The sequence below is a fragment of the Rhineura floridana genome, chromosome 5 (assembly GCF_030035675.1).
Source record: "Rhineura floridana isolate rRhiFlo1 chromosome 5, rRhiFlo1.hap2, whole genome shotgun sequence".
In the NCBI taxonomy this organism is placed as follows: Eukaryota; Metazoa; Chordata; class Lepidosauria; order Squamata; family Rhineuridae; genus Rhineura; species Rhineura floridana.
Genome location: NC_084484.1, coordinates 80,541,121 through 80,681,706, shown reverse-complemented (window position 1 = coordinate 80,681,706; position 140,586 = coordinate 80,541,121). Strand labels below are relative to the sequence as shown.

The window sequence follows — 140,586 nt, the reverse complement described above, 5'->3', positions numbered from 1 at the left end:
GGGATGGAACAGCCGGCTGGGCCAGGGAAGTGATTAATGCCTCTCTGTGAGAGGGGGTGGTCCCTGGCTTGCTTGAAAGAGGCACCACTCCTGAAGAGACTCTCCCTGGACCCAGAAAATCTTATTAACTATAGGCCCGTAGCAAATGTTCCATTCCTGGGCAAGGCCCTGGAACGAGTGGTGGCAGGCCAGCTCCAGACACTCTTGGATAAGACCGATTATCTGGGGCAGTATACAAATGCAATAGATAATTAGAAATTCACTCAGGCTTCAAGGTTTTTTGTATACTAGACAGTGTTAATGATTTAGTCAGTTGCATGCAGGGCTCTGCCTCTTTCAGCTGTTGGTGCTTCAGGGAGGCTTGGTTTGTGGCTGAGACTTTGCACCCAATAATATACTACGTAACAGAAGTGTTCTTTTGATGAACTGAGCTTGTCATTTTCACTGAATGTGCCTTTGTATTTGAAACTAGGAAACTAGTTTCTCACACCCTCTTGTTTTAAATGTTTACAATATTTATTTTTATTATTTGATTTATATCCCGCCCATCCTCCCAACAAGAGCCCAGGGTGGCATATATGCCGACTCCCATCATCCCTGTCAGTTGACTGAATTGTTTGGAGCTAATGGAAGTTGTGATCCTGCAGTTGTTGTTAGACTAGAAGTTCTCATCCCTTTGTTGGACTGTGGCAGAATTTTACCTATTTTTTAAAGTTTATGAGGTCATGCCCCATCACTGTGATTGTGCAGCCTTGGTACACTTAGTATCTTCAGCCTTGCTTCCCAATATGCAAAACAGAGCTATTTGAGGCTATCTGTTGCATATGTAAATACACTCAAGACTGAGAATATGCTCAGAACTGGCTTCTGTGGGGGAGGCAGTGTGTCTTTAAGTAGCATGGGACCTAGATGAGGTGATGTCAAAGTAACAGAAGGAATAGTCAGAACACTCACAGGTATGCCAGGAAAGTGAATACAAGAGGAAGGCTGGGGTAGACTGTATGGTCATATCTGGTCTACCCACTACCTCCTGCTGCAATCTAACCTGACATACCCAAGGGGCCAACGAGAAGACCTCATTTCCCACCTCATCTTCACACTGCTGCCAGGCAACTGTAATCCCTCTAGGCATCATCCTCTTGGTCTATGTGAAATCCAGATGGTCCAGCTGTCCAGTAGCACCTTGACAGTTCTTCAAGTTGGTGTTGGTACAAATGGGTTAACAAGGGGCACAGCTGGCTGCACCACAGATATGAGAAGCTACAGCAAGGGAGGAAGGGCTGGAGCCTTTACCCCAATGCTTGAAATGTCATGGGACTACTAGTACAGTATCACCAAGTGCAGCAAAAAGTCACTGAATGAAAGACTACAGATTTGTGGTCACCAACATGAAAACCAGTTTATTTTCTTATGAATGCAAATAATTAAGAAAAAACCCTACCAGTGTGTACACTGTACACATTTGAATGACACTTACCAGAATGAAGTTATATACAATATACATTTTAGGATCACAAGTGTACTAAATGGGAGGATGGAGACAGGCAAATCACTTGACTCTCTATCACTGCCTGTGGGATTGGAGTCCCAAAACTCTGGCAAACAATCATATTTATGCCACTGGTAATAAAGCTTTTGAATTAGGGTCCATATTAACTATTTCATTACAACATAGATGGAAAACAATATAGGAAGACACAAAGAGAAATTATTGGATGGAAATGGCTATTATCCTGACAACTCCTCACTCTTCAGTTGCCATCTTCATCAAGTACTCTTTGTCTATCTTGAAGAGTCTCCACCCTTCCTCAGATGACAGGTCAGAAGCTCCTCGTCTCTTGTAGAACCTGATGGAAGGCTCATTCCACTCAGCCACTAAGAAGTGCATACTGCTGCAACGACATTTAACAGCCATCTAGAGAAAGCAAACAGGACAGGAAAAATTAAGGTAGTATTCCTGTGTATTAAGACGTGGAATTGGTTATGCATGATGCAGTAGCAGTCATGTTGCTTCACTGAATCCCTATTTGAACTATTCTCCATGCTCCCTATAGCAGCAGTTCACTAGAAAACTCAAAAATCTGTAATTCCAGGGTAGTGTCAAAAAACATTCCCAATGTGCATCTTTGCAACCTTGAATATGAAGGTAGCTTGCAGGATAACATCAACAGGCAACTGAGGAAAAGACCACCATAACCCAAAATATCTGAATGACCTGGTGGACATTGCAACTTATGGATAGTCAGAAATTCCAACAAAATTGTGTGCTAATGCTATAGAACGATTCAATGAAATAAGCTGCATGGGACTGAGTCACATCATTTTGGGGCATGCAGCTTATTGCTTATATTTCATTTGATAGGATGTTCCCCAAGTGAATTGGTCATCTGAACCCATCATTAGTAAACGACTCTTGTGGGCAAGGCTGTCACAAAGAAGGCAGCATCATGTATCCAACCCAGAAAGAGAGGGATATGTAAATACAGCATATTGAGAGATACCACAATTTTCTTTTGAAAATATTTGTCAAAAATATTCTGTGTTGGGACATCTGGTGCTTTTAATTGAATCTATTTTTTGTATATATTGGGATACTAGTATTTATGTGAGATCAATCAGTTTAATACTTATCTATGGGCATTGCACAACCTGGCTAGAATAATTTTCCAGCTGTATTAAGTGTGAGTTTGGTTAAATGGCTATTTTAAAAAATAGAATTCTGCTGTATCATCTACTTACCCGACTTAAATTCTTCAGAATTTCTGAACCAATGCCCAAACCTAAAAATAAAATTGCCATTTTATTAGTCATGTTTTTAGAAGACTTGCATCTGATTTAGTTGTAAGATACTCCTTAAAATTTAAATGGTACCTCTGAACTTATTCATCACAAAGAAGTCTTCAAGATACAGCAGTTTTCCAATCCATGGATCGTAAGTAAAGTAATACATAGCAAAGCCCACAATACTGTAGCCTGTAACAAAATATATTTACTTTTCATACACACACATACATATAGAGTACCTTTTTAATAAAGCAACGTTAGTATATTTAAAGTATTACATGCTTATGTCAAAATTGTTATTCTGAACATGCAAAATTAATCTTATGCTGCAATAGGCCAAGTTTAGCAGTCAACGTACTAATAAACTGAAGTCCAAGTAAGACAGGGATTCCTAGCAAGTAAAGTTCATCTTGGAAAGGCCTCAAAGCCAGCATAATATTTTTGGCCATAATTCAAGTTGCTCTTGCACATAACTCAGGTGTTGCATAATTGCAACACCTGACAAATTGTGTCAACTATTACACTACAATTACAGCTTTCTGCTAGAGTCTCTGTATATACCCTATTGATAACCACTTTGGAAAACAGTTCAGACTTCTACAATTTTACACGGCAGATCAGAATATTGTGGCAATTATCTCAACTCTGCTTCCTTTTACATTTTGGAACACAAAACTCCCAAAGCAAAAGCCCCTGAAGTTTGTCTTCCAAGTTAATTTGTGTCAATTTGTTTACAATGCAATCACTTTTTTAAAGAAGCCACAGCATTGTCTCATGTTTGATAGCTGAGAGCAAAGCAGAAACTATATTTTTCCAATCTGAACATTACAAGGTATTAGGGGTTGCATTCAAGTGCTTTCTTTCTTCCACACTTGTACTTGCAAAGGGAACAGATGGTCACTGCAACTTGTAATCCTTTCCTTACCACATCCTAGTCAATATCCGTATTTAGAACTCCAATCGGATTTTATTTTCATACAATGTGTTATATGTGTTCCTAGGAACAGAGTTATATACAGGATTTCTGATCTACCGAGTGTTTTGTATATGCTTTTTTCTCTTTCTTTCTGAGGTAAATGTTTGGGAATAGGATTTGTCCCTGGAGACCTTACCTCATATATCATGATCATCTACTTTATTGTGTAACGGATCTTTTAGTTACCTCCCCGCCCATCCATGTACACGGAAGGGCCATGTACATGGCGAAGCTAGAGACTGTAACCTGAAGATTGGGGACAAATTAAAGAAAACATGTGATTCAACAGGATTACATAGTGGTAAATTAGGGTCAAACAAGAACAACCATGTAACTAAGTGGAATTACAGTATATATATATTTACACAATTATACCTGTTTCCGTGATCTTCAGCAACGCAGAACAATGAGAGATACCATTTTCATATTTCAGTAAGTTTTAGCATCCACCCTTGCAATGATGTATAGCTAGAGCCATTTGCATTATAATCCCAAGCATTGTCGTTATTTATATCTGCTCTTTTATAATTAAAAAACAAACTAAATATAGTATAAGTTTCACCTTCAGGTGTCCAGTGTTCTTTTGGCACTTCTGCAACGAGACAGTGGTAGAAAGGATGTTCTCCAAAGCCGTCCTCAAGCAGATCTAAAGGATTACAGAAAATGGATTATCTAGCTAAAATTTTCCTATCTCCTGGTTGAACGGTCACAAAACTGTCCTGGTAGTCTACTTTTATATTATTACCTTTCTCAGTCAGTACTACTTGATCCTCCATTTCTTCGTATTTAGCAAGCTCCTGCCCAAAACAAAGCACAAATGTTTATCTTTTACTGGACCAACTTTTGTTTGTGTATCTTTTTGTACTTTTTCTTATTCCATGGACAATGGACTATACAGAAAAACCAATTTATTTTTATTTTAAGTATGTATAATGCTACTCTTCTCAGAAGTGAAAATTCGATAGAGAACTATACAGATAATGGATTATCTACAGTATAGATTCTACACTGTGAAGGGGCTGAGGAAATTACCCAAAGAAGATTAAGGCAGCAACCCTTACATTTCTGTGAAAGTGAGCCCTACTGAAGACTGTGAGACTTACTTCTAAATAAGGATGCAGGGAACTGAGCTATTCTGACCTATGTTTTAGATATTTAAAATATCAGGAAGAGTGAACAATAATTAATCCAATGAATTTAAATTAAACCAAAGTAGGTTTAGGCTAAACCTCTGGGAAAGTTTCTTGTGTGAAAGATTTGTTCCTCAATGTTTTTATCTAATATGGCATCATATCAAAGGAATTGGGCTAGGTGAACAGCTGCTAGGGTTTGCTGTTTTCCCCCCCCTTTACAGCAGTAGCTTGTGCAGAGGGTAGAAGCTGTGTGCAGCCTATTGCACAAGAACAGGAGGATGTTTTGCCAACTCAGGAGGGCAAAGGTGTCTGTGCTCTGAAGGAAGTTATTTCAGCTGCAGAACAAACAGTTCCCACCCTAAGTGGTTCTACCTTTGCCCTTATGCAGTATGTGATAACAAAGGCACAAGGGGTGTGTGTGTGTGTGCAGACTCTCTTAAAGATCAAAAATACAGAATAACATATTGTCCGTAGTGACAAACTGTGAAAACTTAGGCCTGTTTACTCTCAAGTCCCACTCTATTCAATGGGGCGCATTCCCAAGTAAACTATACATATGGGTAGGGTTGCCATCTAAGTTCGTGTATCAACGGTACAGTAGGGCCCAGCTTTACAGCGTTCCGCTGATGCGGTGGCTTTCATTTTCAATTTTAAAGATTTTTTTGCTCTTTTGTGACATTTTGCGCGATGCAGCCCATTATAGTGAATGGGGTTCTGCTTTATGGTGATTTCTGCTTTATGGCGGGGGTCTGGAACTGAACCCGCCATATAAGCAGGGCCCGCCTGTATACAAGCGGCAGATAATATTATTTCTCTCTACTATACAAACAGCCTAAAGCAGGTGCAGGCTTATATAGAACACCTAATAGAACAGTGTTGTAGTCCAGTCCCTTGTCTTTAGTCCATCTTTAAAGGTAAAGGTGTCCCCGCACTTGTAGTGTGAGTCATTTCCGACTCTTAGGGTTAACGTCTTGCAACGTTTACTAGGCCGTATATATGGGGTGGGATTGCCAGTTCCTTCCCCGGCCTTTCTTTACCCCACAGCGTATGCCAGGTACTCATTTTACTGACCACGGATGGATGGAAGGCTGAGTGGACCTCGACCCCTTTTACTGGAGATTCGACTTCCTCCTTCCGTTGGAATCGAACTCCGGCCGTGAGCAGAGCTTTCCGCTGCGTTACCCCCGCTTACCACTCTGCGCCATGGAGGATCTTAGTCCATCTTTACCCAATGCTTTTTTTTTAAAGTCCGACGACGCTTGGGGGCGGTTGATAAAAATACACCAGTTTGGCATGGCTGGCTAATCAGCCCTTCTGGCTGTAAAGATAAAGCGTTAAATCCTTCCTATCTCTCACACACACCTCACCTCCCGCCACGACCTTTTCTCTCTTTTTTTTGCAGGACGGCGCCCTCTGCTCAAATAAAAGCTTTATTATATGCATAATTTTTAAAAAAAACCTTTCCAGCGGCTCAAAGCAAAAGGAGGCAAATGGGAGTGACTTGATTTTCACTTTCTTTATTCAAACAGTTTCCTTGCTTGCTTGCTTTTTCCCCAGCGCTCGGGCTGTTTGCGGTGACCCGGCTGACACAGAATAATTGATACCTTTATAAGGCGCAGCAGGTCGGCACAGTCCTCGGGCCGCGCGGCACGGATATGGAACGAGGCCATTTTCGACGGCGTTTCCCTTTGCGTCCCCCGCCTCGCGTGAGTCCCCGATAGTTGAAGAGCAGGAGAAGCAGTTTCTTCATTCGCGTCCCGGGCGCGGCGATGGCAGCTGCGGCACAGTCAGGCAGCCAGCATCCCCCAACAGCACTCAGAGCGAAACAGCACACAACCAAACAAAGCCCAGTTGTTTCTAACGCCGAGTGCCCTGCGAACAGCTCATATTTATAACCCTTTGCGGTCCCGCCAGTTCAGCCTCTCAGCCAATCACAAGTTATTCATTGACCCCCCCCCCCCCCGCTTGCTCCCTCCGCTTGCTCTCTCTCCTCCCCCATTTCTTCTCCTTCACCTCTTACCTCATCTTTCCAGGAACTGATGCTGTACGGAAACTTGTGACTCATCGAGGCCTGAGCCGCAAGGCAGGGCTGAGATCGCCACCTGAAGGAGCAAACAACCCTTACGTTACTGTTCTCTCTGGTACTGAGACGGCCTTTGTCTCATGCCCGCCCTCTTCGCCATCCGCCAACGCTACCCTCCATAATCATCCCGTTTAGCAATGTGCCCTCACAACTAAGGCTGTGTATACACACGGCAGTTTAAAGTGGATCCGATGCATCTCATGGGCGCATGTTTTCCACACGATGTCCTCATCCAAGGGGCAGTCCACGCTCCCCCATCCCGCCCCATTTACCTAGAATTTTCATGATACGTAGATAACGCGGTAAGGGGGGAAATCCAACAAAAAATCACCTAACTGGAGCTAGTAAAGTGCATTGTATGGATTTTTTTTTTAATGTGTGGTAATGTTTTGTAGGTTGCCACTCTGGGCCATTCTTAAGGTTGAGCCAGGTGGACGGTTGCCCCAGGTGCCAAGCTGAGCTCAGTGGCTGCTTTTTTAAACAGTCTGCAGTGAGCTGGGGTGGCAAAAAAACAGTATAACCTTTTTCTTTCAAGGTTCTACATGCTGATTCCAAGACAAGGAGTTGTTACAGGCGAGAATTCTTCTCAGATGTAGTCCATGCATGCAATAATTCTGGCATGTGCTCCCCAGCTTTGTACACACACATGGGTCCTTGTAGAGGGCAGCAGCAGGGCCCCCAACATCAACATCCACTCAGCCTCATAAACACTCTGGATGCAAAACTGACCATGGGGGTGGGAGCACCAAAGGCACTCCTTGCCCAGAGTACAATTTATCATAGGGCTGTCCCTGATGCCACCTATCACCACACACCCTACTTCCATTGGCAAGGCATTTTTTTGGTGGGCCCCAGTGGGCTGCTGGTGGGGCTAGGGGCAACACACACTTAACCTGCCATTTTGTGCGAGTCTGGTTTGTCAGAAAATGTGTATCTCGTGCACACAGGTAAACAAATACTTGCTGTGAATACCCTCAATGGGCATCAAGTTTCCAAAACTCAGGCGGGGTGGCCAAGTACTCACTGAGGGGAGAGAACAACAACCCACAGTGCAAATACATCTCATCAACTATTCTTCCTAGTGTAGATGGGAAGCAGTGAGATAGAGTTCAGTTGAAAGCACTCATGGACAAATGAAAGTGCACAAAAATGCACATGGAAAAATTGGATCTGTGTGACCCATGTGCACATTAATACTCTGGTGTGTGGACCACCTCAGATACACCTGACATCTTCCAGCATGTTTTGTCTTTACTTCAAAGCAGCCACTGGAGGAGGGCTGCAACTTGGTCAGGGAAGTGGTGTTGAGGAAAGGGTGTGTGTGAAGAAACCCATGCCAGGGCCCCAGGCTAAATTGCCTCACAGAGGCTACTATTAGCTCTGCTCAAAAAAGGAAGCTCAGTATAGTAGCTTTAGAGTAGCAGTTTCATAGGAACACCAGAAGCTGCCTTATACCAAAGACCATTGTTCCATGATCCATCCACCCCAGTACTGTCGATACTGACTGGCAGTAGCTTTATGAGAATTCAGTCTGAAGTCTTTCCCAGCCCTACCTGGCCATGCCAGGGATGAATCCTGGACCTTCTACATGCAAAGGTTATGCTGGGTTATGTCCCGGCAAAAATTTAGCTTCTTTGTAACAGGTTGAACTCCAGCAGATACAGAGACATGCTCATCTGTTTTGTTTGGAGGAGTGGACAGAGAGGAATCAGTTTCGGAATGTTTTTAATAAACGTAGGAACAGCTTGCTTGCTCAGTTTTGGTTTTAGACAGATCCTGAGATATGAGGCCTGTAGAACTTTTTATAAGTTTATAAATAAATACCTCAGATGGAAATTATGACCTGTGAGTCATTCACCATCTGGATCATGTTTACTGTGGTTAGCCTCTCCCATAAAAAATCTGCTCGGAATGATCCCTGCCCCCACTTAAGTCAGGGTGGCAACCTGTGGCCCTTTAGATGTTGTTGGACTCCCAGCTCCCATTAGTCCCAGCCAGCATGACCAGTAGTCAGGAATGGGAGCTGTAGTTCAACAAAATCAGGAGGGGCACAGGTTAGCCATGCTGATTTAGGTAAAGGTAAAGACAGAGTGATATTGTATACTTTTAATTACATGTGGGGGGGAGAGAGAAAAAGAGAGAAAGAGATACAGTTGTCACATCCTATGCATGTTTAGTCCCGAAGGAGAGGAAAAAACAACACAGAAAATCCTAAACCAGCATAAAAATGTCAGATATTCCCCAGTATCCTTGGGGAAAAAATCCATAGCCCATCAATCAGGGATTGTGCTGGTGATAACACCCGTATACTGTCCATGTATAGAGGCAGCCAATGAACTCATAATAACAAGTGCATATTCTGCACATACCCCTGCATCACTGGCTGCACACACAACATACACAATGCCACAGTGTTCCCATTTCATCAGCCCAGTGGCACAGCTAGCAACAACCCCCAGTATAGCCAATCTCCAGACATCCTTACAAGCAGGGATTCAGTTCCATAAAAGCTTATTCTGAGCACTGTTTTATGAGTGCAGTGCATTCTAAAAGGGAGGAAGGAGAGTCCACACAATGTGAGGTTAGGAAGCAGGAGATATGAGCTCAAGTCCCCCCAAGAGTGAGGAGGCAAATATGTCCCCATTCACCCTTTGCACACCTGGCAAAAAAAAGAAAATTAAAAAAAATGTTAGTGTAACACATTGGATGACATAGCTTGGCTCTGAGGAATGGAGTTAGTTTTGGCAGGCCAGGACATTGGTCTGATTTGTGAGTCAAAGCTCAGAATTCTTACTCAGAATCAAACTGGACTTCAATTTAAATTGGACCTCAAGTGATCCAAAATGAAAAGAGTGGGTCAGAGTCTGAATGGGGAAATAATGGGGATAGAATACATACAGTAGATATGATTCAAAAGTGTAGCCATGTATACTGTACATGGATCTCGTGATTCATGCATGATCTCGTGATTCACACAGAGGATTGCTTCTTTTAACATTACCATAGTTCAGACTGAGAGTTCTTCTACTGAAAGTTATCAGACAGAATAGCTGGGCTAGAAGCTTGTTATCTGATGTGTACATTTTGTTTGTCCACGAAGTAGATTTGATATGGGAATGCTTTCCAAGTTGAGAACAAATCTCTCTTGTGCACTGTGGAGAAATGCTATGTATGTGTTTGTGTTTTAAGAAATGTTGTATGACCTCTGTGACTGCCTTGAGGCCTTGTTTTGGTACATTGTTGCAAGCCTGCTTGGCAGTGGTTGCCTGGCAACAGGTTCTGAGAGGAGACAGACACCGCTTTAATATTCTAGTTAGGTGGGGCCTAGAAAAGGTAAATTCTTTCTGATTGGCTGAAGGTGCTGTTAGGGAGTTAACTGTCAGTCAGGGTTAGCAGTTGGAGAGAGTGGTGGACTGTGGGAGTTGGAGTGAGGAGTTGGTTGATGAGAATAGCTGAGGGACTAACTGAGGCCTATATATTAACACAGTACCCAGCGTGTTAATAGTTGTCACGTGAAGATCAGAAGGGAGCCAGTAACTGAGATGATCTGAGAGGCTGTCCTGAAAAATGGTGTTGTCAGAGGGAAGTGACACAAGGGTGTGTGTGTTTATAACACTGGCTAAACTGTCCCAGCAGTCAGGAGCACAACCAGAGGAGCTTTGGGGTAGAGGTAGATTGGCCCCAGTAGCTGGACTGGGTTGTGGGAGTGATTGGTTGGGGAAGAGGCTTAGGGTAGAAACTTCCTCACTGTTCTGCCGGTTCCATTGCTCTACCTCTGTCTTCTGAAAATGGGGGCACACAATGCTAGTCAAATCCTACCCCTTTTTTCTGTAACACTTGGTGAGAGCAGCTTGAGTGTGATGTTTTGTTAAAAAAATTAGCTTCAAAGAGATTTTGCAGCTGATCAGCTGATTAACTCATTTCCTCTCTAGATATGGCCAATGGAAATGCTTTGCTCTGGCAACTAATGTGTTCACAGCCATAGAGAAATTGGCCTGAAGGGAGAGCCACATAAAGGCTAGTGACATCAGCGGTATCTCTAGAGCAGGGTTTCCCAACCTTTGGGCCACAGATGTTGCTGGACTACAGTTCCCATAATTCCTGACCATTGGCCATGCTGGATGGGGCTGATGGGAGTTGCAGTCCAGCAACATGTGTGGGTCAAAGGTTGGGAAACCCTGCAAGTCTTTAGAACCTGTCAACAAGCACCTTTAAAGGCCCCAAATAAGTAACAGTATTCCCTTTTATAAATAATATCCCTTTAATAAACCTACAAACATAATTTAAGATTTATACTGTGTCCCAGTAGAGGTGTCATCTCACACTTAAAGCCTTCCACACATGCTACTTCAGGGTTTAAAAAGGTATTCTGTGTGAATTGGTGACAGTGAAGAGTTAAGGAAGGCAGTTTTACATGAAGTGAGGCTGAGGGACCAGTGGAATCCTTGACATGCACAGTCTGTACACACTTGGGAAAGACAGACCACTAAGAGCACATTATGGAAGATAGATAGGTGGGATACACTTCTCTTGCAATAACAACAATTCCTTCTGAAGAAAAGCATTGCTGAAAACACAGTGACAATAAAACATATCCATAGTTCTTCAAGATTTTATTCTCCTCCTTTGATTTATTGTCTGATGTGGCCCTTAATTTTTTTCCATCTCACTTTTAAAGAAAAAAAATTCTTAGAGGTTTTGTGGAAATAGTCAAATCATGTGAAGAAGCTCTGATGGTCTCTCAGTACAGACTGAGCTACATTTGAGCCAAACAACATTTAGAGAAAAATATAATTATAGGCCACAGCAAGGGCAAGATACTACTTTACAAAGCAATCCTAACCATGCCTACTCAGTGAATTCAAGACAAGTGGGATTAAGATTGCAGTCTTAATCTGATATGAACAGTGGGTTGAAATTAATTATTTAACTGTACTAACTTTATTTTTTAAAAACATTTCTAAACATTCAGAGCCATAACAGGCCCTTCACAAAGTAAAGGCATTCATATTCAATTAACTGGTTCTAAAGAAGCATGAAAACACTCATGTGGTACATTTCATGCCATTTAACAGTGCATTTAGACAATGTAATTGTTGGCTTGGACTCAGTTTCTCTTCTGTTCAGACAGGGTAGGGGGCATTTCTGCTAACTTTCCCTTCCATCTGCAGACCTACAAACCATTATCACACATAATCCCTATGGATTTCTCAACTCCTAGAAGCAGATTTTCATGGGATGTTGGAGCCTTCAGAGGAAAGGAGAAAGCGGGACTTCCGGGAAGGGTGACTTAGCCTGTGCCTGCTTTTGAGACGGGCTCCTGCCTCAAAAGAAGCTTATTCAGATATATCAGTCAGTTTTTTCTTTTTTTTTTGACTGATTAAACTTCTCCCGGGTAGGGAGAAACGAAGAGATTAACCTCAAAGCCTATTTTTGTTGGGACGACCAGATCTCATTAATTTATGGGACGAGGTCCAGCCGACGAAGGTGGGACGGATTTTTAACAGCAAGCTCTATCTGATAAAGCGAACGTTCACCTTATCTTCTAAGAGAGAACGCACTAACAGGCAAGCACCCTTCTTTCTATATTTTTCTTTTACTTGACTTAAATTGTTGCTGTTTAAAAGAGATTTGCCAGATTGATCAGTTTTTGACATCTCACTGGGGAGCCATAACTTCTCTCTGCTACGCACTAATTAATAGCTTATCTCTGTTTTTGTTGCAAAAAGCTGTCCTGGATTTGCATTCTAAAGATATACACAGAAGAGGGATTTCTATTCCAGATTTTTATTTTGAAAAATATTATACTGTTTTGAGACTACTCTCTTTTTGGTCTATTTTATTTTGACGAATCTGTTTCTTGACGATTGCCATTAATTGTTTCGATCCTGGGAACTGCATTTTGTTTACTTAACTATTGGAGAGATAAGGCTGTCTGCTCTGTTTATACTGTGATGTCACCAAGTTTGGAGTATTAACCCAATTGTTGCTGAAATAAGAAGTGGTTTTCCTATATTTTTCTTTTAAAATGGCAATTAAGAAAGTGGCTGAAAATCTGGAAATAACTATGTTTCAGAAAATAATGGATGAGATTGAGATAATGAAAATTGAATTGAGTAAAATGAAGCAGGAGATTAAAGATATAAGGGTCCCTGTGAGAGAGGTGACCCTGGAAGGGGTCCCTGTGAGAGAGGAGACCCCGGAGATTGGAACAGGGGTCCCTGTGAGAGAGGCGACCCTGGAGACTGGAATAGGGGTCCCTGTGAGAGAGGAGATCCCGGAGATTGGAACCAACGTGGAACAGGAACAAGATTTGGAGTCTATGGACTTTAGAAATAAAATCTATTGTTTGGAACTCAATGTTATCTCTGAAGAAATGAATGAAGATTCTAGAGATAAAGTTATCAATGGCATGGATAATCTTCTGGACTGGAATGATGTGATGGAGCCCAATATAGAGAAAATCTATGGAATTATCTGCAGCCATGTGACAATGGAAAAACTTTTAAGAGATGACCCAGTGTATTTTGAAAAAAAGAACAGAGATATGATTTTACAGCAGTATTTCAGCAACCTATTCAGAATGGATGGCAAGAAAATATTTGGGATAGAGGTAATCCCCATCAGACTCTTACTATATGACTATGGCTTTGACAGCAAGATTATTATGGAATACTGATAATGGAAGATTGGATATTGAAATTACTGGACTTAACAAGATTACTGAAGATGGAAGATGGAAAATGGAACTAATAGAGATAATAGAACAATGGCTACTGAAATTATTGAACCTAACAGATTCTGATGTGATGGATTAATTGAAATGTTTATTTTGACTATGGTTATGACAATAAGATTATCATAATTAGTAATGAGATGGATTAATCGATATGCTTATCTGGAAAAAAAAATTGATAGATATATTTCTTAAAGAATTGAAACCTCTCTTTGACTTTTTGTGGAAAGAATAAAGTAATGTTTATGAGATTTGATGATTAAGTAAGATAACTACTGGAGGAAAGTGATTTTATAATATGACTTAAGAGACAGGATTGTTATATATTATAGACTTATAACTGATTTGATCTTTGACAAATGGGAAGTCAATATTTTACTCTTTATTTTTTATTTTTGTTTTTTTTTTCTTTTTTTCTTTTTGTTTAACTATTTTTGATTTTGTTTTTTGTCTTTGAATGTTTTATGATTTTGTCTTGTATGTTTTATGAAAATCTGAATAAAAATTATTGAAAAAAAAAAAAAAAGAGGAAAGGAGAAAGCAAGCAAAACCCGTTCTGTGAACTTTGTACTGTTCACAGAAGGGAAATTTGGATCCACACAGTTGTTACAGTAGAAGACCATTCTTAGAGAGGAAATGAACAATCCCACAGAAGTAGCAAACTGAAAAAAATGGTTGAGAGGAACAAGTTATATTAGCTGCAGTCCTATACTCATTTTCCTGGGAGTAAGCCTCATTGAATTTACTGAAATTAATAGACATATATAGGACTGCACTGTAAATGCCTTCAGAACTGGTACAGAACACTACATTAGTCCTTTTCACCACTTACTGCAGTTGTGCTATTAAGCAGATATAATACAAATCTTGGAGACTTGATACATCTCTATTGTAGAGGCCCCCTCTACAGTGAGTTTCCACTGGACTGTGAAGACCTGGCTCTTCAGGCAGGCCTTTGGGGTGGGCTAGATTTTAACATCATTGCTTTTAGATTTTAATGTTATTGTATTGATGTGTCATTTTGTGCTATTTTGCTTATTTTGTACGTTGCCCAGAGTGACTGGTTAGCCAGCCAGATGGGCAACTAAGAAATCCAATAAAAAAATAAATATATAGCCTTACTACAAAACCAAAAATACTTCATAAAACCACAAAACAAGCTGGAAGAAAAAAATAGGACTAATGTGTTAGGTGCACACCCCATACCTATAGCTATAATAAAAATGTATGATCCTTTGCTAACACACTGCATATCAGTGTCTCTACTGTAACTCTTTGGTTTGCATGGGGTATAGAAAGAGACCGAGAGTTGACCTCCTGGATTCCTAGGCTGTCTCTTCTGTCCTTTTATCTTTATTGCAGACCTTCCTTCACGTGATTAGATTGGTATTCTCAGGGCTGCTGACCTCACTCCTTTTCTTCTTTCTATCTTTCTATCTCTCCACAGCATGACTTTGGAGACCATGCTGGGTCTCACACCTCCAATGCAGCTAGTTAGGACTAGAACTTCTTTACTAACAGGTATGTATTTCCTTCAGTAAACAAACTGTTCTTATTTTTGCTAAAGTCTCAGTGTGATTATAGACAGAGAAAAGGTCCACTCCTTCAGGTAAAGTCACAAACACACAACATTAAAACCACACTGCAAAACACAAAGTAATATGTAAAGTATTGTTGTGAGTTTGGGGGTTGGAATGGATGGTTCCTGGGGGTCCCCTTCCAGCTTCTGATTTGGAACCCTGTGCCTTGGGGTGAGGGGCTGGCTCTGCTGGCCAGATGAGTCTCTTTAGTTAAGCTAATAGAGTGGCCAGGTTGTTAATGGGTCTATCAGGTGCCCAGCAACTGTTGAATGAGCCAGGAAGATCCTTGTCATTGAAACTCTTCAGGAGAACCTCCCCCCCCCCTCCTGGTGGCTAGGAGAGCTTTGTGTTTTTAGTGTGTGTGAGTTGGGTCTGAGAAAGGCTGGGAACTGGAGGCAGGCAGAGACACTCCTGTAACACTGGATGGACAGTGTCTCCTGTAACACTGATGGAAAAGCTGGATATTGGACTGCTGATACGTTGAACCCCTCCATCCTAAGCTCAGGTTGGAATGTGTGTAAACAAACAAACCATATTTCATAAAGACACCACAGTCTCTGCTGACCTTCTTCCCAAAGGAAACCAAACCCTGGATGAGAGCAGGGACAGTATTAATTGTTAACAATAGTAGCCATGGTTAATGGCCTACATCCTTGGATTTCACTTTGTGTTTTTTTTTTCCTATTCAGACTTAGTACTGTATTATTGTACAACAGCCTTTCCCAACCTTTGGGTCCTCAGATGTTGTTGGACTACAACTCCCATCAGCCCAAGCCAGTATGGCCAACGGTCAGAAATGATAGGAACTGTAGTCCAGCAACATCTGGGGATGCAAATGCTGGGAAAGGCTGTTGTACAATATTGATTTGAAAATGAGAAATAAAAACTTTTTTTTAAAAAGTGATAGTCATGGTATATCCTCATTTTTTGCACACATACTCTTAACGTTGCAACCCTGTGCAAATTCACTTGGGAGCAAGCCCCAATGAACTCAGTGACACTTCTGAGTAAGCATGCATTAAATCACTGTCAAAGGCACGTTTAGCAAAAGGATGTACAATCACTATATTTTCAACCTAGTGCATTTTAAATTTTCTTATCCATCTACTTCTGTGCAAAGCCTTTGCTCTTCTCCTTATTCCCATTCACAAAGAAAGCTCATTTCCCCCCAATAGGTTTGCCCTCTGTGGTTGTGGCAAAGACAATGTTTATGGTTGAACACATCCTCATCCCCAGTGCATAGTGGACAGCTCCTCCTTTCCAACTGCAGCAAAAAGTAACAATTTAGTTTTTTGGATTAAATATTTGCCAATATTAATTGCTATACAATTTGGACTGAAATGCTGCTAAGTACCTAACTAAAAGAAAGCAAGCACAAAATTATTGTATTACAAAGCCACTAATCCTTCTTCAATAGTTAACATGGGAAAGGAACTTTGGACAGAAGCAAAGGAAGTTGATCCAGAGAAATGGGTGTTGGGGTATATAAGAAATACTGCTACTAATAACAATAATCCTGTTTATATAAAAATCATGTCATGTATTTTGTGCTAATCCAGAATAGCCATCATCTCAACTTTCTTGAAGCTGTTGAGGATGAAGTAGCAGATGGGAGGTTGGGAAGACGACACCAGTGGTGGCTGGTGTTCTTTGGGACTGGTAAGGCAGAAGGCAGGGAAGCCAACCAGTAGGCAGATCCAGAGCCAATGCCAGGCAGAGCCAACTAATTCTAGTTCACCACCCCTCCTCGCTGAGTTCTATGCAGGCAACACTGAGACTAAGGAGAAGGAAGCTGACAGGCAGTGACACCCCTTGAATTGGTTGTTCAGTATGAAGGGAGGCCCGTGAGGACTGGCTGAGGGCAGGCTGATGTTGGTGAGGCAGTGCCCCATTCACCCTAATGAACCAGCCCCCACTAGAAGGCATCTTTCATTGGCACAGGCTGGAAATTGCAGTGTGTTGTGGACTCCTTTCCCACTGCAGACCCTGGGACCACCAGAAACAGCAGTGTCCTAATAGAGAACAGCTGCTGGTGGGGTGGGGTGAATAAAGTGCTGCTCTTGGGAATTACTGCAGTGGGGCAAACCTACTGGGATGAACCTCTCCCATATTTTGAGATAAACTTACTTCCGTGATGAACCTGCCCCTGACCATATTTGCTGTTCTGATATTGATTTTGTTCCCCTCCCCTGCTGTTCTGATTTGGATTTCTGATTTAATAATTGGAATTTATTTACTATATTATGTTTTATATTAAGCTGTTTTGATAATTCACACTGAAGTGAAAAGTGGTATATACATTTTCTAAATAAATAAATAATAGACGCCGTATCTGGTAGTTAACTGGTGCCCTCCAGATGTTGTTGGACTTCAACTCCCATAATCTCTATCGGCTATGCTGTCTGGGACTGATGGGAGTTGGAGTCCAACAACAGCCAGGAGGGCATCACGTTTGCTTCCCTGACTAGAATTCCAATTTCTGCTTTTACGTATGCGATGAACGAGAGGGAAAATCCACTCTTGTTAATAACCCTGATTTTGAATATAACAGAGAGCTTAAGCACATCGATGTTCAGTAATCCTGACTGCAACCCTAAACACGCTTCCTTGGGAATAAGTCCCATGGAACGCTATTACACTATAAACAACCCGAGGTGTGCTAATTCGAGGGAAGTACTCCCTCTCACACGTAGAAATCGAATGCAATTATGCATATTGGAGCAAAAAATCTTAATTTCACATATACGCTCATGGGGTCTGAACTGGCGGTGACCGACCAGGAGAGAGACCTCGGGGTTGTAGCGGACAGCACGATGAAAATGTCGACCCAGTGTGCGGCAGCTGTGAAAAAGGCAAATTCCATGCTAGCGATAATTAGGAAAGGTATTGAAAATAAAACAGCCGATATCATCATGCCGTTGTATAAATCTATGGTGCGGCCGCATTTGGAATACTGTGTACAGTTCTGGTCGCCTCATCTCAAAAAGGATATTCTAGAGTTGGAAAAGGTTCAGAAGAGGGCAACCAGAATGATCAAGGGGATGGAGCGACTCCCTTACGAGGAAAGGTTGCAGCATTTGGGGCTTTTTAGTTTAGAGAAAAGGCGGGTCAGAGGAGACATGATAGAAGTGTATAAAATTATGCATGGCATGGAGAAAGTGGATAGAGAAAAGTTCTTCTCCCTCTCTCATAATACTAGAACTCGTGGACATTCAAAGAAGCTGAATGTTGGAAGATTCAGGACAGACAAAAGGAAGTACTTCTTTACTCGGCGCATAGTTAAACTATGGAATTTGCTCCCACAAGATGCAGTAATGGCCACCAGCTTGGATGGCTTTAAAAGAAGATTAGACAAATTCATGGAGGACAGGGCTATCAATGGCTACTAGCCGTGATGGCTGTGCTCTGCCACCCTAGTCAGAGGCAGCATGCTTCTGAAAACCAGTTGCCGGAAGCCTCAGGAGGGGAGAGTGTTCTTGCACTCGGGTCCTGCTTGCGGGCTTCCCCCAGGCACCTGGTTGGCCACCGTGAGAACAGGATGCTGGACTAGATGGGCCACTGGCCTGATCCAGCAGGCTCTTCTTATGTTCTTAAAGCACACCAGAGTCAAAACTAGTCCACCAAGGGGGGTGGGGTAGGCGACGAGACCTGAGATAACTGGAGACGGAGGCGCCCGAGTCCTAAACGCGGAGACAAGCATTGGAAGCAACTACTCTGTGGAGGAAGAGGGGTGCGTCAGTTAAGGCTTAATAGTACGTCTTATGTGGGCGAAACCAGTTAGCCCTTCTGAAAAGCTAGACAGCCTGGGCCAGTCTAGCTGGCAGGGCCAAGTTCCTGTTCCAGGCGTGGCTGCTGGCAGCAGGCAAGACTGCAGTAGTAGTCAGGCAGCTGAAAAAGCGGTTTCCCTAGTGCCGGAAGAAGGCGTGGTGCAGCCTCTGCAAAGAAGAGCAAAATGTTATCCCGCAGGTAAGGCGATTCCCCGTCGGCTAGCGGCGCTTCGCTCCAGGCTGTCTCTGCAACAAGCCAGCTGCGCACCAGTATGGGGCGGGGAAGAGGGTTACAGGCAGGCAGGCAGGCGCACACGCTTCTTGGGCCAAGTGCCTGAACACAGCAGGGTTGCTTGAGTGGAGACGAACGTGGATCTCTGCAATCGAAAGCCAGGCAGAGCAGACTGTTTTCTGACTGCAAGGCCCGCCCCTCCTTTCTTCCCGCTTTGGTCGGGAGCCCTTCGGCCTGCATGCTATCGGGGAAATGCTGGCAAGACGAGAAGATCTAGTTGGAGCCAAGCTTTGCTCTCGGATCTACGCCTTGTTTTGGCCTTCCTTTCTCTGGGAGAAAGCGTTTCGTATGACGTAGTCTTTGGATTCCGGAGGACTAGCCTTGTGACATCAAAAACAACAAAAAGTGCTATGGCACCGTGTAGTGCAATCTTCATTGTATTTACTAGGAACGATTTCAGGGGAAATCACTTCTATGTAAATGTGAATAGGATTGCGGCTGTTAAGGACTAACCAATATTCATCGCTGGAGAAGAATTTAGTGGGGTTGGGCACCAGGCAGTGAGTCATGCTGGACAGTGAGTCATTTAATGGAAGGTCTGCCCATATTTCTGCTAAGTAATTCCTGTATATTTTAATGCAGTAATTGTGAGTAGTAAAATTTATGTTCAAAAAGTGTGTTCATAAAGTAGAATTTCCTTTCTTTGTTACATTTGTATAAACTTGCGATTTACAAATGCCACCACTGGTTCACCAGTAGTAAGTGATTTTTGGCATTAGCTGCAGCCCTAGTTAATCTAGACTTTGCCAGTAATGTTAAGGTTATGAATATGTGTATTTAAAAAGTCTTTTAGGCAGGGGATTATCTTGAAGAAACTTAATATCAGGAGATGAGCAGAACAATCCTACATTTAATTATGCCAGGGGTGGGGGGATATTTAGCTGCTGTTGTGTGGATGGAACAGCTGCAGAATCTCATGTGTGTTCAGCCTGGAAGGAGATGGGGAAATTGCCAATATTTCTCCTCAGCCAGAAAAATGTTAAATACTGCATAAAAATAGCAGACACTCCCCCAGCACCTCTGGAACCATTGCCAGTGCCTGCTTATCAGAGATTGTGCAAGTGAAGATGCAACTCACACACACCGGGACTCCAGACGATGTGGACATGCCTGCAGGCAGCATCACCACACATACATACAACATGCACAGTGATGCCCCAGTGACACAGCTGGCAGTGGCCTTGACACAGCTAGTTTCCAAGCATCCTTACAGGCTAGGGTTCAAGTTGCCGTTACACTCCTTGTAAGAACAACACAGAAATGGGAGGAAGAAGAGGCCACACAGCACCCACATAATAATTACCTGGCTGAGAGGCCTGCAGAGGGAGCACAGAGACCTCCTGGGATAAGGAGGGAAAGGCCATTTTGCCAAGCAGCCAATGGGCGGGAGCAGGATACACAACACAGATAGATGCCCACAATGACAGAAGTAGCAGCCTCCTCCAGTGGCTTATAGCAGGAATGGGCATTTGAGCTCCACTGGGGAAGGGGCACCTAAGACCTCACTCATCTTTGCGTGCCCAAGGGTGAGGGAAAGTCATGGGGAGGGAGAGGGTTGTCAGGACTTGAATCCACACTGCAATCTCTGCAGAGTAGTTCCCTAGCCCTTCAGCCATGTCAGTAGACAGGAATGGGATACTTTATGGGGTGTTTGCCTTCCCTTGGCCCCCAGCCTCAACACACCCAATCACAGGCACCAGGAGCACAGGGGCTGTGAGAGGACCCATAGGAGGGTGGAACAGCTCACATTTTACATGGTGGGGATCTCAGGTTCAAATCTAAGATGTTACCTCACACAGGAGGAATGCTGCTTGGACAAATAGCCTGGTGCTTTCATAGGCCAGTTTGACCTTTTACTTCCCCCTCTCACAGCCTTGAACTACATCTAGACAAATATACAACCTTAATTAGGGTTCTGGAGAGACGTGGGCAACAGAAACTACCTGCCCTATATGGAAGCTTAGAAAGTGATGAAAAACTATGTAAAAATGCATTTTAGAGCAGACTGATAAAAACTTGCCTGAAGTGATCGCAGCCCTGAAGGAATTTGAATGCTGCTGACAGGCCTGCCCTGATGGATAGCAGCTCAGTATGCTTCAGTGCCACTCCTTCCCCAACCCTAACTGTTCCACACATCTGGCAGTAGCACCTTGTTGAGAGAGGAGGGACTGCTGCTGCTGAACCAGTCAACCACCTCTCCCATCAGAGTCCCTGCCTGAGGTTAAGGCTGTGGACGCACTAGTCATTTCCAAAGCAGCAGGAATGGTTTTTCTGGCTGCATTTGGAAGTGACTCTTCTTTCTGCTGGACACACCTCCCTTCCCCCCTGCTGACTTCAGACCTTTCAGGACCACTCACAGCAAAGCATTAGGCCAATCACTGTCTCTGCCTCAGCCTGCAGCAAAGTGCTTCCATTGGCCACACCTGGAGGGGTAACAGGTTGATCTCCCTATCAGTTACAAAATCTGCTTGAGGCTGAATTAGAAACAAACACACGCTTGAGCTAATCTGACCAGGTTTTAAAGTAAAAAGGGTCAGAGTTTGACTTTTGTTGTGTGCCCTTGTTTTCAGAAAAGAGAGGGGGAGACTCATTGGAACTGGCACAACAGTGAGTGTGTTTCTGTCCTAACTGAAGCTTGATAATACTAGGATATGGGAAAGGAATCCCTAGCCGCAAAGCAACAACTGATGTGTCAGAGCCTTTATTATCCAGGATGGAGTGGGTTGTGAAAGGGAAAGACAACCAGTCACCCCAGCAGGGCTCCCATGCCTTGGTCAGCGGCATGACATGCAGCAGGATAGCAGGTGTAGTGTCCCTTATGGCTCCAGCTCCATGTTAGCAATACCTTTACCTGTTGTATAACTGTCTGTCATGGAGCATTCAAGTGTACAGGAGCCGCTTTGGTGCAAGTAGATTACGAACTTCACAGAGAAACAGCCAGGAGCATCCTGGTCACTGCTGCCTCCCTTCTGATCTTCACCGAACTGGGTATAGGATGGATCTTGGAGAGTGGAGGGGGACCCAGAGCAACGAGCAATAGTCATCGGCTGAAGCACAGTCTCTCTGAACTTCCATGCACATTAGGCATTTTAAAGAAGATGAAGGGAGAAGAGGGAGTGGTACAACCTGAGTGCTCAGCCAGGTCCTCAGCCTCTTCCTTCATGGGGGTGAGGTATAGACTGCAAGCATATTTCCCCCTTTCATAACTCTGGGGTTGGTGACAGCTTGTTCTCCATGTATCCAGGCTTTGATTCTGCGAGGCAAAAGTGCTCATGTGTGTTTGGCCAGCAGTGGCAATGCTCTCACCCACAGCTCTCCTGCGTTGTAGATGTTCTGCCAGTATATCTGTTATGGCAGTGATGCTTGTATTCTGCCAGCATAGCAGAACCTGTGCCATATTCTGTGGCTCCCAACTGGTGGATCTCAAGTATGGGATTGCGCCTTTAATGTATCCTGTGATATCTCATATTGTTGACAGTGTTCAATTCTCCTTTTGGTGCAGATGGTTTTCATTTAGCAAGACCTGTCCTGTCCTGACTAGGACACTGACTTCCTCTGTCAGTGGCTCCCAGGCTTCTCAACATATGGAGGAAGGTAATGTAACTGGGCTGGAGATGATATGAGTATATGATCAGAAAGACTGATCTGTTCTTTTAGTGACATCCATAGAAGCAATAAGTGGGCTTCTGTTTCTGCTTTCTTAACAAACATGTTTTTAGTGTAAATTTTTACAACAATACAGTACAAACAACAAACACAGGGTGTTTGTTATTAGAAGCACAAGACCTACACATTCCTCAAGGGCACCCAATCACTTCCTTGAAGACAGGGCTGTGGAGTCGGAATCATGGAGTTGGAGTTGGAGGCAATTTTGGGTGGAGTCGGAGTCGGTAGAAATGTACCGACTCCGGCTTCAAAATAAATTTTGATTGACAATTTTTTAAAAATATAAATTCACAATGTCAAAGAAGCTTCCCATGAAGTCAGCTGTATTTAAGCATTTCACCATAACTCAGGATGGAAAACATTTTGTGTGTCAGTGTATGACACAGGACCCAGATGAAGACAAATGCTATGATGCCAAGATCAGCGCATATTCAGGCAGCGATAAAAATGCTCCTATGAGAGCTTCCAACTTAAAAAGACATTTACAGCGCTTTCCAGGGCTGTAGAGTCAAAGTTGGAGTCGTAGAGTCGGAAGCAATTTTGGGTGGAGTTGGAATCGGACAGTAGAAAAATAGGAGTCGGAGTCGAAGGTTTGGTGTACCGACTCCACAGCCCTGCTTGAGGATAATAGATCCCTCTAGACTGATACTCTAGATTGATACATATATGCCAAGGGGTTTTTAAGTAGTTTACAAGTATAAAATCAATTACACAAAAATATAAACACATTCCAATAAACAATAAAACAATTTCATCAAAATATTAAAATAAACATGAAAAATTAAAATATACAGTGAAATAAGCTCATTAAAATAGCACAGTAAAAAAGAGTTAAAACAGCAATTAAAATAGGAAGCACAGGTCAGGAGATTAGGGAATGCTTGTCTTTATGCCCTTGTTTACATATGACTAGAAAAGAACCGTATTTCTATGGAATGGTCTTTTTCAATAAATCCCTAGGTAATTGGCTGTGAGGGGCGAGATGTTCCCATAGTGCTAATTCCATAGCCTAGTAAACCTGCCCTGAGTTGCTTAACCAGCTTGTGATTTCCAATGACTGACTTCACACGCAGCTGCTGTCATCAACACTATTATCATTTATATATATAGCACCATCAGATGCACAGGGCACTGTACATAACATAAAACAGTGAAAACAACTCCATGCCCCAGAAGGCGCATACAGTCTAAATAAAATGAAGGCCTTTGGCTGAAAGGTGGGGTATAAATAAAATTTAATAATAATGATGATGATGATGATAATAATAATGAGAACAACAAAGGAAGGAAGAGGAACAAATAAAGCACAAAGTGAACACCAGTGTACAAAGAACACCAGTTCTCTATAAAAGATTTCCCCTGCCCCCGAGGATTCAAAATAGGTGAAAGTGCAAAGGTTCTGGGTTAAGCAACTGTTTAGCCACATCTGATATTATTCCTTGTACCTTGCACCAGGCAGACCCACCACAGATAAAAATAAAGCTGCTCTCCCCTGTTAGCACTCGGGAGACAGCGTGCTCAGTTTTATCTGTGATACACAGTTTTGTTCTCTTTTCTTTAGGTTTTAGGGATTGTATTGAGTGTCATTGTTTGCACGTTTGTTATTCTCCGTCAACAGTTCCCAAACTTTTTCTCCCACGGACCACTTCAAAATTGCTGAGAGTCTTGGTGGACCACTTAATCATTTTTCTGCCTCTTGCAGCAATTGTAATACACTGTGCCAGATGCTGTTGGATTTTTAGTGGTATTTTTGCGGCTTTTATTATATTTTATTGTATTGCAATTTGCGTTCCATAGAATTCAAATTGTACAATAAAATACAGTAGGGCCCTACTCATACAACGGGTTACGTTCCAGACCCCCGCCTAAAAGCGAAACCTGCCGAAAAGTGGAACTCCCTCAATAAAATGGTGCCCGACGCCCGAAAAACACCATAAAAGCAGAACAAGTGCTGTATGAGTGGGGCCTTACTCTAATTTTAGCCGCTGTATTAGCGGGCCGCCGAAAAGCGGGGCCCTACTGTATGATATTTAAAAAAACAATAAAAATATGATTCAAATCAGTATAGATATTTACTGTGGACATGCTATGGACCACCTAAATGAAGCTTGCGGACCACTGGTGGTCCATGGACCCCAGTTTGGGAATCCCTGCTCTACTACTGCAAGCAATATAATTTTTATTAGAAAGAGTGCATTTTCTGCTGGGAAGGCACGCCATCAATGTGTTGGCTTCAGTGTTGGCTCTTGCATTCTGGCTGATGTGGTTTGAATGGGTTGGTTTCTTTGCTTAGAATTTCTGTGCCCTAAGCCAGTGGCAGAAACCTTTTTCAGCTTGAGGGCTAAATTCCCTCATGGACAAGCTTCAGAGGTCACATGCCAGTAGTGGGCAGGGCCAGGAGCAACAATGGTAGTGCAACAGATGTGACATTTATTTTTCTAAGCAGGCTGCATTCCTGCCAAAAGTCACAGGTTCCTATACATAGACACTTGCACTTACATACACAAAGGAGAGCATTGCGCAGGGGCAATGAGGGGGGTGACGTGTGTGTGTGTGACTAGGAGAAAGTCCTGAAGGCCAGATAGAGGTGCCTGAAGGGCCACACTTGATCCCAGGGTTCACCATTCCTGCCCTAATAATAGCTAACAGAAAAGTGTAGAACTGCCAGTTTTGTCCCTTGGTAATCTTATATTGATGGCAAAGCATAGAAGGCCTCTCCTTTCAGCAGGAATTTAGGTCACATCCACGCCATACATTTAAAGCATATTTCTGCCCCGCCACCAAAGAATCCTGGAAACTGTAGTTTGTTAAGGGTGCTGGGAATTGTAGGTCTGTGAGGAGTAAACTACAGTTCCCAGGATTCTTTGGAAAATATCACATAGCTATGATGATAATTATGAATAAAGACCACATAACTACGGGGATATGCGAGTTGAGGATGAAAGTAAAGGAAATAAAACGCAGCTATTCAGTACCCTGCAGTGCTATGCGTGAGGAGAAGACATGAACATGCTAACTTTGCCACAGAAATAAATGATCAGTGCGATAGAATTAAACCATATGTTAATATGCACTTACGCATGCACTTTTGTGTTTTATGATTGAGGGCAGAATGACCGGGAAAACAATGCAAGTAGGTTTTTTGTTTTGTTTTACAATGATGCTAATTATCTAAATGGCTTTTTCTACTTCACAGGGCATGTTCCCATTCATGTGAATAATGGTGTGTTGTGGTAACCTGTATGCATTTTAATATGACTATATATCTGCTGCTGCCTTGCTTCTATCTGTCTTTGCTGGAAGGTTAATGAAAAATTCCTGTTAATATTTTCTGGCAGTGATTTCAAGTTATCATTGTTGATGGTGCTAAATGGGTTCACACTTCTAAGCAAATAAAGCATGTCTTATTAATCAAAATATCATCTCTGTGCGCCTGCAGCTTGTGTCTATTATTTATGTTTATGGGAAATCAGAAGACTAGTACCCAGAGACTTATGCATAGATTAATGCTGGATCTCAAAGCCTGTGTTCAAAGAATTGGTTAGTGAGCTGCCATTCTGTGCCTCTTGGCTCCCTGGCCCACAATTTGCCAGCCCTTCAAAGCTTTCTCATGCCAACTTGCTTCCTACCAGTAGTGCACAGTTTCTCATTTACAGACCAAGATAAGAAAAAAACAGGTACCTCCTGGTAGGCGTGACATTTTGCAGTTACTTTGAAATAAATCTTGATCCACCCATCCAGACACAACCTCACCAGTTCCTTCTGTTCCAAGGCCCTGTGTGTCGTTTTTGCCCCGAAAAGAGAGGGCATTTTCGATTGTGGCCCCCACCCTCTGGAACTCCCTTCCTTTTGACCTTCGCCATGCCCCTTCCCTGACAGGTTTCCGCCGGGCCTTGAAGACCTGGCTGTTCAGGCAGGCCTATGGGTTCTCGGGGGGGGTTGTTTTTAATACCGGTATATTAAATTTTGTTTGTGGTTTTATTGGTTTTTATTGTATTGTATTTTATCTTGTAAATGTACGTCGCCTAGAGTGGCCGTTAATTCGGCCAGATAGGCGACTCAAAAATAAAATTTTATTTATTATTATTTATTATTCTCTCAGTCCTCCTTTTTTGTTCACTTATTCAATTACCATCTCTCTGCTACCTACTCTTTTCTAATGTTTCTGCTTCAGACCAGTGACTACTTTGCCCCACTTCCTTTAACAGCTGACCAGCTTATCCTTTGCTCCTCCTCCTAGTTTAAGAACATACGAGCAGCCCTGCGGAATCACATTAGAGGCTTATCTAGTTCAGAATACAGTTTCCCACAGTGGTCAAGCAGATGCATACAGAAAGCCCAAAAGCAGCCTGGGAGGGCAAAAGCCCTCTCCTGCTGTTGCATATAGCTATCATGCCTAGTAGCCATTGATAGACATATTCACGGAGAATAGAAGTTACACATCTTTTACAGCCATCTGTGTTGGTGGCCATCACCATATCACGTGGGAGCTAATATTGCAGTTTAATTATGTGCAGTGTAGTACTTTGTTTTTAATCTCTTCCTCTTCAGTTTCCTTGGATGACCCTGGATTGTACTATTATGAGAGACAACAGACAGTAAGGGTAGAAACACCCTCACTGTTCTGCCGCTTCCAGTGCGTCTGTACCTCTCTCTTCTGAAAACGGAGGCACACAATGCTAGTCAAACCCTGCCCCTTTTTACTGTAAAACCTGGTGGGAGCAGCTGGAGTGTGCTTTTTAAAAAAATTCAGCTTCAAAGAGATTTTGCAATGGATTGGCAAATCAACCCATTCCCCCTCCAAGTGTGGCCAGTAAAAGTGTTTTGCTGTAGACGACTAGGATGTTTACTGCCAAAGTTAGCTGCCCTATGGTTTCCTGGATTCCCCCTTCCTGATCTCTTTTGAAAACTGGTGTTACATTGGCTGCTTTCAGTCCTCTGGTATAAAAACGTTCCATATTTTAGGGACCAGTTGCATATTTTTGTTAGAAGCTCAATAATTTCACATCTTTAAGAACTCTTGGGTGGATGTCGTGCAGACATAGTAATTTGTTAATTTTAATTTTTTCAGTATGGTCTAGAATGTTCTCTCTTGTCACTACTATTTCCTTCTGCTCTTCAGATTTCCTTTCCATGAAAGTCAGTTCTCTGGCATGGATATCTGCCTTACATTTTCTGCAGTGAAGACAGAAGATGCAAAGAATTAATCTAGCGTTTCTGTAGTGTGCTTTTCGTCATTTTGCACACATTCTTGTTATTCGCTGGTCCTGCCACCTCCTATGGTCTCATACTTATGATGTATTTAATTGTGTTTTTTTATAAAATTGTTGTTCTTAATCTTGTTGTCAGTATGCTCCTCAAATTCTTTTTTGCCTCTTTTTGCCCACATTCTTTGTGATACAAGTTTGTTTTACTTTTTGTTCTTCTCATTTGGCTGTTTCTGAAAGAAGCTTTCTACTCCTTAATGCTGGCATCCTCATGGACTTCATATTATCTTGATCTGCAGTATACATGCCGGCTGAACTTCTGTTGTTGAGGTCTGAACAACTGGCAAGCGTTTTGCAGAGATTTGATCCTCTTGACTTTTTCTTTTGACTCTTGACATTTCCTATGGCCTCTTTGGCCACCTGTCACATTTAGATGATCAAGAACATTTTCACCCTCGTCCCCTAGGGATGAGTTATGCCAAACCTATTACAAAATTGGGTTTAGTCTAGATTTCTGGTTGAGGTTTATTGCAGTCTATTTACTTCTCCATTCTAGCACATAGCCATCCCTATCCTTCAGTGCAATATATTTGCTTGAGGCCAGCTCTCATTAAGGTCTTTTTGACTCCTTTGTTCTCTTCTTTTTCTCAAGATTCCTTCTATGAGTTTAGCCAACCAAGTACCAGGATTTTTTTCCAGACCTGGTTATGGGGAATCATTTGCTAACAAATTGTATATGCTTCATTTGATAAGAGTTTGAAGAACAAAAGGTCGTAGCTCAGTGGTAGAGCACCTGCTTTGCATGCAAAAGGTTCCCGATTCAATCCCTGGCAATTCCAGGTAGGAATGGGAAGGCCAGTGGGGGACTGGAATCTGCTCTGGGTTTTAGTCCAACCTTTAAAGGAGCTGCCCAAGGTTCTTCATTACTTGATTGTAAATTATCTCTGTTCTCTCTCATGCAAAGGAAACCAAATCCCATGGTGTTGCTTCTGGAATCTCCCACCACTTGGGAAAGGCAAAGTGCTTAACCATATATGGATCAAAAGAAGGGATATGAGCATGCCTATAATGGTGATTATTTTGAATCCTAGATGTACTTGGGAAAGGGGGGACATCTGATTCCTACAGTCTTCACAAAGAAGGAACATTTGATTGGAATGTCTCCTCCACCTGTCCTACTGAGCAGTGAGGTTGATTGCAGTATAGACTACATGGCTAGATTCAGACATAGGGGTGCTGCTGATCCAGAGGAGAAATATCTGCAGTTTCCAAGAACATTCTCCTGAAGACTTGAACCAGGAATATAGGTCACTGCTGTATAGATGTGCCTTAAACACAATGTATAGATGAAATCAATGTTGAGATAAAGTACTGTCTCAGATTATGATACTGGAAAACTGAGGGAGCAGACATTGACCATTCCTTAAATTATAAAGCACATACATGAAATACATCAATCTGGCTCTCCACTGATAGGATGGGAATAGTGGTGCTGTTAAGGTGCTATACATGCTTGCACAGGTAATCTAAAACAGGGGTGGTTAATCTGTGGCCCTCTAAATATTGCTGAATTCCAAATCTCATCAGACCCACCCAGCTCAGCCAGTTGTCAGGAATGATGGGATTTGTAGTCCAAAAACATGGACAGCCATAAATTAGCGATCCCTGTCTTAGAATATATATGGTATTAGGGGGCGGAATCAAGGTTCTGTCTTGGGTGGCCAGAAAGATACGGTTTGTCCTGATATGTTAAGTGGATTGTGTGTGTGTGTATTTTAACTGTCCCTGAAGAAGAGTCCTCCAACTCATTGACCTCACTAAATACATTGGACCTCAGTAAAATCAAATACATCTTTGATGTTTCCTCTTGCGCTATTGTGTATCATTAAATACAAAATCAAGCTAATTAGTACTCTAGTGATATGTAGTGCTATAAAATCTGCCCAGCTGACAAACATGCCAAGGATGTTGCTGGCTCTGTGAGTTCAACATGACTGACTTAATTGGATCAAAGCCACTTTTGGAAATGATTGGGGTTGTCTAATTCTTCCTAAATCATCCAAATTACATGCAACCATTTTAATTTATTTGAGGGGTGTGGGTTTTTTTGATGGTTAGATATATTAGCCCTGAGCCAGCAGAAGTAACATCTTACTACTGTTGGTCCTGCATGGTGATGCATAGAATCATAGAATCATAGAACAGTCGAGTTGGAAGGGGCCTATAAAGCCATCAAGTCCAACCCCCTGCTCAATGCAGGAATCCAAATCAAAGCATTCCTGACAGATGCTTGTCTAGCTGCCTCTTGGCATATGGTGGGGGCATATCCAGTGATCTATTCTTTTTGGTCTGAACTTGTTGTCTGTACTAATTTAGTACTGGCAAAATCCTTGACATTTGCCGATGTTCATACTATAAACTCTGTTCCTACAGGAGGGGGATTAACAGCAGGACAAAAAAAGTCGACGCTACGAGCCCTTATAGTTGCTAAGAGACTTATACTATGAGGATGGAAGGATAAACACCTACTGCCTACTTCACAATGGTCTGGTGGCCTCACCACCCTGGCTACATTTAAACATTTTTTCTTCCATAAATGTCAGCTTCATGTGCATACCTGTTTGGACATCTGGAGGGCTGATATGGTCATTCTTGTTATTTGCCTTCAAGTCGATTATGACTTACGGCAACCCTATGAATCAGCAACCTCCAATAGCATCTGTTATAAATCACCCTGTTCAGATCTTGTAAGGTCAGGTCTGTGGCTTAATTTTAGATGGAAGTACCGAGGGCTGTTGAATTCTCAATGTGAACTGACAGTAATTATTTTTATAATGGGTGGGGGCTCTTTGCCTTTTTTCATTGGTAAAACGGACACATCCCAGCCTGCATCAAATGACTCATCCAGCTTGTTCATTGGAGCTTGGGTGAGCCTCGCAATGGCAAAGCAATTCGGATGTGTAGTGGCATCCTTTTTGACTATGCACGTAGAAGCCTGGTTCCGTGCATAGATTTCCGTTACAATATCAGGACAAATGAATACAGACATACAGTATATGAATGTAGACTGAATAACTTGAATATTCATTTTGGAATGTGCAGGTTGTCTTGCTGGGCCAAATTTGTTTGTGTGTTGTTGTTTTTTAAAAGCCCAAAGGATCAGCTGCTATTTGAACTGCTGTATTTATTGTTTTTAAATAGTAAACCTCAGTAGAAAAACAATAACATTTATGTTGCAAAGAGCGAATACATGTCTTTCATTACTACATCTGTCATACTCTCCCCCAGTTATTAATGGCATGTCCATTAGGGCAGGCATGAACTTGACCAGCTGTTGCTTTTTGCCTTCTCTTTGCATGACTTTGCTTACTCTTCTGCTTCTTGGGAGGGCAGTAATAGCCTTTGGCCATTTAACCCATCAAGTATTTCTGACTTTGTTTTGTTTCAGTGCGAAGTAGATTGAGGGAGATAGTGGGAGCATCTACCAATTGGAGGTATGGTGCATGCAAACTTTTCTTTAATTTTTTTGGTAGTTGCATTTCAAAATGAAACCGTTCCGAGTGGTGGAAGAGTATGTTGCAGCATGTTCTCTTTCAGAAATTTTACAAGCTCTGCCTTGAATCGCTAAGGTCTTTGCCTTTGCAAGGATGGTGATTATTACAATACTTTCACTAAATGTATGTATGCCTTATCTTAGTAATCCTTAACAATAACCCCCAACCCTTTAAGGAAAGTAAATATTATCCCCAAATTGCAAAAATGATTTGAAGCTGGAAGTGATTTGCATTCAAGGTTGAACTAAGATTTGAACTTGTGGTTTCGAGCTCAGACTTCTTGATCTTAGTTATTATGCTGCACTAGCTCTACTTTGGTCAACTTGTATTACATTTTGTGTGTTGCAAAATAATGTAACATAATATATTTTCCCCATCTTTAATAATTTGATTGGGTTTTTTTCCCCCAGAGACCATGTGCAAGCAATGAATGAAAGAAAAGCCTTACATACACTCCTCGCTAAAAGCCAAGCAGACCTGCCCTCTAGAAAAATGAGAGACAGCTATATAGAAGTTATCCTGCCTTTGGGAAGTCAGCCTGAAATAAGAGAAAAATATCTGAATGTGCACAACTCTGTCAGGTAAAAACAGTTGCCTTTTTAATTGAGTGAATATCTTCTTGTTTGGTTCCCTGCCATTCATGCATTTTTAAGAACGTAAGAAGATCTCTGCTGGGTCAGGCTAAAAGCCCATTAGTCCAGCAATCTGTTTTTACAGTGGCCAACCAGACATCTATGGGAAGCCTGAAAACAGGACCTGAGCACAACAGCACTCTCCTCATTTGTGAATCCCAGCAACTGTCATTCAGAGGCATACTGTCTCTCATAGCAGACGAAGAACATAACAATAATTTCTAGTAGCCATTATCCTTATCCTCTATGAATTTGTCTCTTCCTGTTTCAGCCATCCAAGGTGGTGGCAATCTGTAGCTCTTATAGGAGCTAATTCCATTGTTTGCGTGCTGTGTGAAGAAGTACGTTCTTTTGTCTGTCCTGAATTTTCCAACAGTCAGTTTCATTGGATGCACATGACTTCCAGTATTTTGAGAGAAAAACTTTTTTCTGACTATTTTATCCATGCCATGCATAGTTTTATACACTTTCTATTGTGTCGCTTTACTCGCCTTTTCTCTCAACTAAAAAGCCCCAAATACTGTAGCCTTTGCTCATAGGGGAGTCACTCCATCCCCTTGATCATTTGGTGGCCCTTTTCTAAACCTCTCCAGCTCTACAATATCCTTTTTGAGCTGAGGTGACCAGGACTGTACACAGTGTTTTACTTATCATGTACCATTTAACCTTAATAGGTTTGGCCGAATTCTTGAAGATCTTGATAGCTTAGGAGGTATGTAACAGCCATATAGTTTCATTTATCTGGTGATCAGATTAATTTGGGTAATTAGAGTTCTGGTTTTCAGATATTGCACAGAACTGGGGTGCGGGAGGAGAAAGTGTGAGTGGATCAGGCTTCCTCTTTTTGCATTTCTTGTGTAAAAGCCCAGATAGGGAGTTTACCCTCTTCCCCCCAGTGGTGAGATGTGTGACCTCCTATATGGGTTCTGCTTATGAATGCCATACCCATGCAGGAGATGGCACAAATCCCTGCTTCAGAACTTCCACAAGGGTGCACAGAAAGTGGAAGTTTAAAGCAGCCAAGCCAAAATTTGTGACTGCTGGGATCCTGCCGCTCCCTTTCAGGGAAACCTTAGGCATTTGTAATCGGAAGTCAGTCCCATTGTGTTCAATTGTGCTTGTTCCCAGCTGTGTTTGCATAGGATTTCAGTCTTAGTCCCTGACCTGTGGGGAAGCAGAGTCGTCTTTTGGCATGAGCGCTCTGAGTACTTCAGCCATCTAGCACCCTCCAGGCAAACAAACCAGCCCCAATTTTCGCACTGGAGCTAAAGGGAAGGGTGGGGATTCAGATGGGCTGCAGGAGGTCAAGATGTTTGGCCTACCACCAAAATGGCCAGCATACCTTTCTTCTCTATACTTGGAACTGGAGAGAGGGCAGAGATTCCCCCCCCCGCACTACTAAGCAGAAGCTCAGCATCACTCCAAGCTAGATGGGAAGGCTGGAGCTGTTCTTGCCATGGTGAGGTGGTGAGTAGAAATCTGGTTTCCTAGTTTTTGAGACATGTCTTTAATCTATCCCAGTTCCTTAGAGAAGGCAGGCAAATTATGATGCTAAGGACACCTATTTAAAAGTGTCACCAGTATAGATGAAATTTACTTCCAAGCTAGTATTTGTATTGCTGTGGTGTGTCTACTTGAGCTCTTCATATGACCAACTGAATGAACCAATTTTAATGATATTTGCAAATGAGATGCTTTTATAAATGTTGCTTGTTTACTTGTACTCTTAAATATTCTTCTTTGAATAACACAAAGACCACATTGTGAAGTTTAACTTCACTCTTTTTAAAAAAAACCAGTTATAAATATTGGGAATAAATAATGCATTGTCTCATTATTTCTCTACAGTTCTCATTTGTTATACACACACAAAACATGAAGCTGCTCAGAAGTCTCCTTTATCAATCGTCACAGCGCTGGTCGACAAAATTGGTACAGTGTTTTACTTTTTAATAAATTTATGCATGAAATAGGAGCGTTCACTGTGTTGGGTAGCAACAGAAAAATTGGGCTTCATTTTGACCAAAATGTTGGGGGGAAAGAGCAGAAAATAACTCTTCCACCTCCTTTGGGTGAACTTTCTTCAGGCTGATGGATGTTACAACAAATGCGCCTTTGCTGCCAAAATGACCTCTCTGTGTCTGCATTCCTGCCCTCATGTTAATATCTAGTTAGGAAAGCATCTTACATGACATTATGCCATGCACACCTCCCCCTTCTACCCCCCCCCCAAAAAAACAGTCAGTGATGTGGAGCAGGACAGTGCTGAAATGTCATGTCACACATTTCTTCAACTAGAGATTACACCAAGAGGAAAGACGACAAGATGCGTTGCTGCCATTTTCTGGGGCAAATGCCCATTTCCCATTACATCTTGCTTGACCCATAGGTGACCATTTATGACAGCCAAATTTGGAGCAAGCTTCCCAATATTTTGTGTTCTTTTAGGATGCAGTGGGAAAAGGTTAGGGTCATGCTTCTTCAGATACCCTTTCAGTTCCTTTTGTAGAGGGGAAGTGGTTTAATTTTCTGTAAATGTTCTCCTGCCTTGGCTTCAGCCACCTGCCTGAATGTGGCTAGATGTGTAAACATAAATATTTCTGATTGGTACATATCATTAGGCACATGCCTGAAATGAATGTACAGACATTCCAAGTGGTGATCTGGAACACTTTTTTAGGAGCTGCAAACTCATAAGGATGGACTCTGCCCCATTGTAGAGAGGAAGGCAGGCTAAGACCAACTTAGAGGGAAAAAAGGAGGGGTGTGAACCCTGAATGCCAAAGAAGGGAGTTTCAATGTATTTATTGTATAAATTCTTTGAAGAATTAGCTTTATAGTATAAAATGCCCAACGCGTTTCAGCCCATCAAGGGCTTTCATCAGGGGATTATAGTTGCTAAAAACTCTATATGCACTGGAGGTGCGAAGTCACAATACTCTAGAGAATTTATATGATTGCTGCAGTATTGTGACTTCGCACCTCCAGTGCATATAGAGTTTTTAGCAACTATAATCCCCTGATGAAAGCCCTTGATGGGCTGAAACGCGTTGGGCATTTTATACTATAAAGCTAATTCTTCAAAGAATTTATACAATAAATACATTGAAACTCCCTTCTTTGGCATTCAGGGTTCACACCCCTCCTTTTTTTCCTGTACGTCATTGAATGCCTTCCACTTTTCCTTCTAAGACCAACTTAGAGCCTGCTCTAGCTGGACTTTCTCCTCCCACTCCCAACAGGGCCATCTGTCACCAGCTGCCCTGTGGGAAGGATCTAGATGGCTTTTTATAAGATAATATTGATTGTTGTGGCTTTAAAAAAATATAGTTTAGTGTTCCTTGTGAGCTGCCTTGGAAAGACTTGTATCCTGAATTTGCTTACCTTATGTTTCAGCAAGCCTTTCAAGACACGTGATATAGTTACTTATTTTTGTTTTAAAGTTTTTTTGCTGTGAACTTTGTTGTTAATGATTATGATTTTATGTGTATTTGTTTTGAAATTTTTTATGGGTTTTATCTATAATGTCTAGATAATTTTGGAGAATATGTTTGAACAAGCGGTTCATACATTTTCTAAATAAATGAATGCACGTGGCCATCATTCTGCAGGAGATAGTGAAGGGGACTGATGGAAGTTGTAGTCCAAAATATCTGGAGGGCAACAGTTTGGGAAAGGCTGGCCTTGGGTAATTCCACCTCCTACAGTAATACTCATGAATCAGTCTTCATTTATGAAACACAGATTCATTTCTTGTCCCCAAAATTCTCTAATGCAGAATTTTACTGCAGGGCCATTAGATAATGTATTCCAGTTTCCAATATAAATGTATTGTTAGTGAACTTACCTATTTTTGACATAGATGCATGGAGTATCAAAACATACTCCCCCCCCATTTTTCGCCTTTTCCTTATTTTGCAAGGAAAAGGGGGCTGTGGTGACCAGAACAACCACTGTCTTTTATGTTGTTTATTTGTTTATTATATTTATATAAGACTGCCAAATAAATTGTTCTCTGGGTGGCACATATAGAATATTAAAATTCAACTTTAAAATACAGTATTGTAAAATCATAATTTGCTTCATAAAAAACTTTATCTAGTAGAAAGAGGAAGAAAAATAGATAGTTCAAAGCACACTGTTCTTAAACACTCAAAGCACTAAAACACTTCTGGTTGAGATTTGGTAGGCATCCTCGCTTTTGACTTTCAGGCATCTCTTGAAGACTTTTTTGTGCCAACGCGCTTATGTGGCTGCTTAAAATGTTTATTGAGTTGCCAGTCATTTTAATGATTGCTTTTTATTGTTTTAAAATGTCTTTATGTTGTTGTGCACTGCCCTGATGTGTTTGAGAGATTGGTATATAAATACTTCTATAAATAAAATAAAATAAAATCACAAGTGTTCAAAAGACCAGGACACTGAAAAAGTCTTCACTTGATGCTGAAAAACCACAGGAAGGGTGTCTGGCAAGCCTCTTCGGGGAGCATATCCTGTAGCCAGAGTGCCACAGGAGAGGGTCTTTTCCCTAGTAGCCACCCACCACACTTCACTAGATGGGGCACTCAGAGTAGGGCCTCTAAAGGGGATCCCAAGGTTTGGATGTGCATGTGTGTGTGGGTAGAGACACGCTTACTGTTCTGCCAGTTCCAGTGTGCCTCCATCTCTCTTTTCTGAAATGGGGGCACACAATGCTATTCAAACCCCACCTCTTTTTACTGTAAAACCTGATGGGATCAGCTTGAGTGCATTTTTTAAAAATTCACTTCAAAGAGATTTTGCAACTGATTGGCAGATCAACCCATTCCCTCTCCAGGTGTGACCAATGGAAACGCTTTGGGGTAGGTGACTAGTGTGCTCACAGCCTCTCTCTCTCTGTGGGGGGGGGAGAGGAGAAGAGAGAGAGTGAGTGAGTGAGTGAATGAGAGAGAGAGAGAGAGAGAGAGAGAGAGAGAGAGAGAGAGAGAGAGAGAATGTGCAAATTGGCTTGTAATAGCTAACGGGTAAGTAATCCTCCTTGGGCTAGACCAGAGATATTAGACATTTGTTTTTAGTTACTTATCTTTAATGTCTGTGCTGTGATTCTTCTTTGTATGCTTTTAGGATTATGGAAACAGGATATTCGTCCAGATTCTGATATTAAGTTTGTTGGGAATGTTTCATGGGTAGGAAAGACATCAATGGAAGTGAAAATGCACATGCTTCAGGTTAGTGGCAGCAAATAATCTTCATTTGTCTGTAAGGATTCCTGGATTTGACCAACTATTATGCATCCTGTAATGCAGGAATAGCCAGTGTGGTGCCCTCTGGACGTTGTTGGATTACAACTTCCATCATACCTGACTATTGGCCATGCTGGCTGAGGCTAATGGGAGTTGTAGTTAAACATCATCTGGAGGGCACAACTTTGACTATCCGTGCTGTAACTGAACAATTTTATTCATATTATGAACAATGCTTATCATGATTTTGTCAGCAGAGGAAGAACCTAAGAAGAGCTCTTGCTGTATAACAAGCCCCAAAACAGGAGATAAGAGCAACAGCCTTCTGCTGTTCTTCCCCATCTACTAGCATTTGGAGGCATTCTGTCTGTAATCCTAATGGGAGGGCATAGCCATCGTGACTAGTAGCCAATGACAGCCCCCATGAATGTATATAATCCTCATTTAAAGTTGGAGGCCATGATCACATCTTGTTAACTATGCACTGTGTGAAGAATTACTTCCTTTTGTCTGTTCTGAATCTCTCACTGTTCACCTTTATTGGATGACCCTGGGTTCTGTTATTAGGGTCTCTTTCTCCACACCATGCATAATCTGATGACATATAGAATATTAGTAACTACTTTGACCTACAAAGAAGGTTCACTTTCACTGCTTCTCAGTATAACTGGCCACTGCTTCTCAGTATAACTGGCCACTATATACATTTCATGGGCTCCACTTCAACAATTGATATTGTCAGAGGTTTGTTCTTGGCTTACCGCTTGTGGTTAATTTTGGGTTTGGATGTTATGACAAACCAGGGACTAACTTGTTTCCTGGTTGTGCATCAGGAGAGGAGAGGAGCTCAATGAGAACTTTGACAGTGTACATCAGCATGCTGTTCATTCATATCAAGCCACAGTTTGTTTTTAACTTTAGTTTAATGTGATGGGCAAACCAGGCCACTATGAAGACAAAACCTCAAGGTCTTTATTGTGTTATCAGGGAAAACTGACTAGGTTGCTAAACCTGATTTCCCTTCTATTGTTTCCTCTTAGTTTCATGAAGGTGTCTATTGCCCTGTATTGGATGCAACCTTTGTCATGGTGGCCCGTGATCCAGAAAACAAAAGGTAATGTTTCCAATTCCAGCACACCATTGGAAATAATTGTAGACCAACAAGCGATAAAATCTTTTGGTATTGGTGGAGGAAGGGGGAGCAAACTCAGGGGGGAGAAGAGGGTTTATTAAATTACATGAATGCAAAAACAGGTAGGATTTTAAAATTACTTTTTTGAGGGGTGGATATAGCATCCAGAGACCTCAACTTGATCAGTATGAATACAAGGTTCTTGGCAGCTTTGAGGGTGAAAAATTCGTCACATTTTCCATGAATGTGACTTTGTCCAGACTTTGAATAGTAAGCATGTTTAATGCATTCACGCAGAATGTCTTGAAATCTGATTGGAAATGTACTGTAGTAATTCGATTTAAACAATCTCTATGATGGATGAAGACAAAACTGAATCTCAAGAGAAGTACTATTGCTGAATGGCAAAACCATTTGTAGGGGGCACGGAAAGATGTTTGTTTCTTCTTACACTTTGGATTTAGAATACAAGAAAATAATGGCAAAATATTTGTCTCGTCTACCACAGTGCTTGACTTCCTTCCTTCCTAGATCATAAAGGAATAAGGATAGAAAATGTAGTTTTTGCGGCACACTTGATAAATTGCCAAAAATGGCTTTCATAAGACCAAATTTGAGAGTGGGTCAAGCCCGGAAGGGTTCTCAGTGAGTGGTTCTTTAAGGAGAATGGGAAAGAATGTTCACAGAAATGTATTAGTGTGGGTAGAGGGGAGAATAAAGTGGGTGGTATGGCCTTTTTGAACCTTGCTTACATGGCACAAATTTTAAAATCAAGTGCTTCTTTCATAATCACTTAGGGCTGTTTCCATCATGCTTTCTCTCTCACTTGAAGGCTGAGGTCACTTGTTGGGAAGTGATAAAAAAATTTTTTGCAGGTGGATGTCTTTGTAGAGAGGTGGTGACTGGACATGAATCACATCTGGCAAAGCTTCCAGGATCATCTCCATAGCCCAGGATGGGAAAAGCTATGGCCCTCCAAATGTTTCTGGTCAGCCATTGGCCGAACTGGCTGGGCCTCATGAGAGTTGGAATCTAACAACATCTGGAGGGCACAAGATTTCCCAGGGTGCCATAGCCCGTGCATCTCAGAGTCACTTTTGGCCATTCCCTTGTTATGCTGGTGTTTTTAGCTAAATCTGTACAAGAGTTTTCAGAAGATGGTGGGGAAAAGCAGCAATGGAAGCAGCCTTTAGAATGTATAATAAATTCAAGTTTATAATTCAAATTTTGATTGTATAATAGAATGCCTTGAATTCTTAAGGCCACAAAATAAATTCTATGCATTGGAAGGAGATTGAGCATCTATTACTTAAGCTGATACATGAATGTGTGGTACTCCATATTAGCCAACCTCTGCGGGTCACTTATATCTTTTTATTTATAGTTTTGTTTGTTGGGTGGTAATCATCAGAAGTAGCTTGCCCAGCAGGGTGGAGCTGCAACGGCAGCTTCACAGCAGAAGCTTCACTGCCACTTACTAATAGGGGGAGGGGGGGAGACAGGGACTCCATGGGTATACCAGCAGGAGTGCTGGATTGGTTGTGCTGGTGCCCTGCATAGCCCTGACCCCTCTTCCTCACAATAAGTGGCAGTGACGCTGCTGCTGGGAAACTAGTGTTGCAGCTTTGCCCCTGTGGGCAAATTGCTTCTGGTGATAACCAAATGCTACTGCCTTAAAACAGTCTAGTGGGCATGTGTAGAACTCATTTATTTCAGAAAGACATACAAAACTGTGCTGGATTGCAACCAAACACTTTTTTTTCTTAAAGCATACTGTTCTGAATATTTTTTTCCTATGTATTCACAGGCCAGCATTTGTGAATCCATTGCTTCTTGAAAGTCCAGAGGAGGAAAAAATATTTAAGGAAGGAGAAAGTATGTAATGTATTCATTGTGACAATGACAAATTTCTGATTGTTGCCCATTCTTGACAATATGAAATAACAGAGCAATCCTAATCTCAACTGGGGAGCACTGGAGCAGAGTGGAACAGTGGATCGACTGCCGCATCCTAAGCTCTGTGTGTTCAGGTGGGGAGAGGTATTTTTCTGCTCCCGCCCCCTGTGTTTTTTTGCTACATTAGCTCCAGCCTGACTGGGAGAAGCTGTGGCCTCTTCCAGACAGAGCTTTGCTTCTCTCCACTGATAGAGGTTGGCAGAGAGGCAGCTACTTGCAACCGCTCCTGGACCAGGACAGCTGGACCATGGTAGTCCAGGCATTAGTGACTTCAAGACTGGATTCCTGCAAAGCACTCTATTTGGGGCTTTTCTTGCACCTCATCTGTAAACTGCAGTTAGTGCAGAATGCTACAGAATGGTTGCTGACAGGAGTGAGATCCTGTCAGCATGTAACAGCCCTGCTCAGAGATCTGCACTGGTTGCATATTTGTTACCAGGTCAAGTTCAGTGTGTCACTATTGGTATATAAAGCCCTTAACAGCTTGGGACCAGTTTACTTGTGGGATCGCCTAACCCATATTTATTTATTTATTTATTGCACTTGAATATCGCCCCATAGCCGAAGCTCTCTGGGCGGTTTACAGCAATCAAAAACATTAAAACAAATACACAATTTAAAACACATATTTTAAAAACAATTTAAAACACAATTTTAAAATTCAAAACAATATAAAAACAATTTAAAAACACATGCTAAAATGCCTGGGAGAAGAGGAAAGTCTTGACCTGGCGCCGAAAAGATAAGTGTTGGCACCAGGCGCACCTCGTCAGATAGATCATTCCATAATTTGGGGGCCACCACTGAGAAGGCCCTCTCCCTTGTTGCCACCCTCCCAGCTTCCCTTGGAGTAGGCACCCGGAGGAGGGCCTTTGATCTTGAACGTAGTGTACGGGTGGGTTCATATTGGGAGAGGCGTTCCATCAGGTATTGTGGTCCCAAGCCGTGTAAGGCTTTATAGGTCAAAACCAGCACCTTGAATCGAACTCGGAAACGTACAGGCAGCCAATGCAAGCAGGCCAGAATCGGTTTTATATGTTCGGACCGTCTGGTCCCTGTTACCAATCTGGGACAATCATATGTCCCCAATTGACAGTTTCGATCTGTGAAACTGGCATTGTTACAGATGTAGAACCATAGAATCATAGAGTTGGAAGGGGCCTTGTAGGCCATCGAGTCCAACCCCCTGCTCACAGCAGGAAATCCACAGCTAGAGCATCTCCTGCAGATAGCTGTCCAGCCTCTGCTTGAAGACATCCAGCGAAGGGGATCCCACCACCTCCCTAGGCAGTTGGTTCCATTGCCGAACTGCCCTTACTGTCAAGAAGTTCCTTCTAATTTCCAATCTGAATCTACGCTCCTGCAACTTAAAACCATTAGACCTAGTCCTACCCTCTGGGGCAGCAGTGAACAAATCTGTACCCTCCTCTATGTGACAGCCCTTCAGGTACTTAAAGAGTGTAATCATGTCGCCCCTCAGCCTTCTCTTCACCAGACTGAACATGCCAAGTTCCTTCAACCTTTCCTCATAAGACTTGTTCTCCATACCGGCTATCATCCTCATCGCCCTCTTCTGAACCCGCTCTAACTTGTCTATATCTTTCTTAAAATGAGGCGCCCAGAACTGAACGCAGTATTCCAGATGAGGCCTGACTAATGCAGAATATAGTGGGACTATTACTTCCCTCGACCTGGAAACTATAGCTCTGTTTATGCAGCCCAAAACCGCGTTTGCCTTTTTTGCCGCAGCATCACACTGCTGGGTCATGTTCAACTTGCGATCCACTACAATTCCAAGGTTCTTCTCACACGCACTACTGCTAAGCCGGGTATTTCCCATCCTGTACCCGTGCATTTTGTTTTTGTGGCCTAAATGCAGAATCCTGCATTTGTCTTTATTGAATGTCATTTTATTAATTTCTGCCCAATTTTCTAGTCTATCCAGGTCCCTTTGGATTTTATTCCTGTCTTCCATTGTGTTAGCTATCCCTCCCAGTTTCGTATCATCCGCAAACTTCATAAGGCTTCCCTCCACCCCATCATCTGAGTCATTGATAAAAATGTTGAAGAGTATCGGCCCCAGGACAGAACCCTCTGGCACTCCACTCGAAACCTCCTTCCAGTCCGAAGCAGAGCCACCGATGACCATATCATTTAGTACTTATTCTGCACTTGTAAGGAATTGTTCTTTTAGTGTGGCAGCACCTACACTTTGGAACTCCCTGCCTATTGACATAAGGCAGGTGCTTTTGCTGTATTCTTTTTGGTGCGTGCTTAAAACATTTCTGTTTAAGCAAGCCTATCCAGACACATAGATGTCGATGTGCTTTAATATCTTTTTGGTCTACTGCTGTTTTAATTGTTTTTTAAATGTTTTAGTTTTAACTGTCTTTATTGATGATTTTATTGTTCCTTGTATGCTTTGAGGGTTTTTTTAACAATCAAATGGTATATAAATTATGTTAAATAAAAATAAGAGAGCCAGTGTGGTGTAGTGGTTAAGATGTTGGACTATGACCTGGGAGACCAGGGTATGAATCCCCACATAGCTATGAAGCTCACTGGGTGACCTTGGGCCAGTCACTGCCTCTTAGCCTCATGAAAACCCTATTCGTAGGGTCACCATAAGTTGGAATCGACTTGAAGGCAGTGCATTTACATTAAATAAAAATTAATTGTCTCAAACCTTCCACTGATCAATTTCCTTGGATCAATGTGTTGTTATCAGTTCTGAAATAGAAGGGAACTGGGCACTGGTGTTGGAGACTATTTCCACCTTGTGATTTTCCACACATTTGTTCCGTTTTTCATTGCATTGATTAGTGAACAAGACCAGAAGAATTGATTCCAGTAAGGCTTCCTTGTTAAAAATGGCTCCTACTGCAGAGGAAAGAAACATTGTACATGACATATTTCTTGATACTTTGGACACAAGGTAGGCGGGAGAGGAATGAATGCTTACAACTGCTACTTGGAGATGGAGTTGGTAATCTAATTTTCTTAAAGGTGACTGCTTTTTACTCTCTCATTTCTCATCACTCAAGATGGGAGATGCCAAATATCTATTTCAGGCATTGGAAAAAAGCAAATGCTTGTGCCAGAATGATAGTGAGAAAATAACAGTAGAGGAATCAGCATGGTATAGAACAGGGGTAGTCAATGCAGCAGTGGCAGCAGGTGGCTTTATGGCAGTGGGGCTGTATAATCTGCACTGGATTTTAGTCTGAACTTTCAAGGAGCCGTCCAAGGTGCTTTCAGCACCGTGGACAGCTCCTGAAAGGTTCAGTCTAGAATAAGGCATGGATTCCACTGCCCCACTGACATGGAGCCACCAGCCACCACCAAGTTTCTGCCAACATGGTATTTGTAGTCCAGCAACTTATGGAGGAGGGCACTGTGTTGGCTACCCCAGTGCAAAAGTTCTCAAACTCTGCATCCTATATACTAATAGTAATCTCATTCTCCAAGTGTCAATCCTTCTGTAGCCTAAATGGCACCATCCATGAGGGAGGTATCAGCAGGGTGGATGGGATCCAAAGGTCTGAAGAAATAGTAATAAGGGGGGAATCCTCCCAAAATAGCAGTGAGAACTGTGCATGATCAGTGGCCATGGGATGCTAATGACGGTTGAAAGGAAAAAGGGGGACACAGAGGGGGAACAGAATGGAGTATCTAGGAAGAGGGCCTGTCTACCTGTGCAACCCTGAACTGATCTAGTTCAGCATCATGTTTCCCACAGTGGCCAAGCAGATGACTCTGGGAGGTCCTCAAGCTGAACATGAGGATAGTTATCCCCTATTGTTCTCTAGCAACTGGCAATTTAGAAGCATATGCTGCTGTCTCTGAATCTGTAAGTTGCACGTATTGTAGCCATCATGACCTATAGCCGTTGAGAAGCTTTTCCTTCATAAATTTGTTAATCCCCTTTAAAGCTAAGCCCCCTTTTAAGCTAGTGGCCACCGCATGTTATGGAGCTGAGTTCCATTAGTTAACTCTGTTGTAATGATGCAGGAAAAGCATTCAGGCCTCCAAAAATGGAATCAAGACAAAACAAGTTTTGGATGGTGGAAGCATTCCTTGTGAGAGGAGTATTTTAAGTCTAAGGTCCCCTCCCAGTCTCCAAGTGTAGGAGTTATGGAGGGAGTGACATCCCAACAACCCCAGGTAGAGGTTAGGCTGGAGCTTGCCTCACAATATTGGAATGAGACAGCATCATCTACTACTATCTAAACTGTCCCTCTCCTTTTTCACAGGACAATGAGTTTTCGGAGTCGTGTGTTACCACCCAACTCAGTGTGGATGCAAGATGCAGCATTAAAGGGTTTGGAAATCTGCCATCCTCAGGTATTTGCAACTTGGTGTCATTGTGGATTATTGCCATGAAAGAGCTTTACCATCTGTGCACACAGCAACCTGCTGACTAGGTTCAGCTCTTGTCTGATGTCCTTTAAAAAGAGTTGGCAATTGCTCAGTATATGTAGCAGCCTTGTGGCCCTTCCTGTCTTTTCCTCCCCCCCATCAGTAACAATCAAAAAGTAAAGGTTGATTATTGTTGGGGAATCTGTAAAAAACCTTTTGCATATTGGCATGTGGGCTGAGCATATTGATAACTAGTTCAGTGATATAATTCCACTGCTCTCTTCTCTTTGCCTCCTTGCTTAATCACTGATATGCATTTCCTGCTTAATCCCAGACACTTTTATCACTAAGTCTGCCTGTTGTCACTGGAATAACTTTCCTCTATTATCATCATAATTTGACCAGCACAAATAGTCAGGTGGTCTTATCGTTTTTCCTAGCATAACGTATTTTAGGATTGAGTCTTCTAACCATCATTATTTGGGAATAAGCACTCTCCCTTGAAAGAGCTTACTTTCAAGGAAATGTGCTTAGGACTGCAGCCTTCAAGTGCCAGCAAATATACCGTAGCTGAAAATGTATTTTTTATTTTTAAGAGGAGTCTATATTTAGTGGTTTTACAGCTTTTTCCTTTCCTACATTTCTTTATTATTTCCACAGTGTTAAAGGTATTAATCACTCTCTCTCTCACTCACACACACAAACACACTTGCTCTTTTTATCTGGCTTCTCAACTAAAAAGTTACCCGAGTGGCTGCCCATGAAACATTTGTGAAAACTGAAACAAAATTCCACAACTAAACCTATCCATTTCAAATATAAAACCAGAACTAAAAATGTAGAAACTACTAAAAACAAATACATTGAAAAGGCACTTATGTGGAGAAAGGGTGAACTCTGGAGCACTCAAGAAACAAAGACAGGACTGTGAATTGGAGAAATTGTATGTATGGTAAGAAATCCACATGAATGTTCTTCCTTCTGGTTCTAGAAAATGCATAGCCTGAGTTTCAGCCTAAAGATTACGAGTTTTGTGTTTTTTTGTTATATTTTCTAATTGTATGAACTGCTACTTATTAATTGATATCTTGATGGAGAACTATAAATAAAGACACATGTTATGGCGACGTTTTATGTAAGTATACATCATTCATTGTTCAATATTTCTGAACATAGGAACGCAACATTTTCAACAGAATCTTTGGGGGATTTCTCATGAGGAAGGCATATGAACTTGGATGGGTTTGTGCCTACAGCTATGGGTAAGTTGTTAGCTGGCTTTATTTGCAGACCTCAGTGTCCAGCAAGGTTCTGTTGTTGTTGCTGCTGTGTTGCTAAGATGGCGGGGGTTCACTTGATTCTCTCTCCAAGCGTCCTCCTTCCCTGGCTAAGGGTAGGACGAACATCTCTCTTCTTGCATGCTCATTCTGTACAATGTGAGTGGGGAACAGGCTGCATAAGGACCCTGTAAAGTGATTTATTTTACAGATCCTGTACAGCAGCCTTCCCCAACATGGCGCGCTCCAGATGTTGCTAGACTAGAACTATCATCATATCTCACCATTAGCAAAAGCTGATTGGGAGTCCAACAACATCTGCAGGGCACCAAGCTGGGGAAGGCTTCGATATTTGGCTAATTTTGTAGTATATAGAGTAGTTAGTGCAAGCTTAGACAACAAATTAACGTCACTAAGTCAGACAATAAATATTTTTGTTCTGTAAGAATAACCTTTCTTTCATGAAACACATAATTTTAAGTACTAAATACAAGTGAAGTGTGATGCCTTGTATGATACTTCTGCATGCTAAAATCAGCTCCAGAGTGGTCCGATGTAGAATCAAGACTTATTTAATGTTATATATCAAATGGTAATGGATGTGAATCATGCCTTCACACACATCACTGCAGATGCCATGATTGTGCAGTTGATATTTTACCCTAATTCTCAAATTAGATTACTGCAATGCACTCTACGTGGGGCTGCCTTTGAAGACGGTTCAGAAACTGCAGCTTGTGCAAAATGCAGCGGCCAGATTGGTAACAGGGACCAGACGGTCCAAACATATAAAACCGATTCTGGCCCGCTTGCATTGGCTGCCTGTAGGTTTCCGAGCTCGATTCAAGGTGCTGGTTTTAACCTATAAAGCCTTACACGGCTTGGGACCACAATACCTGATGGAACGCCTCTCCCGATACGAACCCACTCGTACACTACGTTCAAGATCAAAGGCCCTCCTCTGGGTGCCTACTCCAAGGGAAGCTGGGAGGGTGGCAACAAGGGAGAGGGCCTTCTCAGTGGTGGCCCCAAATTATGGAATGATCTATCTGACGAGGTGCGCCTGGTGCCAACACTGTTATGTTTTCGGTGCCAGGTCAAGAGTTTCCTGTTCTCCCAGGCATTTTAGCATGTGTTTTAAATTGTTTCTACATTGTTTTGAATTTTAAAATTGTGTTTTAAATTGTTTTTAAAATATGTGTTTTAAATTGTGTATTTGTTTTAATGTTTTTGATTGCTGTAAACCGCCCAGAGAGCTTTGGCTACATGGCAGTATACAAGTGCAATAAATAAATAAATAAATAAATAAATAAACTGTTAACCTTTTGAGAGATAAACCAGTACTGTTGCCATCTTAACAAATTTCTTTCCAACTCATGTTGCGTTAGGGCACTACCCTCCCTTAGATACTTCCCTTCACAGTTGTTGAAGATTGTGGTAATATCAGTATTGCTGCTACTTACCTCAAAAGGGCTGGGCTGTGCAACAAGTACTGGGCCATACAGGTGCACCAGTGGGAGCGTCAGATTGATCCTGCTCATATACCCTTTTTGCCCCGACTTCCTCCACTCTTTCAAGGTAAGCAGCAGTGATGCTGGTGTCACCGCTCTGCCCCATCACATACGCTGCTAGTGGTTCTGTACACACGTGGAAATTTCAGTGTGAGTCTCCATTCTCTCATGAAAGCTTCTAAGACCTAGTGCTCTTTTGTCCATAGAGGGATTCTGTTAATTATAATGGCCCTGATCCAACTCCAGCAGCTAATCTTGGAAAACATGTAGTGGCTCTGGATGGGGATGCTTTATTGCCATTGGTACTAGAAGACGGATCCAGCCAGTTCAGTGGGGCCTAAATGAGCATGGCTTTATGGATAAAAAGGAACATCCGTATTTACAGTATGTGAGTGAGCCTGCTTCCGCTTGTGGATTTTCCTAATTAGATCAGGCTTAGAATAAAGGAATTATACAAACTCACACATTTGAGGCACTACTCCCTTACCGTTTTCACCATACCCATTCTGTTCTGGAGTGTCCCCAGAGGAGTGATGGGAGGCATAAATAGGCAGGGGGAATTGGTGAATATCAGATGCCATGACATGTTCCAACAGAAGTCTTTTCCTCTAAGACAAAGCCACCACTGGATACAACACTATGAAAGCAGCCTTTTCTAATATAAGGAGTGCTCCCAGGCTAATTTTGGCTATGTGAAATAATTGAACACTTTATATAGCATTGTGCACATACCATACTACCAGGGGTTGACAACCTATTTGGACTTGTGGGCACCAGCTGGAAACCTGAGAAACTGTTAGAGATCCTCCCCGACCACACACACAGACCATGGGACCATGTAGGCACATACACCACACATCTCCTGCCCCTCGCCAGCACTTAGGCTTGGAAAAAGCATTTCAGCTTTTTTCTTCATGCCCCATTAAGGGATATGTGGTTCCTGGAAAGTGCTGCTGAGAAGGGAATGGCTAATCCTCCCTCCCCAGCTGCAATCCCCCTCTGAAATTGCCCCTCCCCTGTGGCAATTGGGCTTGAAAGAAGCTTTCAATAGAAGGCTTCTTTCAAGTCTAACTGCAGTATGGGGGGCATTTTCAGTCACAGGTGGGAAGGGAAGAGTTAACTCTCCAGCTATGACCCCCCCCCTTGAAACCATCCCTCTCCCATTACAGTTAGGCTTGAAAGAAGCCTTCTGTGGGTTGCAATGAAATGTGGCTTTCAAGCTTGACTACAGGGAGGGAAGGGGAGGATGGGATGCTGCAGGTGCCAGGAAAGCTTTGGTGGGCACATGTGCACCTGCAGCCCCACCATACTGCAATAAAAACTTACACATCTCAAGCTGAGTTGGATCTTAAGTAGGGTTCATTCTTGGAGGATCAGTTGAGCCTTTCTCTTTATGAGATTGTGGGATATTGATGCTTTGGGCATGGTTCCTCCTATCATGTGGGACTGAGAATCAGTAATGTAGCAGGCATTTGTGAAATATCCATCAGCTTCTGTTTTATATTATTAATGTCTAACTTAAGGAGATAGCTATTCACAAATTTCAGTTTTGATGTAGTTTGGAGTGTTATGTGTAATTTACAATATAATATTCCCCACATTTGCCTTTTTAAAATGTATATTCTTCTCCAGAAACTCTCGGCCTTATGTGGTAGCTGTAGATGACATCATGTTTCAAAAACCAGTTGAAATTGGATCCTTGTTGCTACTTTCTTCCCAGGTAATTGGTTTATTTTAACAACAATTTTTATAGATCATACTAATACAGATCATTTAGATTACTCTGACAGGGAGCAATGCCAAGTCAAGGAAACGCAAGAAATTCAGACTAAAAACTTGTGCTAACAAAAGGATTAGTGTAGCGCAACAGAATTTCCCCCTCTCCTCCCGTGCAGGCCCTGTGCTGTCCGCAAAACTGCTCTGGAGGGTTTGAAGAAACTCCAGAACAGATTTAGGGCATATGTGAGAAGAGGGGAGATCATTCTGTTGCACAAGGAGAAATATTTGCGCCGACAACAATTTGCTTAGTGCTATGCGAAATACAACTGTCTTCCCTTTTCAAATAGTAAAATGTTATGCCTGCTTTATTCAGCTTTGAATTTGCAAGCCCAATAGTAGATTTTTTTTTGTTCTGATATTTTTAAGGTATGTTATACTGAAAAAAATAACATCCAGGTTCGAGTGCACAGTGAGGTTTATGATCCAGATACCAGAGTGCACCATACAACCAATGTCTTCCACTTCACATTTATGTTAGAAAAGGAGATACCAAATATTGTCCCCAAGACATATGGAGGTGAGTCACTATTTGGATGCTTTACTCTGTGACTGCCTTGGATGATGCGGTAGAAAAGTGATGGCATTGTAGGCTCATGGACCCAGAATGGAATCCTTCCTTTTCTGTTTGTTTTGCCCCATACTTTTCTTTCTCTCCATCCCTTCTCGTCTTGGGTTCATTTATGTAGCCTACAGAAGAATTGTATAGTAATGGTCAAAAATTCTGTTTGAATCAAGGTCCTCGGTTCATATCCATTTATGGTCTTTTAAAATATTAATCTGTCAGCTTCTTCAGTCTCTTCTGTATGAACTGCCCTAAATGAAAGAAGGAGCGACTAAAGCATTCTCAAGGATAATGAAGGCAGAGAGCACTTTCATCCCAACTCTGGGAACAGGCAGGCTCAAAAAAGAGAGGCCCACAGTGTGCAAAGGAAAAAATTGAGTGACTTGAGCATTTGCCTGCTAATTGACCATGCTATCTTATGGAATTTGAGAAGTGTCAGTATAGATACTCGGATTGCACTTTCTTGTCTTTCAGAATCCATGTTGTATTTGGACGGGAAGCGGCATTTTGATTCAGCTATGAAAGATAACACAGCGCCATAGCAAAGTGCCAAATTTGGAAGGAGACTGTCTTGGAAGCTTCAGGCACATTGCTTCTCTGAGGGAGGTGGGGCAGCATTTCTGCCCTTGAAAACAGTATGATTGTGAATGCAGAAATACTCTAAAGCACTTAAGTTTTCTATCCAAATATTGTTTATTGCTATTTATACGTAGTTTTTATCTGAACAGGGTGGTTTACGACAGATGCTATTGGAGGTCGCTGATTCATAGGGTCGCCATAAGTCATGATGGAGTTGAAGGCACATGACAACAACAAAAAATGAAAAATAATTAATGCAGTATAATAACCATCAATGGCCATTGGCATAGTGAACAAAGCTAGTTCTCAAAGGCTGGGCGTGAGGGAAAAGCAATATGGAATCCTGCTTCTGAGTATCTTTTGTATTCTTTGTTACTCAGAGATGGTGATCAATATTTTAAACTCCTGTGCTTGCCCTTAAATGTTTACTACCACTGCCTTCCAGATGATAAAACCAGCTAAAGCTCATGCACACCAATTGAAAAGGATTAATCAGTTGCATGGTGTGGAGACCACCTAAAGGCCCATGAAGACCTTTACCCTGCCTATGCAGGCAAATATAGCATCCCAGTCACGGACTAGCCAGAATGATGGAAAGCAAGATAAAAGTTCTTCCAGGGGAAAGGCTCTGGTGAACCTAATGCTTGTACTTAGCTTATGGTAGAACCTTGCATACGTAGCTGGATGCTCTCCAGGAGAAATCATAAACTGTGCAGGTCTGATGATGAGGGCAGATTTCCCAATAAACGGCAGTCAGTGTTATCACAGGGTACTTCTTGAATTTCCCTGAATAAAGCAAGAATGTCTTTTCAATTCACCCTTTGATACGCTCCTACCAGATATGGAAAGGTTTTACTGAATAATATACTATATATATACATCCCTTGAATGAAATGAAATAATCCTGGTCTTGTAAATTCTGGCAGCTACAATAATATCTTCTAAGTTGGTTCATATCCTGTTTGATAGAACTATGCTCACATAGATAATGATATGGCTAAGACGATGTTCCAAATGGTGTCTTCAAACTGTGTTTCTATAAAGCCTGAGATTTCTTTTTAAGTTTTATCTGGGTTTTCAGTAAGAAAATGAGTAATAGCAGATAAGTTTATCCAAAGAAGAGCTTGTCCCACCACTCCTGATCTTCCTTGCAATGTGAAGTTGCAGGCAAGTATTGATTTGTATTCTAGGGTCAGTTCATGCAAGGCAACAGTGAGACCCAACAAGGAGGAGTTACCCCTTAAGAGACCACACGCTTTGCCTGTATAAGGGTCCAGTTCAATCTTCTCAGGTGTTGGCAAAAACCTCTGCTGAGACTCCAAAAAGTGTGTTAGGCCCATTTGGTCCATGACAGGTAAATCAATACATCAGTGATTCCCTGAAGGCGGATACTGATTTAGAATAACAGATGCCAGTGTGATAGCTCAGTCACCTTTCCTTATATATAGTGGGAAAGTGCTTCAGATGTTTGTGAAGAGGAAATGACAACTTGTCCCACCAACCAACTTGGATTACTAATATTTAAGTTGATTTTTTTAACAACCATTTAAGTTAACTTGTCGTTCTCACACTTTTCTAATAGCTAATACATTTAAACTGAGTCCTAGGTTCCTGTTGTCAACTAAAATGAGATGGAAAGCAGTTTAGCTGTTAACAGGTTAACCTGGCTTGTATTGTAGCAGCTGAAACATAGGCCAGGGAGGGAGGATCAAGCATGGGGCAGTGTCCTTCAGCTTTTCATCTGAACAGCACTGGATCAGCAGTTGAGGGACGCTCTGCTCTTATTGTCCACAGGATGCACCACCATGTACCATCAGTGCTCCTGCATCTTTCCACCTCCTGAACCCCCAACCCCAACCCCGTCATCTTACACTGTGCTTTCATATGTTCATGGGAAGGAAAAGGCTGCTATACACTTATAAAGTGAAGTCCATGTGCAGAAAGGGATTGATGGTGCTTTATGTGGCTGCATCTGTAAGGTGCTATCCAGTACATCGATTTTTATCATAAAAGTTTGAAGCTTATTCATTCTCTTTACAGTGGTAGGGCAGTAGATGTGTGTGTGAGCTGATTAAGGCTGATCAAATAAGACAGGTAATGTTTTATTCTGTTTCTGTTATGAGTTCCCTTGAGTAACTGCAGAATCATACATTCATATCTAAATAATAAACAAGTCCTGTGACCTGACAAGAAGGCTACAGTAATCTCTCTCTGAATCAATGCTACTGATCACCCAGGGGCTTCATAACCTCAAGATTTGGAGTGGGTTACAGATGGCAGATTTAAATAAATTTTCTCTTATTTGCTGTGATCTTCTGGGTACAATTCAAGACGGTGGTTTTGATCTATAAAGGTCTAATTTGGGACCTACTTAACTCAGATACCATATTCTCCCTTGTTCAACGTTTTGCTTTTTAAAATAAGTGGAAAATTCTCTCTTGATTGCACTACTTGTTCATTATAAATCTGTGCCACAAGGGAACAAAGTGAGGGCACCTACCACAACTGTGGAACTAATATCTTTGAGATTCAGTGGGGTAAATATGACTGTTTTCTGGAATCTGTCCAAGATTTTTATTTTGTATAATTTAATATTCGTGTGAGATGACCCATACCTATCTCCAGTTGGCTTGAGCTCAAAGCCAGGAAATTGGAAGCTAAGGTGGATTTCTTAATAGACACACATCATCGTTACTGATCATGAGGTATAATGTTACAGATTGTGCTTACCTCCATGAATCCACACTTTTCTTTGATCTTTCAGGCCCAAATCCAGATGAGGACAAAGTGCCCAAACTAGCAAGATACCTCACATTTTACTGATCTTGGTCTGGATCCCAGATCTCTTGCAGCATGTCTGCTGATGGAAATCTCAATATGGCAGTGAATGATTTTTCTTTCATTCTTCATATTGCAGTTCCAAATCCAAAGTAATGAACATCGATGACGTTCAGTCTTTCTTTAATTGTACACAAAAAATGCTCTTTGACAAGTCCGTGTAAGGATGGCGAATGGTACCAAAGAGGGCCGGTCCTATTGTTTAACCCATCCTTCCAGCTGCTGATGTAAGCAACCAATAGGCATGGGTCAACTTGACAATAACTCCTCTAGCAATACAGTAAGGCTCAAATGCTTCATAAGATAATATAGGGCTGTGAGGGGCATCTTTGCTGCAAGCAGAATTTGGTATGTTGCACCACATTGCTATTGATCATGGTGCACATTTGTTAAAGCATCAGCCTTAGTTTTCAATTACCAGGCTTTGTGGAGCTTGATCCAACAGGAGATGGCCTTAAGTCTGTCTTAGACTGATAGGGTTTTTGATCATTGAATATATCTATGGCTTTTTAATAGGAAGTAGTATTAAAATAAAGAGATTGTTAAAAATGTTGTTTCTGTGTCTGTGGGGTTGCAGGGTTTGTTTTGGTAGGGTATGCCTGACCATGAGTGGGTTTGAAAAAAATGTGTGTGTTTGTGGCAATGTCACAGTATGTGGGGTAACTGTGGAAATTGTAGGGTATGTCTGTCTGAATGGGACTGGAAAGTTTGTATCTGTGGGAAGGGTTGCACAGGAAGTGCATGGGTTGAGATGTTTGTGGGAGGGTTGCAGTGGGTCAGTTTCACATACCCATGGGGCCAAACAGGTTGGCAAGCCCCTTGTCTAGCCTCCACACCACTGTATTCCATAACTAAAGAATAAGCATTGTACATAGCATCCACTAGGAGGCTCCCTCCGCAAACATTGAAAAACTGGGAAAAATTGCTTCATTTTTATTGCTTCATACATATTATTTTGACAGTAGCTACCATAGACTTTTACAAGGCAGGAAAACGTTAATGACTTTTGTACAGCTACTCAGAACTTCACCAAATCAATGGAAGTGTGTCTTTCTCGACAGTTACAAGAAGCCAGATTTCGGTTGAACATCAGGAAAAACTTCCTAAATGTCAAGAGCAACATGACAATGGAACCAATTACCTAGGGAGGTGGTGGGTTCCATAACACTGGAGGCATTTGATGCAGCAGCTGCACAGCCTCCTGTGTATGCTTCAACTTGGATCCCTGCATTGGGTTGGACTCAATGGCCTTATAGGCTCCTTCCAACTCTACTATTCTGTGATTCTATGACAGGCCTGAATAAAGTATATAAGAGGTTTTCACCATCATTGGAAATATGGTATGCTGAATGGCTGTAAAAGGCAGTGTGTCAAGTTTCAGCAATGTACAACTTGTACTTGGGGCAACTATCAATTGGTTTGAAATTTGGTGCATTTGTAGATCTTGTCAATAGATCATGTAAACCAAGTCCCAAGATATTAGCTCAAGTATTTTTTTAAAATGAGGCTTATAATAGAATCTTTTTTAGGGGCTGCTCACTGTAAAGAGGTACTTTTGTGTCCTTTAAGGTTTGTTTGCATTTGCAAGAGGCTTAGGTTTCTTCCAGTATTCTGGTCCAGTTTGTGATGGGAACAGCTACCATAGTAACAAACTGTACCAGTGCCCCACTGCTAGACATCTGTTAGGCTGATAATTTGAACTGCACCTTGTTTTTATTTAGACATTGCCAAATCTTGGCTAAAGCTTTTTTTGTGTGTGTGTGTGTGTGTGTGAGGGGAATGTAATTATACAAAGCAGGTCATTCTTACTCAGAATCATTAGGTCTCTACTACTGAATATTCTATCACTGTTGTGTCAAAAACAAAAGTGAACATTATGCTATGAAAGTTCCTCCCTTCCAGACAAAACAAAATGTCCAGATCCACCCTAATTCTGCCCAGGATTTCTGATGGGTTTCTTATTTGTTGCATTTGTATACCACCCCATAGCCGAAGCTCTCTCGGGTCCCTTCCCCCCGTAGCTTAATTACAATCATGTAATTTTGTTTCCACAGAAGTTTCTGTCTGTACGTCAGTTGCATTTTGAATATATATTAGCTGGGGTATTTTTCTTCTGCTGTGTAGCACTTTCAAAACTGAGAATGCAACTCCTAGTTGTCTTTTGAAGTCAGTGAAGTCATGCCTTCACTGTAGATGGATGGGGATGCCCATCACATCACTGAATGTCCTCCTCTGAGAATATGAAGGCATTTGACAGCATATTGCAATTTTTGAATGGGTATTTCATATACTGAGTTTATAAAAATTTGGCTCTGAAATTCATCTAAACAAATCCATCAATTTGAAATTTAGTGTCAGTGTCATAGTTTGACTTTTGCTCTGTACGGTTCCTTTCAAAAATGTATTGTCCAACAGACTGCAATTCATCCATTGTAGTCCTGACTTGATTGTCTAGCAACAGAATTTGGAATCAGGATCTACATAGTCCTGCATTCCTTGCAAGAATCAAAGCAACTGGCAGGCACTTCCACCAGAAACTGGCTGGGGATTTACCAGTGAACAATGATCTACCTTTTGCCCATGTTACAATCTATTGCCTGTCTGGGTTTTCAAAATAGTGATCACATAATACTGAAAGGCTGAATCATAATCTGATCACAATGAATACAGGCTGAATAACTTCCTGAAGGTGGGGAACCTCCAGATCCCCAAATTTGGCCCATCAGGCTTTTCCCCCTACTGCCGTCATATCTGACATAATGTACAGGGCAGGTAGAGACACGGCTTTCTCTGGAGAAAGCAAGATTAAACTCCCTGTGTATCAGATGATCTATGGAGTTTTCAGTCTGACTTAGTTCGGGTGTTCAAGTCACACACTCAAATTATATGGAGCTCACCGACACTTCAGAGTAAACAAGTATATGGTCAGGATATGAGTCTTGCTGCATTAAACTTTATGGGTGGATAGGCATCAGAGGTCTCACATAAGGCTTCTCACAGTGAAAGTAATTTTACATGCTAGTATTTTACCAGTGCTATTCTACCTCAGTGCCATCATACTACTTAAGTAGAACAAGGAGGCTTCAAAACACGCACACACAAATTATCAAAATTAGTAGAACTTTTATTGGCAGCTTCTTGGATGTGAATTGTATTTTTAGAAGGAAGAAGTCAGTTCACTTTACCAAAATACTTCAATTTTCCTGCAGGATCTGGAATTATCTAGGTAAGGAAAAAAAGAAAACCATCAACACCCAAATAGTCTGTGCTTCTTACGGAAGACACTGTATTAAGTGAAATAAGGTCTGTGCTGATTACTGAGTGTATATTAGCCACATCCACCCTCAAATGATCCCCCCCAAGGTAGCATACGTACTCGTGCCCAAGGGTACTTACAGCTCTTCTCTTGGCCACCACATTCTCATAGCATCTTCAGGTTTGATCTAAACACATGCAGAAGGCATGGCTCCAGCTATTAATGTACTTTTGTGTACATGTCACCATAATTTGGTAATCTGGACTATCCTATGGACTCATGCGCCCTACCTTTCCCTCCTCTGACTAACACATTTCCTGATTAGTAATAACTATGGTTACACCAGTTTAGATATAATGATAAACCAGGTGTGAACTGCCTCTCTCTATCTTGCCTTGTGAACTCTCAGGCCACACCCTTGCTGGCCCTACTTCGCACCCCAACTGTTCTTGCCTGGCTGGAGTATGTCCTTGAACTCTGATGTGTCTGGATAGGGAGGTGTGTGTTTGTGTGTAGCAATTACTATACAAAGATAAAATTTAATGTCCCACCTACTTTTGCCTCAGGCCCCGCCCACTATTGACATGTAGTCCTTGGAGGGTTGCCCAGAAGGGTATGCAGCCCTCTGGTAAACCATAGCATCATTAACGAAGGAAGGGGAAAGGAGCACATGAACTCAAAGGGAGAGAAGGAGAGGCACTTGAGTCAATTAGGTGCTCCTAGACACCAAATAACAGTTAGACAACTGAGCACCTTGATGTCTGAACCAGGTCAATGACATAAATGGCTTAATGTACAATACCAGAAAGCAGCACATGCCTATTGAATAAAAAATGTAATTCATAATATGCGGGGTGTGAGGATAGAGCACACCACACAGGTAAGCAAGGAAAGGGGGAACATGCAGTAATATAACCGCTGCCACCCAGCCAGGGCTCCTCTTGCAGCCCCTGTGCTGTTTACATCTATGACTGGGTTATGCGGCTGGCGAGACAAATGCCTTATGATGTGTCTGACTGCTTTCTGCTACTGTGACTGAGTTGTTAAGGAACTGATGTTTGTAATGTTAGGAAGTTTCCTGTCTCTGTCTCAACTTAGCTGTTTTCTCCCAGACATGAAAAAAGATGAAGAGAGCCACATTAGCACCTTCTTGCTGGTTGGGCTTGAACTACTTCCCATCCCCATGCATGCCCTATGCAGTGAGCTGCTGGAGGCTGCGGCTATTAGTGTGAGCCTGCTGCCACTGTGGCATCCATCGCCCAACCTCTCCCCTTGGATAGCTTGCCAAGAGTCTTTTCCTCCTTGGGTGAATCGAGGAGGGCTGTGTGTGCAGGGCCCCTGCTCTGTAAGCTATGTGGGTACTGTGTTGTCTGAGCTTGCTTCCCTTTTGTGTGTTGTGCTACAAAACAATAGTTCTGAGGAGTATAAGGGAATTTCAGTCCCTGCCTGTAGGGGTGCCTTGGGAGTAGCAGGGTCATTGGTGGCTATGCACGGGGTATTGTGGTATGTGTTGACACAGGCATTTCTATGCCACTTTTGTATTTTCTAGCGGTGTTCTTCCCCTCTCCTCAAGGGCTCTTTACACACATGATATGGTGACATATCTCCCCCTCCCCCCCAAACATAATTTGAGCACAGATTGACTGATCATCACCATTTATTTCTCTGGTACCTAGGTTCACCCAATGTTCTTTGGATTGTGTCCAAAACTGGAAGGGGGAAAAGTCTGGAATCATTTGTGTCCTTCAGTAACATGTCTAGATAGAACATGTTGCTATAGGTTTGTAGAATTGTCTTTATGGTTGCATGCATTGTTCTTTTGTGTCTGCAATTTCACATGTAATACACCACATTTTGCCAGGCAAAATGTTGTTCCATTGCTAGTTGCACTGGTCAAGGCACGGCCAAAAAAAGGGGTTAATAACCTTGACTTTGATGCTTCTTTACTCTGGAAGTCTAAAACAGAGAGCTAAATATCAAATACCTATATAAAATTTTTATAAACAGAACAGTCCTGTGCATGTCTACTCAAAAGTAAGTCCAACCGAGTTTAATGGGACTTACTCCGAGGCAAGTGTTTATAGGATTGCAGCCTAAGTGAATGCATTCAAAGACTGGGAATACCAATGACCCATGAGGATACGGTACTCATCAACTTAATGATGCAAGTTACTAGGAAAGCATCCTACTGAAACACTATAGAGTTCTGGGGCAGAATTTTAATACTGGATTTAGCACAACTTACTATAACGCTCTTCATGGAGCAGTTACCTATCATGCAAGCACCTTTAGGAAATCATTAGTCTTGATTTTTCCTCCAGTGAGTGAAATCTTAGAAATTAAAGCATGCTGGAAAAGCTGGTAGAGATAAAGATGAAGAAGTAAAAGGAAAGATTTCAAATGGTGCTCAGATTGCTTGTACATTGCTTTTGGCCTTCTGATAATATTCCCCACATAAGATATTTTTTTTCAAATGGAGAGTTCAATAATATTTCCCCCCAATTATAATGGATTTATAAACACCAACTTACTGTTTCACTGCCTGGTTTCCAACCAGCAGGGCAAACTAAGAAGGCAATAAGAAGATGTGTTAATCTGGTGGTAAAAAAACAGCCTTCCTACTCCTGTTCTGTGGAACATCAGAAAAATCAATTCCTGCCAGTGCAAATCTATATGTGATGAGGTAGCTAAAAAAATTCCCATCCTAAATTGATTAGAACTGGATTTAATCATACGCTGAGATCTTCTCAGTTAGCCCTTATCATTTACAACTAATACCAGGATCCAGGTATTTTTACAGCATTGAAGACTATGAGAAATGTAGTATTTTGTTTAAGACCAATACTAGCTTATGAAAATATCTAACAGCCTAACCTTTTTTACTTGCTATCTACAGAAATCTTGTTTTCCTTTGCAGGCAATTGAATGTTTAATCATGCAGGTTCACATTCAAGATCCACTTACGAACATTTGAGCCAATCTTGCTTCTAGACCTATGCTGTTGTGGTGAAAGTAAAATTAATGCAAGCAAAAAGTGCACTTCAAAATTCTGCCAGTTATAGCAAACTTAAAAGGAGCCTTTTAAATTATTCAAATACTTTTTTTTGCTGTAAAGAATCAGTTCATGTCCTGAATTCAAAACAGCAAGCAGTATCAAAATACATAGATTTTACAGGTAGTCAGTGGAAAAATGGTTTTTATAGCACTTTGCACACTCTTATTTGCTTTTATCTGGTTACAATCTTCTCAATAGCAAAAGAACTCCAGTAACTGGGGTAGAGAGGGGAATCAAGATAGTTAGTGTAAATCAGTGGGACCACAGTAAGATCAAAGTACAAATCTGGATGGTAAAATAAGCTTTAGAGACTTAGCCAACTGCTGATTATATATGGTAATATAAATAAGTTCAAGAGAAATGTGGATGGCTATCCTGTTACACATTTGGTGTGTGTGCTAGCCAATGGAAATGCCTTGTCACTTATAATGCGAGTTTGTTGTTCAGTTCTGGCTGTTGCAAATCTAGTTAATTATTGTGCCTAGTTCTTTACTATCCTACGCTGTGGGGTAGGAATTCACATTTGAACAAAGGAAGTGAAGAAGGGGGAATATTCACTGCTGCCATTCTCATTTTTATAGTTTCCAGATACCATACACAGGGAAAAATAAACACACAAGGTTCATCTCATTGCAACATCAAGGTTACAAGATCTTGCATCTGTGGAACTCTGAAATAAAAACTACAACGCACTAGATTCTAGGACTATCACAACTACACGTCAAGTAATTCTGATTTTCAAAGCACTGAAGAGGGGAAATACCTTCTCCATGTTTATCAGTGTACTGGAATGCTTGTACTAGGCGAAGAGTCTCATCCACGGATCTGCCAACAGGAAGATCATTCATTGTTATTTGTCGAAGATATTTCTTGTCATCAATAATGAACAGGCCTCTGTGAAAACATTAATATAAGAGACATGAGCAAGTGTCAAAAAGCTCACTCTGTGCATATATTAAACTTGTCTGCCAATCTCCTGTATGGACTGCACACCTAAAACAATGTTGCTTAAGTGTATCCAAAAACATAATGCATTTTATTTCACTATGTGATTTGACTATGATCTTGCACCTTTCTATAAAAACAACAGCTTTTTGCTGAATATAATATTACTTTGATGCACTATCAAGCAGGAAAGTATAACAATAATCCTGAACTATTTGCAGTAGCATGAAGTGGAAGAAATGGAACAGTTAACATTATACCTAAGAGCGTGTCCTTGATCCTCTAGATAAACTCCATAATCTTTTGAAATCTGGTGTGTCAAATCTGAAAGAAGTGGTATCTTTATTGGTCCAAGTCCTCCTTGTTTTCGTGGTGTATTAATCCTATTGCAATGGAAATCATCAAATACTTCAATGAGAACTATTCCATACTTACTCAGTATCACTAATATAAGTATCAACAGACTTTTTTCAAAGCACATTTTACTACTACTGTGGATCCAGTTCCATCAGATTAAAATAACGGGGTGGGTGGGTAGAAATAAACAAAAGATCAGGATTGCCATGTGGGTTTCTCAACATTGACTTAAAGCATTTTGTATTGACCAATACATCATAAGACCCTCAGGTGCATTTGAATTTATTGCACAAGGGTCACAAACGCAAACTTTATAAGTGACTATCCTAATAGCTGAACATAGATATCTACTCTACATAGGTAGTACATTTAATGGTCATGATCTAGTCTTTGCATCTTCCCCACCCACTCCTGTGCACACTGCTCCTTTAGTGGGAGTTTCCTGCCAACAAGTTCCTCACACCACTGACAGGCCTCCTGTGACTGGACTGGCATGAGACAACTGCATTAACGGTTCACATACGGGTCCAACTGGACTGGATCCCAAGTTTCCAAACAAGATTTCTATTTTGTACAGAAAATATAACCATCAGCTACATACAATTTGTGTAAATGAAAGGAAGAAAGGCATACCATGCTAAATGAGTGAACTGCGAGTCTACTGAGCAAGCTATTACTTCGGCATCTATTGCTCTGAATTCTTCAATTCTGTCACTAAAGGCAATGATCTCCGTTGGACACACAAATGTGCTAAATTTAAAAAAAAGATGGAAATTTTAAATTTCTGAGCTAAAAAGAATAGCTTCTCACTTAACTATAATACTAATGAGGAATGAACTGCATTCTGCAAAGCGCTGAAGTTTCCAGCTATTTATTTACAGCCTTCACTGGTCACTGATTCAAGGAAGAGTTAATAAAAATAAAGTATAAAAGTAAGTTTTATTTCACCTACAACTTGTAGAAATATTAACATCCTACTCTAAACATTTCTGGCAGTGTATCTTGTTGAAATATTCTTGCATGATATCCTTGCAATGCCAAAATAACTACATATTTTATGACTTCTTAGCATAGCTGTTGATAAGAGACATCCTAAATACCTATATGGTGCCACAGTAAGTATTTGGAGTGCACCACTAGATACAAAGTTGTATTTCTAATCTGTAAGCGGTCTGGCTGGTCAATTGACCATAATAAATCTAATGAATGAATGAATGAATCTGTAAGCGGTAGTAAAGAGAAACATTATTTTGTTTAACAGAAAACCATCTTATTTGTCTTTCATTTTTGGAATAGATCAAATACATTCTCTTCCTGGGCTCCTTCTAGGAAGAAGAGGGGGATAGAAATTTAATAAATAAATATAAATAAAGATTATGATTGGGGGATCAACAACAGAATGTTGTGTTATATCCCCCAGCCCCTAATACAAGTCCTCCTCTTCAGGATTTCAGCAAGCTGGGATTCTTGTAGTACTGTTTTGGGTTTGAACATAAAGGGGGAGGTTTCAGGAGGCTGCTTGCAGATGAGGCAGTGGGGTTTGCAAACTTGGGGCAAGGTAGTGTTTTCTGTATGCTCAGAGAAACTCCTTAGGCTAATGAAATGGACTGCCTTCAAGTCGATCCCGACTTGTGGCTACCGTATGAATAGGGTTTTCATGGTAAGCAGTATTCAGAGGGGGTTTACCATTGCCTCTCTCTGAGGCTAGTCCTCCCCAGCTGGCTAGGGCCTGCTCAGCTTGCCACATCTGCACAAGCCAGCCCCTTCCTTGTCCGCAACTGCCAGCTGGGGGGCAACTGGGCTCCTTGGGACTATGCAGCTTGCCCACGGCTGCACAGGTGGCAGAGCACATAACCCCTGAGTCACTCAGTGTGGGGGTGATCTTTAGCTGGCCCTTTACACCCAGGAGACACGAGTGGGGATTTGAACTCTCAGACACTGGACTCTCAGCCAGGCTCTCCTCCCCACTGTGCTAAACCAGCTATCTTTAGGCTTATAGAAGTATGTATATTCTTTTAAGAAAAAAATTAAAAAGACTGCAACAGCCTGATGAGAACTGAGCATGCCGAGTGGTCTCCAGGAGTCACAGAGTATTGAGAACGTTAATGGGGAGATGGGAAAAGGAGGGAACTTACTTGCTGAAGCCTGTAACAACTGAAAGGGACACTTTTTTTCTTTCCCATCCTCTTAAAAACTTTGCATGCTACCAGAAGAAGCTTGCCCAGTGGCACAGCACCACAATATTAGCTTCCCAGCTAATGGGGGCACTGCTGCTTATAGGAAGGGAGTGGGGCAAGGTAGCAGGAAGGTTGGTGTGATGCAGGCACATAGGTGGAGCCAAACTAGTGCTACTGGTGTGCTGGCATAGTGCCACTCCAGGTGAGCAGCAGTGATGTAGGGGTGTGTGTGTGTGTGTGTGTGTGTGTGAGAGAGAGAGAGAGAGGGGGGGGGAGAGAATTTCTGGAGAATGAGGTCATTCAGCATGGGCCATTGTTGGACTGTTCTCCCTTTTACAAACTAGTACTTTGGATCTCTCCAGTCCCTTGTGCATGCAGAAACTACTACCTGATTTCCAGATGACCCTGTCCTGCTGTCATACGCCAAAACACCAGACCACTTAAGTTCGGAATTAGAAGGAATGGTGATTACTGTGAATTTCACATATATTATCTAAGTAGATAGATAAAACAGTCCTTTTTCCAATTTTATATTCTCAAATTCTAAAAATGACAATTAACACTTGCTGTAATCAACAAGAACGATAGTGAAAATATGCATTTCATTTGTAACAGTTCTGCTTACAAGTCAAGAGGATAAAAGAAGAAAACAATGTATTTTCCTCCGAAATCAGTTAATTTCAACTCCTTAAACTCTCCATTGATGACTGCTGTTCCTTCCCAATCAGGTGCTGACTTAGAAACTAAAAATAAAAAAGATACATTGAACTTCAATTCATTTGCTTAATTTTGTGCTGGTATTTAAGTGGAAAATTTCTATTCAAATAGATAAAAATATATACTTTTCATTTGAAAAAAAGCAATCCTAGAAGAATTCAAGTGATGGAAAATTGATTTCAATAGTGGTTCTTAGGATTTGCTGCAACAGCATGTACATTCTTGAGAACTGCTGTACCCAACAAAGATAAACCATCATTTATTGCTGTCTGGCCATAGGCCTCAGACCAAAATACACTTTAAATACAAACAAACAAATCTTTTAAAAACAGGTAAAATCATTAATATTAGTACATTCATAATGACGTCATGGAGAATCTATCTGACATGCCCTAATTTAACTAAATATTTCCTTCGCAACTTCTGTGCTGCTAAGGCAAATAGGGCGACCCTATAAGTTATACCTGGGTCCCTGTCTGAAAGAAGGAAAGAGATACGTGAAGATCTTCGGGCGCGTGGGTCAGTATCTCATCTAAGAATTTGGCCCGGGGGTGGTTATAGAGGGAACATTTTAGCAGATAGCGTGGAAGGTCTTCCACCTCGGGGGCTTCACAAATACACAGTCTTTGGGCCCAGGGAATTCCGTTGTAACGTCCTGCCAAGTAAGCCGTAGGCATTGACTGGAATCTCAGGGCTGTGAAAGCATGGCGCAGATTTACTGAAGTAAGGAAATCTATATAATTTGCTTTTGTTTGGTCAGTTTTAAAAAGATTATACCATCTTGAAAAGTTAGAATTTGCTAAATCTAGCCTGTCTGTCCAAGCAGTGTGCTGAAGGATAGCCTCCTTAAAACTGACTTTATTAGAAGGATCTTATAACGTTTTACTGTCAATATGATAAAGTTGGCAGATTTTCATAAGTTGGGCGGACCAGAATTTATCCAACCATGCATTTGTTGCACTGATTTTTAATGTTTGACGTAAGGGGGATTGCTTGTCTGCCTTCCAGAAATTTATCAAGGCTGAGTGAATCAATGCTCTAACTGGTGGGATCCCAGTTTCTGCCTGGATTAACGCTGCTGGAGTAGATGAAGGGAGTAGCAGAATTTTTTTTAGAAATTTGTTTTGAACTGTCTCTAAATGATCGAGTGATGGATTTTCCCATCCCCATATTGGGGCTCCATATTGCATCATCGATACAACTTTGCTTTGGAATATTTTTAAAGCCGGGGAAACTAAATTACCCCCTTCTGAACGGTAAAAATTCAAGATAGTTCCACTAACTCTAAGTGCGGCCAGTTTAGTTTGCTCAATATGCTTTCTCCAAGAAAGGGAGTCGGTAAAGAATATGCCACGGTATTTAAAAGTCCGACACTGCTCAATTGGATGTCCGTTTATTAACCATTTATATAATGGTGGCCTTTTGCCAAAAACCATGGTTTTAGTTTTGGCACAATTTATTTGTAGGTTTTCGGTGGTACAATAGGATGAGAGCTTTGCCAGAGCCCTTCTAAGTCCATTACGGGTTATTGATAGTAGAGCCATATCGTCCGCGTATAATAGTAGGGATACTTTCTTTGAGCCCAAGGAAGGAGGAAAAAGGTCCATTCCCAATACTGCTGGTATTATATCATTTAAATAAAAATTAAATAAAAAAGGGGCCAAAGGGCATCCCTGTTTGACTCCTTTAGTTGTTAGAAAAGAATCTGTCTGGGAGCCGGTGGGACCTACTCTAACTCTGGCACTGGTATTGGAGTATAGTGACTTTATCAGGAATAATAAACGTCCATCTATATTAGAATTTTTAAGTTTTTCCCATAATCTGGTTCTATCAATTGAGTCGAAGGCTGCTGCTAGGTCTACAAAAGCTACGTACAAGCATTTTGTCGGACCTTGCATTGATCTTTTTGCTAGAAAGGAAAGAGTAGTGCAGTGATCTATGGTACTGCAGCCTTTCCTAAATCCTGCTTGTTCAGGATAGATTATTCGATTGGCCTCCTCCCATCGTCTAGTTTCATCATTAGAAATTTTGCATAAAGTTTGGCTCCAATGTCAATCAGGCTTATAGGGCGATAATTATTTGGATCTAATCGATCACCCTTTTTGTAGATTGGTATAATTATACTAAGGTTCCATCCAGCAGGAAGCTCTCCTGTATTATTTATTTGGGTGAGACAAAGATATACTAATGCATTACTACAAACATTTTTTTTGCTGGTGATGTGCACAAATATGCTAGCACAAATGTTTGGCATCTGCACGTAAAGCTTTTTATAGTTAAGAATTTCAAAAGATGAATTAATGGAACATGTTGGGATGTGCACTAAAAAATGGTGGCCAAATGGTTCAGCAACTATGTTGCAGTACTGGAAGCTGGGATTTGAGATTCTGGAAAACCTTTGTTTATTCATGTTTCACAAGTTTATATAGTGTATAAGAACATAAGAAAAACCCTGCTGGATCAGGCTGAAGGACCATCTAGTCTAGCATCCTGCTCACTGTAGCCAAACAGATGCATGCAGGAAGTCTGCAAGCAGGACCCGAGTGCAAAGCACTCTCCCCACTTGTGATTCCCAGCGACTGGTCTTCAGAGGCATACTGCCTCTGACCATAACTTCAATGACACTACAAAATGTAGCAATTTAAATCATAGTAATCAGTGCTTGATGCCATTGAAGGTAAACATAACTGAAAACATATAATTGAGTCTAACTGCAGTCAAAGTGTGAAAACAATAAATAATTGAATACACTGTCCAGTGATTAACAATATAATTCTATATATACTCAGAAACAAATCCCATTGAATTCAGTGAAATTTCCTTCCAGTAAGTGTGTATATAATTAGGATTGCAGCCTAAAAAACATGTAACTGAAGCACGTTCTTACAGAATCAATCTATGGTGACTGTTTACAACAGCTGACAAGCCACTCTTGGAAATTAATAGTAGCTTGTCTTCTTTTATCATGGCCTTTGCAAACTGTCTGAAAAACAACAAAAAATCTGCCAGTATGATTCAATCTTGCAGGTTTTTTTTTTACCAAGAGACACTTAGGAGCAAGTTCTACAAATACAGCATATTTGTTTATTGTACTGAAGTACAGAATACCTTTCTATCTTTTCAGAATGCTTTAAAGCACTCTTATTTAAGTTGTGCTGTGTTCAACGGGGTTACTCCCAGATTAGGTATAGGATTGCAGCTTCAAAAACGAGTATCTGAATAGTCAGAGTAACTCTGATTCTTTTACTTCTCTGTCCTTTTAAACCAATAGGCTTTGTATGACGTGTCCTTTACAAAAGAGGTTCTTTATCAAATGGGTACGGGCAAGGGAAAACAAAGACAAAAGGGAGGCGCTTCTAACTGTTCATTTAACCGATTTCCACCGTGCCGTTGGGGGGGAGGGATCTTTTTACACATTTGGTTAGGCAGTAGCATTTTTTTGGCTTTATGCTGCTATTTCTTTTTGGAAGGGGAGCTTAAGAAGATACAGAAAAGAGACCTGTGGCAACTAAAATGCTTTGTCTACCGTGGAATAACTTTTCGTGGTTTGCGGCAGGAAAGCTCATGCCGCCACAAGCCTCTCTCTTGCTGCAGGCGACCAACACGGCTTTCCCTCGCTGGAATCAAGAAGGCACATTATAGGGACAATAGTTTTCTCTCCCCGCCCCCCCCCATTTTTCTCTTTCCAACCTTCCCACCCTCATACATATTCTTCCCCTTAAGGGAACAAAACTGTAACGGTGTGTGCGTGCATGTGTTGTTTTTGCACAATGTCAGCTTCGAGAGGAAGCGTAAAAACAGACAAGAGGGATGGGAGAAGGCTGGGCTGAGGCACTTCTTGCTGCAGCTCCGGCTTCTCCCTTCACACCAAGGGCTGGGAGACGAGATAGGAGGGCCTCTCATCTCTCCCGCCCGCCTTCCCATCTCTCCCTCCTTCCCTCCCTCCAGGCCGCTTCCTTAGGCTCGGCGGGCCTTTCAGGCACCTACTCTTGGCCTTGCTGAGGTGCAGCGAGTGGTCACTGACGGGCACCCGCGATGCCTCGCCTGGGTACACCTCGCCCCCCGCGTAGTAATGGCATTTCTCGTCGCCCGAGCCCTGGGCTGCCTCGGCGCTTCCCGCCTCCTCGGTCATCATCATCGCCACCAGCACTACCAGCACCAGCGAGGAAACGGTCAAGGGTCCAGTTGCTGGCGCCAACCGCCACCGGTGTCGCCCGCTCCCCCTCCCTGCCACCTGGCATTCGCTCGGTGGCCCGCGCGGCAGCGCTTCTGCCTCCATGGCCAACCGGCTCCAGGTCGGAAAGAACGGGAATTGCAGCGCGAAGGCCAGGAAGAAGAGGAGGAGGCAAACTCCCCAGCTGGGGCTGCTTCTGGGGGCGGGACCCGACGACCGTCCCGCTGTGTGAGACACGCACGCACAGCCTCCGCCCGCCCTTTTCCTGCTGGCCCTTTCCCGAGGCGCTGTTGCGCGCGACCCAATGGTCGTAACCTCCAGTATTTGTCGTAATATATCGTTACCTGGCGGAATGCAAGGAACATTGCAAAGCAATCCCCCTCAAATTAAACGTTATATACAGGATTAGAAAAGTCATCCATTAGGGGAAGGGTGAGGAGTCCCTGACCATTGGCCGTGCTGGCTGGGGCTGATTGGACTTGAAAGTCCACGGGTTCTCTGTCCCTGCTTTAGGGACCCAAGCGTTGGTGCAAAACTGGATGTCGCAAAGGCCAGGCCTTTAATATATGTATTAAAATAAATATATTTCTAGAGGCATTTTAAAAGCTTCAAGCCCTAAACTCACTCTGGGGAAAGACACAGATGTCCCTTCTAAAGACCTTTTGATTAACAGCTACTTGCTCCTTTTTGGAATGGAATAGCTGGTCACGGTGGAAGCATAGGGATATAGCAACATAACAAAAATGATCTTATTTGTGAAAGCAATGAAATACCCACCTTCTTGTTAAGTGACTGTCAAATTTCTTTGACCACAAACAGGTATTAAATCTAATGTGTTTTATTTATTATTTCAAGAATAAATGAAATCAAGGTCATGGGATCTCTATGTTAAATTATTAAGGACCTGTTTTCTTGTTTTTGGTAGGGTTTACTGGAAAATATGGGCAAATGAATACCAGCTCCTTTGTGTTCCCAACCCTCCTGTTCTGCCATGTCACCTGCAGCACACATTCTTAATTTGCAATTTGTATCAGATTTTTATTTATTTATTACATTTCTACGCTGCCTTTCTTTTCATGATAGAAACCCAAGGCGACTTACATATGGTTCCCAGGCTGTCTCCCATCCAGGCACTGACCAGACTTGACCCTGCTTAGTTTCAGCAGGGTGCTGGGCTCATGTGCCTTCAGACCATATAGCCTGGGACCATACAAATAGCAAAGGTGCTGATCTATAAGAAAAAATCCATGGTAAACAAATATCTCTTTAGGCTAACCAAAATATCACAAAATAGTGAGAGGAAACTTTCAGGTTCTCCAGATATTAAACAAAGAGCGAGTGTTACAGACATAAAATCTGCATTAATCTTCATGAAGCTATGAACAGGCCCAGTGCCAGTGGGTAGCCAGGTTGAGCACTGGCCTAAGGGCCCAGGAAGTCACGGGCCCCTCACCACCACTGGTCACCTCCTCCTGCCGCCTGCCGCTGCTACCACCATCTCCTCAGCACTCACCCATCTCTTCAGCAGCTGGAGACTCTGGGTGCTCCGCTGCGAGCCCTTCTGTAGCTACCGCATGAAGCATGTTGGGCTCTACCAACTTGGCAGCAGGCTTCATGACATGGGAAACTTTGCCTTGTGGACACTGCCACGGCTATGGTGTCCGCAAGGTGACGTTTCATGCACCATGGATGCCTGATGTGCTTCTGGTGGCAGTGGCTGTGGAAGAGCTAGCGAAGGAGCACCAGAGCCTCCAGCTGCTGAAGGGATGGGTGAGGTGCTGGAGAGAAGGAGATGGTAGCAGTGCCAGTGGGCCCCCACAGCAACGAAGATGGGCAGCGGGAAGAGGTGACCAGGCACAGCATTGTGATGGTGAGGGGCCCACTGTGTCCAAGGGCCCCCAGAAACCTGGCACTGACTGTCTATTAACACAGCACCTAGTGTTCCCCTGCGTCTTAACGAAGGAACTACAGAATCACCAAGTTCTTGAGCAGTAGGAAATTTTAAAAAACTAGCACCTAGATAAAGATGCAGAATTTTTACCTAACAAGTGAGACCTGCCACACAATGTTGTAGGAAGTCAGCAGAGTTACATGGCAGTTGCAACAGATCAGTCTGTTAAGACCCCTGGTAAATGTGAGCAACAAAAGACCCCTGGTTAATGTAAGAAAGAAAAGTTGAGGTTTATTTACTTCCAGCACACATAGCCATCTCTCTGAGTGTGAGCTCAGGATGGCTCATCCTCACAACATGGAGGGAGCAAAGGAGCCTGAGAAGAAGGAGGAAGAGAGGCTCAAAACAAACAAGTTACAAGAGAAAGAGAAAAACGCAAACATTTTTTGTCTAGCACTAGTTAGTCAGGTAACTAACTAGAAGCGTTGCTGTCTCCCATTCCAGCAGCAGTGTCAAGCTCTCCTTTTCAGGAGACTCCATTCCGTTTCCCTGTCCCCCAATAGTCAGCATTCCATGGTCATGGAGCATGCTGAGTCCTCATTGGGCTGTTCTCGCATCCCTCCAGCTTAGGTTTTCCCTCAAAATATTTTTATTTTATTTTGGCAAATCTTGGGATTCCTTTAAGTCTGATCTTATGCATGAGTGATGGTGTTTAGGGTACCGAAGGACTGGCACTCAGAGAACTGAGATCTGTATTCGTATGTACAAGTGAGGACCCATAAAAAAAATTGCATTGTATCTCTGATATGCTTCTATTACTTATGTCTGAGAGAGTGGATAAAACAATAGCATCAAGAAAGATAGGAGTCCCTTAAGAGTCTTCATGTGCATATTTTAAAAACATTTTTGGACATTTAAAAGTGCAGTCAGTCTGTATGTAAGTCAATGAAGCTTCTGCATGCAATTGTGTACTTGATTTGACCTGGGACGAGACATGAGAGGTAAGTTGATTTACCTTTGCTGTACCCTGAAAGGTCTGGGAGATTCTTGATGGGGAATCCAAACCAGCCTCTTGCTCACCTATCTGCAGTATTAACAGTGGATAACATTGTAGAGCTGCTGTAAGCTACTCTTGCTTAGCACAGCGCTCCAACATGCAACATGCAATAGAGGTAAAACAGTGAATTACACCGCATAGTTGTTGCACGCTACTCTGTCAGTCCAACCTGAAATGCGGAGATAAAATAAGTGGATAACAATGCAGGTTTGTTGGATTATCTCACCTTCAGCCAAACTCCCAACCAGTAATAGAGGCCTAATGCTGCTCTCCAGCATTGCAAGTTTGCTGTAAACCACTCAGAGCCCTACCTACAGTATTCAGTGTGTGAACTATACTGCAGGGTTGTCATAAGCCACTGTCTCTTGGCCGCAGCCCCACCCAGCCGTCAGCTTTCCCCTTCTTGGTAGCTCTATCGAGGTGTTCTAATCCCTCATGCAATGAGGGAGAGTGCTACCTCCACTCCCCCTCACTGTCCTTGTCATCCTCCATGAGTTAGAAGGTTAACTTCTGAAGTAAGGAGCCTTTTCCACTCAAGTAGGCTCCCCATGTGATTTAGAAACCTTATCTTCCAAGGTTTTCAGTTACATGGGGCGTCTACACCAGTAAAGCAGGCTCCCTGATGCAGACATTTTCCTCCAACTCATGGAGGTTGACATGGAGAATCAGAGCAGGGGGGAACTAGAATGCCTGTTCCTACTCTCCCATCTCATGATTATACAGCCAGCGTGGATTTTTCACATTCCGCAATGTTAAATTGAAAATACCCCCTATACCATTCTGATGCTTCCCATAAGCTCATTTCAAAACAAAACCTTACAAATAGTCCTGAACTCAGAAACTCTTGCTTAACAACCCTCTCAATTTTCATGGTGATACACAATACAGTCAGAGAGAATAGAGAGTTCAAAGTCTAAAAAGAGAGAAACCCCCCCCCCCAGAGCCATTGGACATTTTTCTTTCAGAGTTCTCATAATCTGTTGAAATTCATTAAAAATCAGCCATGTTCACAGAGTACCTGTAATCCTATTACTGACCTTGCCCCATACTCTGACCTTCATCTTCTGCTGCAGTTTAAAAGTTAAAAAAATGTCTGGCTGATTTTTAATTAATTTAAGAAATTTTGGCTGTAACTCAATGATAATGTTGGGCATGTTCAGTAATGTTGGGCATGCTTGCCTAATCAGGGGGCCACACCCACAACAGACTTTGATTTCACTTGAGACAGTCATGGCTTCCCCCAAAGAATCCTTGGAAGTGTAGTTTCTGAAGGGTGCTGAGAGGAGACTCCTATTCCACTGAGAGACCTCCTGTGGCCAGACTGGTTTAACAGTCAGCCACTCTAATTGAAGGTCTGTGAGGGGGAAAGGGTGTCTCCTAGCAACTCTCAGCACCCTTCACTAACTACACTACCCAGGATTCTTTGAGAGAAGCCATGACTGTCTAAAGAGAAATAAAGGCCTGGTGTGGATGTGGCCAGGAATAGCTTTGGTTTAAATTTGGGTGGGAGGCTACATGTGGCTGCTGTAGAATAAAAAGGTGGGGGAAACGCTGAAATGTAATGATACTGTTCACAAAGTTTTCCTTTTGGAAAGGAAAGGGGCTTCTCCTCTGCCCCTCCCCCCACCCAATCTCCTCCCCTTCCTGCTCCTCCCCCGGGTCAGTGTTGGACTATGACCTGGGAGACCTGGGTTCAAATCCCCATTCAGCCATAAAGCTCACTGGGTGACCTTGGGCCAGTTACTGCCTCTCAGCCTCAGAGGAAGGCAATGGTAAACCCCCTCTGAATACCGTTTACCATGAAATCCCTATTCATAGGGTTGCCATAAGTTGGGATCGACTTGAAGGCAGTCCATTTCCATTTTCAAACATGATTGCACAGAAATAAATCCCATTGAACTCAAAAAGTATGCAAATGATCAAACCCACCCGCCTATCTCCTATGCCCTCCCTCTTGCCCCTTCCCTCCCCTTTCCTTTGCCCCTCCCCCTCCCCCTCCCCTTCTTCCCCTTTCCTGTCCTCCCCCTCCCCTTCCTCGTCCCCATGGTCAGTGTTACCTATCCTAACCATGATTGCATAGGAGTAAATCCCATTGAACTCAATAAGCATGCAAATGATCAGACCTGCCTTTCCTCTCCCTTCCTCCTCCCCTCCCCTCCCCCCTTCCTTCTTCCTCCTCCCCTGCCCACTCTAGCCCTCCCTCCTTCCCCCCTGGTCAGTTTTACCTATCCTAAGCATGATTGCACAGGAGTAAATCCCACTGAACTCAATAAACATGCAAATGATCAAACCTGTCCTCCTCCCATCCCCCTCCTGCCTGCTCCCCCCCTTCTCCCCTCTGCCGTTCCTCCCCTCCCTCCTCCTCCTCCTCCTTCTCCTCCTCTGCTCCCCATCCCCTGTGGTCAGTTTCACCTATCCTGAGCATGATTCTAGGGGGGTAAATCCCACTGACCTCCATAAGCATGCAAATGATCAATCCATTCTCAGCAAACTTGCACAGGATCCCATTTCTTACCTCCTGGATTAAAAAGCAGGGAAATATACTCACCACGTACTCAGAGGCACATGTTACCAAATTCCAAGCTACACAGCAAGTAGATTGGACTGTGAAAGACCATGTGATGATCCTGTATTAGTGTAAATAGGGTAAGTGCTGTTTGTTTAGAAGATACATGGTAAGTGGAGTGAAAGAGGAGGGGGAGTGAATGGGCAGTAGAATGCTGGATGATTGGCTGAATGTTTAAAATGGCTGACAGTATAAAAGGAAGAATGTCAGGTAAATCTGGGTGGATGTGGTGTGGATGTGGTGTGGACTTGAGAGGGTTGTTTTGGTGGGGTTTGAGAGAGTTGTTTGTCAGGAGAGCGTGAAGGAGGGGGGTGGAGTTCGGATTAGTATTAGATAAAACTATATGCTTATGTGCCTTATGAAGAAATCTTGTTATCTGTGTTATTTAATAAATACTTAATTTGGTTTACCAAAGGCCTGATCCTTGGCTGGGGTTTCACAGACCAGAAGGGAGGGTGAGGTAAATACCAAGGCTGAAGAGTGACAAATGGTGGCAGCGGGGAAGGGAAGAATAACACCACAAGTATTCAGAGCAAACCAGAATTATAAGCAGTCTGAGTAAATCAAAGGGATTGGGACAGCTTTAGCACTCAGTCACAGAGGTAACCAGATAGAGAGACTCAGGCAGAGTCTCTGGGACTACTGGTTATAGGACGTGACTGGTGGTGCTGCCTAGCAGGGGGATCTGTTGAGATCTGTGCTAGAGCGGGGAGAGAAACCATAAAAAAGGACAGTCCGGACTGGTGTAGTCCCTGGTGGTGCCTAGAGACAGGCAGTAACCACGAGCAGGTAGGAACCTGACAGGGAGAGCCAGGGAAGGGCGTCACATGTGGTGGCAGTAGCGGTGGGATCCGAACAAAGGAGACTACGTCACGGGTGTTGGCTGTAGCAGTGAGATACGAATACTACAGAATCCCTACCAGTGGTGTGGCAAACAGAAATAACAAAACAAGATTACTTGTGAGAGTGACTGGCAAAGAGTGTGTGGCAAAGAGTGAGTGAACTCAAACACCATGGCTGAATATATAAAAATGAAAAGAGAGGAGCTGGTGGAGAAGTGCATAACATTCAATTTACCTCACGAGGGTAAAGGGGTAGATGAATTGAGGGTAGCACTTATAGGATTTGCAACTGCCCAGCAAAAACAACCTGTCAGGGAAGAGACCCCAGAAGGATATTTAAGCAACCCCGCTTATATAGAGTACTTGAGAGAGAAGTTAAGATGGGAGGCTGAGGAAAAAGACAAGCAGAGGGAGTTGGAAGCTGAGAGATTGAGGATGGAAGGTGCAGAGAAGGAAAAACAGAGGGAGTTGGAATTTGAAAGAATGAGAGTGGATGTGGAATTACAGGCAGAAAAGTTAAAATTTGAAAGAGAGAAGTTTCATTCTGATGCGACAAGGAAAGACAGAGATGGAGCAAAAATAAAAATTACTCCAAAGGACTTTGCTGTCTATGAGCCTGGTCAAGATCCTCAAATTTATCTCACAACCTTTGAAAAGGCAGCTCAGTTGTGGGGGCTACCTGAAGATAAATACATGCAGTATTTATCAAACCTGATCAAAGGGGAATTGGCAGAGGTATACCAATATTTCTCCTCAGACAAGCCCGTCACCTATGCTGAGTTTAAAGAGGCAGTCTACAAAAGATTCAGACTGGGACCTGACTATTTTAGAAAGCTTTTCAGAAACTGTCAGATCCAAGCAGGGAGGTCTTTTGTGGAACTGGGAGCAAAATTGATGGATATATTTGGAAAGTGGATGAGTAGTGCCAAGGCTCAGTCTGTGGAGGAGGTGAAAAACCTCATGATATTGGATCAGTTGTACCATCAATTGCCGCCCGAAATTAGGTTGCTGGTGAAAGATCGTTCCCCTAAAACTGTAACAGAGGCCGCCGAGATGGCGGATCACTTTGCCTCCAACAGAACTGGCTGGGTGGGGAAAACATCAAGAGAGTTTAAAGCTAGACCAAATAACAATGGCAGAAGGGATGTGGTACCACAGCGAGTGAGTCCTCCAATAAAATCTGAAGGGCACAGGACACCCCAGAGTGGATCTGTGTACCCTAAAACAGAGGAGAAATTATGCTACAAATGTGGTAGACCGGGGCACCTACGTTTTCAATGTGAGGTTGCCAACCCCATTAGTAATCCTGCTCAGGCAAGGGCAGTAAAAATAGAACCAAAAGATTTAACCACAAAAAAGGTTCAGTTCTGCCAGATAAACTGGACAGAAGTAACAGACCTTGATTCAAGTCTGAGAGAGGAAGTGAGTGTACAAGGGGCAAATTATTGGGCATTGCTTGACACTGGTGCCGCTCAGACGTTACTGAGGCCAGATTTAATAAAATCTGAAGAAATATTACCTCAGGAAACGGTGAATATCCAAGGAGTGAGGGGTCAACCAGAAAGCTTGCCTGTGGCCCTGGTGAAAATGGCGTGGAGAGGCCGAGAGGGCAGATATAAAGTAGGCATTAATGCCCAGCAACAAGAACCAGTAATACTGGGAAGAGATGTTATGGGAGCCCAAGGGAAAATATATGTGGTGACCAGACAGCAACGTGGCAGAGAAAAAGAAGCCATGTTTAAGGGGGCTGAAGCAAACAGGGTGGAAACTGTTAGCGAGCCTCAGGTCGCCATAACAACCACTAGCAGGCCTGCTGAAGTAGACAAACTGTATCAGCTGGTCTCTGGGGAAGAGACAGAGCATTTCAGAGAAGAACTGAATAAGGATACCAGTTTGAATCAAATAAAGGAGCAAGCCCTGACCCAACAGATTCCTTTCACTGACAAACTGAGGAATCAAGTTGTGTGTGAGAATGGGATTTTATATAGACTGTGGATGCCTGCTGAGAGAAAGGATGAATGTGAACCAGTGAAGCAATTGATAGTACCTAGCAAATACAGAACCAGATTGCTAGAGGTAGCCCACGATGTCCCATGTGCAGGACATCTGGGAATAAAAAAGACCAAGAGGAGATTGGCTGCACACTATTATTGGCCAAATATCTCCAAAGATGTAAAACAACATTGTCTATCTTGTGGAATATGCCAAAAGGTGGAAAAAAGTGGAGTAAAGACTAAGGCACCCTTAAAGCCCCTTCCTATAATTGGACAACCCTTTTATAGAGTGGGAATAGATTTGGTGGGCCCTTTTTCCAAACCCACAAGGCATGGCAAGAAATATCTATTGGTGGTGGTGGATTTTGCACCAGGTACCCAGACGCAGAAGCACTAAGATCTGTAGAAGCCCCTGTAGTGGCAGAGGCTTTATTAAAAATCTTTATGAGGCTCGGTTTCCCTCATGAAGTGCTGACGGATCAAGGCAGTGTATTCATGGGAGAAGTGATGCAATGTATGTGGAAATGTTGTGGTCTAAAACATCTAAAGACCACTACTTACCATCCCGCCACTAATGGGTTAACAGAGAGATTCAATGGCGTTTTGAAGGGCATGATAAGAAGCTATGTACAAGATCACCCACAAGACTGGGATGAACGTTTGGAATGCTTCTTATTTGCATACAGAGAAGTCCCTCAGGAGTCAACAGGCTTCTCACCCTTTGAACTCATGTTCACTAGAAAAGTGAGGGGACCTTTGGAACTATTAAAAAATTCATGGGAAGGAACCCTGGGAGAGTACAAAACATCTGTAGTAGATTTTGTATTGGAATTCCGCAATAAATTAACATCAATGATGGAGGTGGTGAAAAAGAATTTGAGTCAAGCACAGGAGAAGCAAAGTTACTGGTATGACAGAACAGCCAGGGAACGTGTGTATGATGTGGGACATATGGTTATGGCGTTCATACCCAGGAAATATGACAAATTACAGGCTAACTGGGAAGGACCATATACCATCAGAGAAAGGCTTGACACAGTGACGTATGTAATCACCACAGGCCAATTAAACAAAAGCAAAGTGGTTCATGTAAATATGTTAAAGCCTTACCATACCAGGGATGCACAGGTGTTGCAAGTTACCTTATTCCCTGAGGGAAGTGGGCCTGAACTTCCGGATTTGGTACAGGAAAGCAAAGACAAAGGAGGGGTAGATTAAGTGGAATGGTCAGAAGAGGTGCAGGAGGAAGTAAAAGAAGAGATTCTGAGAGTTTTGAAAACTTATAGGAATCTCTTTAGTAATAAACCTGGCCGAACCAGTATAGTTATACATTCCATTAATACTGGAGAGCATGCCCCAGTCAGATCTGTACCGTGCTGTGTGAATGGGAAAGTTGTGAGTGAAGTAATCTGTGTAGGACATGGGGTGGGGAGTGGGAAAGTCACCCCCTTATTTAGCAAGGTAGAGGCAGTGCAATTGTGGCCTGTCCCCTTGCATGAATTGACAAAGAAAAAGTGTTCTGAGCGTGTGGTATGGACGGATGAATGTCAGAAGGCTTTTGATCTGCTGAAGCAAGCCTTGTGCCAAGGACCCATATTAATAGCACCAGACTATGAGCAACCATTCATCGTGGCTACAGACGCGTCAGACCTCGCGCTGGGAGTCATCTTGCTGCAGGAGAGAGAAGGCACCAGACATCCAGTGGCGTATCTGAGTCGCAAGCTGACGCCGAGGGAGAAAAACTATTCGTCGGTCCAAAAGGAGTGCCTAGCGGTCGTGTGGGGACTGAACAAGTTGCGCCCATACGTGTGGGGACGAAGATTCACGGTAACAACGGATCATCGGGCCTTGTTATGGTTGCAGACTATGAAAAACCATAACACTATGCTGCAGAGGTGGTCCTGGGCCCTACAGGACTATCAAGTGGACTTCCAGTTCATAAAAGGCAAGGACAATGTACTGGCCGATGGACTTTCCAGGCAAGTGGCTGGGACTGCAGTGACGTGACCAGGCGGAGGAACAAAGAAAGACATTTTCCCCATAGAGACTTGTTTATATTGTTAACGCGATGTATAAATCCTGGAACAGGAATAATACTCTGCCGTTGTTTTAAGGGGGGGGAAATGTGATGATCCTGTATTAGTGTAAATAGGGTAAGTGCTGTTTGTTTAGAAGATACATGGTAAGTGGAGTGAAAGAGGAAGGGGGAGTGAATGGGCAGTAGAATGCTGGATGATTGGCTGAATGTTTAAAATGGCTGACAGTATAAAAGGAAGAATGTCAGGTAAATCTGGGTGGATGTGGTGTGGATGTGGTGTGGACTTGAGAGGGTTGTTTTGGTGGGTTTTGAGAGGAGAGGGTGGAGTTCGGATTAATACTAAGACCAGTACCTCAGGAATAGATGTAACCATATGCTTAAGTGCCTTTTAAAGAAATCTTGTTATCTCTGTTATATAATAAAATACTTATTTGGTTTACCAAAGGCCTGATCCTTGGCTGGGGTTTCACAGACCAGAAGGGAGGGTGAGGTAAATAACCAAGGCTGAAGAGTGACAAATGGTGGCAGCGGGTGAAGGGAAGAATATAACACCACAAGTATTCAGAGCAAACCAGAATTATAAGCAGTCTGAGTAAATCAAAGGGATTGGGACAGTTTAAGCACGCAGTCACAGAGGTAACATAATTGAGGGAGACTCAGGCAGAGTCTCTGGGACTACTGGTTATAGGACGTGACTGGTGGTGCTGCCTAGCAGGGGGATCTGTTGAGATCTGTGCTAGAGCGGGGAGAGAAACCATATAAAGGACAGTCCGGACTGGTGGAGTCCCTGGTGGTGCCTAGAGACAGGCAGTAACCACGAGCAGGTAGGAACCTGACAGGGAGAGCCAGGGAAGGGCGTCACAGACCAACCCAAATTGTCTTTGCATTTTGACAAATTTGTAGAGCAGTACAATATCTCAGAGAGGAGGTCAGGTCTCCTACTTCCCTGGTGCATTCACTATAGCTGCCCTATGTCCCTGCTTTTTAAAGTTTGATAGAAATATCTGTGGGCTATAGGTACGTTCTTAAACCACAAGGTTTTTTGCCTATTAGTGAATTCTAATCTGATTGATGAGAGATTTAACACTATTTTGGGGTGTTCTAATCCCATGCCACTGAGTTCCTAATGGGGCTGTGCAGGAGAATTCCTCCCCTAGGTTTCCCCCTCTAAATATTTTTAAATATTTCTGCATGCTTTGATGTTCCCATGAGTTTGCTGGTACCACCCCTCTTGTATGTTGTAACCCAATGGCAGGCACTGTTATCTGAGATTTAGAAATATAGAATAATATAAGATACTGATAGCCCTATTCAGAAGCCCATAATGGGGCTTTTACAAGCACCTGAAGAGGGCAGAGCCAGGCACAAGCATCCTCCATGCCTCCAAGGATGACTGTCAGCAACTGGGAGCCATCTGTTCTTGTGGAGTCTCTCACATGTTTTGGAACCTTGATTTTCCAAGAGGCTGCCCTGCTTCAGGCCATTGCCCTTGAAACACACAGAGGGCAATGGGTGTGTGTGGGGTGTGGGGGGCTTGCATTCTCCTCTTTGCATGTTTGTTTAAGCCCCATTATGAATGCCTGAATAGGGCTAATATATCAGTGAAGTCCTCCCAATCTGGCAGAGCAAGCATGGGGACCTGTAGCCCATGAGTTTAGGCCTGCCAAGGACCCTAATTAGGCCAGTGAGGCCATTTTCTTTTTTTTTTTACAATAATTTTTATTCAAATTTTCATAAAACATAGAAAACAAAATCATAAAACATTCAAAGACAAAAAACAAAATAAAACAAAAATGATTAAACAAAAAAAATAAAATGTTGACTTCCCATTTGTCACATATCAAATCAGTTATAGGTCTACAATATATAACAATCCTGTCTCTTAAATCATATTATAAAATCACTTTCCTCCAGTAGTTATCTTAATTAATCATCAAATCTCATAAACATTACTTTATTCTTTCCACAAAAAGTCAAAGAGAGGTTTCAATTCTTTAAGAAATATATCTATCAATTTTTCTCCAAATAAACATGTCAATTAATCCATCTCGTTAATAATTATAATAATCTTATTGTCATAACCATAGTCCAAATAAACATTTCGATTAATCCATCTCATCAGAATCTGTTAGGTCCAATAATTTCAATAGCCATTATTCCATTATCCCTATTAGTTCCATCTTCCATCTTCAATAGTCCTGTTAAGTCCAGTAATTTCAGTGTCCAATCTTCCATTATCAGTATTCCATAATAATCTTGCTGTTGTAGCCATAGTCATATAATAAGAGTCTGATGGGAATTTCCTCTATCCCAAATATTTTCTTGCCATCCATTCTGAATAAGTTGCTGAAATACTGTTGTAAAGTCATATCTGTGTTCTTCTTTTTTACAAAATGCACTGGCTCATCTCTTAAGAGTTTTTCCATTGTCACATGGCTGCAGTTAATTCCATAGATTTTCTCTATATCAAGCTCCATCACATCATTCCAGTCCAGAAGATTATCCAAGCCATTGATAACTTTATCTCTAATATCTTCATTAATCTCTTCAGAGACAACGCCAAACTCCAAACAGTAGATTTTATCTCTAAAATCCATAAACTCCAGATCTTTTTCCAATTCCACATTTGTTCCAATCTCCAGGGCTTGTATCTTCCCTTTATTTTTTCCTTTCTCATCTCTGATCTCATTCTCCTCTCTCACAGGATCCCCTACTTCTTCAAGCTCCTGCGTCATTTTGCTCAGTTCAATTTTCAGCTCCTTACTACCCTGTCGCAGGGTTTGTTTCGTTATCTCAATCTCATCCATTATTTTCTGAAACATAGTTACTTCCAGATTCTCAGCCACTTTCTTGATTGCCATTTTTAAAACCATGAAAACAAAGCAAAACAAAAATAAAGAAGAACCACTTCTTATTTCAGCAACAATTGGGTTAATATTCCAGGCTTGATGACATCACAGTATAAACAAAGCAACCTGCCTTATCTCTCCATGTTCAAGAATGCAAAACAAATTTAGTTCCCGGCATCAAAACAGTTAGTGGCGTCGTGAAGAAGCAGATTCGTCAAAATAAAATAGACCAAAAAGAGAATAGTCCCAGACAATATAATATTCCTCGGAATAGAAATCAGGAATAGAAATCCCTCTTCTGTTTATTATCTTTAGAATGCACTTCCAGGACAGCTCTTTGCGACAGAAACAGAGATAAGCTGTTAATTTCGTGAATAACAGAGAAGAGCCATAGCTCACCCAGAAGTTGTCCAAAGCCGATCAATCTGACAAATCTCCTTTTGCTGCAACAATCCAAACCAAGTAAAAAAAATAATAGAAAGAAGGGTGCTTGCCTGTTAGTCCGTTCTCTCTTTAAAGAAAAGATAAACGTATCGCTTAAACAGATAGAGCTTGTTCGGAAGTCCGTCCGGCATATCTCATAAATTAATGAAATCCAGTCCTCCCAACAAAAACAGGCTTTTGAGGTTGATCTCTACGTTTCTCCCTGCCCGGGAGAAATTTCATCAGTCAAAAAAAAAAAATGTTCTGACTGATTTATATCTGAATAAGCTTCTTTTGAGGCGGGAGCCCGTCCCAAAAGCAGGCACAAGCGAAGTCACCCTTCCCGGAAGTCCGCCAGTGAGGCCATTTTCATATGTGACATCAGACTAAGGCAGGCAAAGATGTAGCTGCAAAGAAATAATTGGGAGCTTAAAATGTGCTAACAGCTATTCCTTAGTAAGCAGGGCTTTCTGACAGCTTGATAGTAAGCCCCACTGGGATCGACTGTGCCACGGAGTTCCTCATTGGGAATTCCTTACTGCAGCCAAGGGGGCTTATTGTTAGTGCTGATCAGCTGAACAGTGCTGAAAGTGAGCCACTTTGAACATGCTCTTTCAGTGCCAGTCTGTGCCTTGAAAGGGGCTTGCTTTGTCCATTTGTAGGTGTTGTTTGGATTCAAACTGCATCTGCAAACAGGCATTTTCCCTCCACTGTCAGCTTTGCTGAGAGTGTGCCTCTGAAGTTGTCATCTGACATCATAATGAGATTGGGTGATTGACAGGTGGATGCTCCTGCCCGCCTGCCAAAGCGGCCTGCGGAGGGGGGAGAGGTTGGACTGTGGCCAGCTAAAAAGGGTTCCCTGCCCCTTTGGTAGAGTCATTGCTTTTTCCCTATGTCGGTGTTTATGAGTGGGAGACAGAAAGCAGTTTTAAATGTGTATCAGTTTTTTAAATAGGGAGGTGGATTTATAACTGCATTTCATACTTCTTGCATTTGTGTGCCACTTAATAAACGTTTTCTATCTCAACAACTCTGAACTAATGACCTGACATGTATTCCTCCTGTGCATGTGCATCTCTCCAACATGTATAGATGAGGAGATGTGATAACATTTTCAAGAACTTGTGTTCGCAGTGTGGAAAAGATTATGGAGAACTTAATATTTGGACTGCAATAAGGCACCTGTTGCCATTTCTCGATGGCACTCATTGATATTTAACAATATTTTGCTGAAATTGCTAGCTAGTTCCTTTTATCCTCAAACTGAAAAGGGCATTTCAACAAATATGTGGCACTGTTGTCATGTATGAAAGAAAATCAATAATGTGTGTGTGTGGGTCTTTTGCTTTGCCTGGGAATAATAATAATAAAAAAATCTGGTTCCAAAGTGTTGCTATGCTTGATGGAATAAACAAGATGAAAATTACTAATTAGAAAAGTGAAATGCTTTGGCTGTCAGTAAGCAGGGACTGCAAAGTGCCTCTAGAAATGATTTCCACACTTAAAGATTCAGCTTGGTGACCAGCTTTTGCTTTTACAGTTCTGCCTATAAGCAATTTCTGGCAATATCAATTAGTTAAACCAACACAAAGATGAGCTGATTGAACAAAGGTGAAAACATTCTATAAATGGTCATGTTGTGATAGATTTTGAAACAGGTTATTATCATCTGCTTAGAATGTTCCTGTTCTGGTGATATATTATTGTATATTTCACAAATCTGGTCATGATTCAACTATACACAAAGGTGTTTAGTTGGTCAGAATTGTGATGTATCTATTCAATGCACCCTGCAGGGAAATGGGCACTGGATTTTTTGGTAATTCTTTTCCAACGATGGTTCCATCCACAACAGATCACTTTAGCACTGCTGAGCCATTGCTTACTGTAGTCAGTTGAAGGTGGAATTAAAACAGCAGTCCCATACATATTGAGCTCTTCCCTATAGCTAAAATCCTTCTATAATGTTTACTCAGAAGTCAACCCAGTTTAACAAAGGTCCCTTCCAATGTTAATTAAAAGTTCCCTATCCCTTTTATTGCTTCCTGTTGACTGTGGCAATGAGATTACTGATGAATAGTGTGTTAATTATCCCAGAACAGTCTCCTTAATTGCCTATTAATATTACTGTTCCCATGGGGAGCACTTTAGCTACTGATTTTTCTTTCTTTATATACCAAGACAGCACCATTTTGCTATATAAAAAGGAAAAGGAAAAGAAAGAGAAAGTAACGAGAGGCAATTGGTAATTAAATGCCACCCTGCATACCAGGAATATGAACTACCAGAAAAGGGGCAATTAAGCGCAGCTCTCCAAGGGGCAATTTATAGGCTACTCCACAGTAAGTATACTGCTGAGCTTGACAGGAAACAATAACGGAGACCAAACCTGCAAGCAAAACACTTTTACTTAAAAGCACAGTAGTCCTGAAGCCTTAATAGCTGTTGGCTAGTCCATCCTGGAAAAAAGAAGGGCAGAAACCAAGATGCTAGAAAAGTAGGAATTTATTGTTTGTAAAAACCCAACACGTTTCAGCCTGTTAATTTTCAGGCCTTCGTCAGGGGATTATAGGCTGGCAAGAAATTCAAATGAGCAGACCGCTTACAACAATATAATAGTATAAATGCCTCCTAGACAGACTGGCACTGCAATTGCATGTTATGTATGTATGATAAATACTTGTTACCCGCCCTTTGCAAAAAAGTTCCAGGATGAGGTACAATAAGAACAAAAATACAATCATAGCTAAAATAAAAAAGCATGAAACATGAATCCAAAATAAAACAATACAGCATCAGATACAAAAGAGAAATCACCAGAAATCATATCTTGCAGGGGGGAAATGGAAACATTGGAGTGCAACCATCTGGCAATAATATCATCTGGATTCTCTATAAAAAGTGAGTGAAGAAAAGATGGCAATTCCATACTAAACTACCAGTATATTGGAGAGTGTTTATTGAGTAGTTTTTAACCCACAGGTGTACTCAATACAAAATGAAACAGGCTGCGACACCCTGCACGGACATGGACCAGACTGAACACTGAACCAGGCAGCCAAGAACCCTTTTATAGGATACATGTTTACAGCACAGTAATAAGCAACTAATTACTACAAAGGATTAAGTCACCACTTTCCCAAAATAGCCCTCCGGTAATGGCGCTGTTTCCCAGGATCATACAGCATAACAAAAGCTGATAAGCAAAGCCTGTCGGGGGAGTTAACTACGCCAAGGTCTACACTATCTGGTTAACAAGACACCTTCCCAGCATCATCAACATCTTGGCAGAGCATCAGACTGAATGCCTGTTAGGAACCCCAGATTAGGCCCCATGTGGCTCTGAGCTATACATTGACTGTCCCTTGACCCATCTCCCTGCTGGCTTAGACACTGAATGCTAAACTCTAAAGAGAACTAAGGCGGGGGGGAATACAAGCCCCTTTTGCCTACAGGCAGCTATTCTGCTGATATAGCTGCTGAGCTTGCCCACGGGCCGGTACAAGTTGTTCTTGCAACACAGTAATGGGAAAAACCACAAGATGGAATACTTCCTTCCCCCTGCATAACTTTTAAAGATACAGAAGACCTCTTGTTTGCCAGGCCTGGCCTCCAAGAAGTCTTCTGTATCTTTAAAAGTTGTGCAGGGGGAAGGGAGAATTCCACCTTGTGGTTTTCCCCATTACAGAGTTGCAAGAACACCTGCACTTGGTTGACTCTCTCTTCTCCTAAAGATACAGGATCAGTCTCAGGCTCTGAACCTGGCAACCCTAGTTTCCAAGTGGGCACTCCACATAGATAATGCTGTTTGTGGTCTTTACAACAACCCAATAAGGTAGGTTGATATTATTTTTCCCATATTGCAGATGAAGGGGACAAAGCATAAGATAAGAGAGCCACCTAGTGAGTTTGTGGCAGAGGTGGGATTCAAACCAGGGACTTCCTGACTCTTAGACATCTGCTTTATCCCAAGGAACATGTTAGGAATGATTGCTCAGAAGCCAAAATAAGAACCGTTGCATAAGCAAGGATGAATTTACCCATGTGAAAGTCCCTGGGACTTGGGAGCGGGTTGGAATTGTTTTCAGAAAGTGTAGTCACCTCATGACTCAGACCACTATTAAAACTTTCAATAGGTGGCAGTGTTCTCCTACTTTCATATTTTGATGGCAGATTCCACCAAGAAATAACCATGAAGATAATGGCCTGGATCCAAACAACCACTTAACCATGCTGTAGTATTGCAATGTGCTCTAGGTGCCTTTGAAGATCTGAAAACAATAGCTGGCTCAGAATGCTGTCAGAATGTTAATGCGGGGGTGGGATGAGGGGGCTTTTATTCAAAACATTTGACTTCATTGCTATTTAATCTACATTATCTCCTGATGTGTTTCTCAGCCCAATTCAAAGGGCTGCTTCTTCTCTTTGAAGTTTAAAGATGACATGTGGCATTTTGAATTCTGCTCAGAAGCACACAAGGAGCCAATGCAAAGCCAAGTAAATTGGGTCTGGGATATCTGAAGGATCAGTTGCTCCTGCAGGCTCTTCCCATCTCTTAAGATTTTCTGTGGAGACTCTCTCTATCGCTCAACAGGGTCTGAGATGTGCTTGGTGAATATGCGGGATAAGACTGCTCAGCATTTGCTCTGCATGCAGAAGGTCTCAGGTTCAATCCCTGGCATCTTCAGGTAGAGCTGGAAAGGAGACCCTGTCTGAAACCCTGGAGGGCTGCTGGCAGTCAGGGTAGACAGAAATGAGCTAGATGGACCAATGGTCTGGTTAGGCATGAAAGAAACTATCCATTTTGATTTCTCTCTGTCAGCAGTGAAGCTCACTTCTCACACACTTAGGAGCCAATCAGCATGAAAGGGGAGGCATGTGTTAGCTACTTTAGGCATTTTAATGTTCATGTTTTTATGTTTAATGTTTTAGTTTAATTCTGTTGCTCTTTGTTACTGATTTTATTCTAATATTGTATTTTAATCTTGTTTTGTACACTGCCCAGAGAGCTATTAGCTATGGGCGGTTTAGAAATGAAAATAAATAAATAAATAAATAAATAATACTGGGAAGAGTCTTCTCAGTGACTGACTCACTTCATTTCACTCTGATTGACTCCCATCAGCACATGAGGACAAGGAAGCATTTTCTTAGCCAAGTGAGAAGACTCTTCTCAGTGGCTAACATGTTCCCCTTTCATCCTGATTGGTTTGTACATAGGGACCCTGCTGGGAACCTGCTCCAAAAAGAAAGTGAGCGGTCTATGACCCCTGCGACCCTGGATGACTACACTCCTGGTTGGAGGAGAACCAAGAACTGTGAGAGACTGTGAAGACTGTAAAGTGTCTGTTTTATTCTTGTAAATGTTCACACATTATTCTGGTTGTTAGGGATCATGAGAGTAAAGGTTAAATGAACACAGATGACTCCTTTTGCTGTGAGTGGCTAATGGTAACTTTTTGCTTCACCATGTATCGCCAGTGTGTATAACGTGAGAATGCTGGGAAGTGGCAAATGAACGTGATTATTCATGCATATTGCAGTCATATGTATTCTTTAGCCTTCCAGCCAGTCTGTTAGCAGACTTCAAAATGTGAATAATGTATTCTGAACCATGACAAATGAACAAAGCCTTGGCATCAAACTGAAATGTTTATGATTGTAGTATGTTGTGCATAAAAAGTGTGGTGGCCAACCTTCTTTTATTACTTTTGCAAGAATTTTTAGTCAATTGCATTTAATAGGTAAGCCCTCAGTGTTTGAAACTAAATTAATTTGCCTGAAAATGCAGAAACCTCTGTTTGTATTTCCAGAGGGGAAATGAAATGTAGGTTTTACCCAGAGCTTTGCAAGATAGAGACAGCTACCCATTACTTACCCTTATCTTGTCTCGGCAGACAGACAGTAGCACTCAGACTTTGCCTTGCTACAAAAATTATATTGGACTTTTAGAATGGATTTTTTAAAAAGCCTTTAGGAAGCCAAATCGATACATACAGTGAGGAACACTGATCTCCGGCAATATATTCACTTTCTGACAACATCAGTAAAAATATCAAAATCTGTCCAAAAATACATGAGATTGAAAAGCACATAAGAACAATATACATAAGAAGTTATGGATGAATCTACTCTCAAGCCTCACTACTCATAAATATAGGGCATACTCTGTAAGTGTGATCCTGCACATGCTTACTCAGATGTAAATCCCATTGATTTCAGCAGGACTTACCCCAAGTAAATGTGCATAGAAATGCAGCCTAAGGCTCTTTTTTACTGTATGTAACATATAGACACTATACAGTTTAATTTTATTTCATTTTGTGATGTACGCTGTATCACTATTACAGTCCACTTAGAAACCATTATAGTAAGTAGTATTATAAATTATTAAGATATAATAAATTGATTGGCATTCAAAAGAAAGTATGTTCTAACGCTGATTCTCTCCCCTTCTCTCATGCACTGCCTCCATTGGGGGAAGACTGAGTAGTAGCTACCAGAGGAAGAACTTTGTTACATGGAAATGACAGTGTATTCCGCTCATGTCATCTGCCCTGCTTCCTTAGATGGTCAAGTCAGGGTGCAATAGCTGCCCATGCTGCAGTCATAACAATTCACCACCAGGATTTGTTTTGCAAGGTTGTGGTACCTGTTTGTCCCCTGAGCAGAACAGACCTAGCTTAGAGGTATTGTGACTCCTCTGAATGGTCGCAAAACCCACATTGGTATCTAGCAGTATTTGACACCCGGAGCGGATCATTTTTTAACACCCCCCTCCTCTATACAACAAAATTATTTTCAGTAATAATTATGAAATGAAACGAATATTAATAATAAGGATAAGTTTGGCAGAGATTCATAAAAATCCCATTCTCCCACTGAGGAGCACGGCCAGAGGAGGGCGGGGTAGGGGGCGTTTCAGCCCCGGGGTGGGCAAGAGCCACGCCGCCGCCACTGCCTCCTTCCGTCCCTCCCTCCAGCTGGCTGCAGGGATGGGTCCTCCTGGCCCCAAGGCAAGGAGGTGACCTCTTCCGCCTGCCCGCCCACCTGCCTGCCTGCTTCTAGCGGCTGCTCCTGAAAATCCTGGCTCACCCAATCCCCGCCAGCCTGTGTGTGTCAATCAAGCAGCTTCTTCCCTCTGAGTGGGAACTCTCAAGAGTCGGCTCATCGCCTTCAGGGGTTAGGCAACAAGTGTTGGCCTATGGTGTAATGGGTGACTAAATAGCTGCATTCCTGCCCTAAAAGTCCAGGCAATTCTGTAGACCATTCCCCAAGGCACCAGACGCATCCATCAGCGACACAGAATTCTAAAGCAGAATGAACAAACTTCAACAAGCGGTACGGTTTTAAATTTTGCTTTCAGGGCCAGGAATTCTTGCAGGAATCCATGAGATGGGGAAACTGGGGGGGGGAGTGCGGGAGAGGGGCTGCAGGGCACAGTCAGTTCTCCAGGCGGCCCAAGTGAGTTGCTCAAGTGTTGCTGGAGCTGGTAAGGCAGATACCCACACAGGGTGTCACTCTTGGGGGTCCAGAGGAGGAGGAAGGGGAGAAGGGGCAGGGCAGCCAAGAGCCAAATGAGGCTGGAGGAGACTGGCTGAGGGGTGCGCAGTGGGCAGTAGTGGCACCATAAAAGCCTTTGGGGGGAGGGATAACAGAGGGAGCAAGTATATTTGTAGCTGTTGGGAGGGGCGAGCAGTGAGGCCCATCCAGGCTGTGCGCAGGCAAGAGGGCCGCACGGGGGGGGGATAGAGAGGTGCAGCTAGAGCTGCCTGCTCCCCCTTCCTGCCTGCCTATGAGAGTTACTTGCTCCTTCCTCCCAGGGAAAAGGACCCAGGCAGCAAGTGAGGAAGCACTGCCAGGCTGAGCCAAAGACCCAGGGCTCAGCCACATGGGAGTTTCATGTGGACTGGAAACTGCGTATGTCTCTATTTTTATTTTTTGTGGTGTCCGCACCCTTCCTCCTCATCCAAGTGACTGCCAGCAATTTCCTCCCTACAAATTTGAATTTGCCCATTTGCCCGTAATCTGGTAAATCTGGTAAAGCAAGAAATTTTAAAATGACATGTTACCTGACTGTGGATGCCGCGTAGTGTATGTTTTGCTGCATGCCATCTATTGCCACCCTCTTCATTTCCATTATGCAGACCTGCCCTTGCACAAAATGGCTGTATTAAAAAAAAATTAATTCCCCTAGCTGGGGGGAGTGAGAAAAGGAAAGGGGCAGTGTGACGCCCTTCCCTGGCTCTCCCTGTCAGGTTCCTACCTGCTCGTGGCTATTGCCTTTCACTAGGCACCACCAGGGACTCCACCAGTCCGGACTGTCCTTTATATGGTTTTTCTCTCCGCTCTAGCACAGATCTCACTAGATCCCCCTGCTAGGCAGCACCACCAGTCACATCCTGTAACCAATATTCCCAGAGACTTTGCCTGAGTCTCTCTCTATCTGGTTACCTTTGTGACTGCGTGCGTATGCTGTCCCCAACCCCTTTTGTATCTATATAGATTACACATATAACTCTGGGTTGCTCTGGATACTTGAAATGTTATTATTCCTCCCTTCGCCGCTGCCACCATTCGTTACTGTTTCCCTTCAGCCTTGGTAATTACCTTGCCCTCCCTTCTGGTCTGTATATTCCCCAGCCAAGGATCAGGCCTTCAGTAAACCAAAATAGTATTTATTAAATATCAGAAATAACAAGATTACTTTTATAATGTTACGTAAGCGTATGTTTTCATCTATTCCTGTGGTACTTGACTTATTATTAATCCGAACTCTCACTCCCTCTTTCCAGAGCTTGGAAAAGTTACTTTTTTAAACTACAACTCCCATCAGCCCTAGGCAACATGGCCACTGGATTAGGCTGATGGGAGCTGTAGTTCAAAAAAGTAACTTTTCCAAGCTCTGCTTTCTCCACACTCTCCTGACATCCACCACCAAACACCTTCTTCCTCTCACATCCACCAACTAACACCCCCCAACTACCAACATCCACCCAGATTCAACTGTCATTCTTCCATTTATACTCCCAGCCATTCAAACGCTCAGCCAATCATTCAGCATTCTACTGCTCATGTACTCCCCCCTCCTCTTTCACTCCACTTACCATATGTCTTCTATATAAACAGCACTTACCATATTTACATTAATACAGGAACATCACAGGCAGCGTTGCAAGTCAGTGTGAATCGAGCAGCGCCCACTACCACGGACGGTCCAGGGAGATTTCGGAGGAATATGTGCGAAGGGACACAGCGCCCAAATGTCCTTGTCTGGCCACAACCCCCGTGGCGGTGGTGGCAACAGCCCAGGCCTGGCCAGGCAGGGAAAAGGCAGTACTGACTTGGCCTTGGTTGGGCAGGACTGTCTGCAGCTATCCTGGGCCGGGCCGGGCCTCCTGCTCCTCCTCCTCCTGGGCTGGACAGCTCTTCCCAGGTAGGGTCCCCAGAGGGCAGATTCTGGCACTGATTAGCCCTGTTGTCTTCCCTCCCTGAGGCACTCTGCACAAGCTCAGACGTTGCTATTGTGCAAGGAGACTCCCAGCTCAGCTCCGCTGCCCAAATGAAGACTTGGCATGTGGGCTGAGGGGGAGGCACGGGGGAGGTAGGACACCACGCCCTCCCTCTGTCTGAGCAGCCGGCCACCCCAGGCCAGGAAAGCAGCAGCGAGCCAAGCCTTGCCAAGTGCGATGCCGGCAGCCTTTACCTGGCCCAATGCAGGAGCCCCGCCACTGCAGCGTCACCGACAGGTGAGGTACAGCCTAACCCCCACAACTGGCCTTGGCCCCACCCCCACCCGCTGGTTGGTCAGGGATGGGGGGAGGAAGCCAAGCCATGTTCTGGGGGCTGGGCCTGGAGGTCTCTCCTGATGCCGCCACCACCTTTGGAGAACCCTCGTTGGAGCTTTCTGTCCCCACTCACCTGCGCCCCTTCTGCCTTCGCTCGCGCCTCCCTCCCAGTTGTCGGGGTCCTGCAGACTTTCTGCACATGCTCCAGAGTAGTCCTTGGCTCCTCCTTGGCTGTGGCCCCAGGGAGGGGAGGTCCAAGGCTCGGACAATGCACCTCCTTATTGCCTGCACCCAGGGTGGACCGCACCCACCGTTCCGCCCTTGGTACGCCACTGGTTTCTAGCCCTTCTATTAGATGGATTGCTCTAAAGTTCTCGTTCAGTTTTGCTTTGTAAGGCCTGAGACGTTCTCAGTTGTAGAATATAGTGGCTACCTCTTTGGGAAGAGGCTGCACCTCAATGTTAGAGCATCTGCGTTGCATGCAGAAAATTCAGGTTCAATCCCCAGCGTCTCCAGCAGTCCTGGGAAAGAACCTTGCCTGAAACCCTGGAGAGCCACTGCCAGTCAGCGTAAATACTGAGGTAGAAGGACCAATACTTTGACTCAGTGTAAGGCAGCTTCCTGTGTTCTTTTTCTGTTCCATTTTACAGAAAGCTGAAACTGACCTTGAAAAGGCATTTTCAAACTGTGGTAGTCTTTGAATAGGCGCAATGCCCCACCCCAGACATGGACAACTTCTGTTCAGGATTTATTAAAACAAGCAGGAGTGGGCAACAGTGCAGCACCTTCAGTGCAGATTTTCCAGATGATGTTGGAGAACCTGCCCTTGTTATATTAAATATTGTATTCATTGGTTACATTTTTTTATGCACCTACCTGGGAGTAAGCCACATTGAACACCAGGACTTACTTCGAAATTAACAAGCATTTTGTTGTGTCATAAGTTCCATATTTATCATTTGTTTTCTAAGAACTGGCTCCTACTGCTATACATGCCTTTAAAAATCAGTGATGGAGAGCCTTTTTCCACCCTGAAGGCTGCATTCCCTTGTGGGCTACTTCTCAGGGGCCACATGCCAAGAGAGTGAGGGCCAGAGCCAAAAGTGGGCAGAGCAACAGGTATGACTCTTTGTACAGTAGGCTACATTCCAGCCATGCAAAAGTCTGGGATTTCTATCGTTCAAGGACATATTTTAGACCGGCAAAACATATGGGGAGCAGGCCAGACAGAGAGGCCTGGAGGGCTGCATTTGGGGCTTTATATACATTTATGGTGCAGCAACTGTATACCATTCTGTTCAAATGTTGTAGAGCTGGGAAAGCAGAAAAAGGCAATCAAAATGACATAGGGGACAGACCTTCCTTATGAGGACAAGCTAAAGCATTTAGGGTGTGTGTGTGTTCATTTAGAAGAAGAGTGACAAAGGGGGAACATGATAGAGATTTATGAAATGATGAATGCTGTGGAGAAAATGGATATGTTTCCCTCTCATCCATTTTCATAACAGTAGAACTCTGGATTGCTCAGTGAAACTGACTGGCGGAAGGTCCAGAACTGAGAGAAGAGTGTGCTTCCTCACTCTGATAATTAACAGGTGGAATTTGTTGCTCCAGGATCTGATAGCCACTGGCTTAGTTGTTTAAAAGAGTGGGGGTAGATGAGTTACAGTGCACCTTTATGCCTGTCTACTCAGAAGGAAGTCACATTGAGATCAATGACACCTACTGCCAGTGGGGCTGTTAGGGTAGGAGTTTGGGGCTGAAGTCCCTGGCAAGAGTATATGCAGATGTAATGGATCTCATAGCCAAGTTGGCTAAAACACTGTTCTTCAACCTTGAGTTCCCCGATGTTGTTGACTACAACTCCATCAACTCAACCAGCTTGGCCAATGGCCAAGGATGATGGGAGCTGTAGTCCAACAATATCTGGGGACCCAAGGCTGAAGAACAATGAGGTAAATGAAAGCTCCAAGTTCAAAGCAGGTGTTCCTCTGACTTGGGGGGAGTGCAGGGAAAGGATTGTTGCCTTCATGCCCTGCTTGTGGGTTATAGAAACATCTAGCTGTCTACTGTTGGAAACAGGATATTGGGCTAGATGGTCCATTGATCTGATCTAACAGGGCTCTTTTTATGTTCCTTGTAAGGTAGGATCAGGTATAAGGTGTGGTGTCGAACCAATGTAGAAAAACGGCTAGCATATAGCTGTCCTGTGTAAAGACTTCTACAAGCAGATGTTGTAGAAGACCATACATTAAAAGTGGAGAACCTCAGGCCTGTGGGCTAAATGTAGCCCTCCAGAACTCTCTATCTGGTCCTCAGGGCACTCCCAGGCCATACCCCTTCAACAACCCTGTTATGCATCTTCCTTGAGTGCTTTTGTCTGGGTGGAAGATGTCCTTGAACTTTCTCTTGCTCACCTGGGTGGAGCATGGAGAGATGTGTGTGTGTGTGTATAGGAATCTCTGACTTTTGCATGGCGGGAATGTAGCCAATTCTACAAAGGTATGAGTCCCATATGTAGATCTACCCACTTTGCCTTCAGACCCACCCACTTTTTGCCTCTGGCTCCACCACTGGAATGCAGCCCTGGGAACAGGGCATGTGGTCTTCAAACTGAACAATTTCCCTCACCCCTGGCGTACGTGGTAGAGAAGGACAGGAAAATAGCATCATTAGCAAAATCCAGTCTCTTTCAACAGAATGAAGGATCCTTCTTAGACTGGTGCAACACTGTAACCCAAAACACAAGTATTAATTCAAAAACATGATTGGAAGTGCAATGTTCATAGTCTGAGCGAGCCAAAGGACTCTTGATTATTTTCTATTTATGTTATTCTAGCAGTATGTTACTCCAACTTGACAGAAAAATGAATTCACAGCTTCTTTTTCTGGACAAAGTCTGTGCTCTTCCATTCATTCTAAACAATACTTTTGGGCCAAATAATCTGCCCTCTTGCTATCACCAAATTACTAGTATATGTTCTGACTTTGAAAAGTCATAAAATATTTGCAGTACTAACGTCTGCACTTGTATCCCACATTATAAAAGCATACAGTTTGATGTAGTTATAAGTACCCTTAATAGTCATGTTTGAGGAGCATTCTAATATGCAGAATGGTATTCATTGATTTGGAATAATGTGTTTTGGGAAGTTAAATCCTGGGTAGTAATATCTCTTGATTCAATCAGCTTAAAGAAGTCACAGACAGAAATATTCAAATTTCTAATGGGAAAGCTGTTCATCTGAATGAGCATATTAAACTTTGCTTATGCAAGCTTTACTAAGCAATAGTTGTATAACTGAATAGTGATAACACATTTGGAATTTTGTTTTAATTAGTATCACATATTGCAGTTAAAAAAGTGGTAGAAAATGGATGCACCACCCCAAAAGAAAATGAAGGTCATATAGTCATATCATAGAATTGTGCAGAGATCAGTTCCATAGTAAATTTTAGGCCGCAATACTTTTATCTTAGAACCATATGTTTTATTGTCTTTGCATCCCACTTTTCCTACAAGTAGCTCAGTACAATGTGCGTGGGGTTGGTCAAAATAGACAATACAGTGCTAGATGGTTTCAGTTAAAAGCAGCTTCACATGTTCATGTCAGGCTGAGAGAAAGTCACTGGGCCAAAGTCATCCAAGGTAGGGCAGCCATTTGTCTTACTTGAGAGGCACAGCCAGAGCCAGCCCCAGGCATGCCAGGACCCTTGGGCACCTGCCTGCCCTGGACCCTGGCACCCGCATGCAAGCCTCACCCACCTACCTACCTACCTATCAGGCGGGGGGCAGGATGGCTGGCGGGCGGGTGGGCGGTGGGGCAGAAGAGGGTGAGGGAGCAGATGGGGGGACAGCGAGCAGGGGGTGGTGTGGAGGACGGGTGAGTGAGCGAGCGAGCGGGAGGAGGGCGAGGGCGATGGAGGAGGCGGGGAGAGGGTGAGTGGGTGGGGGGAGAGGGCGAGCAAGCGGGCGGGGGCAGAAGGAGAACAAGCGAGCGAGCGAGCAGGGCGGAGGAGAGCACGCGAGTGGGCGAGCAGGGGTGAGCGGGCGGGCGGGCAGCTGCCTCGCCATCTGCGGCAGGGAGCCTGCCACAGACGGGGACCACTACTCTCCCACCATAACAAAGGGCCCTTTAGGGGCCCCTGTGGGCTGTGGGGCCCTCGGCCAGGGCTCTGCCTGGCCGCTCTTTGGAGCCGGCCCAGGGCACAGCCCCCTATTTGAAGGGCTTTCTAGTCCGGTTTAGACCTACAGAATCCTAAGAAGGGAGAGTGTCAGGGTAGCCTTGACTTTGCTGAGATCAACATTTAGCACATGGACAGCAGACTGAAGTGGCATGTAGGTCACCTGGCCACAGCCTTCCATGCTATCATGAGATGTATTGTGTTTCCATTTCCATTTATAGTAATCATTTCTAAATTTGCACTATACATGTAAAACTAGTATATGAAAATTTTATCCAGATCTGAGTCCTCATTTGATCTCTTTTTGGGGATGTATTAAGTGGCTACTCTATCCAACTGAGCAGAGATCGGAACCCTTTATTCAGTACACCAGTGGTTCCCCAATGTTTTGCCCCAAGGACTACTGGAAAATTGCTGAGGCCCTAGGCAGCCCACTTAATATTCTTTCTGCCTGTTGTAGCAACTGTAATGTCCTGTGCTAGGTGCTGTATGATTTTTAAATATATTTTATTGCTTCTTTTATTTATTATATTGTACTGTATTACTAGGAGTTTTGAACCTGCGCGCTTTGTGCACCAACTGCCCTGGCATTCCTAAACCACCCTCCCTGCCCTAGCCACTTTTAATCCATCCTCACCCCACCCCTGGTCCTTTCAAACCACCCCACCACCCCAGGCACTTTCAAACCATCTCCCTCAAGCAGCTCACTCCCCTCACCAACCCTCCCTTGCAATACCCTACAGGGCCTTCAGGCGTTGGCACACCTCAGCCACCATGGGCCCGCTTGCACTCCTTGTCCACTTGCCTCACTTGTTCCTATGCTGCTGCAGTCCTCTGTCACTGCCCTGTGCTACCTCCCCAACAAACACAGCTACCACTCCATCTAGGCCGCATATGAGGTTCCCCGCATACTAGGCTCCTCCTTGCCTGGCCTCTCATGCTGATGCCACCACTGATATACCACTTAGGTTGCTGCCCGGCCTTCCTCCTGCCCCTATGGCCTGGAGTTAAGGGAGGCCTCATTGCGACACCAAGATCTCCCATGAAGTGGGTGCTCTGGTTGCCCAGGCCACTGCTGCCCACAAGCTCTCCTGCTGTCTGTTCGGTCTCAGCCATCTTCCTTCCTTCTCCCCCTCTCCTTGAGCTGAGTGTGGCTTGATCATTCCATGTAGTTTGCAGCACCACCTGCCTGTGACACTGCAAACTGCACAGCATGACAGCATGACACTTACATTTTTATTATATGTATAGACCAGTGTTTCCCAAAGTGTGGTACGCGTACCCCTGGTGGTACGTGAAAGGGTTTCAAGGGGTACGCGGCCGAATGGTTTTTTTTGTAGTTTATCATTGGGTTTTAGCGGCAAAAAATGTGTGCATGTGTTCTTTTAAGAGAAAATACAGTTCTTGTGATTTCTCCACACAATCATGTGAGGGAAGATCAATATAATAACAGTGGTTTATCCCGATGTTATTCAGCGCATAGTCTCTTTCGCTCTCAATGCATTCCTTGTCTTTTCGTGCACCCCTCCAGTTTCTCATAAGACTCGGACTCCCTTGCAATGACTTTGGCCACCAAAAATCGCTTCTACAAACAGACAGATGGCGCCACAAAGATATTTATGCATATGCTCAACTACAAAAATGTTCACACTGGGAAGCGGGGAAGTGGGGTATTACTCTTTATTTCCAGAATGGTTTTTTTTGTTTGAATAATAGTTATTTTAATTATTAGTATATGAATTATTTCTATATTTTTGAATATATTTTTTGTTATATAAATATTATTTCTATTATTAAAATGTTTATTACTTACTTTGTATTTATTTTTTTACAAACATTTCATATAAAATTATAGGAATTACGAATGTGTTATAATACCTTACCCCTCTCCCAATTATTTTTGTGAAAGTTGGGTACGCCGGTAAAATCAATGTCTCAAAAGCATGTTGAAAGTTTGGGAAACACTGGTATAGACAATTGGACTTGCATAGAATTCAAATGGTTCTTTGCAGACACTCTGTGGACCACCTGAATGAAGCTGTGGAGGAATTCACTCGGAAACTTTTATAACTGAAACAAATTTCAAGTTTATTCAAAGCATGCAGCGCTGGAGAGCAAAGCAGAAAACTGCAACTGACTCTCCTCTCTACGAAATGGCACAGGCTTTTATAGTTTCTCAAACAGAGACTTCAGCAGATGAAACTCTCACATTTCGAGCATGCATAATACACATAAAATTATTTTAGTTCAAAGCATTCTGATGATCTATAATTGCTAGGACAGGTTGTTAGGGAGTACTGGGCCATGTTGCTAAGGGAGTACTTGCCAACTAGAGTTGTAACACTTCGAAGCCGGTTATACTGTCGTCAAGAATGCGCTTCAAGGGCATACAAAGAAACACAAAGGCATGTTTGCTCAGCCATCTGGTCTATCAGTTGTTTTCTCATGCTCAGCAGTTTTTTTACACTTTCCAGACACAGGCAGAACCAATATTTTCAGATATCCAGAATCCTCTACATCCTGGTTATTTTACTTCCACAAAGCTTAGGGACCACAGTTTGAGAACCCCTGCACTACACCAGAGTGGCTCTCTAGATTTGAAATATTTCAGTCCATCCTAAATATATGGTGGGCACTGTTAGGCTTGAGAGTACCAGTTATCTGTTGAAGGGAAGACCCAAGAAATGGAGGCCTGGCTTCCTTTCTCCAAACAGGTGATCAGTACAGTCAGCTGGCAACATGAAATATCTGTTCAGTGAGTGTGCATGCAGACTTGGTCCAGTAGGAATCAACACACAGGTAGCCTTGGCTGTTTCTATATATTTTTAATTTAGCCACGTGGAGCACATATTTGCATGTGCTTGACTGATCCAGGGACTATTCTGCATGCAGAGCTTGCTTCCTTCTCACATGCTGAATTGGGATGAATATCCACTGTTGGCCCAAAACATCTTTGCTGTCTGAAACAGAGTTTAAGGGCTTATCCAAACAGAGCAGGATAATCCACAGTTTCCATATTTGGTTTGTCATCTGATAGTCCTCACTTTGCCTTTTAGTTCGTGCTTTTCCAATTAAAAAAAAACGCTTTTTTGCACCCGCACACTCAGCAGTAAGACCCCTACATTCTTTTCGCTTTTTCCAAGCTCCGCCTCTAAAACCTCCCCCTATCAACCAATTGGTCAGCAAAAAAATTACGTATGCTCCTCTCCCCCTTTGCAACGAAGCACAATATGGCTGTAAAGGAGTTCTTGCCTCGGAAGGAAAGGCTGCTGGTCGGTTTCACGCCTGCCTTGTTTGTATTTGCGATATTATGCTTAAATGAATGTATGCTTTTCTGCCTTTATTGATATTTAAGGAGGTACACATGCTGGCAATTGCACTTATTTCTCCAAAAAGGCAAGAAACGTGTCACCCCCTCTCCTTCTCCCTTTCCTTCCCACGGAGAATGAAATTGACAAAGCTTTCCAGAGGCAGGCAGCCCTTTTCTTGTTTGTATTTGCGATATTACACTTAAACAAATGTATGTTTTTCTGATTTGAAGCAAAAACCCCAGCAAGTAGAATGAAATTGACAAAGCTTTCCGAGGCAGGCTGAAACTGACCATCCCCCCTTTCTCGCTTGTTGTGCATTGCAGATCTCACCCAGAGCGGCTGCCCAGTTTGCAGGCTGGCAAAAAATAAAATGCATCTGCGCAGTAGTTGCAGATCCCCCCCCAACACCCCACCATTGTGATGATTGGTTCAATTTTCCCGGGCTTATTCTCACACATGCGCAAAAGTGCAGATACGTGATTGGCTGGAATGAGGAGAAGGGGCAAAGGGAAATGCCCAAGAACCACCCATCAGCTGTAAAGTCCGCGGTATTGCATCCTAACTCCTGAAGGCACAGCGGATGATTCCCGATTTTAAACAGCAAATCGCATTTTTGCCGGTATTGCAAGGAGCGGATTTAACCCGCGAAAATGCGTAACAGCGTGAGACGTCATTTGGACGACCGAAAAATAATGAACACACATAGCGGGAGTGTCACACATTTTGCAGTCGTCTGGATGAGCCCTAAATGTTCCCAAATCTCAGCTATAAAAAGTCTTGCTGTGCCATTCAGACACCAATTCCTGCTTTCATCTATTTCCACGCCCCCCTTCCAGGTACTACTTCATCCTGCTGCATGGCAAGGCCAGCCCTATGAAATCTGTTGTTCAAATCTTTTCTGAATCTAAACATGGAAGTCATAGGAATGCTAAAGGCTTCAAAACTGTGAGATGCTATTGTGAAATGACTAATGGAATGATGTGTGGATGGTCCAGTATAAATCCACCACTAATTATTGTATCAGTTAGATGTTACAGAAAACACCTTTTAAAAACCAACAGTCTGGAAGGGCCCTAACTTAGTTTGAAATATGTAATACAGTTCATTTTTGTTAATGTATTTTCAGTGATGAAAGTAAGCATTTTTGTTTATAGCTTGCCTTGTCCTTAGGTCCTTGGCATTCAAAGTGATGTGCAGAATGGAAGGTTACAGCCACCCCGGAGGCACCACCCAAACTGCAGGTGATGGACTGTTCTGCTGTTTTCCTGAGGTACAAATCAGAGCTACAGACTGAATGTCCTTCCAGAAAGGTTGTGTGGAGAGCAGGCTGACTTCTAAGTAGAAAAAAAATCAAAATAAAATAAAAACATGTCTCTCTCGTCACACCGAGACACAGAAGCCATTTTTAGTGAACTGACCAAGTAATCAATCTTGATCCATCATTTGTGAAGTTTTTGTCATTTTTAAAAGAATCATTTCTGCCTATTCATATCTTATGCCAGATAATAATGAAAATAATCCTTAAGAACCACTTTCAAAAGTACATGTAGTACAGTAGTTTGTCTCCCACCACCCATGAGCCTGTTAGATGATTAAGGATGAAAACAGGTAGATGTACTTTATTATGCAGAGCAAGTTCGGCAGCAGGGCGAGGAGGCCAGGGCCCCCCACTCTGCCCGTCTGTTCCCTGACCTCAACTAAACCGCAGTCTCCAACCCATTGACATAATGAACCTTAAACAAAACTATGCAGGTAAGAAGCCAGCAGGGGTGTGGGGGCTTTCCAGTGTTTTGCACCGCCTGCAGCATGTACGACTATCTGCCTGTTGGACAGAAGTCGTGGGTGTGCTCTCGGTGCAATGAGCTCCTGGCTCTCTGGGAACAACTTCATTTCCTTGAGGCCAAGGTGGCGGACCTGGAAAAGCTGAGAGAGGCAGAGAGGTGTGTGGAGGAGGCCTTCAGGGACGTTATAGCTGTGTCCCACTCCAACGATGATAGCTCTCCTGCTATCATGGACAACGATGGTCTCGGGGAAGGAGAGCATCCAGCTGAGGAAGAGGGAAACGATCCCTTAGAAGGGACCCATTCCTTGGGGGATGAGCAGCTATCCTCTTGTGCCGAGGATATATCTCCAGGGGGTGGAGGGATCCTTGTAGTGGGTGATTCGATCATTAGGAACATAGACAGTGGGATGTGTGATGGGCGTGTAGACCACAAGGTGTTTTGCCTGCCTGGTGCGAAGGTTGCGGATATCGCCCGTCGTTTAGATAGTTTGGTAGACAGTGCTGGGAAGGAGTCAGTGGTCGTGGTGCACATTGGCACCAACGACATGGGGAAATGCAGCCGTGAGGTCCTGGAAACAAAATTTAGGTTGCTAGGTAGGATGCTGAAAGCCAGGACCTCCAAGGTGGCTTTCTCTGAAATGCTACCGGTTCCACGCGCAGGACCAGCCAGACAGGCCCAGCTTCGCAGTCTCAATGCGTGGATGAGACGATGGTGTCGGGTGGAAGGGTTTGGATTTGTTAGGCACTGGGGAACTTTTTGGGACAAGCCGGGCCTGTACAAAAGGGACGGGCTCCACTTGAACCAGAATGGAACCAGACTGCTGGCACTTAAAATTAAAAAGGTGGCACAGCAGCTTTTAAACTGACTGAGGGGGGAAACCCGACAGGAGCTGAGAAAGGTCCGGTTCGGAATAAACCTCCCCCCTGGGATAAAAACCAAAGAAATGATGAAATTTTAAAAGGGGTAGGCCTAGAAGTAGGCATTGTGAGAGCAGGGGCACAGGATATAAATTCAGAAGAGCAAAATTACCACAGGCCTAACCACAAGGGCCAAAGACACTTGAAGAGAGACACTGCTTACAAGTGCCTGTACGCTAATGCTAGGAGCCTGCGAACCAAGATGGGAGAACTGGAGTGCTTGGTCTTAGAGGAGTGCATTGATATAGTGAGCATAACGGAGACCTGGTGGAATGGAGAAAACCAGTGGGATACGGTTATCCCTGGATATAAACTATATCGGAAGGACGGGGAAGGACGTATTGGTGGCGGAGTCGCTCTATACGTGAAAGAAGGCATTGAATCCAGCAAGCTCGAAACCCCAAAAGAGGCAGACTCCTCCACAGAATCGTTGTGGGTGGTGATACCATGCCCCAGGAGGGACTTAATACTGGGAACGATCTATCGTCCCCCTGATCAAAATGCTCAGGGAGACCTGGAGATAAGATATGAAATTGAGGAAGCATCCAAACTAGGAAATGTGGTAGTAATGGGTGACTTCAACTACCCGGACATAGACTGGCTGCATATGTGTTCCAGTCATGACAAAGAAGCAAAGTTTCTAGATATTCTAAATGACTATTCCCTAGACCAGTTGGTCATGGAACCGACCAGAGGGACGGCAACCCTGGACTTAATCCTCAGTGGGGACCGGGACCTGGTGCAAGATGTAAGTGTTGTTGAACCGATTGGGAGCAGTGACCACAGTGCTATTAAATTAAACATACATGTAACTGGCCAATTGCCAAGAAAATCCAACACGGTCACATTTGACTTCAAAAGAGGAAACTTCACAAAAATGAGGGGATTGGTAAAAAGAAAGCTGAAAAACAAAGTCCAGAGGGTCACATCACTCGAAAATGCTTGGAAGTTGTTTAAAAACACTATATTAGAAGCTCAACTGGAGTGCATACCGCAGACCAGAAAAAGTACCGCCAGGGCCAAGAAGATGCCAGCATGGTTAACAAGCAAAGTCAAGGAAGCTCTTAGAGGCAAAAAGTCTTCCTTCAAAAAATGGAAGTCTTGTCCAAATGAAGAAAATAAAAAAGAACACAAACTCTGGCAAAAGAAATGCAAGAAGACAATAAGGGATGCTAAAAAAGAATTTGAGGAGCACATTGCTAAGAACATAAAAACCAACAACAAAAAATTCTATAAATACATTCAAAGCAGGAGACCATCTAGGGAGACAATTGGACCCTTGGATGATAAGGGAGTCAAAGGTGTACTAAAGAACGATAAGGAGATTGCAGAGAAGCTAAATGAATTCTTTGCATCTGTCTTCACAGTGGAAGATATAGGGCAGATCCCTGAACCTGAACTAACATTTGCAGGAAGGGATTCTGAGGAACTGAGACAAATAGTGGTAACGAGAGAGGAAGTTCTAAGCTTAATGGACAATATAAAAACTGACAAATCACCGGGCCCGGATGGCATCCACCCGAGAGTTCTCAAAGAACTCAAAGGTGAAATTGCTGATCTGCTAACTAAAATATGTAACTTGTCCCTTGGGTCCTCCTCCATGCCTGAGGACTGGAAAGTGGCAAATGTAACGCCAATCTTCAAAAAGGGATCCAGAGGGGATCCCGGAAATTACAGGCCAGTTAGCTTAACTTCTGTTCCTGGAAAACTGGTAGAAAGTATTATTAAAGCTAGATTAACTAAGCACATAGAAGAACAAGCCTTGCTGAAGCAGAGCCAGCATGGCTTCTGCAAGGGAAAGTCCTGTCTCAGTAACCTGTTAGAATTCTTTGAGAGTGTCAACAAGCATATAGATAGAGGTGATCCAGTGGACATAGTGTACTTAGACTTTCAAAAAGCATTTGACAAGGTACCTCACCAAAGGCTTCTGAGGAAGCTTAGCAGTCATGGAATAAGAGGAGAGGTCCTCTTGTGGATAAGAAATTGGTTAAGAAGCAGAAAGCAGAGAGTAGGAATAAACGGACAGTTCTCCCAATGGAGGGCTGTAGAAAGTGGAGTCCCTCAAGGATCGGTATTGGGACCTGTACTTTTCAACTTGTTCATTAATGACCTAGAATTAGGAGTGAGCAGTGAAGTGGCCAAGTTTGCTGATGACACTAAATTGTTCAGGGTTGTTAAAACAAAAAGGGATTGCGAAGAGCTCCAAAAAGACCTCTCCAAACTGAGTGAATGGGCAGAAGAATGGCAAATGCAATTCAATATAAACAAGTGTAAAATTATGCATATTGGAGCAAAAAATCTTAATTTCACATATACGCTCATGGGGTCTGAACTGGCGGTGACCGACCAGGAGAGAGACCTCGGGGTTGTAGTGGACAGCACGATGAAAATGTCGACCCAGTGTGCGGCAGCTGTGAAAAAGGCAAATTCCATGCTAGCGATAATTAGGAAAGGTATTGAAAATAAAACAGCCGATATCATAATACCATTGTATAAATCTATGGTTCGGCCGCATTTGGAATACTGTGTACAGTTCTGGTCACCTCATCTCAAAAAGGATATTATAGAGTTGGAAAAGGTTCAGAAGAGGGCAACCAGAATGATCAAGGGGATGGAGCGACTCCCTTACAAGGAAAGGTTGCAGCATTTGGGGCTTTTTAGTTTAGAGAAAAGGCGGGTCAGAGGAGACATGATAGAAGTGTATAAAATTATGCATGGCATTGAGAAAGTGGATAGAGAAAAGTTCTTCTCCCTCTCTCATAATACTAGAACTCGTGGACATTCAAAGAAGCTGAACGTTGGAAGATTCAGGACAGACAAAAGGAAGTACTTCTTTACTCAGCGCATAGTTAAACTATGGAATTTGCTCCCACAAGATGCAGTAATGGCCACCAGCTTGGACGGCTTTAAAAGAAGATTAGACAAATTCATGGAGGACAGGGCTATCAATGGCTACTAGCCATGATGGCTGTGCTGTGCCACCCTAGTCAGAGGCAGCATGCTTCTGAAAACCAGTTGCCAGAAGCCTCAGGAGGGGAGAGTGTTCTTGCACTCGGGTCCTGCTTGTGGGCTTCCCCCAGGCACCTGGTGGGCCACTGTGAGAACAGGATGCTGGACTAGATGGGCCACTGGCCTGATCCAGCAGGCTCTTCTTATGTTCTTATGTTCTTATGAATTTTTAAAAAATAAGTTCCATAAGACGGATAAAATGCTGCTGCAAAAATACAGGGTTCAAGAGGGGAAATGATTATATGACTGAAAACTCCAAAAGAACTTTCCAGCATACAAAATGAACTGTACCTCTTTTTGTGGATAACATCACTGAAGATAGTTCCATCTATACCACTAGAGACCTATTTAAACCAGGTAAGCTTTTTGTTTGCTGCTCAGCTTTTAAGATGATTTTATTACAAACAGAATTAATTTGCCACATTATACAGTATCTGCCCAAAAAGTAAAGATGATTATCAGAGTCCTTGGACAATAAAGAATGAGCCATGATTGGGGGGAAAATAGAAGAATTCTTTAATGTACTTAGCATAAGGAGAAAGTCAGCAGTGTGGAGGATTTACTGAACTACATAACATCAGCTTGAGTTACTATTATCAAAGCAGCACAGATGGCCAGACAAAAGAGCATATAATGAAATAAATAAGAAAGAAACACTCAATGAGTTTAGAACAGATGCTAGCAAGCTCCTTAAATATTTCTAGAATAAATCTGTTGAATGTCCTGCTGTCATAATGAAAGCAATGTCACAGAGGATCTCAGAAGTATATTATTCAAAAAATGGTGAGGTTAGACACTTGAGCCTTGGAGTAACTGCTATAACATGGGATGTATGTGGGGTATTTCTAATTAATTGACCTACATGTTGAGCTGGTTTACATGACAAAGTAAGCCAAATTATTTACATGACAAAGTAAGCTTAGCAAGGCTGTATGAATGTGTAAACTTCCAGTTCTTTTCATTGCTGTGCTGAACTAAGGCAAGGTTTGGCTTAGCGTGTCATCTGAACTGGGACTTGTGGTTGAACCCTCCCCTCATTAACCGTGAGCTGTCGCCAAGGTTTGTCCTTGGTTGCAGCACATGGGAAATGATCAGAGAGCTTCACCATGAGTCCCGTTCGGATAACATGCTAAGCCAAACCTTGGCTTAGTTCAGTGAGGAGCAGCAGAACAAAGGAGTATGGAGGAGCAAAGCGGCTGCAAGGTCCTCTCTGGAAGTCTATATGTTCATGCAGTCTTGCTATGCCATATGTTGGCTGATTGTGTTATGTGAACCAGGTTCATTAGTGACATCCACTCCCATATTCTTTTATAAGAAGCAATATCTGGGGGAGGGGTGTGGAAAGATCCTGGAATTAACAGGGCAGATAGTTTACTGTTTTGGGCAAACTTGTGGAAGGCCTTATTAAAGAAAAGAATCAAACATAACAAGAAAAATCAACATGGCTTCTACAAAGGTCATTCATTCATTCATTGGTGATCACTCGTGGCTGAGTAAGATTGTCTTCCAAGATAATTTGGTTGGAAGACGCCTGTGCGTGAATTTGTTTTATGTGGGGAGATCGGCGCACAACGATCAACACACAATCTTGAGAGAAAAAAGGCTTTGATCCAATGGCATGGATACCACAATGATTGGAAGTCTTTTATCTGCTGCAGCCTTCATCCGCCTTCACAGCTGTTGTAACATACGCATTGTTATCCTCTGCCTGTTCTGCTGTTGAGGACATTCTTGGATCATTCTTTGTCTGGTTCCTCTCCCTTGACCTTACTGCCATGGGTGACCCTGCTGGGAGTACATGACTCCTGACGGCATCGCTCATAGGGTTCATTGGAACACTCAAGCCCACTCACCATGACAAGGTGACAATCCATCAAGTAGTAAAGGTAAGTGCTATCTGACTAACATTTTAGAGTTTTCAATAAGCATATGGATAGGAGTGATCCAACAGACACTGTGCACTTCGACTTAAAAATTTTTTTTGATAAAGTTCCCCTTCAAAGACTCCAGTCATGGGACAGGAGGACACGCTCTCTTCAGATCAGTAAATGGTCAAAGAACAGGAAGCAGATAGTAGGATTACAGGGACAGTTCTCACAATGGAGGGATGTAAGAAGTGGACCCCCCCAAAGATCAATATTTTTAATTTGTTCATAAATAACTCAGAGTTAGGGGCGAGCAGTGAGGTGGCCAAGTTTGCTAATGACATCAAATTGTTGAGGATGGTAAGAATAAAAATGGATTGCAAGGAACTCCAAAAGGATCTTTCCCAACTGGGTGAATGGGCAGCAAAATGGCAAGTGTAATTCAAGCCAGTAAGCCAGTATAAAGTGATACACAATTCTAACTTCCTGTATAAGCTCATGCGGTCTAAAATGCTGATGACTGACCAGCAAAGAGATTGTGGTGTCATGATAGGTAACTCAATGAAAACATTGACCCAGTGTGTTTTGTTGTTGCTGTTATGTACCTTCAAGTCGATTACGACTTATGGTGACCCTATGAATCAGCGACCGCCAAGAGCATCTGTCATGAACCACCCTGTTCAGATCTTGTAAGTTCAGGTCTGTGGCTTCCTTTATGGAATCAATTCATCTTTTGTTTGGCCTTCCTCTTTTTCTACTCCCTTCTGTTTTTCTTAGCATTATTGTCTTTTCTAGTGAATCATGTCTTCTCATGATGTGTCCAAAGTGTGATAATCTCAGTTTCATCATTTTAGCTTCTAGTGACAGTTCTGGTTTAATTTGTTCTAACACCCAATTATTTGTCTTTTTCACGGTCCATGGTATGCACAAAGCTCTTCTCCAGCACCACATTTCAAATGAGTTGATCTTTCTCTTATCCGCCTTTTTCACTGTCCAACTTTCACATCCATACATAGAGAACGGGAATACCATTGTCTGAATGATCCTGACTTTGGTGTTTGGTGATACATCTTTGCATTTGAGGACCTTTTCTAGTTCTCTCATAGCTGCCCTCCCCAGTCCTAGCCTTCTTCTGATTTTTTGACTATGGTCTCCCTTTTGGTTAATGATTGTGCCGAAGTATTGATAATCCTTCACAAGTTCAATGTCCTCATTGTCAACTTTAAAGTTACATAAATCTTCTGTTGTCATTACTTTAGTCTTCTGTAGTCCTGCTTTTGAGGTTTCCTCTTTAACTTTCATCAGCATTTGTTTCAAATCATTACTGGTTTCTGCTAAGAGTATGGTATCGTCTGCATATCTTAAATTATTGATATTTCTCCCTCCAATTTTCACTTCTCCTTCATCTTGGTCCAATCCTGCTTTCCGTATGAAATGTTCTGCATACAGATTAAACAAATAGGGTGATAAAATACACCCCTGTCTCACACCCTTTTCTATTGGGAACGAATGGGCTTCTCCATGTTCTGTCCTTACAGTAGCCTCTTGTCCAGAGTATATTTTGCGCATCAGGACAATCAGATGCTGTGGCACCCCCATTTCTTTTAGAGCATTCCATAGTTTTTCATGATCTACACAGTCAAAGGCTTTGGTGTAATCTATAAAGCACAGGGTGATTTTCTTCTGAAATGCCTTGGTTCGTTCCATTATCCAACGTATGTTTGTGATATGATCTCTGGTGCCTCTTCCCTTTCTAAATCCAGCTTGGCCGTCTGGCATTTGTCACTCCATATATGGCAAGAGCCTTTGTTGTAGAATCTTGAGCATTAGTTTACTTGTATGGGATATTAAGGCAATAGTTTGATAATTACTGCATTCTCTGGGATCCCCTTTCTTTGGAATTGGGATACATATTGAACGCTTCCAGTCTGTGGACCATAGTTTAGTTTTCCATATTTCTTGACAGATTTTTGTCAACATTTGGACAGATTCAGTCTCAGTAGCTTGTAGCAACTCTGTTGGTATGCCATCTGTTCCTGGTGATTTGTTTCTTGCAAGTATTTTAAGAGCAGCTTTCACCTCGCATTCTAAAATATCTGGTTCTTCATCATATGGTTCCTCCGTGAATGAATCTGTCATCCTTGCATCTCTTTTATAGAGATCTTCAGTGTATTGCTTCCATTTCCCTTTTATTTCATCCCGGTCAGTCAGTGTGGAGTGACTCCCCAATGAAGAAAGGTTACAATGTTTGTGGCACTGAAATTTGGAGAAAAGAGAGCAAGGAGGATATGATAGAGGTGAAAAAATTATACATGGTGTAAAGAAAGCAGATAGAGAGAAGTTTTTCTCCCTCTTTCACAATGCAACAATTTAGGGTCATCTAAAAACAAAATTCCTGTCTTTGCCTGCCCAGTCACAGATATTTGAGGATGGTGGTGGTCCTTTTGGTTGTTCTGTTAATGGGCACTGCTGTGTGTGTATGTAGGATCCGATACAGAACCTTCTTTGTGTAGTACCCTGTTTGGGGAACTTCCTGCATCTGAAGATGTGCCAGGTGCCTTCAGTATTCACATTTTGTCATCAGCTTTAGATATCTTTATTCATCCTAGCTTTTTGAGACCTTTTAATGCAGGTACCAAGTCATTCCCACCCCCACCCCACCGTGTTAGCTGCTGTATTGTGATTATGAACTGTACCATGTTCTTATTATAACATTGTATTGATGGAATTTTATCTTATGGTTGCATTTGCAATGTAATCCGGTCTGTGCACTTTAAAGAAGAATGAACTATACATGTACATTAAGTAATTAAATAAAAATAAAATGAAACTGAGTAGTTTAAGGTTGTGTATGCACCATGCATTTAAAGCACATTTAAAGCACATGATTTCCCTTAAAGAATCTTGGGAATTGTCACTTATTCCTCACAGAGCTACAATTCCCAGCCCCCTTAACAAAGTACAGTTCCCAGACAAGTTCTTCTTCACACAGCACATAATTCTGGAATTTACTACCACAAGATGTAGTGATGGCCATCAAGTCTGATGATTTTAAAATGGGATTAGAAAAATTAAGCTCTCTCAGTGGCTACTAATAATGATAGCTGTATGCTACTTCTAATACTAGAGCTAGCATGCCTCTCCATACTAGTCAATGGGGAACAACAGCAGGAGAGAGCTATTAGTCATGGGTTGCGTGTGGGCATCCCATAAGCATCTGATTGGCTGCTTTGGGAAAACGGATGCTAGAGTAGAAAGGCTTTTGGTGTGACCTAGCGGGGCTCATCTTATTTAACATTCTATTTCCCATCACCTTTGGAGTGGTAAAAAGATAGGAGGGGAGTAAAAGGCAATTCTGGGAAAGGGTAGGGAGGCAATAAATCAAAGATGCTACTCACCAAATCCAGATGGTGGCTTCAAAATTGGAGGTTCAATACATCCCTAATCGACACCAGTGATTGCTTCTTTTCCTGGTCAAATAACAGCTTCAGGGTACATTTGTGTACTGTATTCTCTGTTGATGTGGCATGGGGGGGGGAAAGAGTTACCACTATTGATGTCTGTTGTGATTGTTGCTTTTAAAGCAGAAGTGGGGTACCTCAGCCTCAGGGGCCAAATATAGCCTTCCAGGCCTCTCTATCTGGCCATTGGAACTCACCCCAGGTCAGACCCTCCCAGGCTACACCCTTCACTGGCCCTGCTTTGCAGGGCAATATATCTTGCTTGTCTGGAGAATTGTGTGTTTCTGGCCATACTCAACACTTGCCACACCCTGCACCACTAATATGTGGCCCCTGGAAGGTTGTCTATGGGGGAATGTGGCCTTTGGGCTGAAAAGGATCCCCCACCCCGTTTTAAAATAAATACAAGATATATAAAGCATTTAGCAATCAGTGTTAAAACATGCATTGAACATATTGCATACTTTACCCCCTAGGAATTAGGTTTGAGAGGGAAGGTAGATCGCAGCAACATTTTTAGTGACATTTTTCATTTGGATCTGAATTCTAGCTGGAGAAATGTATGGCATATTGGGAAGAATTCCAAAAACCCATTTTGAAAATGTGTAAAGAGAGCATAAATTAGACAGATGTGCATATTTCTGCTAAGTGTCCCATCACAGATACAACAGGAGCCTTGAAACTGATGATAGCTCAGTCTCAACGAATTCTTTCAGACTCTAGGGAGAATAAATGTAATATCTAATATTACATCGGATGTTAATGCTAAAACATTTCATAAAATATCAATACAATGTAACATATGCAAGTGACTGCAATCTTGAGTCTCCCTAGCAGCATACAGATAACATAGTCTTCTGCATTGCACAGTGGGATGTCTAACTACCTCTCCCCATCCCTCAGTAACAGCTATGATGCATCACAAATCACGTTTGAAATTTCCTTGAGTTTCAAAAGTAGCTTATCAAGTAGCATGTACAGCTGCTCTGAGGAAAACGAAGCCCTTCTACACAGCTGGAACTTGCCACATGGTTTTTGGGATCATATGCCAAATGATATTTTAGCAGTTGAAAATGGTTTGACTCACATGATTATAATGTTTCTTAATGACATTAACAAGACCATCTAAATGACAAGACCATCTAAATGGGAAATATGTTGCTATTTAATTGAGACAGAAAAATACATGCATGCAGAGATCTTTACATTTTAGCATTTTAATAAGACAAATGAATTTGTTAAGGATTATGAATTATTTTAAACATGAAGGTTGCCTATTTAGTGTTTTATAGTATACCAAGGAGTTTAGGAAGCATATTTAAAGTGTGCATTTACAGTTCTGCTCACTTTAAGAGTGGTTGTCTGGAATTCTTCAGGTAGACTCTTTACCTACATTCTGATATTTGAGATAAACATGTAACATAATAGGAAGTACAGAAGGACATGTCATGGTATTCCTGTGGAAATATCAATGAGAAAGCCAAGGTGGCATGCGTGTGTGTGTGTGTGTGGTCACATGTTCAGATGTTAAGTCCTCAGCATATGAAGTATGATCTCCATGAGGAAGAATCTGGTTCTTCTGAATTAAACATTGTGGCTGGGAATAAGTTAAGAGACCCTACTCCTGGAAGTGGAATTACTTTTCTATTGTCTCTAAGAAGACCAAATGGGGAAGGTCACATTACCAGAACTACATCAGATTGTACAGATCAAGGAGGAGACAATATGGAAAATGGAAATGGACTGCCTTCAAGTCAATCTCAACTTATGGCGACCCTATGAATAGGGTTTTCATGGTAGGTGGTATTCAGAAGGGGTTTACCATTGCCTCCCTTTGAGGCTTGTCCTCCCCGACTGGCTAGGACCTGCTCAGCTTGCCACAGCTGCACAAGCCAGCCCCTTCCTTGTCCACAACTGCCAGCTGGGGAGGGGCAACTGGGCTCCTTGAGACTATGCAGCTTGCCCACAGCTGCACAGGTGGCACAGCACGTAACCCCTGAGCCACTCAGTGTGGGGGTGATCTTTAGCTGGCCCTTTACACACAGGAGACACAAGTGGAGATTTGAACTCACAGACTCTGGACAATATACTGGATGAGTAATGTTACTGGCATCTAGGGATGTCAAGGAATTTGAACAGAAACAGGAGTGCAAATTGCCAATGCTTAATTATTCATCCCACGTCTGTAATGCAAATCAATCCAGTGAATATGTCTGGTAATTGCTTTGTTGTTTTCAGTTTGCAAATGATATGTAACCGATCACTCTCCTTCCCTATTTGCATTGTTTTTCCCTTGCATTGAAGGAATGGCTTTTGCATTGAAAGGAATGGTGTGAAATAATGTAACAATAAGTAATTAATTACGTAAAATTCTGCCACTGCAGACAAAGAGATGAATAACATATTTTTTTGTCAGAAGCCAAACCCCAGCAGAATGGAAACAGTGCGGTATGCAATCAACACAGGTCAGACTCAGAACAGGAATCTATTTAGGTACATGTTTTACTGATCTTCCTCTGTCTCGTGGACTCTTTCTCCTCAAGCTTGATGAAGTGAGTGTTGTTCTTAAATAGTTCCTAGTTCCTCCCAGCACAACACAAACTACCCTGGTGGCTTCATCATATTCTTAAAGAGATCGTAGAAGCTATTATCAAAGTAGTTGGCCTTGATCTGAGGAATTATTTGAAGGGAAAAAGGATCTTAGCACATCTTCAGATCCTATTTTAAAATAAAGGACCTTTACTGAAATTGGGATGGGTATGTTTTTCTGTATTACTATAAAGAGCTGTGCAGTGCAACCCTATGCGTGTTCACATGGAATTGGAAGTCACTGGAGTTCCCTGGGCTTATTTACAAGTATGTGTACATAGGATTGCTGCCACATTGTATCTTGCATAGGCCATTTGTTGTATAGTATTAAAAGTTTGTCATCTGTCCCATAACAATAAAGAGCTAAGGTATATTGCAAGTTGGGAAGGACTGCCAAACATTAAGGCTTATATCTGCCACCTTTGTATGTGAGTCAAAATGAGTCAACACAATGTCCAACAGAAAAAGGACATACTGGGCCCAATCTAGCATGGTTAAGTACTTTTAAATCCCATCTCAGTGGACAAAGTTATCCATGTTCATAACAATCCCCATCTGCACTATACATTTAAAGCAGTAATACCAATTTAACAGTCATGGCTTCCCCCAAAGAATCCTGGGAACTGTAGTTTGTTAATGGTGATGAAAGTTGTTAGGAGACCCCTATTTCCCTCACAGAGCTACAATTTTCAAAGTTCCCTGGGAAGAGTAATGTAATGTTTTATTTCTAGGCCGCCTTTCGGCCAAATAGGCCCCCAAGGCGGCTTACACACAAATACAAATACAAATACAAGATACAAATAAAAACAATACAATTTACAAAAAAAATAAATAAATCAGGCATTGATTGTTAACCCATTCTGGGAATTATAGCTCTGTGAGGGGAACAGAGGTCTCCTAACAACTTTCAATACCTTTAGCAAACTACAGCTCCCAGGATTCCTTGGGAGAAGCCATGACTCTTGGAAGTGGTATGATACTGCTTTAAATGTATAGCGCAGATGGGGCCTCAACAGGAGAAAAATATTAACTTTGGATGGATCATGCATTCTGTGTAATAGTGCCAGGTGTATTTTAATAGTGAAATTGTAGTGTTAAACGAAATGTGGTGACACATACAGCTTGGTGCCCACTGAATCCATTTGCAGTGGGGTGGGGCTGATTGAAAGCACAGCATGGGGGTGGGGAACTGAATCCTGTCTCCTGCTCATGCTGTTCTCCCTAAAACTGTTATCTCTAGCCCTTTTTTCTCCTGGCAGAGATGACTTTCACAATGAACCGGTTTGCATGTAACATTAATCAAAATAATGGCTTAGTGTAAATAAGCAAATGTGCAGATTCCTGGAATGAATATCGCACCTGCAGTGCTTCACCTGGGTTCTGCTGCTGCTGGGACTAAGCCATGGTTTGGCTTAGTGTTACATCCAAACCTGGGCTTATGGTTTGTCTCTCACAGAAAACTCTTGAGTTTTAAACCAAGAACAAACCTTGGTTACAGCTTGTGGTTATTCTGGAGATAGTCAGTGCACAATTAAATGAGAGTAAGTTTATTAGGTTTTATTTTTGAATAAAGGTGCATAGGGTCAGCCTGCAAGGGTATTCAGACCTGTCGCCTGTGTATATTTGTAAATGTTTAAAGAAGATATCAAAGTGTGAATAATCTGTGATCAGTACACAAGATGGTGCTCTGTGCTCACTTCAACAATATATATATGCATCCCCCCCCCGCCACACACACACACACATGTAAAGCTCATTGGCTGGCCTTAGTAAAAGCCCATGACATAAAAGTGACATGCAGATATAGAAAGATGATAATTAACAGAATTAAGCATGTGTCATTCTTTGAAAAACAATGACACAAGACTTTCTCTAGATCGAACTGTTTAACTTGAACTGGTATTTGATTATACAACTGAATTTGGCTGCTAGCTTCATTTACACAACAGTAACAGGGCAACAGGAGGTTTAACTAGCAGTGTCATAGCACTGGAACTATTTTCAGCTCTGCTTTCTCCATCCTCAACAAACTAACAAAACAGAAGAGCAAAGGCATGTGATCATATTGCTATTCTTAGCCCCATGCCCAAACCTGATGAGTAACAATACATAAAAACATACAGTATATACAGCATCCATTTAAAGAGAATGACATAGAATAAAGATGACTAAAAACGAGTTTTCACTTATTTTTAAATAATGATGCAGATGGGAATGGAAAGCTCTGTGTGGGGGGGTGTTGGTGGGTACACTGCTTTATTGAGTGGGTATGTATGCTCTGTTATATTTAGGGTGTTTTTATTTTCTGATTCTATTAGTTTGCTGTTTTATATTATTATTTTTACTGGAATATTTGAATACTTAATTCTTTGTACTGTAGGTTTCTGTTAAATCATTTTGAAATTATGAGGCTGCTAAATATTTATGGATTTTATCTGGATTATTTTTAATCTTATTTATTATGTACTATGGATGGTATTTGACTAATGTTTTGTGCTAGTGCTAGAGTTAGCACTAGTGTAACAGGGCTTTCCACCTTTCCTCCCCCTGCATGCACTCTGCACCCTCCCCAAATCTGCTCTGGAAGGTTCGGGGAACCCCCAGAACAGCTATATAAGGTGTGTGGGCATGGGAAGAGAGGGGGAGATCATTCGGTCACATAAGGATAAATCTTGGTGCTGACGGAACTATTGCCTTAGTACTGATTGAATACAATCCTCTGTTTTATATTGCTCTAGTTTGTTATAAACTGCCCTGTAGCCATTTTTGGTGAAAAGGGACGTATCAAAATCTCTGTATAAATAAATTGTTAGTATTACTTCGGGGAGCTCAAGGTGGCATACATGGTTCTCGCCTTCCTCATTTAATTCCCACAACAACCCTGTGAGGTAGGATGGGCTGAGAGGTAGTGAATGGATCAAGTGAGCTTCATGGCTGAGTGAGGATTTGAACCCTGGTCTCCCAGGTTCTAGTCCAACACTAACCACTACATGGGAGGAAGGGTGGGGTAGAAGTTTGTTTAATTAATTAATTAATTAATTAATTAATTAATTAATTAACAACAACAACAACTACAATAATACATCACACTGGCTCTTAGATAAGTGGGATGATGATGTTGCTGCTGCTGATAATGACAATAACAACATTTTATAGGAGGCTTACAAAGTGAGTCATATAGCACCATACTAAACATGTTTCCTCAAAGGTCTCACTGAATTAAATGGATTTAGTAAGTATGTTAAGAACATAAGAACATAAGAAGAGCCTGCTGGATCAGGCCAGTGGCCCATCTAGTCCAGCATCCTGTTCTCACAGTGGCCAACCAGGTGCCTGGGGGAAGCCCACAAGCAGGACCCGAGTGCAAGAACACTCTCCCCTCCTGAGGCTTCCGGCAACTGGTTTTCAGAAGCATGCTGCCTCTGACTAGGGTGGCAGAGCACAGCCATCACGGCTAGTAGCCATTGATAGCCCTGTCCTCCATGAATTTGTCTAATCTTCTTTTAAAGCCGTCCAAGCTGGTGGCCATTACTGCATCTTGTGGGAGCAAATTCCATAGTTTAACTATGCGCTGAGTAAAGAAGTACTTCCTTTTGTCTGTCCTGAATCTTCCAACATTCAGCTTCTTTGAATGTCCACGAGTTCTAGTATTATGAGAGAGGGAGAAGAACTTTTCTCTATCCACTTTCTCAATGCCATGCATAATTTTATACACTTCTATCATGTCTCCTCTGACCCGCCTTTTCTCTAAACTAAAAAGCCCCAAATGCTGCAACCTTTCCTTGTAAGGGAGTCGCTCCATCCCCTTGATCATTCTGGTTGCCCTCTTCTGAACCTTTTCCAACTCTATAATATCCTTTTTGAGATGAGGCGACCAGAACTGTACACAGTATTCCAAATGCGGCCGAACCATAGATTTATACAACGGCATTATGATATCGGCTGTTTTATTTTCAATACCTTTCCTAATTATTGCTAGCATGGAATTTGCCTTTTTCACAGCTGCCGCACACTGGGTCGACATTTTCATCGTGCTGTCCACTACAACCCCAAGGTCTCTCTCCTGGTCGGTCACCGCCAGTTCAGACCCCATGAGCGTATATGTGAAATTAAGATTTTTTGCTCCAATATGCATAATTTTACACTTGTTTATATTGAATTGCATTTGCCATTTTTCCGCCCATTCACTCAGTTTGGAGAGGTCTTTTTGGAGCTCTTCGCAATCCCTTTTTGTTTTAACAACCCTGAACAATTTAGTGTCGTCAGCAAACTTGGCCACTTCACTGCTCACTCCTAATTCTAGGTCATTAATGAACAAGTTGAAAAGTACAGGTCCCAATACCGATCCTTGAGGGACTCCACTTTCTACAGCCCTCCATTGGGAGAACTGTCCGTTTATTCCTACTCTCTGCTTTCTGCTTCTTAACCAATTCCTTATCCACAAGAGGACCTCTCCTCTTATTCCATGACTGCTAAGCTTCCTCAGAAGCCTTTGGTGAGGTACCTTGTCAAACGCTTTTTGAAAGTCTAAGTACACTATGTCCACTGGATCACCTCTATCTATATGCTTGTTGACACTCTCAAAGAATTCTAATAGGTTACTGAGACAGGACTTTCCCTTGCAGAAGCCATGCTGGCTCTGCTTCAGCAAGGCTTGTTCTTCTATGTGCTTAGTTAATCTAGCTTTAATCATACTTTCTACCAGTTTTCCAGGGACAGAAGTTAAGCTAACTGGCCTGTAATTTCCGGGATCCCCTCTGGATCCCTTTTTGAAGATTGGTGTTACATTTGCCACTTTCCAGTCCTCAGGCACGGAGGAGGACCCAAGGGACAAGTTACATATTTTAGTTAGCAGATCAGCAATTTCACCTTTGAGTTCTTTGAGAACTCTCGGGTGGATGCCATCCAGGCCCGGTGATTTGTCAGTTTTTATATTGTTCATTAAGCTTAGAACTTCCTCTCTCGTTACCACTATTTGTCTTAGTTCCTCAGAATCCCTTCCTGCAAATGTTAGTTCAGGTTCAGGGATCTGCCCTATATCTTCCACTGTGAAGACAGATGCAAAGAATTCATTTAGCTTCTCTGCAATCTCCTTATCGTTCTTTAGTACACCTTTGACTCCCTTATCATCCAAGGGTCCAATTGTCTCCCTAGATGGTCTCCTGCTTTGAATGTATTTATAGAATTTTTTGTTGTTGGTTTTTATGTTCTTAGCAATGTGCTCCTCAAATTCTTTTTTAGCATCCCTTATTGTCTTCTTGCATTTCTTTTGCCAGAGTTTGTGTTCTTTTTTATTTTCTTCATTCGGACAAGACTTCCATTTTCTGAAGGAAGACTTTTTGCCTCTAAGAACTTCCTTGACTTTGCTTGTTAACCATGCTGGCATCTTCTTGGCCCTGGCGGTACCTTTTCTGGTCTGCGGTATGCACTCCAGTTGAGCTTCTAATACAGTGTTTTTAAACAACTTCCAAGCATTTTCGAGTGATGTGACCCTCTGGACTTTGTTTTTCAGCTTTCTTTTTACCAATCCCCTCATTTTTGTGAAGTTTCCTCTTTTGAAGTCAAATGTGACCGTGTTGGATTTTCTTGGCAATTGGCCAGTTACATGTATGTTTAATTTAATAGCACTGTGGTCACTGCTCCCAATCGGTTCAACAACACTTACATCTCGCACCAGGTCCTGGTCCCCACTGAGGATTAAGTCCAGGGTTGCCGTCCCTCTGGTCGGTTCCATGACCAACTGGTCTAGGGAATAGTCATTTAGAATATCTAGAAACTTTGCTTCTTTGTCATGACTGGAACACATATGCAGCCAGTCTATGTCCGGGTAGTTGAAGTCACCCATTACTACCACATTTCCTAGTTTGGATGCTTCCTCAATTTCATATCTCATCTCAAGGTCTCCCTGAGCATTTTGATCAGGGGGACGATAGATCGTTCCCAGTATTAAGTCCCTCCTGGGGCACGGTATCACCACCCACAACGATTCTGTGGAGGAGTCTGCCTCTTTTGGGGTTTCGAGCTTGCTGGATTCAATGCCTTCTTTCACGTATAGAGCGACTCCGCCACCAATACGTCCTTCCCTGTCCTTCCGATATAGTTTATATCCAGGGATAACCGTATCCCACTGGTTTTCTCCATTCCACCAGGTCTCGGTTATGCTCACTATATCAATGCTCTTCTCTAAGACCAAGCACTCCAGTTCTCCCATCTTGGTTCGGAGGCTCCTAGCATTAGCGTACAGGCACTTGTAAGCAGTTTCTCTCTTCAAGTGTCTTTGGCACTTGTGGTTAGGCCTGTGGTAATTTTGCTCTTCTGAATTTATATCCTGTGCCCCTGCTCTCAGAATGCCTACTTCTAGGCCTACCCCTTTTAAAATTTCATCATTTCTTTGGTTTTTATCCCAGGGGGGAGGTTTATTCCGAACCGGACCTTTCTCAGCTCCTGTCGGGTTTCCCCCCTCAGTCAGTTTAAAAGCTGCTGTGCCACCTTTTTAATTTTAAGTGCCAGCAGTCTGGTTCCATTCTGGTTCAAGTGGAGCCCGTCCCTTTTGTACAGGCCCGGCTTGTCCCAAAATGTTCCCCAGTGCCTAACAAATCCGAACCCTTCCACCCAACACCATCGTCTCATCCACGCATTGAGACTGCGAAGCTGGTCCTGTCTGGCTGGTCCTGCGCGTGGAACCGGTAGCATTTCAGAGAAAGCCACCTTGGCGGTCCTGGCTTTCAGCATCCTACCTAGCAACCTAAATTTTGCTTCCAGGACCTCACGGCTGCATTTCCCCATGTCATTGGTGCCAACGTGCACCACGACCACTGACTCCTTCCCAGCACTGTCTACCAAACTATCTAAACGACGGGCGATATCCGCAACCTTCGCACCAGGCAGGCAAAACACCTTGCGGTCTACACGCCCATCACACACCCCACTGTCTATGTTCCTAATGATCAAATCACCCACTACAAGGATCCCTCCACCCCCTGGAGATATATCCTCGGCACGAGAGGATAGCTGCTCATCCCCCAAGGAATGGGTCCCTTCTAAGGGATCGTTTCCCTCTTCCTCAGCTGGATGCTCTCCTTCCCCGAGACCATCGTTGTCCATGATAGCAGGAGAGCTATCATCGTTGGAGTGGGACACAGCTATAACGTCCCTGAAGGCCTCCTCCACACACCTCTCTGCCTCTCTCAGCTTTTCCAGGTCCGCCACCTTGGCCTCAAGGAAATGAAGTCATTCCCAGAGAGCCAGGAGCTCATTGCACCGAGAGCACACCCACGACTTCTGTCCAACAGGCAGATAGTCGTACATGCTGCAGGCGGTGCAAAACACTGGAAAGCCCCCACACCCCTGCTGGCTTCTTACCTGCATAGTTTTGTTTAAGGTTTATTACGTCAATGGGTTGGAGACTGCGGTTTAGTTGAGGTCATGGAACAGACAGGCAGAGTGGGGGACCCTGGTCTCCTCGCCCTGCTGCCGAATTCACTCTGCTGCTTAACTCGCCGTGATGCTTCGTCAGCTGGGGCTCCCTCTAGCTCGTGGAGCAGGCTCCCTCGCTAGGGTGCTCTGACTTTATATGTGTGGCTGGTTCCTCCCAGCTACTGCTGCCAGCCAATGATGTGTTACTTGAGGCTGATGGCTATCAGCTGGGGCTTAACACTTTAGTATTCTCTCAGGCTTCCTTGCTTCCTGAGCGAGGGGCGAGGCTGTTTAAGCTTTTGGCTGCTTTTAATCTAATCAAGGGGCTGCGCCTTCCAGGCAAGTCTTTTGTGTTTGTTGTTTTCCCACCTAGAACAGCCTGACCTTTCTTTAACCTAGGGAAACAGAGCTTGTGGTTGTGTTTCAGGAAGGCTGAAGCTGCCCTTTTTAGCAAGGACTGAGCTGACTCTCTCCCTGTATGTGTCGGTGGAGTTTCCTTTTCCCCCTTCTCTCTGACTGGAATTTAGCCTTGTTTACAGTGTCCCCTGCAGCTTTCCTGCTAGGGTGGTGTTGAAAACTAGCTTTCTATGGGCTTCCTTCTCCTTGGATCTGTCTCCTAAGATATAGGTTCTTTCAGGATTTGGCTCCTAGCTCAGGGTGACCTTGGGCTGCCCTTATTACTTATTGCTCTGAGCTGTTTTACTTCAATTAAATAATGGAATAAATGGGAGCTACTTACCCTCTTTTCGCTCTGCTGCTTAACTCGCCTTGACGCTTTGTCAGCTGGGGCCTTGACGCTTCGTCAGCTGGGGCTCCCTCTAGCTCGTGGAGCAGGCTCCCTCACCATGTTTAATGGTGAAACTGAATTTGTTGTTTCTGCTAGCAGTCTGATTCCTCATATCCATCCTAGAAAACTATCTCTTACTTGAAGTCTGGGGAACTAATAGGAAAAGCTCAAATATGTTTACTTGCAAATAAATCCCATTGAATTGAATGGGACATCCACCCTGATAATGGTGTTTAAGAATGTAACCTAACAGCCTGATCCTATGTGTATTTATTTATAAACAACTCCCTCTGAGCCTAGGGTAGGCAGCATGGTACCCTGCAGATGATGTGGACTACAAATCCCACATTGTGTGACCATTGGCAATGCTGGCTGGGGCTCATGGAAGGTGGGGTCTAAAACGTCTGGAGGGCTACAGGTTAGCTACCCCTGAAGGAGAGAAAGAGAATGTTTTAGGTTTACAAACAATAGTTCTACTTCAAAGAACAGTAGCAATTTATTTATTTATTTATTATTTAATTTGTATCCCGCCCTTCCGCCCAGCAGGAGCCCAGGGCGGCAAACAAAGTGCTAAAAACACTTTAAAACATCATAAAAACAGATCTGAAAATACATTAAAACAAAACAGCGTTAAAAACATTATTAAAAAACATATTAAGCAATTCTAACACAGACGCAGACTGGGATAGGTCTCAACCTAAAAGGCTTGTTGAAAGAGGAAAGTCTTCAAAAGGCACCGAAAAGATAGCAGAGATGGTGCCTGCCTAATATGTAAGGGGAGGGAATTCCACAAGGTAGGTGCCGCCACACTAAAGGTCCATTTCCTATATTGTGCAGAACAAACCTCCTGATAAGATGGTATCTGCAGGAGGCCCTCACCTGCAGAGCGCAGTGATCCACTGGGTATATAAGGGGTAAGGTGGTCTTTCAGGTATCCTGGTCCCGAGCTGTATAGGGCTTTGTACACCAAAACTAGAACCTTGAACTTGGCCTGGTAGCAAATGGGCAGCCAGTGCAATCTCTTACAGTTCTTACTGAAAGACTATTATTGACATTACCAGAAGACTACAGCCTGCAGAAGTAGTCCCTAAATAGATATGTCCTAATTAGCCTACTAGATGAAACTAAAGACCTATCTATCTATCTATTTTCCCACAGTGGTCAACCGGATACCTATGGGAAGCCTACAAGCAGGGTGTGAGAGCAATAGCCCTTTCCAGCTATTGTTCCCCAGCCAATGGTATTCAAAGACATGCTTTCTGATGCTGAAGGTAGCATATAACCATGACATGTTAATGTCAAACAGAAATGAAATTTAAAACGTTTTGGTAAGTGTTATGCAGTCCTTGAGGTAAGATTTCAGAGAGGAGGTAAATGTAAGATACTTTTTATGTAAATCAAGCATGTACTAGAAAATATAGTACCAAGGACTACATTAGAAACTTCTAATGAATTGGGGAGTCACACAGCTACTTTGCATAGTTGGAAAATGTAAAGTCAAATAGCATATTGATTTCTCTAATAATTTCCTTCCATGAGTCTGTCAGCTAGATGGAGAAACTAAGAGCTAAAGTTCACATTCTCCATATGACCCATAATAGATACTTTCTTCATCAAGTATCTCCTTATTTTGTCAAACAATGCTGGTTTGGCTATGCTAAGCAATAGACCTCATGGAATTAAAGTGTAATTGCTTGGGGATGATCATGTTGAACACCATCTTGAATTCTGGCTAGTAACCCACAGTTGACAACTTAAGTATAGTAAACTTCAGATTCAGCACCACAAAATACAGGAAAGCCAACATTTAAAATTAATTTTACTTAAATGGCGTAAAACCAAGAAAAATCTACCTACCAATAGTTGCATGTAGATGTTAAACAGGATATGTGGGGATATGGGCAGAACAGAACCCTGGACGCCAAGGGCCAAGGTGTCAATGATAGCCCTGCTGGACCATCTTCTGTATTCTTCCATCAAGGAAGGACCTGAATCACTGGAAAAAAGTGCCCCAAAGACTAATTATAGCTAGGCATTCTAGAGGGATACCGTGATTGATGAAAGCCACTGATAGATCCAGCAGAACCAGTTGGGATGCCTTTCTCCTGTGCAGTTTACCATTTAAACGGTAGTGGTATGTGTGGTGGGGCACAGCCGCACTCCCAACACCAGCATCACTGCTTACCTGGACAGGGCTTGAGCAAAGGTGGTCCACACAGGAGCACCAGCACCGATTTGCTGCTCCTGCCACTGCACCTGCATGGCACCCCCTCCCAACCCCATCTAGATAAGCAGCGGTAATGCTGGTGTTGGGAGGATGGTTGTGCTCTACTTCTACATTTTAATTGTTCACTAGAATGACCAAAGTTGTTTCAATCCCCAAACTAGGTTGGAAGCAGATTAAAATGGGTTTAGTTGGGGCAGATAACCTTTATGAAATTTAGGACTGCATTTTCTCAAGGGATAATGATGGGGGGCTGCCTACTGGTCAAAGCCAAAAGTGGGCAGGGATACCCACCATGTTCATTCATCATCCCTTGATTCTCATTCTCTCTTCCACTGATTCATTGTCGTTCACACATGATGCACACAAACATAAGCACACCATTCATCCATTATCCAACACTAACTTCAAAGGGTCAGCATCTTCATGTAAGACATAGTGCCATGCTCTGTGACTGGAAGTCTAAGCTTGTATGTGCACATGAATACCTACATGCTGGTTTCTCTCTTCTTTTGCTCATCAAGACGGCACCCCAACTGCAGCAGGACAGTAGGAGGCTTGGGGCAGTGTTGGGAATGCATTGAGTGAGACTGAGGGCTTCATTCGATCCATCATCTGCAGGTTGCCCACTTCTGATCTAGTTAATCAGTATCATCCAGAAATCTCTCAGAAACAGAAGTTGGCAGTTTTGAATGAGCAGAGATAGACATCTTTTAAAGATGTGAACAGGATTTAATTGATGTATAGTAGGGGAGTGTCACTGTGGTGGAGAGCTCCACCTCTAAACCTACATGTTCATTATATGATATGTTGGGATCCCCTGCATATAACCTGTTCATGCAGAGGGCTCTCTTTGGGCAGTTGGAAGCTCCCTATATATGTTATAATGGATCTGCACATAATATGTAGATTAGCTCTAAATATCACAAAGACCCCCACAAGTCTTCAATGGTCTCCCATTTGAAAGTAAATGAAGCATACTTATTACTTTGTTGGAATTTGAAAAACCTTTTTTAAAAAAAATCATGTTATTGTGAAAGGTATAGTCCTTTTGAAGTCTTTATGTGATGTGTAGTGCTGTTACATTTTTGATCCACACTGATATACACAGAGGTGATATGTGACTAAGTCAGTTTTCCTTTACTCACTGCAGGAATCCTTTAATATTTTGAAAGAGATTGTTTCTCAGCAATCTCTTTCAAAATATTAAAGGATTCCTGCAGTGAGTAAAGGAAAAGTATCTCACATGTTAACTATATATTTACCACAGCTGATCCCAGGAGGATGAGGATCATAGAAAGCTGCCTTACATGAAGTTAAATTATTTATCCATGTAGCTTGTAGCCTAGTATTGTTTACTCTGTCTGGCAGCAGCTCTCTCGGCCTCAAAAAGATATCACCAGCTAACTCATCCTTTTTTAAAAGCTGGAGATTGCAAGGACTGAATCTGGGGTCTTGTGCATGCAAGCATGCAGTCTTATCACTGAAGTATAGTCCATGACTCCATGTCAAACTAGGGTTGCCAGGGTCTTGGCATGAGACTGATCCTGTATCTTTAGCAGAAGATAAAGTCAGCCAAGTGCAGGTGTTCTTGCCAATACTGTAATGGGAACAACTACAAGGTGGAATTCTCCCTTCCCCCTGCACAACTTTTAAAGATACAGAACACTTCTTGGTTGCCAGGCCCAGCCTCCAAGAGGTCTTCTGTATCTTTAAAAGTTGTGCACGGGGAAGGGAGAATTCCACCTTGTGGTTTTTCCCATTACAATATTGCAAGAACACCTGCACTTGGCTGACTTTCTCTTCTCCTAAAGATACAGGATCAGTCTCAGGCCCTAAACCTGGCAACCCTACTGTCAAACGTATAGTCCTTTTCTCATTGCTCATTTGCATTTGTCTATGAAATGGGTGTGGCAGTATAATCAGGGTCCTTTGAAGATGAGACAATAGTCCTGTTGCAAAGGCAAAGAATTCACTGGTTGCTAAAGGAATAGAGGAAGTGATTGGAAAGAACCCGTAAGTAAAGGAAGATCCCAGGAGCAAGAAACAAGAGTTAGTCACAGAGCTAACCTGTGGCTCAGGCAAGAACTGGAGGTTTTAGAAGAAGATACCTATGACATCTAAGAAACCAGGCCTTTCAACAGGTCTTCGGAGGTCAGGCTCTGATGCAGATGTGTCACTGAAGAATGGTCATTTATCCAAGGCCTGCCATCCCAACAGGGCCAGCATCAACACCTAGCATCCTTGGGTAGTTGCCAGGGCCCCAGCATGCTGGAAGGACCAACCAGGCTATGGTCTGAAGGCACATGAGGCCATCACCTTGCTAAAGCTAAGCAGGTTTGGGTCTGGTCAGTGTCTGGATGGGAGACTGCCTGGGAACCACTGGTATGATGCCTTGGGTTCCATTATAAAATAAATGTGGGGTATAAATGTAAGAAATACATACCTAAAGTAAATGACCAATGATACCTGCCCTTGGCCCCCTTTAATTTTTTTGTGGTTTTTTTGGCCAGCTCTCTGAGCAGTACCTAGAAACTGGGTTAAATGCCATTTTAATTTGTTAACGTTGCTTCACTCTGGGGCATTGTGAGAAACTCGCTGTAATGAGTTTGCAAGACACTTCCAAGATAAGATCACGAACATCCGCCGGGACCTTGACTCCAACATTGTAGCAGTTGAACCTAATGAGGTATCCGGAGCACAGTCCTGTCCTGTTTTATTGGATGAATTTCAGTTGGTACAGCTCAAGGATGTGGACAAGGTGCTTGGACAGGTGCGGGTGACCACTTCTGCTCTGGATCCTTGCCCCTCGTGGCTAATAAAAGCTAGCAGGAATGGAACAGCCGGATGGGCCAAGGAGGTGATCAATGCCTCTTTACGAGAGGGAGTGGTACCACCCTGCCTGAAACAGGCGGTGGTGAGACCGCTCCTAAAAAAACCCTCCTTGGACCCTGAAAACCTTGACAACTATAGACCGGTAGCAAATGTTCCATTCGTGGGCAAGGTTCTAGAGCGTGTGGTCACTAGCCAGCTCCAGGCGCTCTTGGATGAAACTGATTATCTGGACCCATTTCAATCGGGCTTTCGGCCGGGGTTTGGTACAGAAACAGCCTTGGTCGCCCTGTATGATGACCTCTGTCGGGAGAAAGACAGAGGGAGTGTAACTCTGTTGGTTCTCCTTGATCTCTTAGCGGCTTTTGATACCATCGACCATGGTATCCTTCTGGGGCGACTTGCGGATTTAGGAGTTGGAGGCAGTGCTTCGCAGTGGCTGTGCTCCTACCTCGAGAATCGTCTCCAGAAGTTGATGCTTGGGGAGCATTACTCGAGTCCCTGGGTACTCCAATATGGGGTCCCGCAGGGTTCAGTTCTGTCCCCCATGCTCTTTAATATCTATATGAAGCCGCTGGGTGGGGTCATTAGGAGATTTGGAGTGCGTTTCCAGCAATATGCTGATGATACGCAGCTCTACTTCTCCTTTTCATCTTCTTCAGGTGAGGCTGTTAATGTACTAGACCGCTGCCTGGCTGCGATAATGGACTGGATGAGAGCTAATAAACTGAGACTCAATCCTGACAAGACTGAGATGCTGTTGGTGGAGGGGCTCTCTGCCCGGATGGTTGATGTCCGACCTGCCCTAGATGGGGTTACACTCCCCCTAAAGGAGCAGGTCCATAGTTTGGGGGTCTTATTAGATCCGCTCCTGTCACTGGAGGCGCAAGTAGCCTCGGTGGCACGGAATGCGTTCTACCAGCTTCGGCTGGTAGCCCAACTACGACCCTATCTGGACAGGGAGAACCTTGCCACAGTTATCCATGCTCTGGTAACCTCTAGATTGGACTACTGTAATGCACTCTACGTAGGGCTACCTTTGAATACGGTTCGGAAACTTCAGCTGGTGCAGAATGCTGCGGCCAGAGTTCTTACTTGGTCTAAAAAATCTGACCATATAACACCTGTCCTGGCCCAGCTGCACTGGCTACCAATATGTTTCCGGGCCAGATTCAAAGTGTTGGTTCTTACCTATAAAGCCCTTAATGGCATCGGACCGCAATACCTGACGGAACGCCTCTCCCGCTATGTACCTACCCGGTCGCTGCACTCGACGTCGAAGGCCCTTCTCCGGGTTCCAACACATAGGGAGGCCCGGAGAGCAATAACTAGAGCTAGAGCCTTCTCAGTGGTGGCCCCCGAATTATGGAACGCCCTCCCTGACGAGATACGCCTGGCGCCTTCCTTATTATCTTTTCGGCGCCAGGTAAAGACCTACCTCTTTGCCCAGGCATTTTAAATGTTAAATTGTAAATTCTAAATTTAATCTATTTTAATTTTAATTTTTTGTCTTAATTTTGTTTTTAAATATGTTTTCATATTGTATTGTACCCACACCTGTATTTTAATCTGTTTTTATCTTGTTGTACACCGCCCTGAGAGCTTGTCGCTAAAGGGCGGTCTAAAAGTGCAATAAATAAAATAAATAAATAATAAATTAATTAAAATGGTATTGTGGCTGCCAGCAAGCCCACCAAGGCCTCAAAACATAGGAGAGAGCCCAGCAAAAGGCACTTCGCCCTTAAAAATGCCCTGCCTTTCAAGACTGATTGTTCATTTGGCAAAGACATCCCTGTCTTGGCTTCTCCCTTTAATTGTTTAGAACAGTCAAACATTACAGTTTGGAACTTTTTATTTCTTTATTTACTTCTAAGCTCTCTTGCTCCTCTTTTGACATTTTGACTCTCCTTGAGTCTTATTCGGATGAGTTCTGTTGAGTTCGCAAACCTGTTCTGTTCAGAAAGAAAAGGTCACACAGTTTGTTTTGCCAGTGTTCTGTATCAGTCTAATATCTTGCATGCTTTCATTGTTACGCTGGTGTTCTATCTTGGTGATCTGGAAAGAAAAGAAAAAAAGAAAGAGAAAAGGCGACATACTTTTCAAGGTTATACAAGCCAGAAAATACATAATGTAATTTGTTTTCTTTTTGTGGTTCATCCTGGTGACAGACGTTCATATAATAGCATGTTGTGGGGGTGGGGGACATGGTCCTGCTTATCAAATTACAATTTCTAGTATAAGACTTGTGCTTAAAAATCCTTCCAGAGAATTTTCTGTAGCAATATATATATATATATATATATATATATATTGCCAACATTTATCACGTAAAATTCATTTACCATTCTCTTCATTCAATAACCTTTTCTATGACTGGAAATATTTAATGTGTTCTGTGAACAGCTGTTTTAAAGATGGAGCTGCAAATCACTTTATTCTTTGCTCTTTTGTCCATCTTTCCTCCCCACCCAAGATGATGCTTGTAAAATTCCTGTTTTATTTCAATACCCTGCATCTTCCTTTAGCATCCAATTAACAATTACTTTCTTTTGAAACAAAGCCTGCTAGAACAATGTGACTAGAATGGCATAGTCCCTGGAAGACAGTGCTGAATTGAAAGTCTGTTCACATAGGAACTTCTACGGAGGTTGCTATAGTGCTGCTTTGGTCATGCTGTAGTCAAAAGTCTGTATAAAAATTTCTACACGCAGATCTCTTTTTTCAGGATGCTTTTTGCTTGACTAGTATTGAGTATTAGTACACGCTTGGCAGTGATATCTTAAAATAGATAATGTTCTCTTTAAATGCTTGGAGAAGAATTTGAGTTTGTTTATGCCAGGGATTGAGAACTCGTGGTCCTCCATCTGTTGTTGGACTATACCTCCAAATTATGGAATGATCTTCTTGACAAGGTGCGCCTGGCGCCATCACTGTTATCTTTTTGGCGCCAGGTCAAGACTTTCCTTTTCTCCCAGGCATTTTAGCATGTGTTTTTAAATTGTTTTAAATGTTTAAATGGTTTTTAATTGTTTTTAAAAGATGTGTTTTAAATTTGTATATGTGTTTTTAGTGTTTTTAGGTACTGTAGACTGCCCAGAGAGCTTCAGCTATGGGGCAGCATATAAATACAATAAACAAACAAACAAAAAATCATCCTTGGCCATTGCCTGGGACTCCTGGGAGTTGTAGTCCAGTGACATCTGGAAGGACACAGGTTCCAGAGGTGTGACTTCTGTTTATCCCTCATAGTTACAATTCCCAGCAACCCTTAACAAACTACAGTGCCATGATACTTTGAGGGGGGGAAATGTGCTTCAAATGTGCTTTAGAGGTATAGTGTATATGCAGCCAAAAAACAACAGAAATAGAAAATTAAAAGTCTACAAAGGGGTCATTCTGAAAAACTTCAAAAGGAGAAGATCCCATAACCTTTTTATATGACATATTTCTCTCCTGAATTCTTCTTACTCTTGAAGAATGTCCCCCCTATAGTTTAAACTGACAGCCTTTCCAGATGGTCAACCAATGTGTTCCCCAGCTGCATTTTACTGATCATGCAATACTCCAACAAATTGTGAATTGTGCGATATCTATTCCCTGTGCATCCCTAGAGCAGTAGGTGGAGCTTCAAGGGATAAGCTTGCTGGGTAGCATAGTGGTTGAAAGACATGGGCTTTCCCTTTGGTTTCCTTTTTTAAACAAAAAATAGAGGCAGATTATTTTTGAACATGTTGTTGGATGATGAATGTTCCTTGCGAAGCTGTGTGGCAGGGGAATGCACATCTATCAAAGGATATCAAAGGAAGAAACAAAAAAATGATAATGTTGAAATACTTGAAAGAGCAGGGATGGGTGGGAGGTGTATTGCTGATTATCGTCAGTTGTATCATAGGTGCTTTTCCCTAGGCTCCCGTGACATTTGGCCCTTTTTAATTAACTCTGTACATAGATATTATAGCAACTGTAGATTTTTCTTCTAATGTTTATTGTCTGGTTTTATGTACTGTAATTTTGGTTGCTTTGACCTGCCCTGAATTGTTTTAATGATAAAGGGTATGATACAAATTTCACAAATAAATAATAAATGTAAATATAAATATGCTTCAGTCCTGGAATGGTTTTATACAGTTGTAGTCCTTGACCTGCAGGGCATGACCTTGAGGTGTCAGGTGTTCTGAGCAGGTGTGGGACTAGATAAAATATGGCTCTTATTTGGCAGATTTAGCCGAGGTACAATTTGTAACAACATTTTTGCTGAAGTCCACAATAAAACACAATAAAGCTTGACCCGTGGGTTGGAACTCTTTAATAAACAGAAACAATTTGATTTCTCCACAGAGGACTACTGTTCCCTTGAGATATTGTTTTTGCACAGTGAAGATCTTGGAACAAATTCTTGTTTAAGTAAATGGCATTATCGATGCTGAAATGATGTTATCACCAAAGCAAGGGCTGATTAATCCAGTGCATGCTTGTGCCTGAGAAAAGTTTAAAGCATTTTTGTGGGGATTTAGGAAACAGGATTTGGTTTTTAACCACTTTGACAGAGAATATTGCTTCAACTGATTCTAAGACAGGATCCACTTCATGTAGAAAAATGTGTTGCGTAACAGATACAGCCAGCAGGAGTTTTGGCAACTGCAGTCGCTTGAAGAAGAGCATCGTTGCTGGCCTGATAAACAATCAGTTTGTTACACAATGTTTCTCCGCATTGTGGAGTACCTGCTCAGTGACAGACACAACTGCTCATGTATACAAGGAAGGAAGATTACCTGCCTTGTGGATGGTCAGGAAGCACCTGGCAGTATTGGAGCACAAAGTGAATATGGACAGATCCATGTCTGGAAGGAAAACCACTGGGAGGTACATATAAGCCTCTCTGAGCTTCTGAGGAAGAGCAAGACATATAAGCATAGCAAGGAAAGGAGTTCTTGACCCTTCCTTCCAAGCTTTACATCCTCAACAGAATGGGTTGTTCATTTTCACACACACCCAGAAGGTAATTGATTTCATTATCTCAGGATACAGCATCAGCACAAGAAGAAAGCAATGGATTTCTTCATCACTTACCTTCTTTGGTCCAAGAGCAAATGGAAGAATTTAGGCAGGACTGTATTTGCCAACATTTAGAGCAGGGGTTGGGGACCTCAGACTTAGGGGCCAAATACCTCCCTCCAGATCTCTCTGTCGGGCCCATGAACTCTCCCCAGGCTACATCCCTCATTGGACCTGTTGCACACCCTGAGTATTTTTGCCTCACTGGAATTTGTCCTTCAACTCTGATAATGCCTCTTGCTTGTCTGGAGAAAGAGCAGTGCGTGAATGTGTATAGAAACTAGCCTCTTGTACAAAGGTAACATTGACATTTGTTGCTGCACCCATTTTTGCCTCTGGCCCCATCTAATACCAGCAGGCGGACATTGGACGGTAGCCCAGAATGAAAGGAGGTCCTCGCGGTGAAAAAAAGCCCCTGCCCCTGATTTAGAGCCAATGTCAGGCAACTTTTTAAGCACTGACGGCCATATAGGAAATTTATTAATTAATATTTGTTTATTTATTTGTCAGTGATATGTCAGTCTCTGCTCTCAGGCTTACAGTCTAAAAGACAAGACTCAAAAGGAAAAGGGATTGAAAGGGGGGCAGGGAAGAGGCATTATTTCTTAGTTATAGAGTTCACATAATGACCAGTTAGAATGAAAAAAATTCAAAGAGAGGAGAAGGCAAGAGTTGCTCACCTTTCAATAGAGATAATGGAAAGGCTCTGCAGTCCCATCTCTCTCCCTGTCCTGTAGCCTGAAGGGATGGCTGCTGTAGATGACCTATGAGGGAGCAGCTGGATGGAGCTAGTCTTTCAGCAGAGACTACTATGGAGAGGCTCTGCTGTCCAATCTCTCTCTCTCTCCAATAGTCACAAACTTTATATTTTATTTATCTGTCATGAACTCATTTTATTTGCACATGCTTAGTAATTTACATGTTGTTATAGTTTGGGCCTGCACGACTTGTGACCCACCAGTAAATGCAACCCACCTGCCATCTGTTGTGGCTCACTGGGTGCTAGATAACCCTTATGCTTTTGCAGTCTCAAGCAGATTGGAAAAACACAGGAGTTATTGAGTCACTAGTAAACCACCATACTTGGTTTGTGGACTGTGTTTAGGATTATAGGTCATCAGTTGCTTGGGGTAAATATGTGAAATGTGAAAAACCTGAATCAGTATTCCAATAAACGTCAGTGTATGGATTGAGAAATAGTTCTGCTAGCAGAGCAGATGGCGGGGTAGGCGGGTGTTCAGTGTCACCCTTATGCTGCTGGTTCAGTTCTGTGCACATGCTTTGTACATATATAAGAATCTTTGGTATTACTGCTAGGAAATACTTCTTTTTATTATGGATATTCAGGATAGACAAATCTAGGCAACATCAGATTAATGATGGATGGTGTAAAGACAGCTTACACATTTTAAAAATGTAATTAATTAGGCTTTCTTTTAATTAAACATCTTTTAAACTTACCATGAGAGCTACAAACTCACTGATTTTTAATTTGAAATTGAAAGATATATATCCAGTGTAATCAGTATACCCCTATTCTGGTACTGGTAATCCTGAATCCAGAAACAGTTAACAGTGACACATCTGCACCTTATGTTTAAAGCATATGAGCCTGTCCAAGCTCTAAGATCGTTGGGGAGGCCTGTCTCTCGGTTCTGCCACTCTCACAGGCAAGTCTAGTGGGAATACGGGAGGGAGTCTTTGCAGAGGCTGCCCCCAGGCTCTGGAACTCCCTGCTTAGGGAGGTTAGTCTGGCTTCATCCCTTCTCTTGGCAGGTGAAAACTTTTCTACCCCAACAAGCTTTTGGGAACAGATTGTAAGGGCTATTAATTAGATGCTGTTTTACTGATTTTTATTTTGTGTTTTTAAATAGCTATATTTTAAAAGTTTTTAATTCTATATATTGTTTAATTACATTTTAATTATAACTTTCTGTAAGTTTACTGATATGTTTTTAACTGTGTTTGTTTTAATGTTTGTAAGCTGCCTTAAGTCTCAGTTCTGGGAAGAAGACAGGATATAAATGAATAAAATAAAATAAATAAAGCAGTATTGTACTACTTTAACAGTCATGGCATCCCACAAAGAATCCTGGGAATTATAGTGTGTTAAGGGTGATGAGAGTTTTTAGAAGATCCCTATTCCCCTCACAGAGCTACAATTCCCAAGGAACTCTATCCTCTCCCCCATGCTATTTAACATTTATATGAAACCGCTGGGAGCCATCATCAGGAGTTTTGGGCTGCAGTGTCACCAATATGCGGATGACACGCAGCTCTATCTCTCATTTAAATCTTCACCAGAGTTGGCTGTGGATACCTTGTCCAAGTGCCTGGAGTCTGTAAGTGGATGGATGGGAGAGAACAGGCTGAGGCTGAACCCCGATAAGACTGAGGTATTACTAGTGGGGGACAAGGGAAGGTTGGGTGATTTTGACCTGATACTTAATGGGGTGAGTTTGCCCCTGAAGGACCAGGTCCGCAGTCTCGGGGTCATCTTGGACTCCCAGCTGTCTATGGAGGCTCAGGTTTCTGCAGTGAGCCGGGCAGCTTGGTACCAACTTCATCTAGTACAGAGGCTGCGACCCTATCTTCCCATACATCTGCTCCCACGAGTGATACATGCCCTGATCTCCTCTCGATTAGACTACTGTAATGTGCTCTACGTGGGGTTACCCTTGCAGACGGTCCGGAAACTCCAGCTGGTACAAAACGCGGCGGCACGCTTAATAAAGCAGACCCGCTGCTGCGATCATATCACCCCAGTGTTGATTGAATTACACTGGTTGCCAGTTGTATACCGGGCCCAATTCAAGGTGTTGGTTTTAACCTTTAAAACTCTATACGGTTCCGGCCCAGTTTATCTGAAGGAGCGCCTCCAGTATCACCAAATATGCCGCCAAACAAGATCAGCCTCACAGGACCTTCTCTCGGTCCCACCGACTAAGACAGCTAGGTTGGTGCGGACCAGGGAGAGGGCTTTTTCGATCGTGGCCCCCACCCTCTGGAACTTACTTCCCTTTGACCTTTGGCATGCCCCCTCCCTGTTGACTTTTCGCCGAGCCTTGAAGACCTGGCTCTTCAGGCAGGCCTATGGGATCTCTGGGGTGGGTTAGGTTTTACACTGTATTAATGTAAGATGGTCTTCAGATGAGATGTTATGATATTAATAATGTGATGATTATGTATATGAGCAGATTGTATTTTATATTGTATTTTATATTGTACGTCGCCCAGAGTGTCCGTTCAGTCGGACAGATGGGCATCTGCTAAATAAAATTTTATTATTATTATTAATTAAATTTATTAATAGGGGTCTCCCATCACTCTTGGAATGAAAAAAGCAAACAATCCAGATTTTACTGCAGACTCAGAAATACAGAGTAAAGTTATTCTCTTCCCTTAACTTTCAAGTAAAATTATAGCCGACTGAGAAGAAAACATTTTCTGGAAATGTAACTACAATGTTGAATTATAAAATAATCCAAAGTGTAGATATTCAATGGTATTTTTTTAATTTTACAATTTTATACTATAAAATGTTGATTTTAAACAAATCTAGTTAAGGACTGCTGGATCAGATGAAAGCATTTTGATTCTAACCAGAAGCCTATGGGAATCCACAAGAAGGACATGAGCACAGTCGCCTCTCCCGCTTATGTTCCCCAGCAACTGGCATTCAAAGGGTTATTGTTTATGACACTGGAATTAATCTATAGTCATCATGACTAGTAGCCATTAATAGCTTTTGCCACCATGAATTTATATAATACCCCTTTAAAGCCACCCAAGTTGGGGCCATCATTACATCTTGTGGTAGCAAAGTCCAAAGGTAACTGTCTTATACTGAGTCAGACCATTGGTCCATCTAGTTCAACATAATCTACCGTGACTGGCAGCAACTCTTCAGGATTTCAGACAAGGTGCTCTCCCAGCCCTGCCCAGGGATGCCAGGGATTGAACCCAGGACCCTTCTGCATGGAAAGCAGATGCTCTAACACCAAGCACAACTATGTGCTGTGCAAAAAATTATTCCATTTTCTCTTCCATGAATCTCCCACTGTTCAGCTTCATTAGATGACCTTGGGTTCTAGTATTATGAGAGGCAAGAGAAAAACTACTCCCTATCCATCTTTTCCACACCATGAATAATTTTCTACACCTCTGTCCTGTCTCCTCATTACTCGCCTTTTTTCTAAACTAAAAATCTCCAATGTTTTACTTTTCAATCCTTGGGTCTTTATTCTTGTTCCTTGTTTCCCACCAACCATGGTTGTTAGTGACTTGTCATGGCAGGGAGGGCACTATAGAAACAATATCAGGAGGAGAAGACAGGTGCCAATGACTCAGCGCTTGGGAAGAAAAAATCATTTCCCATTGCGCTCCCCCCCCCAATATGTATTATTGAAGTGTAGCAAATTTTTCCTGGGGACTTTTGTAGAGTTAATGGAGCCATCAGTCTGTAGCAATAGAAAAGGTCCACCAGGATGAATGTCACAAATGAAATTCCATCACTCTTTACAAATTCTGTTGGCATTTATCTTATGCCCCTTCCCCCCAGAAGGGAAAGTGGAAAGGGCCATAGATTTTACTTTCCAAAATTAAGAAGAAAGATTTATAAGTAAGGCTTTATTTTTAGACTGAACAGTCAAAGGCCACATTTGATATTTATTTCTTTACAACTGTGATATTTATGCCCAGTTCTTTCCCGAAGGTGCTCCTGATGTTGGATGTGAATGTGAATAAAAATATTCAGCTTTATCCTTACAAGGTTGGTTAAACAGAAATAGAGATTAAGGTTATTCAGCATCTCTGAGAACACTGCTACGTAAAATAATGTTTTTGAAAGAATCTGTATTATACACTACTTTTTACGTCATATGTAAAAGCCAGTGAACCCTAGTCACTAGCATTTGGGGTTTGGATCTATGAGTTCTGGGGACAAAGTCCTGCTTATCATGGAGCTTTCTTAGGAGGCTTAGGTTTACTCTCAGCTTCAGTTCTTCAACTATTGACAATGATCTCCTTTAAATAATTGATCTCTCTAAGGATCATAAAGTATTTTGTACACTAGAAGTTGTTGTTGTTGTTGATAATGATGATGATTTTATTTCCCACCCTTTACCAAGAGGTCCCAAGGCATATTATAACAGTTCAAAATTTAATATTAAAAACAATAAAAACAAATTACAATCACAGGAATAGGGTAGGTCCTGAAAACATACATCTCAGGTGTCAGAGGCTAGGGTAAAGAGGTCTTTCTTCAGCATTTGCCAAAAACTAATACAGTGAAGGTTCTAGATATACTTCTGTGGGGAGAAAATTCCATACCTTAGGGGCTGCCACATAGAATGCCTTCTCCTGGGCCACCATCACCTGAATTTCTGAACTTCTGGACTACCAAGGAGACCCCATCTGCTGATCATAAGAGAGTCTGTAGGGAAGGAGGCAATATTTCAGATATTTGGGGCCTAAATTGTTTAGGGGTTTAAACACTAGTGTGAACACCTGAATTTGGGCCCAGAAATGAACTGGAACCAGTACAACTATTTTAGAACAGGGGTTATATGAGTTCTAAAACCAACCCCAGCCAGTAATCTGGCCACTGCATTTTGGATCAGTTGAAATTTTCAAGTTGTTGTCATGGATAGTCCCACGTAGAGCACATTACAATAATCCAGTCTGAAAGTTACCTGTCATGAGCCAGGCAGATGGGAGGGGGCTGATCGAAGGAGAGTCAGAAGATGAGGACTTGGACTGAGAACCCAGGGTGGGGGATGACAGTGGGGTGAACTCACAGGACACCCCGACCCCCATCTCAGATGGAACAGTTCCCCCCACTCCCAACTTCCCTGCAGAATCACCACCTAGCTCATCAGACACTCTCCAGCAGGACACACCCCTGCCACCCACCTCTGAGACACAGCCAGGCATATCAGACATTTCCTGTCTAGCACTACCCAGTTTCCCATGCCTGAACTGACTGTTAGAAGCCCTTCTCCATCAGAGGGGGAGCTGGAGATCAAACCCCCCTTGCCCCGTGATAAGAGGTGCCAGAGGTGGGGAGTTCAACAGCTGGAACAGAGGAGGAGCATTGGTGAGTGTGTGCAATCCAAGCCTACTTAAGCTGACTCAAGGGGGGACCCAGTTGCTGAGTCAACATCTTAGTGCTGCATTAATATGCTTAGTCAGAGTTAGCTTAGGGTCAAAGTACCTAGCAATCTTAGTTAGGTTAATGAGGCGCACTGCTTTCGATGTATCTATAACTAATAAAAAGAGAGAAAACCACAGACAAGTCTGCAACTGAGTCCTTCGATGATGGGCAGGACAGTTTGACTCAGCCACCACCTCCTCCAGCTGATCCCCCCATGACAGAAAGAATGGAAGTGAGGGCAGAGCAGGGGAGGACATTCACAGAACTGTCAAAACCTTGATAACTGACATCCAGAGCCACCAAACTGAAACCCAGTCTCTTCGAGCCGAGAATCAAGCCTTGCACCTCCAGATGACCCAGCTAGTGGCCCAGGGGATCTCCACACAGCAAGCACAGAGGTCTGTCCTCCCTGTGCCAGCAAGTCTCCAGTGGGAATGCCTGCCTGCTACAGTGGGAAAGTGTTGCAATTTGCCATGTTCATAGCCCAGTTTACATACGAGTGTGGCAGTCAGAATTCTCTAATGACGATGTGAAGGTGGCATTCATCATCAGCCTCTTGGAAGGGAAGGCTGTGCAATGGGCCACCCTCCTGTTGCTTCTCAACAACCCAGTCTTGACCCGGTATACTGCTTTTGTAGACACCATGGCTGAGGTCTTTCAGGTCTCCCAGAGGAGAGAGATGGTGTCCCACCAACTGGGAAACCTACGGCACGGAAACAACTCCATGGGGGCATGCACTAATTTTGTATCCTGGCCCAGGAAATGGACTTTAATGACTTTGGGTTAATGTTCTTGTATCACAATGGACTCAGTTCAGAAGTACTGGTCGAGTTGGCGTGTGCCCAGCAAATGAGTACTTTCCCAGAGCTGGTCCAGTTGTGCTTACAGATAGATAGCTGGCTAGAGGGGTGGTGCCCAGAGCACAAAGCAGAGACGGTGCGCTCCTTACCTCCTTTACTACTCCCCATCCTCACATTCCCCCTGGTGTGGGTACCTTGGCACCATCGGGGGTGGAGCCCATGCAGATAAGGGGGCGTGCCAGCATCTGATGGAGGCAGAGAAAGAGAAGCGTCGAAAAGAGGGTCTGCCTATATTGTAGGAAGGCAGGGCACCTGGCTAAAATTGGCCCTTTCAAGTCTGAAAAGGCCCCAGTGCAGGATACCTCCAAATCCCAGCTCTTATAGAGGTCCATGAGCTGGGATCAACAGTGATTCCATGACCTCCAGTTAAGCCTCTCCTGCCGAAGTCAGCTCTACATTTGCCAGTCTGCATTAGCTTGCCTATGGAGCAAGAGGTGCAGGTGATTGCCATGGTGGATTCGGGAGCATCCAGCAACTTTTTGGACTTGAGCTTTGCCAAGAGGCATGGAGTGCTAGCCATCAAGCTTGAAACACTGCTGTCCATGGAAACCATAGATGGGTGGCCTCTGATGTCGGGGGCAGTGACGCAGGCCACAGCAGACCTGAGGGTGGAAATACTGGAACATGTGGAAAAGATGTCATTCTATTTCACTAATTTACCTTGCTTTCTGGTGGTTCTGGAAAGACCTGGTTGGCCCAGCACGATCCTGTCATCTTGTGGGAAAAGGCTACAGTGACCTTTCAATCAGATTACTGCAAGCAGCATTGCCAACCTTCTGAGTTGGCCATTCTGGTGACGCTAGCTACTGCGACTGAGTCCTTTGATGATGGGCAGGATATTACCAGAGCATGGAGTACTATGGCCAAGTTATCTTTGTCCCAAATGGGCCATAACTGGTGAACCATCTGGAGCTAGAAATAGGCACTCCTATCCACTGAGGCCATCTGGACTTTAAACAACAATGTTGGATCCAGGAGTACATCCAAGCTACAGGACTGTTCCTTCCAGGGTAGTGCAACCCCATCCAGAACAGATTGTTTTCTCACCTCCTAGACTTGAGAACTTGGAACACATAACACCACTGTCTTTTCAAGATTCAGTTTTAATTTGTTGGAACACATCCAGCCCATCACTGCCTCCAAACACCTATCTAGCACCTCAGCTGCCTCTCCTGATTCAGATGGAACAGAAAGACAGAGCAGAGTGTTATCTGCATATTAGTCCAAAACTCCTGATGATAGCTCCCAGCAGCTTCATTTAGATGTTAAATAGCATGGGGGACAAGATGGAACCCTGTGGGGCACCACAGGAAACCTCCTATGGCCTCAAATAGTAGCCGCTCATAACTACTTTCTGGAAATGTCCCTGGGGGTAGTAGCAGAACAATTGAAGTACAGTGCCCCCAAACCCCACCTCCCTGAGCCACTCCAGAAGGATACCATGGTCAATGGTATAAAAAACCTCTGAGGGATCAAGAAGAACAAGCAGGGTGGCACTCCCCTCATCTCTCTCCCAACAAATGTTATTAATTAGGGCAATCAAGGCAGTGTCAGTGCCATGACCAGGCCTAAAGCCAGAATGAAATGGATCCAGATGTTCAGCCTTGTCCAAGCATGCCTGAGGCTGGACTTGAGCCCCTTGCCCAAAAAGGGAATATTTGGCACTGGCCTATAGTTGTTTAACACTTCTGGGTCCAAGGATGTACCACTGCCTCCTTCAAGGCAGAGGGTACTTTACCCTCCTTCAGTGAAGTGTTAATCACTCCCCGAACTCACCCAGTCAACTTCTCTAAGAAGCCACGATTGGCAAGGGTCAAGGGGGCAGGTGGTCAGCTGCACTTCATCAAGTAACTTGTCCACATCCTCAGGCCGCAATAATGGAAACTAATCCAGTAGAGAATAGACGGAGCAGACAATGCACCGGATGTCTCCATTTGACTTGCTCTAACTGTAGTTGTAAATCAAGGCCTATGCACACCATACCAAATTCTGGACTGAATCATCCTTCATTGGATCCTTTCAGTTTGCTCAGTAGTAACCCAGTGGAATAGGAAGCAAAGGATGACCAGAGAAAAATCACAAACTCAAAACAGAAACGAATACACCAGTTTATCATTCAATGTATAGTGGCATTATAGGACTGATAGAAAGTAAAATAACTTTAACAAAATCTTAAAGCAATATGATGTATACACACAATAATGGTCAATGATGAAATGAACTAACTATAAAATTAAAAAATGAACTAGTAGCACTGAAAAGTTTATTATAGAAAGCATTAACAAAGCAAACATTCTAGATACAGTAATACCGCAGTTAACAAATGCTCAAGGAAAGAAGCTCCTTTTCACAAAGACTTTTTTGGGTGTGGGGGTGCAGGGGG

At 42.8% G+C, this 140,586-nt stretch overlaps 3 protein-coding genes across 8 annotated transcripts; 1 reads left to right on the top strand and 2 right to left on the bottom strand.

The window, feature by feature from the left end:
• Nucleotides 1-1,373: 1,373 nt before the first annotated feature.
• SAT1 (spermidine/spermine N1-acetyltransferase 1) lies at nt 1,374-6,776 on the bottom strand. The gene is made up of 6 exons (XM_061627313.1): nt 6,498-6,776; nt 4,506-4,557; nt 4,323-4,406; nt 2,872-2,973; nt 2,740-2,780; nt 1,374-1,915 (listed from the first exon to the last, which is right to left on the bottom strand). Exons 1-6 carry the CDS (start codon nt 6,561-6,563, stop codon nt 1,745-1,747), a joined length of 516 nt encoding a protein of 171 aa, XP_061483297.1. The 5' UTR covers nt 6,564-6,776; the 3' UTR covers nt 1,374-1,744.
• A 12,161-nt stretch (nt 6,777-18,937) lies between these two features.
• Nucleotides 18,938-54,174, top strand: ACOT9 (acyl-CoA thioesterase 9). Of its 5 annotated transcripts, XM_061627307.1 has the most exons (17): nt 18,938-19,258; nt 21,922-21,958; nt 22,854-22,945; nt 26,214-26,240; nt 31,673-31,718; nt 32,189-32,359; nt 33,085-33,122; nt 34,259-34,342; nt 37,514-37,617; nt 38,673-38,746; nt 40,572-40,639; nt 43,544-43,655; nt 44,974-45,064; nt 46,256-46,341; nt 49,500-49,587; nt 50,013-50,163; nt 50,683-54,174. In XM_061627307.1, the coding sequence occupies exons 1-17, from the start codon at nt 19,054-19,056 to the stop codon at nt 50,748-50,750; spliced, it is 1,542 nt and encodes a 513-aa protein (XP_061483291.1). In that variant the 5' UTR covers nt 18,938-19,053; the 3' UTR covers nt 50,751-54,174. The 5 variants fall into 5 exon arrangements, with proteins under 5 accessions (XP_061483291.1, XP_061483292.1, XP_061483293.1 ...); XM_061627308.1 differs by lacking the exon at nt 26,214-26,240; XM_061627310.1 differs by lacking the exon at nt 21,922-21,958 and having other exon boundaries at nt 19,150-19,258.
• Nucleotides 54,175-56,728: 2,554 nt separating this feature from the next.
• PRDX4 (peroxiredoxin 4) lies at nt 56,729-68,533 on the bottom strand. Of its 2 annotated transcripts, XM_061627306.1 has the most exons (8): nt 68,120-68,533; nt 64,041-64,158; nt 61,872-61,988; nt 61,142-61,264; nt 60,700-60,830; nt 59,413-59,447; nt 57,022-57,068; nt 56,729-56,847 (listed from the first exon to the last, which is right to left on the bottom strand). In XM_061627306.1, exons 1-8 carry the CDS (start codon nt 68,409-68,411, stop codon nt 56,844-56,846), a joined length of 867 nt encoding a protein of 288 aa, XP_061483290.1. In that variant the 5' UTR covers nt 68,412-68,533; the 3' UTR covers nt 56,729-56,843. The 2 variants fall into 2 exon arrangements, with proteins under 2 accessions (XP_061483290.1, XP_061483289.1); XM_061627305.1 differs by lacking the exon at nt 57,022-57,068 and having other exon boundaries at nt 68,120-68,532.
• Between the last annotated feature and the right edge of the window lie 72,053 nt (nt 68,534-140,586).

What these genes read in the sequence shown, in the direction of transcription:
- SAT1 (XM_061627313.1), bottom strand. Translation starts at nt 6,563, where the DNA reads ATGGCCTCGTTCCATATCCGTGCCGCGCGGCCCGAGGACTGTGCCGAC. An exon ending in ACCTGCTGCGCCTTATAAAG is followed by an intron (nt 4,558 to 6,497) that starts GTATCAATTATT and finishes TGTTTTGGGCAG; the next exon opens with GAGCTTGCTAAATACGAAGA. An exon ending in TGTGATGAATAAGTTCAGAG is followed by an intron (nt 2,781 to 2,871) that starts GTACCATTTAAA and finishes TTTTATTTTTAG; the next exon opens with GTTTGGGCATTGGTTCAGAA.
- ACOT9 (XM_061627307.1), top strand. Translation starts at nt 19,054, where the DNA reads ATGTGGGCGAAACCAGTTAGCCCTTCTGAAAAGCTAGACAGCCTGGGC. An exon ending in AGCGCTGGTCGACAAAATTG is followed by an intron (nt 34,343 to 37,513) that starts GTACAGTGTTTT and finishes GTATGCTTTTAG; the next exon opens with GATTATGGAAACAGGATATT. An exon ending in AATATTTAAGGAAGGAGAAA is followed by an intron (nt 40,640 to 43,543) that starts GTATGTAATGTA and finishes TGCATTGATTAG; the next exon opens with TGAACAAGACCAGAAGAATT.
- PRDX4 (XM_061627306.1), bottom strand. Translation starts at nt 68,411, where the DNA reads ATGGAGGCAGAAGCGCTGCCGCGCGGGCCACCGAGCGAATGCCAGGTG. An exon ending in TTCTTTTATCCTCTTGACTT is followed by an intron (nt 61,989 to 64,040) that starts GTAAGCAGAACT and finishes TTTTAAATTTAG; the next exon opens with CACATTTGTGTGTCCAACGG. An exon ending in CAGTTCACTCATTTAGCATG is followed by an intron (nt 61,265 to 61,871) that starts GTATGCCTTTCT and finishes CCATTGCAATAG; the next exon opens with GATTAATACACCACGAAAAC.